We start from the raw sequence: 113738 nt of genomic DNA, 5'->3' as shown, positions 1-113738 counted from the left end.
TTCTAAAACACCCAGGCCAATTTAACTGTTAAACTTGTGTAAAAGCACCATGCAAAAACTGCTTTATGCAGCACAATGAGCTAGCAACAATGAGCTAGCAGCTAACAGCTATGTTTATGGTCAGTAATGTTTGTGTCGCGTTGAAGATGATGTCACGGCAGTAGAGGCGGTGCAACCATGATGATCAGCCTATAATCCCGCCCACGTTGAGGCGGCAATAAACTGCAGTGGAAAAGCAAGCTCAGAAAAGTAAAGGTAGCAGTCAAACCGTAACATGCAGTGGCAAAGGGTCACTTTGGTGAGCTATCATTTTCCTGCCAAATTAACTGCAATTTTATGTTCCAGCCAGAGATGCTGATAGAGAGCCTAGAATTCTGTGGTGTACCTTTAACTTAAATGACAAATGCACCCTGGTGCAAACAGTGGATCCTAATTGCACACCACTTTAAATATAAACACTTATTTGGAGTCCCTCAGAAACCCTACACCTACCCCTAAACTAACCTTAACCCTAGCTCTTAACTAAGTCTTGCACGACTTTTGCTAAAGGAGCAACGCATTCTAGACACAACCAATGGCGAGCCTTGGGAGAAACCCATCACCCCTTGCGCCCGACAGACCCAAAGACTTACTCTGACCAAACCATTCTCTGAATTCCCCAAGCTTTACCGTGACTAAATTACTTTGAGGTTATTCACCTTTATGTTGACTTTTATCTATTATAAGTAGTAATAAAGGAAATGTTAAAAGGGAAGACAAGAAACAGGATGAGCAGAAGAGTGTGACAAAATGTGGACTTGAACAAGCACAAACAATTTGGTCCCATTATACTCTTCCTGTCGCTGCATCGTCACTAGTCTTACACTTTGACATCATTTTCTGTTGTATCATGGATGCAAAGTCACATTGTCCCACCCTAACCTGGATGCAAAGAGTCACTTTAAAGTTGAATTGCTGGTTGAGTCGTTTAAACATGCTTTTTTTAAGGAAGCTGTCAGGGAGTTTTAACATGTACTCCAGTGGATGTCTAGATAATAGTTTTCACTGCTTCAGAAATTGCTGCGAATCCATTGTTTTAATTGGGGATGTGGAAAAGGAAAAGCACAAGGGTCTGCGAAAGTGACACTCTGTCAAGCTGTGAAAGTTAACTTCACTGCAATGCACTCTGACGTATACATTGACAAATGAGAATCTCAAACAGGCGGGTCCATTTTGTTTTCAGAAATCCCATTCTGTGGATTACAACGTGATTTCAAACTCATTCCATGGCCTCAAATCGTCAGAACTTCTGTAGTGTTAGCAGGCTGACTGTCAAGATGGTTCAGTTAAGTATTCTGTCATAACTCTTTTGAAATGATTGGTTAGTTGAAATCACGTGGTATGAATGATCTTTTCCTTGGCTGTGCATAAGTTCATCTTTTGGGCATAAATTCCGTACATTGCCATACCACACTGGGGCACCTTGTAAGCTCCTACAGGTCTGGAGAACTATGATTGTTAATGAACAGGGAAGGACCATCATTAAAAAGTGGGACTTTGAAGAGGACAAAAAGGATAAAGGATAACTTTTGAAAGGTGTAATCAGTTGTGGAGCAATGGCAAAAAGTGTGGGTACACTTCACATTTTGGCACTTTGTTGGTGGTTTTGTGCTTTCTGTCATGCTGTTCCACAGTGGAGTAATTGGTCCAAGGTGCCTCCAGCTTCAGTCTTCCAGCAGAGTCAACAACAAGGGGGGGATTCTAGCCCAAAATCTTGTGTTCCATCCAAGTGATCAGCAGTTCTTAACTCAACAGTCTCTGAAACGGCAAACTCAAAAGTTTCCACCTAAGCAGACAGACAGTGTAGGTATTCTGGCACTGCTGTTCAAGATCTAGTTGTGGAGGTTAACGCTGTTCCTCCACCACCTGTAGCAGCTCCTGGACCGCTCCGAATCACAAATGGACAAGGTATCCCTAAAGGATTTGCTGAATATAACGTACTGGTTATCTAGATCGCTTCCTCAAAAGGTCTGCTGGGGTCAATTAAAGGTACTTATTACGGCATTTAAAATGTTCCTAATATTGTTTTGGGAGTCCCCAACAACAGTTTTACATGCATGCAATGACAAAAAACACTTTTGTTGTCTTATAATATGCATTTATGTTTACCTGATTTGCTCACCGACTCCCAAATGATTCGTTCAACGACTCATTTTTCCAAACCCCTCCTTTGCGTGACGCTAATCTGCGGTGATTGGTCAGATGACCCAGTCAGTTGTGATTGGTATACTCTGTGCAGAGATTGTCAGAAACGGAACGCCCATCACCGCTTTGTAGTAAAAAAATCAAAATCAGAGAAGGAATTTGAGTTGATTTATGTTAGCGATCATAGCCCAAAGTTCGGTGGTAAACACCCAATCAGTTATTGTTTGCGTTAGCCCAACGCATAAACATATTGGTAAAGCACTGCATTACTACAAGTTATTGCTGTATTCTTTATGACAACTCCAATAACATCCACAAACATTTCACTTATTTCAAAAACATTGACATTGGAGACCTAGAAGCTGCGCTGAGCGTAACGTACACAACACACACAAATACTTATTAACATGCTAAAAAACACATAAAAGCAACAATTATTAATAATACTTACAGGTTGTGATTCGGAGGAGGAAGCTGATCCAAATAAACTTGGTACTGAACCTTCCTTCAGTATCAACCGGCTCATGAATCCACACTTGAAAGCATTCATGTTCGTAAAGCAATCGTCATTAAAATGAGGCGAACACAGCACAAGGTTCGGGCGATACTTGTGTGGTATAGTTATAAACTCTAGCCACTGATTCTTCACATGCTCGTCCCTGGGCAGTGAAAAAAGGTCACTTTTGATACGCACTTCAGAACACAGCGTCTTGCTGTCGACATGATGTTTTCAAGTTTTCCCTGGTGTCTGGGCGCAGCAATGAGTGGGCATGGACAATTTGATAATTTTTCGTCTTGACGTCACAACGAAAAGGAAAATGACTCGTTGGAAAAACTATTCATTACATTGACTCAGAGTCGACTCCTACTTTTGAGAGGCAATAACTTTTTTTACGGTGAACTTTCATATATAAAACTTTGCAGGATGGTTTTGTTCACTTAAATCTGTTACACACTACATGAAAGGTCATTTTCAAAATTCCATAATAGGTGCCCTTTAAGCGTTGTCCTCCTGCAGAGGATGCAGCGTACATGTCCTATTACAGTGATGCGGATGACCCAGTCATAAAGGTCCTGTGAGAGCCTGTGTATGTTGAGGTGCACATTTGAGAAGTCTGACCCAAGTATTGTCCTGATGCTGGGATGTTGCTGGGTTACATCAACCCCTGATCCCCTTTACCTACCTCAGTGGGACCTTCTAGCAAATGGGTGAGTATAACCCTAAACGTTTGTTGGTCTGTTTTGAGCTAGCCCTGATGGTCCATGTGCATTCAGATGGCTGTTACCTGACCACACTGTTCCTGTGGATGTCTCCTCTGGTTTTCAGTTCCCAACCCACTGCAAGTGCTTTATTGTAAAGCTGTTCACATTTGTGGATCTGGCATCACTAGCTCCTCTGCAGGAAACCGTATGGTCCCTACATAACCAACCATAACATACCCGATCCTTGAATATTGCACATTCCAAAGAATGCTATGGTTATTCCTCTTGCTCAGGTCTTACCATGCCATTGGCTATAACAATAAACTGCATGAAACCAAGATGAACATTACAGTCTGGTGTGAATTAATGTATCCATATACAACTGTGAAATGAGAACTATTGATTTTTAAAATGAACATGCTGGCAATGATCACCTGCATCATGGGGAGGGGGTGCAAATTTAAACTTCTCTAACAATAAAACCCATGGATGCAAATCTTTGGTTGCATAAACACTCCCCTTAAACTCTGAGCTCTCTTAAGCAATTGGTGGAGCTGAACTGTTTTAAAAGGGGGGGAAATGGCAAATGCCAAGATGTATAGAACTCCGCAATGCCATATTTCCACAAACAAATGTTGCTCTTGCCTACACCAGTATGTTATATTACTTTGCATCACTGCCTGACACTTCAGGTGTGTGACAGGTACATGTCTCCCCCCTATTGTGTACTTCATCAGGTGGCTTAAAATTACTCCAGTTACTTGAGGGAACATTGTAACATTGGAGGACCATTTCACTCAACATCCCAAGTATCTTGCCAAAAACATAGTACATCAAACTGAAGTGTGTGTGTTAACTTTCTCCTATCCCAACTTAATATGCAAAGACGACTACATAAGCCATTTCATGGGTACATTTTTTTGTTTGTTTAAACCGTAAACAAGGAGTCTCTGTGGCACTATGAGAATTCCGGTTTTGAGCACCCCCATCCCGAGAGAAGATGACCTTGACCTGACCAATGGCGTGAGCCAATACGGTTTATCACACATCCCATCTAGATGTACAAAAAATTATGGTTAAGAGGTATTCACTTGACTAGCTCCACTTGATCATTGACATGGAACTGCTGTTGTGTTTTGTGGGGTGAACATCAGTGTATTGTCCCCTGACACATTAAAAAGGTTCCAACCAGTGTTTAGCACTCTGAGCTGAAAATAATCACAAGCTAATTTGAAAATTGGTAATTGTTTCAAAAATGTATGAAATGCATCGTGTCATTGTAGCTGCTTTGACTAATTGCATTTATATGCCTGTGACCACCAGATGATCTCAGCATGCAGTGCATTCAAAGAAATTGGTTCAATGGAAAGATTTGAAAAGCTTATTTTCTGCCATCACTAGTAAAGGACAGTTAACTCTTAAGAACTAATGAGAATCACCTTGTAAGCTCCCACTTGTGCAAGTCTGGAGTTCCATGATTGTTAATGAACTGGGAGGGGCCATCGTTAAAAAGCTACAATCTATAGAGCATAAAAGATCAAAGGGATCCACTTTAATGGTATGATCAGTAGTGTAGCAATGGCAGAAAGTATGGGTAGATTGTATCTGCTGGCAATTTATGGATGGTTTTGTGCTGTCTGTCATACTGCTCCACAGTGGAGTGTTCAGCCCAAGGGGCCTCCAGCTGCAGTCTTGCATCAAAGTCCAAAACAAGGGGGGATTCTAGCTCAGAATCCACAAGCTCCTGTGTTCCAGCCAAATGATCAGCGGTTCATACCTCAGCAGGCTCCACAATGGCAACCTCAACAGGGGGGGATTCCATCCCAGAGTTCTCAAGCTCTTGTGTTCCAGCCAAATGATCAGCGGCTTAAACCTCAGCAGGCTCCACAATGGCAACCTCAACAACAAGGGGGATTCCATCCCAGAGTTCTCAAGCTCCTGTGTTCCAGCCAAATGATCAGCGGCTTAAACCTCAGCAGGCTCCACAATGGCTACTTCAACAACAAGGGGGGATTCCATCCCAGAGTTCTCAAGCTCCTGTGTTCCAGCCAAATGATCAGCGGCTTAAACCTCAGCAGGCTCCACAATGGCTACTTCAACAACAAGGAGGGATTCCAGCCCAGAGTTCTCAAGCTCCTGTGTTCCAGCCAAATGATCAGCGGTTCATACCTCAGCAGGCTCCACAATGGCTACTTCAACAACAAGGGGGATTCCAGCCCAGAGTTCTCAAGCTCTTGTGTTCCAGCCAAGTGATAAGCGGCTACCTCAACAGACTCCGCAACAGCAAACTCAAAAGTATCCACCCAAGCAGCCTGCACCACAGGCAGAGCCTCTAGACAAGTGTACTGTAGCTGATTATGAGCAGATCCAATGTGGACAACCTGGTATCAGTGCTGTGGAATGTGAAACTATAAATTGCTGCTTCAATGGACAGCAGTGCTACTATGGGAAGGCAGGTAAGGATGTTGAACCAATGTAAATGAGTTTGTATTAAACTGATTGTCTGCAGTAACGTGCTATGCATCTTGTTACAGTGACTGTCCAGTGTATTCGAGATGGCCAGTTTGTGGTTGTGGTGGCTAGAGATGTTACACTTCCGCAGCTAAGCCTGGATACGGTCCGTTTGTTGGGTGGAAGTGACCCACCATGCGCTCCAGTTGGGTCCACCTCATCTTTTGCCATCTACCAATTCCCTGTCACTGCTTGTGGCACAAGCATGATGGTGGGTACCTCCCCCCCCCCTTTCTTTGCTTGGGAAGTTGTGGATTCTAACCATGTTTCTATTTGCAGGAGGACAATGGATATGTAGTGTATGAGAACAGAATGACATCGTCCTATGAAGTGGGGATTGGACCACTTGGATCCATCACAAGGGACAGTCAATTTGAGTACGTGATCCATGCTTTGGCTTAAATGCTAACTTTTGTCATGTGCTACAAGCTCACTGTTTGTCCAGGCTTCTCTTCCAGTGTAGGTATTCCGGCAGTGCTGTTCAAGCTCTAGTTGTGGAGGTCAACACCATTCCTCCTCCTCCACCTGTAGCTGCTCCTGGACCGCTCCGAGTGGCGCTTAGGCTGGCTAATGGACAATGTGTCACTAAAGGATGTGCTGAAGGTAGTGTATTGGATATCTTGATTGCTTCCTCAAGTTCTGCTGGGTTTAAGTGTCTTTTCCTCCTGCAGAGGATGCAGCGTACACCTCCTACTACAGTGACTCGGATTACCCTGTCACAAAAGTCCTCACGAGACCCAGTGTATGTTGAGGTGAACGTTTTGGAGAGGACTGACCCAAATCTTGTCCTGACTCTGGGACGTTGCTGGGCAACATCAACCCCTGATCCCCTCAGCCTACCTCAGTGGGACCTTCTAGTTAATGGGTGAGTTCAACCCCAAGCATTTTTCTTGGTTGGTCCGTTTTGGGCTAGCCCTGATGGTCCCTGTGCCTTCAGATGCCCTTACCAGGATGACCGTTACCTGACTACACTGGTTCCTGTGGATGTCTCCTCTGGTCTTCAGTTCCCAACCCACTACAAGCTTTATTGTGAAGATGTTCACATTTGTGGATCCTAGGCCACTAGCTCCTCTGCAGGAAACCGTATGATCCCTACATAACTAACCTTAACATACCCAAACCCTGAATTTTATTCTAATGAATGCTATTGTTATTCCTCTTGCTCAGGTCTTCATCCACTGTAGTACAGCAGTGTGCTATCCCTCTTCCACTGGCTCCTGTGAGCAGCGCTGCGGCAGGCAAAGTGAGTACTTGCCTTAAATCAATGGCTTAAGGGTTCTTCATCCTACCCCTTACACTTCTCCCTTATTTTACAGGAAGGGATGTTCATTTCAAGATGACTTCTAGTGGAGAAACCGTGGTTTCTAGTGGAGGAGTTACTCTGGTCATGCCTTAAAATTGTCTATAACCTGTATAATAAATTGCATTAAACTAAGATTAAAATTACAGTCTGGTGTGGATTCCTGTATCCATATACAACTAAAATGAACATGCTGGCATTGATCACCTGCATCATGGGGAGGGGGTGCACTAGCCTTGCAAATTACCTATATACTTTCTTGCAATAAAACCCCAGTGTTTCATGCAATTTTTGGTTGCCTAAATGTTTCTCTAAGCTCTGAGGAAGTTTGTGAGGAATGGAACTGTAAACAATGGGTCTCTGACACTGAGCAGTCCTGTTGAGTCCCATCCTGAGGTGACATGAGCAATGGCATGAGTTAATACGCCTTGTCACAAGTCCCATCTACGAATTATGGTTCTGAGGTCTTTATCACTTAATCTTTGAAACTGAATTGCTGTGTTGTGGTGTGAACGGTGTAGATTTTGTGTGCGGTGCAGGCCAAGGTTTAAACTAAGATTTTGTATGACTGTTTGAAGTCCATCCTGGATTAACTGCAGAAATTCAGATGCATTGTCCTTTTTGTTAGTTGGATGATGAAGGTCTTTGCTGGCAATTAATAGTTTATGTATTGAGTGTTGTCCATCAATAAACCGGTGACTCAGGCAGAGATCAATGAGGTGCATCGCAGTTCAACGGGCAGGCCGGTTTGGTGGGGTCCGTCCAAAGTTCTGGCAGTTTCTTATGAAGTGTCTGTCTTCTCGTTAGAGTTGGCATATGAGGTGGACATGTTTTCTTTAGTGCTGGCTCAAGATTATAAATAATGATAAAACTAAAATGAGTCATTATTGTTTTAGCAGAAATTCAGGGGCAAAGGTTGATTTTGGCTAATATTTACACCACGTGGATCAGTGCTTTTTTTTTTTTTTTATAGATCTTGAAGTGCTGTTGCAAGCCGCTGAAACCCCTCACGATATAATATTGGGAGGAGACTTTAATCGATTGATGGATTCAGTCCATCATAGTGAAGCAAAAGTGTGTAAGCCCCCTACAGGGATGTGTCAAAAATCTTGGTCTTGCAGAGATTTGGGGACTTTTGAGCTATAGACACTTTCATTCCATGCACCTCTAATTTTGTATTCTTCCCCTTGCACTCCATTTTTCCATGCTAGGGTTGCCACCCATCCCATAAAATATGTGATTGTCCTGTATTTAAAGATAAAATAATGCGTATCGAATCAATACACAATGCGATTTGTCCCATATTTAAACTGGTCATGGTGAAATCATTCCAGATCACTAAATTAAAATGATAAGTTTTAAATGTGCCTATGGTGGGTGAGGGACTGTCTGAAAAGTCCACAAATGGTGCTAAAACTGTGGGGGGTTTTTTCTATATAAATGTTCAATAAGATCAATGTATGAACATAATCACTGAGTCATAAAGACAAGTACATGTGAACGAATGGGAAAAATATGTATAAACCAACCAAAATGTATACATAAATAAGATAAAGGAGACAAATAATCGAAAAGATAAAAATAAGTATGTTTTTAAAATATAAAGGTGTAAGTCAACGGTCAGGAAAGTTCTAATTTCAGCATATAAGAAAGGATATGACTTTCTTTTTATTAAAAACAATGCATATTAACTTAAATAATTAACATTTATTGCAAATAATAAAATTTTTTAATATATATACATATTTTTTATTATTTTTTATTTTATTTTTTCAATAAAATAATTCTAAATTGTTTTTAGTTTTGTTTTTTTGTTTTTTCTTTCAAAAAAAAAAAAAAATTCTGGTTAAGAGGCAACACAGCTTGCTAGCTAACAATATTAATGTCGGTACCAACCTCTGTCACCAGGTGCCACTATCAGTAAGCATGAAATCTTACAAGGTGACAGATGAAAGCTTGATCTGTTGATTTATAGTTGTATAGTTCCCTAAAATGAATGTTTTGCCAATGTTAATCAAGGAAAGAAATTTTTATATTGTTTGAGAGTCTACTGATACATGAGATCCCACAATTAAATTAATATACCTCAAATTACATATGTTTCATATGGCATTTGGTCTCAAGTGTCAAGGGAGTTATTTCCACCTGTTCCCACGTCTATCAGTGGATCACCGGCTTTCTGACCGATAGGCAGCTCCAGTGTCCCCCAGGGATGTGTGCTCTCCCCGCTACTCTTCTCCCTGTACACAAATGACTGCACCGTCAGTGACACCTCTGTCAAGCTCATGAAGTTGGATGACGATGAGTCTGCATACAGAAGGGAGGTTGAATGGCTGTCTGGTGCAGTCAAAATAACATGGAGCTGAACATGTTCATAACAGTGGAGAGGTTAGTGGACTTTAGGAGGAACACCCCAAAATTGACCCGGAGTCATTCAGGTTCCTGGGCACTGTCATCTCTCAGAACCTGAAGTAGGACACCCACATTGACTCCATTGCGAAAAAGGCCCAGAAGAGGATGTACTTCCTTCAACTTGATTGGCTAACCACAATTACATCTGTGTGGTGAATATACTGTATCTTATTTTTTTATGATACTTTACAATAAGCAGGGATGGATTATCTCTTGCAAAGGCCCTTTGGTCAATTATCTCTAAGGGCACCCCTCCAATTGGGCATAAACAACGACCCCCCAACAAAAAGTAATTTCGAGCAGAGGGATCACCAAACTAGATCGTGCAATGTTAAAGCCCATGGCCCCCCGGGTAGTCAAGGGCCCCTGGGCACTGGCCCCATTGGCCCGGTCAGTTTTTAAATTATTTTATATGAAGGTCTACATATTCTGCAAAGATTCAGAGCTGTTATTCCAGAATATAGTAGACAACCATGAAACATTATGAGAAATGCAGGGCAGGAATTAATTTCCAATGCATCGTGTCATTGTAGCTGCTTTGACTCGAGTCTTCTCATTGCATTCATATGCCTGTGACCACCAGATGATCTCAGCATGCAGTGCTTCGAAACAGTTGATCATTTTCCAAAGAAATTGGTTCAATTGACTCAGAGATTTGAAAGCTTATTTTCTGCCATCACTAGTAAAGGACAGTTAACTCTTAAAAACTAATAAGTGTCACCTTGTAAGCTCCCACTTGTGCAAGTCTGGAGTTCCATGATTTTTAATGAACTGGGAGGGGCCATCGTTAAAAAGCTACAATCTATAGAGCATAAAGGTCAAAGGGATCCACTTTAATGGTGTGATCAGTAGTGTAGCAATGACAGAAAGTATGGGTAGATTGTGGCTTCTGGCACTTTATGGGTGGTTTTGTGCTGTCTGTCATACTGCGCCACAGTGGGGTGTTCAGCCCAAGGGGCCTCCAGCTGCAGTCTTGCGTCAAAGTCCAAAACAAGGGGGGCTTCTAGCTCAGAATCCACAAGCGCTTGTGTTCCAGCCAAATGATCAGCGGTTCATACCTCAGCAGGCTCCACAATGGCTACTTCAACAACAAGGAGGGATTCCAGCCCAGAGTTCTCAAGCTCCTTTGTTCCAGCCAAATGATCAGCGGCTTAAACCTCAGCAGGCTCCACAATGGCAACTTCAACAACAAGGGGGGATTCCAGCCCAGAGTTCTCAAGCTCCTGTGTTCCAGCCAAATGATCAGCGGCTTAAACCTCAGCAGGCTCCACAATGGCTACTTCAACAACAAGGGGGGATTCCATCCCAGAGTTCTCAAGCTCTTGTGTTCCAGCCAAATGATCAGCGGCTTAAACCTCAGCAGGCTCCACAATGGCAACTTCAACAAGGAGGGATTCCAGCCCAGAGTTCTCAAGCTCCTGTGTTCCAGCCAAATGATCAGCGGTTCATACCTCAGCAGGCTCCACAACAGCAAACTCAAAAGTATCCACCCAAGCAGCCTGCACCACAGGCAGAGCCTCTAGACAAGTGTACTGTAGCTGATTATGAGAAGATCCAATGTGGACAACCTGGTATCAGTGCTGTGGAATGTGAAACTATAAATTGCTGCTTCAATGGACAGCAGTGCTACTATGGGAAGGCAGGTAAGGATGTTGAACCAGTGTAAATGAGTTTGTATTAAACTGATTGTCTGCAGTAACATGCTATGCATCTTGTTACAGTGACTGTCCAGTGTATTCGAGATGGCCAGTTTGTGGTTGTGGTGGCTAGAGATGTTACACTTCCACAGCTAAGCCTGGATACGGTCCGTTTGTTGGGTGGAAGTGACCCACCATGTGCTCCAGTTGGGTCCACCTCATCTTTTGCCATCTACCAATTCCCTGTCACTGCTTGTGGCACAAGCATGATGGTGGGTACCCCCCCCCCCTTTCTTTGCTTGGGAAGTTGTGGATTCTAACCATGTTTCTATTTGCAGGAGGACAATGGATATGTAGTGTATGAGAACAGAATGACATCGTCCTATGAAGTGGGGATTGGACCACTTGGATCCATCACAAGGGACAGTCAATTTGAGTACGTGATCCATGCTTTGGCTTAAATGCTAACTTTTGTCATGTGCTACAAGCTCACTGTTTGTCCAGGCTTCTCTTCCAGTGTAGGTATTCCAGCACTGCTGTTCAAGCTCTAGTTGTGGAGGTCAACACCATTCCTCCACCTCCACCTGTAGCTGCTCCTGGACCGCTCCGAGTGGCGCTTAGGCTGGCTAATGGACAATGTGTCACTAAAGGATGTGCTGAAGGTAGTGTATTGGATATCTTGATTGCTTCCTCAAGTTCTGCTGGGTTTAAGTGTCTTTTCCTCCTGCAGAGGATGCAGCGTACACCTCCTACTACAGCGACTCTGATTACCCTGTCACAAAAGTCCTGCGAGACCCAGTGTATGTTGAGGTGAACGTTTTGGAGAGGACTGACCCAAATCTTGTCCTGACTCTGGGACGTTGCTGGGCAACATCAACCCCTGATCCCCTCAGCCTACCTCAGTGGGACCTTCTAGTTAATGGGTGAGTTCAACCCCAAGCATTTTTCTTGGTTGGTCCGTTTTGGGCTAGCCCTGACGGTCCCTGTGCCTTCAGATGCCCTTACCAGGATGACCGTTACCTGACTACACTGGTTCCTGTGGATGTCTCCTCTGGTCTTCAGTTCCCAACCCACTACAAGCTTTTATTGTGAAGATGTTCACATTTGTGGATCCTGCGTCACTAGCTCCTCTGCAGGAAACCGTATGATCCCTACATAACTAACCTTAACATACCCAAACTCTGAATTTTATTCTAATGAATGCTATTGTTATTCCTCTTGCTCAGGTCTTCATCCACTGTAGTACAGCAGTGTGCTATCCCTCTTCCACTGGCTCCTGTGAGCAGCGCTGCGGCAGGCAAAGTGAGTACTTCACTTGCATCAATGGCTTAAGGGTTCTTCATCCTATCCCTTACACTTCTCCCTTATTTTACAGGAAGGGATGTTCATGTCAAGATTACTTCAATTGGGGAAACTGTGGTTTCTAGTGGAGGAGTTACTCTGGTCATGCCTTAAAATTGTCTATAACCTGTATAATAAATTGCATGAAACCTAAGATTAAAATTACAGTCTGGTGTGAATTCCTGTATCCATATACAACTGAAATGTGAGCTATTGATTTTTAAAATAAACATGCTGGCAATGATCACCTGCAGCATGGGGAGGGGGTGCAAGTTTCAACTTTTAAAATAAAACCCTGGCTATGGATTCAAATCTTTGGTTGCATAAACTCTGAGCTCTCTTAAGCAATTGGTGGAGCTGAACTGTTTTAAAAGGGGGGGAAATGGCAAATGCCAAGATGTATAGAACTCTACAATGCCATATTTCCACAAACAAATGTTGCTCTTGCCTACACCAGTATGTTATATTACTTTGCATCACTGCCTGACACTTCAGGTGTGTGACGGGTAAGTTTCTCCTCCCTATTGTGTACTTCATCAGGTGGATTAAAAGTACTCCAGTTACTTGAGAGAACATGGGATGCTGAGTGAAATGGTCCTCCAAAGTATCTTGCCAAAAACATAGTACATCAAACTGAAGTGTGTGTGTTAACTTTCTCCTGTCCCAACTTAATATGCAAAGACAACCACATAAGCCATTTCATAGGTGCGTTTTTTTTGTTTAAACCGTAAACAATGAGTCTCTGTGGCACTATGAGAATTCCGGTTTTGAGCACCCCCAGCCTGAGAGAAGATAACCTTGACCTGACCAATGGCATGCGCTAATACGGTTTATCACACATCCCATCTAGATGTACAAAACATTATGGTTAAGAGGTATTCACTTGATCATTGACATGGAACTGCTGTTGTGTTTTGTGGGGTGAACATCAGTGTATTGTCCCCTGACACATTAAAAAGGTTCCAACCAGTGTTTAGCACTGAGATGAAAATGTCAAGCTAATTTGAAAATTGGTAATGGTTTTAAAAAAAGTGTGTAACATTTTATCGGCCATACATTGTCATTTACCAGATGCCTTTACCCAAATGGACTTGCAAAGTAGGAAGTAATTCAGCATAAAAAGCCAACAATATATGCAATATTGCACTTCCAAGTTCCAATAGTAGCTAGATTAGTATTGAAGCTAGATCAGAAGAGATGGACAGAACTTAATACTAAATGCCTAATGCTCGTGGACTGGCTAAGTGCTCATCAAAGAGATGGATTTTCAGCTATTTCTTCAATGCCGAGATGGTTTCAACAGATCAGGTGGAGGTTGGAAGCTCGTTTCACCACAGAGGAATCAGGAAAGAGACTTTGTGCCTTGCTGCGATGGAACCACCAGACACTGCTCGTTCATTGATCGCAGGGAGTGAGAGGGGACTTCGAACTGGAGGAGCGAGTTGTTGTATGAGGGTGCTGTTCCATCTACTGTTCTGAAGGCCAAAGTCAAAGCCTTGAATTTGATGTGGGCAGCTGCAATTAGCCAATGAAGTTAGATCAAGAGAGGGTGATGTGAGCCATCTTTGGTTGTTTGAAGACCAGATGTGCCGCCACATTCCGGACCATCTGCAGTGGCTTAGGCGCACTAGCTTGGGGAACAGCCAATGGAGCCCTGCAGAAGTAGTTTGATTTGACAACAGCTTGGACAAGGACCTCTGCAGCATATTTAGACAAGAAGGGTCCGATATTCCTGATGTTGTAAAGCACGAACTTACATGACAGGGCGATTTAGAAGATATGGGGATTGAAGTTTAGATGGTCATCAAACACTACTCCCAGGTTCCTGGCGGTCCTAGATGGCTTAAGTACTGTTGAACCAAGATTAATAGTGGGGTTGTGGTCAACAGATGTGTTGGCTAGGATTACAAAGAGTTCTTAAGATATGACAAGTAGAACATATGTAGATAAACTGTAATTGCCATGCTTGATAAGTTAGAAATCCATTCTGTAATGTGATCAAAGCAGTAACGTGTAAAAACAGAAATAACTTTATAACTTTGTATGTAGAGAAGGCTCTTATAAACTATGATACATTGTTTTCATTGAATTACTGTGAACCCAGACCTTTTGTTTAATTATGTATATTCATTATGAAAAAGTGTGACTGAGTGTGACTTATTACCATAACTTTTCATTTTCAAATGTTTATTGCACAATTTGTTTATACAAAATGAGTGGTGGTGGTGTAGTGGTCTAAGCACATAACTGGTAATCTGGTAATCAGAAGGACACTGGTTCGATCCCCACAGCCACCACGATTGTGTCCTTGAGCAAGACACTTAACTCCAGGTTGCTCCGGGGGGATTGTCCCTGTAATAAGGGCTCTGTAAGTCACTTTGGATAAAAGCGTCTGCCAAATGCATAAATGTAAATGTAGAACCAAACTAAACAAGCAAAAAAATATTGTTTGGTAATTAAAATGATAAAGTAAAAAAAGGTTCAATTTTATATGAAGGTCTACATATTCTGCAAAGATTTAGAGCTGTTATTCCAGAATATAGTAGACAACCATGAAACATTATGAGAAATGCAGGGCAGGAAATAATTTCCAATGCATCGTGTCATTGTAGCTGCTTTGACTCGAGTCTTCTCATTGCATTCATATGCCTGTGACCACCAGATGATCTCAGCATGCAGTGCTTCGAAACAGTTGATCATTTTCCAAAGAAATTGGTTCAATTGACTCAGAGATTTGAAAGCTTATTTTCTGCCATCACTAGTAAAGGACAGTTAACTCTTAAAAACTAATAAGTGTCACCTTGTAAGCTCCCACTTGTGCAAGTCTGGAGTTCCATGATTGTTAATGAACTGGGAGGGGCCATCGTTAAAAAGCTACAATCTATAGAGCATAAAAGGTCAAAGGGATCCACTTTAATGGTGTGATCAGTAGTGTAGCAATGACAGAAAGTATGGGCAGATTGTGGCTTCTGGCACTTTATGGGTGGTTTTGTGCTGTCTGTCATACTGCTCCACAGTGGGGTGTTCAGCCCAAGGGGCCTCCAGCTGCAGTCTTGCGTCAAAGTCCAAAACAAGGGGGGATTCTAGCTCAGAATCCACAAGCTCCTGTGTTACAGCCAAATGATCAGCGGCTTAAACCTCAGCAGGCTCCACAATGGCAACCTCAACAACAAGGGGGGATTCCATCCCAGAGTTCTCTAGCTCTTGTGTTCCAGCCAAATGATCAGCGGTTCATACCTCAGCAGGCTCCACAATGGCTACTTCAACAACAAGGGGGGATTCCAGCCCAGAGTTCTCAAGCTCTTGTGTTCCAGCCAAGTGATAAGCGGCTACCTCAACAGACTCCGCAACAGCAAACTCAAAAGTATCCACCCAAGCAGCCTGCACCACAGGCAGAGCCTCTAGACAAGTGTACTGTAGCTGATTATGAGAAGATCCAATGTGGACAACCTGGTATCAGTGCTGTGGAATGTGAAACTATAAATTGCTGCTTCAATGGACAGCAGTGCTACTATGGGAAGGCAGGTAAGGATGTTGAACCAATGTAAATGAGTTTGTATTAAACTGATTGTCTGCAGTAACATGGAGTGGTGGTGGTGTAGTGGTCTAAGCACATAAATGGTAATCTGGTAACCAGAAGGAGACTGGTTCGAACCCCACAGCCACCAACATTGTGTCCTTGAGCGAGGCACTTAACTCCAGGTTGCTCCAGGGGGATTGTCCCTGTAATAAGGGCTCTGTAAGTCACTTTGGATAAAAGCGTCTGCCAAATGCATAAATGTAAATGTAACATGCTATGCATCTTGTTACAGTGACTGGTTGTGGTGGCTAGAGATGTTACACTTCCGCAGCTAAGCCTGGATACGGTCCGTTTGTTGGGTGGAAGTGACCCACCATGCGCTCCAGTTGGGTCCACCTCATCTTTTGCCATCTACCAATTCCCTGTCACTGCTTGTGGCACAAGCATGATGGTGGGTACTCTCCCCCTTTCTTTGCTTGGGAAGTTGTGGATTCTAACCATGTTTCTATTTGCAGGAGGACAATGGATATGTAGTGTATGAGAACAGAATGACATCGTCCTATGAAGTGGGGATTGGACCACTTGGATCCATCACAAGGGACAGTCAATTTGAGTACGTGATCCATGCTTTGGCTTAAATGCTAACTTTTGTCATGTGCTATAAGCTCACTGTTTGTCCAGGCTTCTCTTCCAGTGTAGGTATTCCGGCAGTGCTGTTCAAGCTCTAGTTGTGGAGGTCAACACCATTCCTCCTCCTCCACCTGTAGCTGCTCCTGGACCGCTCCGAGTGGCGCTTAGGCTGGCTAATGGACAATGTGTCACTAAAGGATGTGCTGAAGGTAGTGTATTGGATATCTTGATTGCTTCCTCAAGTTCTGCTGGGTTTAAGTGTCTTTTCCTCCTGCAGAGGATGCAGCGTACACCTCCTACTACAGTGACTCGGATTACCCTGTCACAAAAGTCCTGCGAGACCCAGTGTATGTTGAGGTGAACGTTTTGGAGAGGACTGACCCAAATCTTGTCCTGACGCTGGGACGTTGCTGGGCAACATCAACCCCTGATCCCCTCAGCCTACCTCAGTGGGACCTTCTAGTTAATGGGTGAGTTCAACCCCAAGCATTTTTCTTGGTTGGTCCGTTTTGGGCTAGCCCTGATGGTCCCTGTGCCTTCAGATGCCCTTACCAAGATGACCGTTACCTGACTACACTGGTTCCTGTGGATGTCTCCTCTGGTCTTCAGTTCCCAACCCACTACAAGCGCTTTATTGTGAAGATGTTCACATTTGTGGATCCTGCGTCACTAGCTCCTCTGCAGGAAACCGTATGATCCCTACATAACTAACCTTAACATACCCAAACCCTGAATTTTATTCTAATGAATGCTATTGTTATTCCTCTTGCTCAGGTCTTCATCCACTGTAGTACAGCAGTGTGCTATCCCTCTTCCACTGGCTCCTGTGAGCAGCGCTGCGGCAGGCAAAGTGAGTACTTCACTTGCATCAATGGCTTAAGGGTTCTTCATCCTACCCCTTACACTTCTCCCTTATTTTACAGGAAGGGATGTTCATTTCAAGATGACTTCTAGTGGAGAAACCGTGGTTTCTAGTGGAGGAGTTACTCTGGTCATGCCTTAAAATTGTCTATAACCTGTATAATAAATTGCATGAAACTAAGATTAAAATTACAGTCTGGTGTGGATTCCTGTATCCATATACAACTAAAATGAACATGCTGGCATTGATCACCTGCATCATGGGGAGGGGGTGCACTAGCCTTGCAAATTACCTATATACTTTCTTGCAATAAAACCCCAGTGTTTCACAATTTTTGGTTGCCTAAATGTTTCTCTAAGCTCTGAGGAAGTTTGTGAGGAATGGAACTGTAAACAATGGGTCTCTGACACTGAGCAGTCCTGTTGAGTCCCATCCTGAGGTGACATGAGCAATGGCATGAGTTAATACGCCTTGTCACAAGTCCCATCTACGAATTATGGTTCTGAGGTCTTTATCACTTAATCTTTGAAACTGAATTGCTGTGTTGTGGTGTGAACGGTGTAGATTTTGTGTGCAGCCATGGTTTAAAATTAGTAGTCTGTGTTAGGGCCAAGGTTTAAACTAAGATTTTGTATGACTGTTTGAAGTCCATCCTGGATTAACTGCAGAAATTCAGATGCATTGTCCTTTTTGTTAGTTGGATGATGAAGGTCTTTGCTGGCAATTAATAGTTTATGTATTGAGTGTTGTCCATCAATAAACCGGTGACTCAGGCAGAGATCAATGAGGTGCATCGCAGTTCAACGGGCAGGCCGGTTTGGTGGGGTCCGTCCAAAGTTCTGGCAGTTTCTTATGAAGTGTCTGTCTTCTCGTTAGAGTTGGCATATGAGGTGGACATGTTTTCTTTAGTGCTGGCTCAAGATTATAAATAATGATAAAACTAAAATGAGTCATTATTGTTTTAGCAGAAATTCAGGGGCAAAGGTTGATTTTGGCTAATATTTACACCACGTGGATCAGTGCTTTTTTTTTTTTTTATAGATCTTGAAGGGCTGTTGCAAGCCGCTGAAACCCCTCACGATATAATATTGGGAGGAGACTTTAATCGATTGATGGATTCAGTCCATCATAGTGAAGCAAAAGTGTGTAAGCCCCCTACAGGGATGTGTCAAAAATCTTGGTCTTGCAGAGATTTGGGGACTTTTGAGCTATAGACACTTTCATTCCATGCACCTCTAATTTTGTATTCTTCCCCTTGCACTCCATTTTTCCATGCTAGGGTTGCCACCCATCCCATAAAATATGTGATTGTCCTGTATTTAAAGATAAAATAATGCGTATCGAATCAATACACAATGCGATTTGTCCCATATTTAAACTGGTCATGGTGAAATCATTCCAGATCACTAAATTAAAATGATAAGTTTTAAATGTGCCTATGGTGGGTGAGGGACTGTCTGAAAAGTCCACAAATGGTGCTAAAACTGTGGGGGGTTTTTTCTATATAAATGTTCAATAAGATCAATGTATGAACATAATCACTGAGTCATAAAGACAAGTACATGTGAACGAATGGGAAAAATATGTATAAACCAACCAAAATGTATACATAAATAAGATAAAGGAGACAAATAATCGAAAAGATAAAAATAAGTATGTTTTTAAAATATAAAGGTGTAAGTCAACGGTCAGGAAAGTTCTAATTTCAGCATATAAGAAAGGATATGACTTTCTTTTTATTAAAAACAATGCATATTAACTTAAATAATTAACATTTATTGCAAATAATAAAATTTTTTAATATATATACATATTTTTTATTATTTTTTATTTTATTTTTTCAATAAAATAATTCTAAATTGTTTTTAGTTTTGTTTTTTTTGTTTTTTCTTTCAAAAAAAAAAAAAAAATTCTGGTTAAGAGGCAACACAGCTTGCTAGCTAACAATATTAATGCGGTACCAACCTCTGTCACCAGGTGCCACTATCAGTAAGCATGAAATCTTACAAGGTGACAGATGAAAGCTTGATCTGTTGATTTATAGTTGTATAGTTCCCTAAAATGAATGTTTTGCCAATGTTAATCAAGGAAAGAAATTTTTATATTGTTTGAGAGTCTACTGATACATGAGATCCCACAATTAAATTAATATACCTCAAATTACATATGTTTCATATGGCATTTGGTCTCAAGTGTCAAGGGAGTTATTTCCACCTGTTCCCACGTCTATCAGTGGATCACCGGCTTTCTGACCGATAGGCAGCTCCGGTGTCCCCCAGGGATGTGTGCTCTCCCGCTACTCTTCTCCCTGTACACAAATGACTGCACCGTCAGTGACACCTCTGTCAAGCTCATGAAGTTGGATGACGATGAGTCTGCATACAGAAGGGAGGTTGAATGGCTGTCTGGTGCAGTCAAAATAACATGGAGCTGAACATGCTCATAACAGTGGAGAGGTTAGTGGACTTTAGGAGGAACACCCCAAAATTGACCCGAGTCATTCAGGTTCCTGGGCACTGTCATCTCTCAGAACCTGAAGTAGGACACCCACATTGACTCCATTGCGAAAAAGGCCCAGAAGAGGATGTACTTCCTTCAACTTGATTGGCTAACCACAATTACATCTGTGTGGTGAATATACTGTATCTTATTTTTTTTATGATACTTTACAATAAGCAGGGATGGATTATCTCTTGCAAAGGCCCTTTGGTCAATTATCTCCAAGGGCACCCCTCCAATTGGGCATAAACAACGACCCCCAACAAAAGTAATTTCGAGCAGAGGGATCACCAAACTAGATCGTGCAATGTTAAAGCCCATGGCCCCCCGGGTAGTCAAGGGCCCCTGGGCACTGGCCCCATTGGCCCGGTCAGTTTTTAAATTATTTTATATGAAGGTCTACATATTCTGCAAAGATTCAGAGCTGTTATTCCAGAATATAGTAGACAACCATGAAACATTATGAGAAATGCAGGGCAGGAAATAATTTCCAATGCATCGTGTCATTGTAGCTGCTTTGACTCGAGTCTTCTCATTGCATTCATATGCCTGTGACCACCAGATGATCTCAGCATGCAGTGCTTCGAAACAGTTGATCATTTTCCAAAGAAATTGGTTCAATTGACTCAGAGATTTGAAAGCTTATTTTCTGCCATCACTAGTAAAGGACAGTTAACTCTTAAGAACTAATAAGAATCACCTTGTAAGCTCCCACTTGTGCAAGTCTGGAGTTCCATGATTGTTAATGAACTGGGAGGGGCCATCGTTAAAAAGCTACAATCTATAGAGCATAAAAGGTCAAAGGGATCCACTTTAATGGTGTGATCAGTAGTGTAGCAATGACAGAAAGTATGGGTAGATTGTGGCTTCTGGCACTTTATGGGTGGTTTTGTGCTGTCTGTCATACTGCGCCACAGTGGGGTGTTCAGCCCAAGGGGCCTCCAGCTGCAGTCTTGCGTCAAAGTCCAAAACAAGGGGGGCTTCTAGCTCAGAATCCACAAGCGCTTGTGTTCCAGCCAAATGATCAGCGGTTCATACCTCAGCAGGCTCCACAATGGCTACTTCAACAACAAGGAGGGATTCCAGCCCAGAGTTCTCAAGCTCCTTTGTTCCAGCCAAATGATCAGCGGCTTAAACCTCAGCAGGCTCCACAATGGCTACTTCAACAACAAGGGGGGATTCCATCCCAGAGTTCTCAAGCTCCTGTGTTCCAGCCAAATGATCAGCGGTTCATACCTCAGCAGGCTCCACAATGGCTACTTCAACAACAAGGGGGGATTCCATCCCAGAGTTCTCAAGCTCTTGTGTTCCAGCCAAATGATCAGCGGCTTAAACCTCAGCAGGCTCCACAATGGCAACTTCAACAACAAGGAGGGATTCCAGCCCAGAGTTCTCAAGCTCCTGTGTTCCAGCCAAATGATCAGCGGTTCATACCTCAGCAGGCTCCACAATGGCTACTTCAACAACAAGGGGGGATTCCATCCCAGAGTTCTCAAGCTCTTGTGTTCCAGCCAAATGATCAGCGGCTTAAACCTCAGCAGGCTCCACAATGGCAACTTCAACAACAAGGAGGGATTCCAGCCCAGAGTTCTCAAGCTCTTGTGTTCCAGCCAAGTGATAAGCGGCTACCTCAACAGACTCCGCAACAGCAAACTCAAAAGTATCCACCCAAGCAGCCTGCACCACAGGCAGAGCCTCTAGACAAGTGTACTGTAGCTGATTATGAGCAGATCCAATGTGGACAACCTGGTATCAGTGCTGTGGAATGTGAAACTATAAATTGCTGCTTCAATGGACAGCAGTGCTACTATGGGAAGGCAGGTAAGGATGTTGAACCAATGTAAATGAGTTTGTATTAAACTGATTGTCTGCAGTAACATGGAGTGGTGGTGGTGTAGTGGTCTAAGCACATAAATGGTAATCTGGTAATCAGAAGGAGACTGGTTCGAACCCCACAGCCACCAACATTGTGTCCTTGAGCAAGGCACTTAACTCCAGGTTGCTCCAGGGGGATTGTCCCTGTAATAAGGGCTCTGTAAGTCGCTTTGGATAAAAGCGTCTGCCAAATGCATAAATGCAAATGTAAATGTAACATGCTATGCATCTTGTTACAGTGACTGTCCAGTGTATTCGAGATGGCCAGTTTGTGGTTGTGGTGGCTAGAGATGTTACACTTCCGCAGCTAAGCCTGGATACGGTCCGTTTGTTGGGTGGAAGTGACCCACCATGCGCTCCAGTTGGGTCCACCTCATCTTTTGCCATCTACCAATTCCCTGTCACTGCTTGTGGCACAAGCATGATGGTGGGTACTTCTCCCCCCCTTTCTTTGCTTGGGAAGTTGTGGATTCTAACCATGTTTCTATTTGCAGGAGGACAATGGATATGTAGTGTATGAGAACAGAATGACATCGTCCTATGAAGTGGGGATTGGACCACTTGGATCCATCACAAGGGACAGTCAATTTGAGTACGTGATCCATGCTTTGGCTTAAATGCTAACTTTTGTCATGTGCTACAAGCTCACTGTTTGTCCAGGCTTCTCTTCCAGTGTAGGTATTCCGGCAGTGCTGCTCAAGCTCTAGTTGTGGAGGTCAACACCATTCCTCCTCCTCCACCTGTAGCTGCTCCTGGACCGCTCCGAGTGGCGCTTAGGCTGGCTAATGGACAATGTGTCACTAAAGGATGTGCTGAAGGTAGTGTATTGGATATCTTGATTGCTTCCTCAAGTTCTGCTGGGTTTAAGTGTCTTCTCCTCCTGCAGAGGATGCAGCGTACACCTCCTACTACAGTGACTCGGATTACCCTGTCACAAAAGTCCTGCGAGACCCAGTGTATGTTGAGGTGAATGTTTTGGAGAGGACTGACCCAAATCTTGTCCTGACTCTGGGACGTTGCTGGGCAACATCAACCCCTGATCCCCTCAGCCTACCTCAGTGGGACCTTCTAGTTAATGGGTGAGTTCAACCCCAAGCATTTTTCTTGGTTGGTCCGTTTTGGGCTAGCCCTGACGGTCCCTGTGCCTTCAGATGCCCTTACCAGGATGACCGTTACCTGACTACACTGGTTCCTGTGGATGTCTCCTCTGGTCTTCAGTTCCCAACCCACTACAAGCGCTTTATTGTGAAGATGTTCACATTTGTGGATCCTGCGTCACTAGCTCCTCTGCAGGAAACCGTATGATCCCTACATAACTAACCTTAACATACCCAAACCCTGAATTTTATTCTAATGAATGCTATTGTTATTCCTCTTGCTCAGGTCTTCATCCACTGTAGTACAGCAGTGTGCTATCCCTCTTCCACTGGCTCCTGTGAGCAGCGCTGCGGCAGGCAAAGTGAGTACTTGCCTTAAATCAATGGCTTAAGGGTTCTTCATCCTACCCCTTACACTTCTCCCTTATTTTACAGGAAGGGATGTTCATTTCAAGATGACTTCTAGTGGAGAAACCGTGGTTTCTAGTGGAGGAGTTACTCTGGTCATGCCTTAAAATTGTCTATAACCTGTATAATTGCATTAAACTAAGATTAAAATTACAGTCTGGTGTGGATTCCTGTATCCATATACAACTAAAATGAACATGCTGGCATTGATCACCTGCATCATGGGGAGGGGGTGCACTAGCCTTGCAAATTACCTATATACTTTCTTTCAATAAAACCCCAGTGTTTCACAATTTTTGGTTGCCTAAATGTTTCTCTAAGCTCTGAGGAAGTTTGTGAGGAATGGAACTGTAAACAATGGGTCTCTGACACTGAGCTGTCCTGTTGAGTCCCATCCTGAGGTGACATGAGCAATGGCATGAGTTAATACGCCTTGTCACAAGTCCCATCTACGAATTATGGTTCTGAGGTCTTTATCACTTAATCTTTGAAACTGAATTGCTGTGTTGTGGTGTGAACGGTGTAGATTTTGTGTGCGGTGCAAGCCATGGTTTAAAATTAGTAGTCTGTGTTAAGGGCCAAGGTTTAAACAAGATTTTGTATGACTGTTTGAAGTCCATCCTGGATTAACTGCAGAAATTCAGATGCATTGTCCTTTTTGTTAGTTGGATGATGAAGGTCTTTGCTGGCAATTAATAGTTTATGTATTGAGTGTTGTCCATCAATAAACCGGTGACTCAGGCAGAGATCAATGAGGTGCATCGCAGTTCAACGGGCAGTCCGGTTTGGTGGGGTCCGTCCAAAGTTCTGGCAGTTTCTTATGAAGTGTCTGTCTTCTCGTTAGAGTTGGCATATGAGGTGGACATGTTTTCTTTAGTGCTGGCTCAAGATTATAAATAATGATAAAACTAAAATGAGTCATTGTTTTAGCAGAAATTCAGGGGCAAAGGTTGATTTTGGCTAATATTTACACCACGTGGATCAGTGCTTTTTTTTTTTTTTTTATAGATCTTGAAGGGCTGTTGCAAGCCGCTGAAACCCCTCACGATATAATATTGGGAGGAGACTTTAATCGATTGATGGATTCAGTCCATCATAGTGAAGCAAAAGTGTGTAAGCCCCTACAGGGATGTGTCAAAAATCTTGGTCTTGCAGAGATTTGGGGACTTTTGAGCTATAGACACTTTCATTCCATGCACCTCTAATTTTGTATTCTTCCCCTTGCACTCCATTTTTCCATGCTAGGGTTGCCACCCATCCCATAAAATATGTGATTGTCCTGTATTTAAAGATAAAATAATGCGTATCGAATCAATACACAATGCGATTTGTCCCATATTTAAACTGGTCATGGTGAAATCATTCCAGATCACTAAATTAAAATGATAAGTTTTAAATGTGCCTATGGTGGGTGAGGGACTGTCTGAAAAGTCCACAAATGGTGCTAAAACTGTGGGGGGTTTTTTTTCTATATAAATGTTCAATAAGATCAATGTATGAACATAATCACTGAGTCATAAAGACAAGTACATGTGAACGAATTGGAAAAATATGTATAAACCAACCAAAATGTATACATAAATAAGATAAAGGAGACAAATAATCGAAAAGATAAAAATAAGTATGTTTTTAAAATATAAAGGTGTAAGTCAACAGTCAGGAAAGTTCTAATTTCAGCATATAAGAAAGGATATGACTTTCTTTTTATTAAAAACAATGCATATTAACTTAAATAATTAACATTTATTGCAAATAATAAAATTTTTTAATATATATACATATTTTTTATTATTTTTTTATTTTATTTTTTCAATAAAATAATTCTAAATTGTTTTTAGTTTTGTTTTTTTTGTTTTTTCTTTCAAAAAAAAAAAAAAAATTCTGGTTAAGAGGCAACACAGCTTGCTAGCTAACAATATTAATGCGGTACCAACCTCTGTCACCAGGTGCCACTATCAGTAAGCATGAAATCTTACAAGGTGACAGATGAAAGCTTGATCTGTTGATTTATAGTTGTATAGTTCCCTAAAATGAATGTTTTGCCAATGTTAATCAAGGAAAGAAATTTTTATATTGTTTGAGAGTCTACTGATACATGAGATCCCACAATTAAATTAATATACCTCAAATTACATATGTTTCATATGGCATTTGGTCTCAAGTGTCAAGGGAGTTATTTCCACCTGTTCCCACGTCTATCAGTGGATCACCGGCTTTCTGACCGATAGGCAGCTCCGGTGTCCCCCAGGGATGTGTGCTCTCCCGCTACTCTTCTCCCTGTACACAAATGACTGCACCGTCAGTGACACCTCTGTCAAGCTCATGAAGTTGGATGACGATGAGTCTGCATACAGAAGGGAGGTTGAATGGCTGTCTGGTGCAGTCAAAATAACATGGAGCTGAACATGCTCATAACAGTGGAGAGGTTAGTGGACTTTAGGAGGAACACCCCAAAATTGACCCGAGTCATTCAGGTTCCTGGGCACTGTCATCTCTCAGAACCTGAAGTAGGACACCCACATTGACTCCATTGCGAAAAAGGCCCAGAAGAGGATGTACTTCCTTCAACTTGATTGGCTAACCACAATTACATCTGTGTGGTGAATATACTGTATCTTATTTTTTTTATGATACTTTACAATAAGCAGGGATGGATTATCTCTTGCAAAGGCCCTTTGGTCAATTATCTCAAAGGGCACCCCTCCAATTGGGCATAAACAACGACCCCCCAACAAAAGTAATTTCGAGCAGAGGGATCACCAAACTAGATCGGTGCAATGTTAAAGCCCATGGCCCCCGGGTAGTCAAGGGCCCCTGGGCACTGGCCCCATTGGCCCGGTCAGTTTTTAAATTATTTTATATGAAGGTCTACATATTCTGCAAAGATTCAGAGCTGTTATTCCAGAATATAGTAGACAACCATGAAACATTATGAGAAATGCAGGGCAGGAATTAATTTCCAATGCATCGTGTCATTGTAGCTGCTTTGACTCGAGTCTTCTCATTGCATTCATATGCCTGTGACCACCAGATGATCTCAGCATGCAGTGCTTGAAACAGTTGATCATTTTCCAAAGAAATTGGTTCAATTGACTCAGAGATTTGAAAGCTTATTTTCTGCCATCACTAGTAAAGGACAGTTAACTCTTAAAAACTAATAAGTGTCACCTTGTAAGCTCCCACTTGTGCAAGTCTGGAGTTCCATGATTTTTAATGAACTGGGAGGGGCCATCGTTAAAAAGCTACAATCTATAGAGCATAAAAGGTCAAAGGGATCCACTTTAATGGTGTGATCAGTAGTGTAGCAATGACAGAAAGTATGGGTAGATTGTGGCTTCTGGCACTTTATGGGTGGTTTTGTGCTGTCTGTCATACTGCGCCACAGTGGGGTGTTCAGCCCAAGGGGCCTCCAGCTGCAGTCTTGCGTCAAAGTCCAAAACAAGGGGGGCTTCTAGCTCAGAATCCACAAGCGCTTGTGTTCCAGCCAAATGATCAGCGGTTCATACCTCAGCAGGCTCCACAATGGCTACTTCAACAACAAGGAGGGATTCCAGCCCAGAGTTCTCAAGCTCCTTTGTTCCAGCCAAATGATCAGCGGCTTAAACCTCAGCAGGCTCCACAATGGCAACTTCAACAACAAGGGGGGATTCCAGCCCAGAGTTCTCAAGCTCTTGTGTTCCAGCCAAGTGATAAGCGGCTACCTCAACAGACTCCGCAACAGCAAACTCAAAAGTATCCACCCAAGCAGCCTGCACCACAGGCAGAGCCTCTAGACAAGTGTACTGTAGCTGATTATGAGAAGATCCAATGTGGACAACCTGGTATCAGTGCTGTGGAATGTGAAACTATAAATTGCTGCTTCAATGGACAGCAGTGCTACTATGGGAAGGCAGGTAAGGATGTTGAACCAATGTAAATGAGTTTGTATTAAACTGATTGTCTGCAGTAACATGCTATGCATCTTGTTACAGTGACTGTCCAGTGTATTCGAGATGGCCAGTTTGTGGTTGTGGTGGCTAGAGATGTTACACTTCCGCAGCTAAGCCTGGATACGGTCCGTTTGTTGGGTGGAAGTGACCCACCATGTGCTCCAGTTGGGTCCACCTCATCTTTTGCCATCTACCAATTCCCTGTCACTGCTTGTGGCACAAGCATGATGGTGGGTACTTCTCCCCCTTTCTTTGCTTGGGAAGTTGTGGATTCTAACCATGTTTCTATTTGCAGGAGGACAATGGATATGTAGTGTATGAGAACAGAATGACATCGTCCTATGAAGTGGGGATTGGACCACTTGGATCCATCACAAGGGACAGTCAATTTGAGTACGTGATCCATGCTTTGGCTTAAATGCTAACTTTTGTCATGTGCTATAAGCTCACTGTTTGTCCAGGCTTCTCTTCCAGTGTAGGTATTCCGGCAGTGCTGTTCAAGCTCTAGTTGTGGAGGTCAACACCATTCCTCCTCCTCCACCTGTAGCTGCTCCTGGACCGCTCCGAGTGGCGCTTAGGCTGGCTAATGGACAATGTGTCACTAAAGGATGTGCTGAAGGTAGTGTATTGGATATCTTGATTGCTTCCTCAAGTTCTGCTGGGTTTAAGTGTCTTTTCCTCCTGCAGAGGATGCAGCGTACACCTCCTACTACAGCGACTCTGATTACCCTGTCACAAAAGTCTTGCGAGACCCAGTGTATGTTGAGGTGAACGTTTTGGAGAGGACTGACCCAAATATTGTCCTGACGCTGGGACGTTGCTGGGCAACATCAACCCCTGATCCCCTCAGCCTACCTCAGTGGGACCTTCTAGTTAATGGGTGAGTTCAACCCCAAGCATTTGCCTTGGTTGGTCCGTTTTGGGCTAGCCCTGACGGTCCCTGTGTCTTCAGATGCCCTTACCAGGATGACCGTTACCTGACTACACTGGTTCCTGTGGATGTCTCCTCTGGTCTTCAGTTCCCAACCCACTACAAGCGCTTTATTGTGAAGATGTTCACATTTGTGGATCCTGCGTCACTAGCTCCTCTGCAGGAAACCGTATGATCCCTACATAACTAACCTTAACATACCCAAACCCTGAATTTTATTCTAATGAATGCTATTGTTATTCCTCTTGCTCAGGTCTTCATCCACTGTAGTACAGCAGTGTGCTATCCCTCTTCCACTGGCTCCTGTGAGCAGCGCTGCGGCAGGCAAAGTGAGTACTTGCCTTAAATCAATGGCTTAAGGGTTCTTCATCCTACCCCTTACACTTCTCCCTTATTTTACAGGAAGGGATGTTCATTTCAAGATGACTTCAATTGGGGAAACTGTGGTTTCTAGTGGAGGAGTTACTCTGGTCATGCCTTAAAATTGTCTATAACCTGTATAATAAATTGCATGAAACCTAAGATTAAAATTACAGTCTGGTGTGGATTCCTGTATCCATATACAACTGAAAATGAACATGCTGGCATTGATCACCTGCATCATGGGGAGGGGGTGCACTAGCCTTGCAAATTTCCTATAAGCTTTCTTGCAATAAAGCCCCAGTGTTGCACGCAACTTTTGGTTGCCTAAATGTTCCTCTTTAAACTCTGAGCTCTTAAGCAGTTAGCGAGGAATCGAACAATGGTCTCTGGGGGGGGGGAACAGTTTCCCTGCTGGCTAAACCACATGAATATAATGCCAATACTTATTTGTGTGCAGTGCAAGCCATGGTTTAAAATTAGTAGTCTGTGCTAAGGGCCAGTGTTTAAACAAAGATCTTTTTTTTATGACCATTTTGAAGTCCATCCTGGATTAACTGCAGCAATTCACAGTTGCATTGTCCTTTTGTTAGTTGGATGAAGGCCTGTGCTGGCCATTAATAGTCTGTTTATTGGTGGACAACACTCTGAATACAAAGGTGATTCAGGCAGAGATCAATGAGGTGCATCACCGGTCAACGGGCAGGCTGGTTTGGTGGGGTCCGTCCAAAGTTCTGGCAGTTGCTTATGAAGTGTCTGTCTTTTCGTTGGCATATGGGGTGGACATGTTTTCTTTAGTGCTGGCTCGAGTAAGAGCAGGGGAGTCATTACTTTGATAAATAAACTTCTACAATTCAAACGTCTCAAACTTTTTTTTTTTTTTGGCTAATTTACGTTGATCAGGGCTTTTTTTTTTTTTTTTAAGATCTTGAAGGGATGTTGCAAGCTGCTGGCAACCCTTATGATATAATATTGGGAGGAGACTTCAATCTATTGATGGATTCAGTTCTTGATCATAGTGAAGCAAAAGTGTGTAAGCCCCCTACAGGGATGTGTCAAAAATCTTGGTCTTGCAGAGATTTGGAGACTTTTGAGCTATAGACACTTTCATTCCATGCACCTCTAATTTTGTATTCTTCCCCTTGCACTCCATTTTTCCATGCTAGTGTTGCTAGTGTCACATAAAATATGTGATTGTCCTGTATTTAAACTAGTCAGATGGCGTCATGGTGAAATCGTTCCAGATCGCTAAATTAACATTGATATAAGTTGGAAAATGTGCCTCTGGTGGGTAAGGGACTGTCTGAAAAGTCCATAAAGACAAGTACATGTGAAGGAAAAATATGTATAAACCAACCAAAATGTATACATAAGATAAAGGAGACAAATAATCGAAAAGATAAAAATAAGTATATTTTTTAAATATAAAGGTGTAAGTCAACAGTCAGGAAAGTTCTAATTTCAGCATATTAGAAAGGATATGACTTTTTTTTTTTATTAATAACAATGCATATTAACTTAAATAATTAACATTTATTGCAAATAATAATTAAAAAAATGTATATATATATATATATATATATATATATTTTTTTTATATAAAAAATAATTCAAATATTTATTTATTTTAAATCTGGTTAAGAGGCAACACAGCTTGCTAGCTAACAATATTAATGCGGTACCAACCTCTGTCACCAGGTGCCACTATCAGTAAGCATGAAATCTTACAAGGTGACAGATGAAAGCTTGATCTGTTGATTTATAGTTGTATAGTACCCTAAAATGAATGTTTTGCCAATGTTAATCAAGGAAAGAAATTTTTATATTGTTTGAGAGTCTACTGATACATGAGATCCCACAATTAAATTAATATACCTCAAGTTGCATATGTTTCATATGGCATTTGGTCTCAAGTGTTCCCACGTCTATCAGTGGATCACCGGCTTTCTGACTGATAGGCAGCTCCGGTGCCCCCCAGGGATGTGTGCTCTCCCCACTACTCTCCCTGTACACAAATGACTGCACCGTCAGGGACCCCTCTGTCAAGCTCATGAAGATTGCAGACGACGACACGGTCATCTGCCTCATCCAGGATGACGATGAGTCTGCATACAGAAGGGAGGTTGAACGGCTGTCTGGTGTAGTCAAAATAGCATGGAGCTGAACATGCACAAAACAGTGGAGATGTTAGTGGACTTTAGGAGGAACACCCCAACATTGTCCCCCCTCACCATTCTGAACAGCACTGTGCCAGCAGTGGAGTCATTCAGGTTCCTGGGCACTACTATCTCTCAGTACCTGAAGAAGGACACCCACATTGACTCCATTGTGAAAAAGGACCAGAAGAGGATGTACTTCCTCTTCCAGGGACGGATTATGACTTGCAAAGGCCCTGGGGTCAATTATCTCCAAGGGCACCCTCCAATTGTTGTTTTGGGTGGGGGGTCGTTGTTCATGCCCAAAAGTCATTTCGAGGGGGGGATCACCAAACTAGATTGTGCAATTTTAAAACCCAGGGCCCCCCAGTAGTCAAGGGCCCCTGGGCACTGGCCCCATTGGCCCGGTCAGTAATCAGTCCATGACAATAAGGTTGCATTTATTAACATTCATTCAAAACATTAGTTAACATGACGAATAATACTTTTACAGCACTTATTAATCTTTGCTAATGTTAATTTTAACATCTACTGATGTTTTATAAACTAACATTAACTAACATAAATTGTGTGTGGATAATGCGGAGAATAGCATGAAGCCTCCACACGCGCTACGTCTCCATGGTAACGTGATGCGATGCGCAGATTGACAGTCTCAGACGAGGACGCAACTGAGATTCGTCCTCCGCAACCTGGATTGAGGCGAGTCACTACACCACCACGAGGACTTCGAGCGCTCTTAGAGTTACTCAACCAATGGTGTGAGTTGGGGGCGGGGCTATCTGACTGTTAGAACAACAGCAGAGGAGGGCCGTATTCGGAAAGCTGTTTTAAAAACATTAGCTCGGTGCCGCTAGTTTTGCAGAAATTACATAATTCATCTTTAATACTTATAGTAATGTCAGATATAGTTTAACTTATAATATCATGAACATTACTATTATATATTTACATTATTATATTATTAATGCTCATAAGGTTATTATGGATTAGTTAGCATTCGTTAGCAGTTATTATTAAACCGTTAAATTTACATTTAGTCAATTAGCAGATGCTTTTATCCAAAGTGATTTACAAATAATTAGCATAACAAGCAATTTGTCACACAAAGTGATATTGTGTATATCAAGAAGAGGAGGGGTCCAAGCACTGATCCTTGGGGAACACCAGTGGTCAGCTGGTGTGTCTTGGACACCTCTGCTCTCCAGGAGACTTTGAAAGATCTGCCAATGAGGTACGATTCAACCCATCCAAGTGCAGTTCCTGTGATAACCAGGTCAGAGAGGGTGGACAGGCGGATGATATGGAGTTAGCTCTCGCCAGTCGCAGGGTTTCAGCTATCCTTTCCTTTTTGGAAGCCAGACTGATGTCTGATGAGTAGGTTGTTCTGTGAGAGAACAGCAGACAACTGGTTGAAATGTTACCCTTATATATAACTAGTAATAAATAACATATAAACAAACATTTCCATTTAAATAGATTGCATTATTTTATCAAATAGTGAACTAAACATAGACACACAAACACATATATGTGTGTCTATGTTCAGTTCACTAATAATAATAATAATAATAATATATATATATATATATATATATATATATATATATATATATATATATATATATATATATATAATTACTTTCTTGATAAAAAACATTGTGCCCATTTCTTCAGTCACTACTAAACCACTGAGTGTAACAGAATCATGTGAAAATTGTGCCCCAAAATGTTACTTTACTTCAGAAAAGTAAAACTTTCACTTTTAATTAAAAGGACAAATTGTGGCTTATTGTTACATAACTCAAGTGACATTCTGCGTGTTTGTCCTGCGCGACGTGCTGCGGTTGAAACACAATGTTCTCGCTGCACACTACAGTCACGTGTTACTGTATATCTCAGTGCTCGTTTCGATAACCAATGCAAAGCGAGCGTGGATAATGACGAAATCCCACTTCTGCAGACAGACCCGCCCACTTTGACCAAAAAGGGAAATCCCCTAAAACATAAAGAGAGCGCCCTTTTCCGCCCTCCCCAGAATTCCAACAAGCCCCGCCTCCTGCGCCAGGATTGGCTGCGAAGGGCAACTTATTTGTCTGTGACTGGATAGTTGAGAAGTCGTTCATGTAGCCGTTTGGGAACCTGACCGGAACGATGTTGTTAAGAACAAATAAACGTAACGCGATACATTTTTCGTACATTTTTGTATAACTATTAAGATAAATATTAATATATGAATGGCTTAAAACAAAGCTATTGGATATCTTAATAAAGTTAAAAAAAAAACGCAGTGTCTGGCGTAGAGACGTTGCCCAGGGGGCGGGGTTTGTCGGAATGCATGTGTGTCTCGCTCAGGTCACGTGTACAGCACTGTGTTCTCTGTGAGCGTGTTTTGCGTGACGGGAACAATTACTAGAACGTCACAACGACGAATCATACCGAGAACAAGGTAAGTCGCTGGGGAACGACGGGTTTTCACGGCTTTGTGCTGAATTGTTTGGGTTTTAATCGGTGCATGTTACTCGGAGCGTTTGGAGCGCTTTTCTTGACCAACTAAACGTCAGTTCTGAGTTTAAGAGCTGTTAAACCCTCCGTCGACACTTCTATGATTGGCTACATAGCTCAATCAAAACATGAGTTGTATTACACATAATTAAGTAATATTGGTATATTATGTTCATTCTTTGGGCATCCACAAAAGCACAAATGTGTGTTCCAGTGAGACACTTCCAATGGATGTCAATGGGGGCGATATTTGGAGGTTTAAAGGCATACATGTGAAGTTTATAATTTAATAAAAGCACTTGCATTAATTCTTCTGTCAAATCTTGTGTATTATTTGAGCTGTAAAGTTCTTTAAATCATAATTTAGGGATTAAGAGTTCATGGCGTTGCGTCGTCATGGCAACAAAGTAGTATATTGTCTCTCTATCTTCACACAGATGTGGTTATTAAGTGATTTAATGACAGTAAAATCATGTTAACACACATATTGTTTATGTCTTGTGTCTATACTTGTGAAACAGTATTTTAATGTGTACAGATTAAACCCCATTGACTTGCATTGGAAGTGTCTCACTGGAACACACATTTAAAGGAGGGACGAGTGGAATTAATTTATTTGTTAATCAACATTATGACACAAATGCTGCTGATTGAGTTTAACTTGTATTGAATCTGGAATACAGGTGAAACTCGAAAAATTAGAATATCGTGCAAAAGTTCATTAATTTCAGTAATTCAACTTAAAAGGTGAAACTAATATATTATATAGACTCATTACAAGCAAAGTAAGATATTTCAAGCCTTTATTTGATATAATTTTGATGATTATGGCTTACAGCTTATGAAAACCCCAAATTCAGAATCTCAGAAAATTAGAATATTACATGAAATCAATAAAAAAAGGATTTTAAATACAGAAATGTCAGCCCTCTGAAAACTATAATCATGCATATGTACTCAGTACTTGGTTTGGGCCCCTTTTGCATTAATTACTGCCTCAATGCGGCGTGGCATGGATGCTATCAGCCTGTGGCACTGCTGAGGTGTTATGGAAGACCAAGATGCTTCAATAGCGGCCTTCAGCTCTTCTGCATTGTTTGGTCTCATGTCTCTCATCTTTCTCTTGGCAATGCCCCATAGATTCTCTATGGGGTTCAGGTCAAGCGAGTTTGCTGGCCAATCAAGCACAGTAATACCATGGTCATTGAACCAGGTTTTGGTACATTTGGCAGTGTGGGCAGGTGCCAAGTCCTGCTGGAAAATGAAGTCAGCATCTCCATAAAGCTTGTCTGCTGAAGGAAGCATGAAGTGCTCTAAAATGTCCCGGTAGACGGCTGCGTCGACTCTGGACTTAATAAAGCACAGTGGACCAACACCAGCCGATGACATGGCTCCCCAAACCAACACAGACTGTGAAACTTCACACTGGACTTCAAGCATCTTGGATTGTGTGCCTCTCCATTCTTCCTCCAGACTCTGGGACCTTGGTTTCCAAATGAGATGCAAAATTTGCTCTCATCAGAAAAGAGGACTTTGGACCACTGAGCAACAGACCAGTTCTTTTTTTCTTTAGCCCAGGTAAGACGTTTGACATTTGAAGCCCATGTCCAGGACCCGTCTGTGTGTGGTGGCTCTTGATGCAGTAACTCCAGCCTCAGTCCACTCCTTGTGAAGCTCCCCACACATTTGAATGGCCTTTTCCTGACAGTCCTCTCCAGGCTATGGTCATCCCTGCTGCTTGTGCACCTTTTTCTTCCACACTTTTCCCTTCCACTTAACTTTCTATTAATGTGCTTTGATACAGCACTTTGAGAACATCCAACTTCTTTTGCAATTACCTTTTGAGGCTTTCCCTCCTTGTGGAGGGTGTCAATGATGGTTTTCTGCACAACTGTCAGGTCAGCAGTCTTCCCCATGATTGTGAATTCAACTGAACCAGACTGAGAGACCATTTAAAGGCTCAGGAACCCTTTGCAGGTGTTTAGCTGATTAGAGTGTGACACTTTGAGCTACAATACTGAACCTTTTCACAATATTCTAATTTTCTGAGATTCTGAATTTGGGGTTTTCATAAGCTGTAAGCCATAATCATCAAAATTATATCAAATAAAGGCTTGAAATATCTTACTTTGCTTGTAATGAGTCTATATAATATAATAGTTTCACCTTTTAAGTTGAATTACTGAAATTAATGAACTTTTGCACGATATTCTAATTTTTCGAGTTTCACCTGTATTACTTTAACCAAATGTACCTCACTCCTGCTTTAAAGGGGTCATGAAATGTTTTAAATTATATAGTTTTATTTTCTTTCCTGAGGTCGGCACTGATAATGTTATTAGAGTTTATTTTGTTTTTGTTTTGCACCAGCAAACTCCATCAGAAGAGAATGAACAAGCACTACAATATTATAAAACTAATAAAAGTACATTGCAGAATATAAGCTAAAGCCCTGAAATTGATAATACAAATGAAGCAATATATCACAAGCAAGACAGCTGTTGAATAAAAGTAGGACATGGAGGAAAAGATGATTTGGTAAAAAATAAAACTGATTTCATTAGGGTGCTACTTAAAAACACTTAAACAATGCATCTTTTTTGTTTTCTTCCCATTGTTGGAACGCCCAATTCCCAATGCGCTCCAAGTCCTCATGGTGGCGTAGTGATTCGACTCAATCCAGGTGTTGGAGGACGAATCTCAGTTGCCTCCGCGTCTGAGACCGTCAATCCGTGCATCTCATCACGTGACTTGTTGAGCACGTTACCGTGGAGACGTAGCGCGTGTGGAGGCTTCACGCCATTCTCCGTGGCATCCACGCACAACTCACCACACGCCCCACCGAGAGCGAGAACCACATTATAGTGACCACGAGGAGGTTACCCCATGTGACTCTACCCTCCCTAGCAACCGGCCCAATTTGGTTGCTAAGGAGACCTGGCTGGAGTCACTCAGCACGCCCTGGATTCAAACTCGCGACTCCAGGTGTGATAGCAAGCGTCAATACTCACTGAGATACCCAGACACCCCAAACTATGCATCCTTAATTGAGAAACCCTTGAAGGAAACATGCATTTCTTATCATTTATTATTTACATTGAAATATAACTTTTTAAACAGGTGTGGTCAATAGCACATTGTCATATTGCCATATTTATGCTGTGGTATCGAAATTGGTATCGAGAACCGTGAAATTTCACTGGTATTGTACCGACTACTGTAATTTAGGAACCCTGACAATACTACTTGAAGCCGTATCTTTTTAGAGGCATGAGATGTATATCAAGAGGTCAAAGACGTCCGTCTAGAACATGAATGTATACCAAAATAATCCAAAATAGTCCAGATGGGTTCCCTTTGGTGTTCAGGAATAGTGAGGCCACACTAGTCATGTCAGTCCTGCTCTCTCTCTGTGTTTACAAACCGTTTTATGGTCTTTGATGATGTTTGACCATATTGTCTCCTCTGCATCAGTGTCATACGGTGGAGCAAGGATGAGTGCGAAGGTAAAGGACGAAGCACATTTAAGAGCAATGGCCAAATTTAAAACCAAACGGATGGACAAGTCAAAACCAGACTCTGAGAGGGACTCGGGATTCTCAGGTCTGTAGTTGTGACGTTTGGATTCTCTGTTCAGATGTTTGATTATGTACTGAAGACTGAACATGTCTTGCAGTTAACCAGGTAAACTGTGTGTTTCTCCACAGACGGCAGCTCTGAGCATCTGAGTGCGATCGATCAGACAGACACGGACGATGCGGCGTGTTTTGTGGGTTCTAGATCACGCGCCTCTCCGCTGAGCACTGTGGTCGGGGGAACACTGAAGCGTCTGTCACCCATGATCATCATGAACAATGTTGTTCTGAATCAGGTACATTTTAGGTTTCATTTTCTATAATAATTGTATTATTTATTATTTGGTTTATTATTTGGTTTAGGGTTTGATCTGACATTAACTCTTTCCCCGCCAGCGTTTTTAAAAAAAAGTTGCCAGCCACCGCCAGGGTTTTTGACTATTTTCGCTAAACTTTAATGGCCCGCAGAATGATTTCTTCCATGAATATATGAAGATGCTATATATCAAAATAAAGATCTGGGCCTCTGCTTTTAGGTAAAAAAAAACGATTTTATTTTATTTTCATTTGTTCTTTTTTTATTGCGACTTGAACAGAGGTAGGTTTTGTCAAAAACAACATTTCAGACAAAAAGCTGATAAAAATGTTTATGTCTGATATTTTGAGCTTCTCAATACTCCACTTCTTCATGTTTGAGACGATCGCAGTCTGTTTCTTTGATCAAAGAGTTGCGTACTCTTTCAAAACATGCGGAGGGTCTTCCTTACCGTATAACACCTAAAACACGGAAACCCGGAACATTCCGTGTTTGGCGGGGAAAGAGTTAAGTATTACATTTTTTTTTTTGAGAATTTGTGTGCTGTCTATTGTTTAGTCATTATATCTGTCTGACTTCATTTGTCTATCTATCTACAGTGCTGTGGAAAAGTGTTTCTCATCATGATTTCTCCTGCTTTTTGTGTGTATCTCACTTTATATTGTTTAAAAAATTCAAACATAAAACAAAGTCAATCTGAGAAACACAAAATACAGTTTTTAAATGATAATGTTGTTTATTGAAGCAAAAACGTTACTCAACACCAACTGGGCATGTGTGAAAAAGTATTTGCCTCCTTAGTGACTAAATCCCCAAATCTATGAAACTGCATTCATAATGGGGTTCAGCTGGACCTGATTACTGTCAGCCATGTTCAATCAAATCAACACCTAAATACAACTTTTCAGCTGCATGAAGATGGCTTAAAGGTCTCCCTGAGCAGCACACGATGCCAAGGTCCAAAGAAATTCCAGAAATGAGGAAAAAGCTGATTGAAATAGCTTTGTGACACTTGCCAGATGTATTTTAAAGTCTCTGGGACTCGCGAGAGTCATTATCTCCAAATGGAGAACACTTGGCACAGTAGTGAACCCTCCCAGAAGTGGCCGTCCTTCCAAAATTCCTCCAACTGTATTTTGTGTTCACTCAGGTTGCAGATCTAAAACAATTTAGTCTGAAAAATCACAAAAACAGAAGAAATCAGGATGGGGGCAAATACTTTCTATTCTATCTGTCTGTCTCCTATTTGTCTTATCTCTACATCTGTCTGTCTACCAGTCCTATCTATCTATGTATCTGTCTGACTGTTAATTTTCTGTCTGTCTGTCTATGTTTCTATCTATTGGTCTGTCTGTCTGACTGTTCTGTTGCCTGTCTGTCCTTTCTATCTATCTGTGTCATATATGTCTCTCTTTGTATCTGTCTGTCTTTCTATGAGTCCTATCTCTCTTTCTTTCTATCTTTTGGTCTGTCTATCTGTCTGTCTGTTCATTTGCCTGTCTAGCTATCTTTTGGTCTGTCTATCTGTCTGTCTGACTGTTCGATTTGCGTCATTATCACCCGTTAACACCAGATGAAGTCGTATTTAAATTTCAATGGTTTATCTGCAGTCTGGAGAAAACGCTGCTGCTTTGAAACCCTGGAGCTTCAGTCCAGCTGTTGAGGTGGTTCAGCAGCCTCAGGTCGTCTTCCTGCAACCCGTGGTTCCTCAAGTAACTGCAGCGGTGCCAAAGGGACCCCCTTCTAAACGCAGACGACACAAAAAATACCTCCCCATCCTCAAATCCTACCCCAAAATCGCCCCTCACCCTGGAGACAGTCCACACAAGGCAGGCAGCAACAGCTCATCTTCTAGTTCCAGTTCTTCAGTAAAGAGTGACCGTTTGTCTTCCCAGCACTTGTATCGAGGTCAAAAACACAGACGGCACAGCTCGCAGTCCGGCACGCCAACCGTACCCAGCTCGCCTCAGCCCTCAACACTTCCACACAACACATCAATTGTCTCAAATACTACGGGCTGCCTTGACAGTGACGTGCAAACAAACATTAGTCCCGAATCCACGGACAACCACTCCGATCCGCCTCTGCGGACGTTGACGCCTAATTCACGCGCCGTTTCGGTGAACAGCATCTGCGAAGGCGACACGGACAACAAGGTGAAGCGGTTCTGCAACACATACAACATTCTCAGTAAGTCAGGATTGCTGAACATTACGCTTCGCACGAAAGAGTTAATTCGGCAGAATCGACGGACGCAGACGGAGCTGGAGCGGCTACGTGAGCTCACAAACCTCTTCATGGAAGCTCTGCAGACGGGCGACTCGGGAATCTGGAGCAAACTTCAAACCAGCATGCTAGAGGAGGACCAAACGAAAGATAATACGCCACACGTAGGACACGGGGACCGTTTCTCAAAAGAAGGTCAATGAACAATAAAGTCGGTCAGATCACAGTGAGGGTGTGTGATGCACCATAGTGCTTTTAATATGTGCTTAAGTTGCATTGTCCAGAAATGATCTCTTATCTCTACAACTGTGGTCCTAGGCAATGCCAGAGTCAGAATGTTATTAAAGGTGAAGTGTGCCGTTTATCTGTGTTAAGGTGCTTAATATTGCCGAGTATCAGTAGTCGATTGGAAATCATTCCTGTATTGTAGTGTCTCGCACCCAAACCGCTGAGAACATTTCAGTATGTGTTTGACCGCTGTAAAATAGTTTAAAATGCAATGTTAAAAATGACTGTTATAAATGACTGTTTGAATGCAAAACAAATCTAGCGAAATGGACCTGAAACGCATACTAGGAATACTACATACCACTAAACATTTAAGTTGAAAATGCTTTTATTTCAATGCTCGAGAGTCAGTTAAAATGCACATATTATTGCAATTAGTAAAAACATCAAACTAAGCAAATACCAGTTTGTTTTACTCACAGACAAAAACATAGTGAGTAATCGCTAATTATATGTCTTTGACGATTATGATGGTGTCGCTTATATGCCGCGTTTTCACTTATAACTTTACAAAAAATAAGTGTAATATAGAATACTACATATGATTATTTAGAGTCTGTGATTATCTTTCAATGGAGTCCAGACACAAGATAATCAGATGTATAGATCATTAGATAATCCACATGAAGCACAATGTTACATATGACCACCAGGAGATGGCGCCAAATACACGACACAGACTCAATGATGACTCAAATGACACAGAATGAAACTCATTCTTCATGATTTTTCATCAGTTTCTTAGTCTGAGATTCTCAGGATGTATCAATCTTTATCATTTAAAAAAAACTTTAATGTTCTATACAATGATACCAGACACATGACACTTTTTTTTTTTATTATCCAAATATAAGCCTTTAGTTTTGGGTTTGCCACTGAAACAGGAAATCTTAAAAGCACCTTTAGAGCATAAAAGGTTAAATCGCAAGATAGATATTTTACTCTGAGCAAAACTCCACTACAATGAGAGGAAATCACCCGCATTTACTACCAAATTTCACGCTATACGACTAAAAATGTACATATTTGCCAAGTGGCTGGTAAATATTTGTATTTCACTCCAGTAATTGTGTAATGTGCGTCCAAAGACGAAATCCAGTGTCTCTTTTAATGATCAAAAACAATAAAAAATAAACATTCAATTCTAATCAGACATAGTACAGGTGAGAAAGTCATTAAAGCCCCTCTCATTAATATGCGCTCATTTACAGACATGCATGTTTCCTTAAAGAGACAGTACTGGGTTTTTTTTTAGCACGTATTCAAGAAATCAATGTAATTATGCAATTAAACAATAAACATGTAACAAAATAAAATATTTGCAATATAAAATCTTATTTATTGATTAAATGCATTGATTTGTTCTTAAAAAAATATATATATTTTCCATAATGTATCTAGTTAAAAGGTCCCCTGTATATATAACGGCATTAGCCGGGAGAGAATTTCTTTCATATGTGAGCACAAGGGACATTATAACTAGTCTAAACTTAAAGCATAAAATGTCATTGATGTGCAAAGAGTTTGAGAGTTTGGAGTTACTGTCGGACACATCGTTCCAGCTGAAAGGGAACGTTAGAAACGTATATTTATTTACAAAAGTCTGAGACCATGTTGAAATCAGGGATATGTTTATTTCAAGTTCGACCTGGACTTAAAATATTATGATACTGAATATGATAAAACTGCAATAATAAAATAAATCATGATCATCTGGTTAAGAAATGCAAGTCATCAGTTCAGCATTTACTCCCATTGTGACACTGATACATGATGTGTAATTAAAACGTTACATTAAATACAAAACAGTAAAAATGCTAAATTGAGGCATTTGTGGTCCTAGATTTTGGACCTCACCGTAGGTGTATTTTGGAAATGAACTTTTATATTTTATGTCCTTTTGTACATTGAGGTCTCTTAAAACGACAGTTTTACTTCTCTTTTGTATGAAAACGTAGAAAACATTTTGTAGTCTGGCAGTTTTGATAATCTTCAGATACGTTTTGGTGTCTAATTGTGAGTGTTTGCTCCCGTAACAGCTGCAATTTATTCACTGGACTGATTCATTCGACTGTTGATTTGATGAAATATGCTGCACATTTGAGTCTGAACCTCGTTAACCAGTTTAACATCCGCGTCTTCAGATGTGTGTGCGTATATACCATTTAAAAGCCCAAAAGGCTTCACATGTGACGTCTGCGAAAGGTGTCAATCTGATATCTAATCTGTGAATTTGGAAAGTACTTTCTCTGATTCTGGCGGAAACGTTCGTCTTTATGTTGCTTTTATTATCACTGACATCTTGTTACTCTTGTCTTAATAATATGCGGTGTTGTGTATGGACATGTCTGACTTTTATGAACCGCTTTATTACAGCTCTAATCCTGTGTGTGGTTTTACATTAATACGACATACATGCACTTATAATATATGACATTGTGTTTCTAGATGAGGTCTTAAATTAAGATATCATACAGGAATTAAACATTTTCTTAAGAGCATTTATCAGCAAAACCAAATAACAATATTCCTCTGATTCTTTTAAAAGTTGTATATTTTTGTGTTGTTTCTCTCTCTCTTCATTATCCACTTGTTTACTTTTTATGTTTTAAGACATGGTTTACTCGATAAACTGCAAAGGCTAAAGTTTTCATGTTATAAAGTTATTAAAATCAATTCAGATGCACTGTTGTGTTCATAAGTTGTACATTGTAGCTAAACCTATTTTATATCACAGCTTGTGTCTACTCGGATGTAGACCACGATTCATTATGATAAATGCTAAAGTACTAAATGATCAATAGATCAATCAAAATGTGCCCAAAGATGCATCCCAAATGTATCTTTCAAAACAGGGTAGCCTATTTTTCTGTGACTTTTCAAGGCAATTTCAAATAAAAGGCATGCATAGAAACTCTGTACTTGTGATTATTGAATATTTAAGATGTGTGATTATCACAAGCGTCAGCTGAATTTTGATTAAAGGGACAGTTCACCTAAAAATGAAAATTCTGTCATCATTTCCTCACCCTCATGCCATCCCAGATGTGTGTGACTTTCTTCTGTTGAACACAAATGAAGATTTTTATTAGAGTATATCAGCTCTGTTGGTCCATACCATGCAAATCGACAGGGTTCAAATATTTTAAGCTCCTAAAAGCACATAAATGCAGCATATAAGTAATCCATAAGACTCCAGTGGTTTAATCCATGTCTTCAGAAGAGATATGCTAGATGTGGGTGAAAAGAAACAGATCAATATTTAAGACATCTTTTTACTATAAATCTACACTTTAATATTCTTCGTGCATATTGCCACCTAGTGGGCAGGTAGGAGAATTTATAGTAAAAAATGTCTTAAATATTGATGTTGCTCACCCACACCTATCATATCCCTTTGGAAGACATGGATTAAACCACTGGAGTCTTATGGATTACTTTTATGCTGACTTTGTGTGCTTTATGGAGCTTCACAGTTCTGGTCACCATTCACTTGCATTGTATGGACCTACAGAGCTGAAATATTCTACTATAATAAATCTTCATTTGTGTTCTGCAGAAGAAAGAAAGTCAAACACATCTGGGATGGCATGACGATGATGACAGAATTTTCATTTTTGGGTGAACTGTCCCTTTAAGATCTCCGTAATGTCAGACTCGTGAAATAATTGTTCTTTTGAACAGGTTATTTTAACGATTTGGTCAACTGATTCGCAAAACCACAAATGAACACTCCTCACACACTTAAATGCTGGCAGGCAACAGGAAATATTATGAAGAAGAAAGATCTAATAATATAATAATAAACAAAAAAAAGTAAAAAAATAAAAAATGTCAATGCAAAAAGAAAAAATAATTACTTATGACTCGAATCTCTTGAAACGAACCGTCCAAACAAACCGATTCGCTCAAATGAATTAGAAAGCAGATCACTAAAGGAAATCCTGCACTTAATGATAATTAAATAAATGTCAATACATAAAATTTATTTAAATAACATATCCTACATATTATAATGATTATTATTATTATTTAAATGCTTAAAATACTAAAAGATCTATAGAAGTTGGTGTGACAACCGTAATCTTTACTCCGGAAGTAGATCTATTCATAGCGGCCATGTGACCCGGAAGTCCATGTGATGTTGTCTTTGTTGTGTTCAGCGGCTTCAGCACACATAATGACGGTAAATAGAGTTTATAGAGTTTATAAAGATGAATTTATATGACAATCCTCTATCACGTGTGTATATTATGTTCAGTTTATTACATAATGATTGTGATTTAAACAAATAGCTGCTCTAGAAATCACTTTTTTGTTTACATCAGATAGTAAATGTATATTAATGTTAAACTCTACCTTTTTCAGACTTGTAAAGACTTTAAAAGCAGACATTACTGTGGATTTGTACTTTACAATTAGATTACTTCTTCACCATTATGTGTTTGATTATTTATTGATTATTGTGAATATCACTCAGGCTTCAGATCTGTCATTCAATCTGTGACAGCAAGTGATTGACACAACCTTTGACCTCTGACCCAGACAGCACATGAACCCGCTTGAACTGGGTCAGTTTGTCAAATATAACATTCAGTCATTCAATAATCAGCCTTTCTTTTAAACCTCATTGTATATTAATATATTGTCTCTCATTATTCCAGATCACATTACTCTGAATCGATGTTCTCTGATGAACTTGATTCCAAACCCGAGGTATCACTGTCTCAACACTTTTGCATTTGGTTGCAGAATCCCCGGTATTGTTTTTTTTATGACTGATAATGGTTAATTTTATCTTTATTTTGTAACCAATATGCAGAGCCGATTTTTAATTGTTTTATTTGTGCTATATTACTTTAATTATTGACTCAATTATACATAATTAACCCTATAAGCTCTGAAGGTGTTTTTAAATATTTACTGTTTCAGGGGGATACCCAAAATTAACGACTTATAACTTGACAAAAGAAAAACAAAACAAAAAAACAAACAGGGTCAAGTGTTTCGTATCATTGTAATGAAAACTCTTCAAAATTTTTAATGATATAAATTATGATACATTTTGACACTCTCAGACTAAAAAACTGCTGAAAAATCACAAAAACTGAGCCAAATATTTACTTTATTTCTTATTTTTCTGATTTGTCATTATATATCTCTATGTATAAATAAGGTAACTCCAAAAAGCTTTTGTTTGTTCCAATCATGTCAACTGTATCTGAGAATAATTTTGTGTTGATACGACAAAGCAATCAAAAGTTCCAACATTACAAATATAATTGATCATAGTGTCCAAAAACATCTCCAAACAAATAAAAGATAATAATTGTACATAAGAACTAATTACACATGCAAACACAACAATGACTAAAGGTTTGCATAGCATGCACACATGATTTTAGTCATGAGATTTCACAGAATGAGTTTCATTCTGTGTCATTTGAGTCATCATTGAGTCTGTGTCGTGTATTTGGCGCCATCTCCTGGTGGTCATATGTAACATTGTGCTTCATGTGGATTATCTAATGATCTATACATCTGATTATCTTCTGTGTGGACTCCATTGAAAGATAATCACAGACTCTAAATAATCAGATGTGAGATTTTATGTGAAGTTCTAAGCGAAAATGCGGCATATAAGCAACATAATTGTTAAAGGCATGTATTTATCTGTTACTCGCTATATATTTGTCTGTGAGTAAAACAAATCAGCTGGTTGTATTTTACTTTTTAAGAGCTTTCCAACATCATATGACACATGAATATTTGATCAGTTTGACGTTTTTACTGACTACAACAGCCCTGTATATTCATAAATAACCATTTGATCGTGATTATTTGAGACAACCACGATAATTGGGCATTCAAATTCCAAGCACATCTGAGCTTAAAGGGTTAATCATGATGACATAATATTTATTCTAAACAGTGCTGGGTAAATTACTCATCCACTACATATTACTAATATTTCTCTAAAAATGTATTCAGATTACTTTATTGATTAATAAATTATCGTTGGGAAAGTAATCACATTACTAATTACTTATAAGAAATGTGTTGTTTTTCTGTGCAGCTGCTGGTTGAGTTTGTTCAGAACGCCTCCATACCGTTGGGTCAGAGCCTGGAGGAATCCGACACCAAACCCTCTTGTGTCCCTCTGCTCTCCCCCTCACAGAACTCCTTATGCAGCCCGTTAGAACGTCCAGGTAACCCAAACACTTCCAGCAGCCTCTCGCAACTGTGTCTGTGTAACATCAGCTGTCTTTACGATTAATAAGAGTCTCCGTTAATGTCTGATTCAGGAGTGAGTCGTTCATTTCATTTGGTCCTTGTCAATGCTTCTGTGTATTTCAGAGAGTGCTCTTAGTCATGCGGCATCCACATCGCTGGCAGAGTTCAGACCCGAGCGCAGTCCACTGGTGGTGCAGCTGCAGTCTTCCTCCCCCCCGACACAAACCCCGTCCACCATCATACACGAGCTCCAGAACCACGACAGCTCCTCATACGTCCTGCTAAACCTCGCCAAAGGTATCAACAACACTGTACTTTACACTGTATATAGGGTGTTTCTTCAGCTTCAAGCACATTTTAGTGTCCCAGGGGTTCATTCTTTTTAAACCAATTGAGTTTTTGTAATGTGAAGGTCAAATTTATGGAGTCAATATGACATCTTATATATTAGCAAAAGACAAAGCTGTGTTTAACTGCAGAACGGTGTATGTTGTGAACGAAACCCAAGAATTGAGATCCTTTTTTTAATCTGCAACAGACTTTTGGCATCAAATCTTTTGCAACAGTTCGCGGTACCTCTTTCCCTTTGTGCTTCACTATTGGGGCTTTTCCTCTGCTCGCTTTTTGGGGGTTTCCACTGTGGATAGTACCTGGTCCCTGGTGCTTTTTTAGTACCACCTCGGTCGAGGTTCCAAGCGAGCCGAGCCCAAACTCTTCAGATCGCTGATTGGTCAGAGAGAATCGTCACTGGATTTGGGACACGGGACATCAACCCGCTAGTTTTAAAGTTAGCAACAGTGATAGCGGTATCATTTGTTCATGCGACTTTTGAATTATAAAAAGAAATGTCTGTGCACAAAACCACGCCGTGGTCAATAATCGAGGTGCAGACGTTCCTCTCGTTAGCGACGAATGAAATGACGTGAAATAAAAAAGTCTTTCAGGAAGTGTCTCAGCTGTTGGCCGCACACGGATACCACCGGACCAACAACAGTGAAGGGAAAAGTTATAAACACTTAAACGTGACGACAGAACCATCAAGGAAAAGTGGAAGTGGCTCGACCAAATGGACGCTATCTAGACCGGCGAGCGATGGGAGGGAGAGCGCGCTGGACTCGGTCACGGCGTTGATGGAGTCCACGATGGAGGATAGTTTGTTTTGTTACGTTAGCTCTATACTCTGCTCTATATAAGATTCAATTTATTTAGTTGAGCAGCTACTGGAAAGCTTCTAAAACAACCAATTGAACTGTTACACTTGTGTGAAATCACCATGAACAACTGCTTTATGCAGCACAATGAGCTAGCAGCTAACAGCTAGCTCGTGTTATTGTTTATGGTCAGTAATGTTTGTGTCACGTTTAAGATGATGTCACGGCAGTAGAGGCGGCGCAACTATGGCGATCAGCCTATAATCCCGCCCACGTTGAGGTGGCACTAAACTGCAGTGGAAAAGCAAACTCAGAAAAGTAAAGCAAGCAGAGTCGAGTAGAACCGCAACGTGCCGCGGAAAAGAGCCTTAAATGGCACTGTTTTGACATGGGGTGGAGTTTTGAGTGTGATGACATCACATGGGGCGTGGCTTATTCACGAGGTCAAGGAGCACGTGCTGTTTACATGCAGCACAATGCACGCCGACTTAAAAGCAAGCAGACATTAGATTAAACAAGCAGATTAAAAAAGTTAAATTAATTTTTCAAAAATGTCGACTGTCCCACAGTTGTAGTGTCCTTTCCCCCACACCAAACAATTTTACCCAAAGTCAGTTTTTTTAAGTTTGTTTCTGATATGACTCTTGATCTTTGACCTAGGAAAAGGACATTTACAGTGTGCATGTCATGAAAACAGCTATATTAAAGACTTATTTCTTATGTGATGTCCAAATTAATTCTGTCTGCCTGTTTGCCTTTCTGTCTGTCTGTCTGCCTGTCTGCCTTTCTGTCTGTCTGTCTGCCTGTTTGCCTTTCTGTCTGTCTGTCTGCCTGTCTTTCTCTCTGTTTATCTGTCTGTCTGTAGGATTGACGTCTTCATCAGAGCCGCTGGTGTTTGTACAGGATGATGTTGATGAAGCAGAAGAGGAGATCTGCGCGGATGGCAGCGCGCCGTGGTACCTGCGTGTGCAGGAGCTAGCACACGACAGTCTGATCGCTGCTACACGGGCACAGCTCGCGAAAGATGCCCGCGCCAGCTGTGACAGTACGAGCATCACTACACATCATGTGACAGTCCATTAAACTCATTCATTATCAATTCTGCTGCAGCAATCTGTAACACCTTCATATTTCACAACATAACTCAGAATATACAGATCTAGTTTACACGTTAGTAAGTGCCTCAAAGTTGTCAGCCAATCAGATTCGAGCTGGTGCTTCCAGCGGACAGCTCTTGACTGTTTTATGTACAATATTATGAAGGTAACGGTTTGAGTTGATTGAGGTGAAATGAGTGTCTGGATGTATTGCTGCTTTGCATCACATGACTCGCTCTCTAATCTCTGGCTCTGTTTTTTGCCAAGGTGAACACATTCACAGCTGTCAATCAGAGGTGCCGAAAAAAGAGCCGCTGCCTCGAGCCAGTCGTACGCCTTCAGATAAAACGCTCCGATGTCCTTATGAAAACTGCCACAGGACATTCACCTATCCAGCTCACCGCAAATACCACTTAAAAACACACAGGTCTCCACTTTTACCAGTATATAATTGATATTAATAGAATTATTTATTTTCATTCCTCATCAATAAACTTAAATACAGTTTATATTAGGCCTGTTGCCATTATTACAGTGCTGTGAAAAAGTATTTGCCCCCATCCTGAATTCTTCTGTTTTTGTTGATCTCATACTAAATACTAAACAAAGTCAATCTGAGAAACACAAAATACAGTTTTTAAATGATAGTGTTATTTATTGAAGCAAAAACATTACCCAACACCAACTGGGCGTGTGTGAAAAAGTATTTGCCCCCTTAGTTACTAAATCCCCAAATCTATGAAACTGCATTCATAACGAGGTTCAGATGGACCTGATTACTGTCAGCCATGTTCAATCAAATCAACACCTAAATACAACTTTTCAGCTGCATGAAGATGGCTAAAAGGTCTCATCCAGTAGCAAACGATGCCAAGGTCCAAAGAAATTCCAGAAATGAGGAAAAAGCTGATTGAAATGGCTTTGTAACACTTCCCAGATGTGTTTTAAAGTCTCTGGGACTCGCGAGAGTCATTATCTCTAAATGGAGAACACTTGGCACAGTAGTGAACCCTCCCAGAAGTGGCCGTCCTTCCAAAATTCCTCCAACAGGTCAGCGACGACTCATCCAGGAAGTCACACAAAAGCCGAGGACAACATCCGAGGAACTGCAGGCGTCTCTCGCATCGATAAAGGTGACTCCACTATCAGAAAGACACGGGGCAATAATGCCATCCATGGAAGAGTGGCGAGGAGGAACCACCGCTTACCCAGAAGAACATTAAGGCTTGTCTGGATGTTGCCAAAACACACCTTGATGATCATCAAAGCTTTTGGGAGAATGTTCAGTGGACTGATGAGTGGAAAGTGGAACTGTATGGAAGACAGGGGTCCCGTTATATCTGCCGTACATCAAACACACCTGCGGTGGGAGTGTGATGGTGTCGGGACGCTTTGCTGCTTCAGGTCGACGTGCAATAATTGAGGGAAATGGAGCGTTGTGAAAGACTGATCTGCAGTTATCAGACGCGTTTGATGCAGTTGTTGCTGCTAAAGGCGACACAACCAGATGTTTAGTTTAAGGGGGCAGTTAGTTTTTCACAAGGGTGATATAGGTGTTGGATAACTTTTTTGCTTCAGTATATATATATATATATATTTGAAAACTCTATTTTGTGTTCACTCTGGTTGCCTTTGTTTTCTGTTATATCTCATTTGAAGATCTAAAACAATTTAGTCTGAAAAATACACAAAAACAAGATATCAGGATGGGGGCAAATACTTTTTCACAGCACTCAATTTAATCATCCTATTGCGATTATTTAAGATAACCCCCTTCTGGAGTACTCCTGCCCTCTTTTGGAGATTCCTCGCCCATTTGGAGGTCGTTGGCCTGCAGTTAAACCTACTTGTGCCATCAGGCAGAGGCTCGTGCCAACTCCTGTGAAAATATAAACAAACAAATATAAAGTTTGATAGTGAATGCAAACGCACCGGTTTCACTCACGTGATGAACTGAAAGGTTTTGCTTCATGATAAATAACGGCTCGTGAGTTTAATCAAAGAGGATTAAAATAATGTGTGAAAGACAGAAATATTTTACTCTTGCATAATATAACATATTTATTTATTATTAATATTACATTTTATTAATAATATTTGTTTTGTAAAAAAACAAATATTATATAAGCATTAAGAAATATTTAGATATTTTAAATATACATTTTCATGTAAATTATATAGTTTTAAAGCTTTAAAAGGAAATTATATACTCCTCTTTTATTATTTGAATGATATATTTGAAGTTAAATATGTAGAAATGAAGTATAGTGTATGAAGCACACATGCATCTTAAGAAATATGACCATTTATTTGGCAATTAATCGTGAAAGCCCTAAAAGTGACATTAATCGTCATAATCGCAATTATCTGTTTGGCAATTCATCGTCAGCCAAATTTCATAATCATGACAGCCCTAGAATATACATATATATATATATTTAGATATATATATATATAATGTAGACACAAAACTCATCATCTGGGGAATATAAAGGCTATAAAAAGCTTATTTATATATATATATAAATATAAATACTTCCATATAGAACATTGTAACGAGCCAAGTCTCTGTCATTTTTCAAAATAAGAGTCCCCGGTGTATTTCCGGCTTGTTTATAGTATTCATTTTTAAGACTCTTAGAGCCTCGATGTCTGCGCCCTTCAGAGTAAGCAAGACTTTTAATTGATTTAAAAGAAAACTATCGGCCGATGAATCGGTTATCTGCCTTTTCCACCACCTTAGTCATCGTATCGGCAAAATCTCCACTGTGGTAATGCAGGGAAATACTTTTTCTTACCAAAGTGGCTAACAAGTAAATGTTATCCTGCAGTTAGTAATTACTCCCGCAGGTAAAGGATACATTAATATAATCCATAATTACACAAGGTACGATACACACTACAAAGGCCACTGTTTCACAGACTCGTTAGATGCCGTCAAAGTGTTTTGGCTGTTAAAATACTTCCTGATATCCCAATTTAATGGTCCGAGTTAACTATAAGTAATCCATTTGTAGTCTGTTTCCCTGAAAGTGTAACACTGTGTTTCTGGTGCTTTCAAAACATTGCTCTGTTTGTCTGATCTGGTGGTATCATCGTCTTGTTTGTCAGGAATGACCGCACGTTCCGCTGTGGAGCAGAAGGGTGTGAAAAGAGTTTTTACGTGCTGCAGCGGCTGCAGGTGCACATGAGAACTCACAACGGCGACAAACCCTTCATCTGCACCGAGAAGAACTGCGGCAAGAAGTTCACCACCGCCGGCAACCTGAAGAACCACAAACGCACGCATACCGGTACACACATGCACGCTAATGCAGACCGCAGTGATTTAATCATCATTTATGGAAGTCACGAAAGTGCTGTCATGAGTAACATTTGAATTTTGTTTGGCAGGTGAAAAACCCTTCCTTTGTGAGGTGGACAGCTGCGGTCGCTCCTTCGCAGAATACTCCAGTCTGCGCAAACACATGCTCGTTCACTCCGGTACGACGACGTCATGTTACACGGACATGTAGAATATTCACTGTATATTTGTGATGACTGGCTATATCAGATTAAGCAACATTGTGATTATAATGCATTATTATTCAATCACTTAAGTAGTAAAGACTCAATCATGTTGTTGTTGACGTCAGGTGAGAAGCCTCACGTGTGCTCGATCTGCGGTAAAACTTTCTCTCAGAGCGGCAGCAGAAACGTCCACATGAAAAAGAGACACGGCGAGGACGCAGCGCCCGCCCCTGACAGCAGAGACATGGGTATTTAAAAATCTGTGTGCATTATAGTGTATAGTTTTACTGTGTTTTAATACAAGTGTCAGTTTGAGCGGCGGATGAGTGGGCGGTGTTTGTGTGTGATTGACAGGTGAGGCGCTCACTCACAGCAGCTTGTTGGAGGCGGACGGCGGCGGCGGCGACTCGATAGTGAACATGAACGCAGTAGAGTCCATGCATTTACATCACGCCATGTTGAGAACACAAGGTACAAACATCTGAGCGTAGAAACGCAGAGACTTCTGTGCTGTCGTCTATAACTGCATAACAGCATCTTTCATTCCTGCAGGTCCGTCAGATCCCGCAGTCGTCCTGCCGCCCCCTCACGACCTGGTTACCATGACAACAGGACACGCGTACAGCGACGATGTGGTTGCACTGCTGTAGTTGTTGTTTTTGTAAATAAACTGTTTTAGGAAACAAATACTTTTACGCCTTTAAGTTTACATTGAACAGACATAAATGTATCATTTTTCCTAATAAAAAATCTTGAATAATAGTTATAGAAGAGTTATCACTGTCAAACTACAGCATATGACTCGTGTCGTAATGATTTAAACGTGCAGCACGTTAGAAAGATGTTGCGAATGGTTCCAGCAATGTAAACGGTACGACACAGCGCATCAATTTACAAAATAATCTTCTGTTGCAGTATTGACGTGTCAGATGTAAACGCATCTTCCGAACAAGACAACATAAGGTAATATAATTATTACAGCTTCCACGAGCTCATTAGAAATGTGCGGAGACATTTTATTTTCTATTGGACACTCAAATGAGAAGCATTTTCAAAGTGCAGTGTTATTTTTACTTCCGGAGACATAAAACAGCACCATCATACACAGAGCTCATATTCACCCCCAAAACCAAGAGGAAAAAATAACTAAAATACTCTATTTAATAGGACCGTATTACAGTAATTAGAATGAAATAAAAGAAAATAAAGCCCCCAGACACATTATGGTTCTGTAAATTTGGTAGAAAATGGGCTTTAAAACTCTTAATGATCTTCATTTTCTTCATCCAAATTATTTTGATTTTGGGGTGAAATGTACGGAGCCCCTCAAGTGCTTATTTCTTTTTCCTGAAATAGTTTGTGTTCCCTCGCAATACATTTACCAAGAGTTGTATATGTTAACAGTTAATGTACTATGAACTAACATTAACCATTACATTATTTTATTTTTATAAACAGTGATTAATAAATAACAAAAAAATATTTTGTTCATTAGAAATTAATGATACCTAAAGCATTTACTAATGTTTACAAATGTAACCTTATAATAAAATTAGGGATGCACCGAAATTTCGGCCGCCGAAAATATTCGGCCGAAAATGGCACTTTCGGTTTTCGGCCGAAAGAGAAAAAAGGCCGAAAATATGAGCCGAAAATATATACCTCCTCGCCCCTCAGTCCTCAGATTTCACTCTGGATCAATCTAGCCCTTATCACAGCGCTACCAAACAAAGGCCGATCATGTCAGCGGTGTGGAAATTCTTCAAAGTTTCTGATAAGGACATCAAATTTGCGATCTGCAGTGTTTATTCAGCAGAACTTTCAAGAGATATATATACAGAATACAGCAAGAGATTCTACAGGAAAGTGTCACAACTAGCGCTGCTACACCACAACTTGAGACGTATCTAGCTGAACTACGCCAGAAGCGACAATCCCCTTGACTACGGGCGCATAAACGATCCCCTTGACTACGGTCGCATAAACAATCCCCTTGACTACGGGCGCATAAACAATCCCCTTGACTACGGTCGCATAAACAATCCCCTTGACTACGGGCGCATAAACAATCCCCTTGACTACGGGCGCATAAACAATCCCCTTGACTACGGGCGCATAAACAAACCCCTTGACTACGGGCGCATAAACAATCCCCTTGACTACGGGCGCATAAACAAAGACCGCTTTCCTTTGCTTGCGCGGATTGCGCGCAGGTATTTATCTGCCCAAGCACCAGCACAGAGAGTGAGAGACTGTTCAGAGCAGCATCTCATGTTCTTGATGAGCTTCTGACAGGAGAGACTGTCAGACCGTTTAGCAACTTCTGTTCTTGAAGAGAAACCTGTCACTTGTACTTAAATAGAAAGCGGTCCAATATGATGTGTATAGCAATTACATTACACTTGTTCTTCACTCGAGGATACATCAGTCGTTTACAGTTGAGGTTGAGTTCAGTTACTGCTGTTTTGCACAATAATGTTCACTTAAAGTGTACATACGGTTACATAAACAGAATAGAGCACTGATCTATATATATATATATAATTATATATTATAGTTATAGATCAGTGGAATAGAGGCCCTCTGCCATTCTGTGTTCTGCCTGTTGTTTTAATTAAAATTACTGTTGCATATTTAAACTTTTTGAAAGATGTTAGTTAAGTTCATTTCTTGACTGTTGTTTTGCATATAATAGTTTTCTAAAACTTTACATTATTTGGATAATTGTTAATAAAATCTGTAAAATATTTAATATAGTTTTAATATATTTTTTGTCCAATTTTGGTGTGTTACTTTCAATAAAAGTGTGATTTATTTTATTGGTTTGTAGTTTTTCAATTCAGATTATTTAAATTCATGAAATTAATGAAAGTATAAAATTAATACGATTATACACAACATTTTTTTTTTTTTTTTAAATAGGTAAAAATTTCGGTTTTCGGCCAAGTGCATCCTGGATTTTCGGTTTCGGCCCAGAATTTTCATTTCGGTGCATCCCTAAATAAAATGCTACCAATATTGTGGAAATCATGTTTTTTCTATAGTCATATTGTACTAACCATGATTGTTTTAGGCAAATCGTTTTTTTATTTTTTTATTATTTTGTTATTTAGTTTTTTGACGGAAACCATGATTTTACTATAGTAACATTGTAGTAGCTATGAAAAGTAAGTTTTTTATGAATTTTTTTTATTATTATTATTACTGAACCATAGTTTTACTATAGATTAATCATGGTTACAATAGTTTGGCTGCAACAGTTTGCGTTCCCTCGCAATAAGGTATTAATCAAAATAACCACAAAATTAAATTATTAAATTTTTTGTTTGCCTAGTATGGTAATGCTTTGAATATCAAGGTTAAAATATGGTTATTATAGTAAAAAGTTAAACTATTACAACGGAACGTAAAACTATTGTGAGGGAAAGCAAAACTATTGTGAGGGAACGCAAAACTATTGGGAGGGAACGCTAAACTATTGGGAGGGAACGCTAAACTATTGTGAGGGAAAGCAAAACTATTGGGAGGGAACGCAAAACTATTGGGAGGGAACGCTAAACTATTGGGAGGGAACGCTAAACTATTGTGAGGGAAAGCAAAACTATTGGGAGGGAACGCAAAACTATTGGGAGGGAACGCAAAACTATTGTGAGGGAACGTAAAACTATTGGGAGGGAACGCTAAACTATTGGGAGGGAACGCTAAACTATTGGGAGGGAACGCTAAACTATTGTGAGGGAAAGCAAAACTATTGGGAGGGAACGCAAAACTATTGTGAGGGAACGCTAAACTATTGTGAGGGAAAGCAAAACTATTGGGAGGGAACGCAAAACTATTGGGAGGGAACGCTAAACTATTGGGAGGGAACGCTAAACTATTGAGAGGGAACGCAAAACTATTGAGAGGGAACGCTAAACTATTGGGAGGGAACGCTAAACTATTGGGAGGGAACGCTAAACTATTGGGAGGAAACGCTAAACTATTGGGAGGGAACGCAAAACTACTGAGAGGGGACGCAAAACTATTGAGAGGGAACGCAAAACTAGAGAGGGAACGCAAAACTATTGGGAGGGAACGCAAAACTATTGAGAGGGAACGCTAAACTATTGGGAGGGAATGCAAAACTATTGTGAGGGAACGCTAAACTATTGGGAGGGAACGCAAAACTATTGGGAGGGAACGCAAAACTATTGGGAGGGAACGCTAAACTATTGGGAGGGAACGCAAAACTATTGTGAGGGAACGCTAAACTATTGTGAGGGAAAGCAAAACTATTGGGAGGGAACGCTAAACTATTGGGAGGGAACGCAAAACTATTGAGAGGGAACGCAAAACTATTGAGAGGGAACGCTAAACTATTGGGAGGGAACGCTAAACTATTGGGAGGGAACGCTAAACTATTGGGAGGAAACGCTAAACTATTGGGAGGGAACGCAAAACTACTGAGAGGGGACGCAAAACTAGAGAGGGAACGCAAAACTATTGGGAGGGAACGCAAAACTATTGAGAGGGAACGCTAAACTATTGGGAGGGAATGCAAAACTATTGTGAGGGAACGCTAAACTATTGGGAGGGAACGCAAAACTATTGGGAGGGAACGCTAAACTATTGGGAGGGAACGCAAAACTATTGGGAGGGAACGCAAAACTATTGTGAGGGAACGCTAAACTATTGTGAGGGAAAGCAAAACTATTGGGAGGGAACGCTAAACTATTGGGAGGGAACGCAAAACTATTGAGAGGGAACGCAAAACTATTGAGAGGGAACGCAAAACTATTGAGAGGGAACGCTAAACTATTGAGAGGGAACGCTAAACTATTGGGAGGGAACGCAAAACTATTGTGAGGGAACGCTAAACTATTGTGAGGGAAAGCAAAACTATTGGGAGGGAACGCTAAACTATTGGGAGGGAACGCTAAACTATTGAGAGGGAACGCTAAACTATTGGGAGGGAACGCTATACTATTGGGAGGAAACGCTAAACTATTGGGAGGGAACGCAAAACTATTGGGAGGAAACGCTAAACTATTGGGAGGAAACGCTAAACTATTGGGAGGAAACGCTAAACTATTGGGAGGGAACGCTAAACTATTGGGAGGAAACGCTAAACTATTGGGAGGGAACGCAAAACTACTGGGAGGGGACGCAAAACTAGAGAGGGAACGCAAAACTATTGGGAGGGAACGCAAAACTATTGAGAGGGAACGCTAAACTATTGGGAGGGAACGCAAAACTATTGGGAGGGAACGCTAAACTATTGGGAGGGAACGCTAAACTATTGGGAGGGAACGCTAAACTTATTGAGAGGGAACGCAAAACTATTGAGAGGGAACGCAAAACTATTGCGAGGGAACAAAAAAAGAGCGGTGCTTTCTTTAAACCCAAACCCATCTTTGAGCAGACGGATGATGTATGTGAGATCCATACACAGGAAGTGGTTGACTGGATTGTGTTCAGACGGTTTGTTGCACACTACAAAACATATGAAAGTGCTTTTGCTGTCTTAATGTGTCTATATAACCTACAGTTGTCACGTGATCCTATGATTACAAATCTGGAATGTAAATGTAGGCAAGATGAATTGTAAACTCTCACCCTCTTTGGCTCTTTTCTTAAAGTCTCAGATCTTCACTGCTCCTCCTCGGGGTGCGTCTGTGACATCATACGAGACATTATCATCAGAATTAATGACTCTAAATAATTAATTCATTGGTGTCAATTCAGCCAAAGATGATTGTATATGACGTACAGGAAAAAAAAAATATTTCTCATCATTTTTTTACATTTTGTGCATTTTTATTTCTCACCGATGAGGCCGGGCTCCACAGCGAGATCGAAATAATAAGAGAATTTGTAGAAGGTCGTGCTTTAAGTTCATACGGCTGTTTTATGATGCCCCTCACGAACTTCATGATTTCCTGATAGCTCGTCTTATATCCTGTCTCACCTGAAAACAATATTCAACAGGTACATGTTCTTAACAGATGCTCTCTTTACACATAACAAACTATTAGGATTTGTTGTGACTGTTAGGCACTATTATAAGAGATACTTTACCACAAAATTTATTTTTTTACATAATGTGTCTGGACATTTTATTCTTGAGTTTGTTTACTATTATTAGATTTGTATTACTTTAATGCAGTGATTGTTACTGTAAAATTACTACATTTACTCTAAATTTACTAATGAGCTCTAATTTATTATTCATTAAATCATGAAAAAAAGATTACAGCAATTTTTAAAGGCAGTTCAACAAATTCTACCATAATGTATAAAAACGTACGCAAGTAGAATGTTTTGGGAAGACACATTTGTGACGAGCTTTAACTTCCTGTCTGATGTCTTGAGATGTTGCTTCAATATATCCACATAATGTTCCTTCATCATGATGTCATCATCTATTTAGTGAAGTGCACCAGTCCCTCCTGCAGCACCCCCACAACATGATACTGCACCCCCATGCTTCACGGTTAGGATGCTGTTCTTCATCCTTTTATCCTCCAAACATAACGATGCTCATTATGGCCAAACAGTTCAATATGTGTTTCATCAGACCAGAGGACATTTCCCCTAAAGTCAGATCTTTGTCCCCATGTGCACTTATAAACTGTAGTCCGGCTTTATTATGGTAGTTTTGGAGCAGTGGCTTCTTCCTTGCTGAGCCTTTCAGGTGATGTCCATATAGGACTGGTTTTGCTGTGGATCTAGATACTCGTCCACCTGTTTCCTCCAGCATCTTCACAAGGTCCTTTGCTGTTGTTCTGGGATTGATTTGCACTTTTCACACAAACTACGTTCATCTCTAGGAGACAGAATGCGTCTCCTTCCTGAGCGGTGTGATGACTGTGTGGTCACATGGTGTTTATACTTGTGCACTATTGTTTGTACAGATGAACGTGGTGCCTTCAGGGGTTTGGGAATTGCTCCCAAGGATGATCCAGACTTGTGGAGGTCCACAATAGTTTTCTGAGGTCTGATTTCTTTTGATTTTCCCATGATGTCAAGCAAAGAGACCTTAAAATACATCCACATGTAATCCTCCAATTAGCTAATTGGCTAATTTTCTGGAATTTTCCAAGCTGCTTAAAGGCACAATTAACTTGACAGTTAACGAGAATTATGATTATAGTCAATTAAAAGTGACACAATCGGTCTGTAAACAATTGTTGGATAAATTACTCATGTCCTACTCAAAGTAGATGTTCTAAACGACTCGCCAAAACTATAGTTTGCTCATATTAAATCTGTGGAGTGGCTAAAAAATGAGTTTTAATGACTTCAACTGTAGAGATATATATATATATATTTGTGGGTGAGACATGTTCTTGACAGGTTTCATGAGATTCATTCATTAAGAGTTTAATAATTAAACAAACTGTGTTAAAGTTTATTGTACCTTGTGTGATGCCACTGACGTGAACTCCCCTGTCCTCTCCAGACCTACAACACAATTATAAATGCACTGATGTCAATGTAATCATGAACACTGAATAAACCAACACATACCTGCTATTATGTGTGAACAAACATTCTGTATTATTAAACATAATATCTGTGTACATGCGTATATTTGACCATCTGATCCCGACGCTGCGAGCGCTGACAGTCGAGCAGCTTTGATTCCCTTTCCAAGGTAACTGTCGAGAATAAGTCATATTTGTAAAACGAAATACTTCTATACTAATTATATTATTTACTGGGATCTACACTACATTTATTATATTTAACTGTGTGTATAGAGTTCATAAGTTGAGTTAAACATGTCGAATATTGCGATATAGTCAGCAGGTTTTGTCTTCTTCCAAACGCCAGTAAGTCCTTCTATCCTCTCAAAATGATTACTGTACTAATATATTGATAATACTGTAATAATATCACCTGAAGTGTGTCTGTCTGTCCTCTGGGAAGTTATAAGAATATTCTGAATGTGAAAATGTATTTTACAGGTTTATTTCATGTATAACTCGTACGTGTATTGAATGAATGTGTGAACATCTCCTGTGTTTTACCGTTGTGAGGGGAGTTTTCAGACGGTCCCTTACATCTGCCAAACCGGATGTCGAACATCAAACTTTACCGCGCTCACAGATTTAGCTATGAGTGCATAACGTAAGTTGCTGCATGTAACACCGGTAAAGGATGATATTAATAAATACAAATTCTGGACATTTTACTGTCAATTTAATCACTAACCGCATCTGTGGAAATATATAGACAATTTTACAACTTTGTTACCATGACGATATAATGTCAACAAATCCTAAAACTACCATAAACAACTTTTCAGCTCAAATAATTCTCAAGTTTTAACAGAGGAATTCATGTAAGTGCTTTAATTAAATTATAAACTTCACATTTCTGTCTTTAAACCTCCAAAAATGTCCCCCATTGACTTCCATTGGAAGTGTCTCACTGGAACACATTTAATGAATATGAGCGACGAGTCGAAATGAATCAACATTATGTTTAACATTATTAATAAACAAATATTAATATTATTTTAAATGTCCAGGCAAATATTTTCTTAAACCAGCATCATGTGTATCTTAGCAAACTTTAATATATTTCATTTTCATATATAATTGTTTGTCATGTTATTGCCCACACTGGAGGCAAGAACGGGTTAACTGTGATATTTTAAGAGGGTGATAAACACATTTATGTTATTTCATGTTTATTCTGTTGTGAATTGAACCTGTTCAATAAGAAGGTTGTTGACTAGTGTAGTTTCCATAGCAACACAAACATGGAGTTCCTGCTCTGGAGTTGTCAGGATGTTGCACACTGGATCGAGACTATCGGATTCCCGCAGTATAAGGTAAGATAAAACGATCATGCCATTATTAGATTTCAATATATTTAGTACATGATGGCGGTGGGGCAGATTAGCTGGAGTACAGGAAGTGTTTGCTCATTCCTTTCAAAGCTCAATAACTGTATTTATTTTGCTCTCCTAACTGTGCATGATTACATGATTAGTTGCATTTTATTATATGCATTCATCTTTGCTTTTTCCTGCTGTCTGTAACTGGGGTCACGACCCTCCGGTTGAGAACCACTGTTATACAGCATCAATTTAACATAATGCTGAATCATCATAGTGCAGTTTGTGCTTTGTGAGCATCACGTGAGGAGAAAGCCCTGCTGTACTTCAACATCAGCAATATCTGTTTCCTTCAGACCAGATACACCATTAAGAAAAACACTGTCATCTGTCTGTATATCATCTGTCTGTCTATCTATCATCTGCCTGTCTATCTATCTGTCTGTCTGTCTATCTGTCTGTCTATCATCTGTCTGTCTATCTATCATCTGTCTGTCTATCTATCATCTGCCTGTCTGTCTGTCTGTCTGTCTATCATCTGTCTGTCTATCTATCATCTGCCTGTCTATCTATCATCTGCCTGTCTATCTATCATCTGCCTGTCTATCTATCTATCTGTCTGTCTGTCTATCTATCAATCTATCTATCTGTCTGTCTGTCTGTCATCTGTCTGTCTATCTATCATCTGTCTGTCTGTCTATCATCTGTCTGTCTGTCTATCTGTCTGTCTGTCTATCTGTCTGTCTGTTTGTCTGTCTATCATCTGTCTATCAATCATCTGCCTGTCTGTCTGTATGTCTATCTATCATCTGTCTGTCTATCTATCATCTGCCTGTCTGTCTGTCTATCATCTGCCTGTCTGTCATCTGTCTGTCTATCTATCATCTACCTGTCTGCCTGTCTGTCTATCATCTGTCTGTCTATCTATCATCTGCCTGTCTATCTATCTGTCTGTCTGTCTATCTGTCTGTCTATCATCTGTCTGTCTATCTATCATCTGTCTGTCTATCTATCATCTGCCTGTCTGTCTGTCTATCATCTGTCTGTCTATCTGTCTGTCTGTCTGTCTATCATCTGTCTATCTATCTATCATCTGTCTGTCAGTCATCTGCTTGTCTGTCTGTATGTCTTTCTATCATCTGTCTGTCTATCTATCATCTGCCTGTCTGTCATCTGTCTGTCTATCTATCATCTACCTGTCTGTCTGTCTGTCTATCATCTGCCTGTCTGTCTGTCTGTCTATCTATCATCTCTCTGTCTGTCTATCTATCATCTGTCTGTCTATCATCTGCCTGTCTGTCTGTCTGTCTGTCTATCTATCATCTGCCTGTCTGTCTGTCTATCATCTGCCTGTCTGTCTGCCTGTCTGTCTGTCTATATGTGCAATCAGCTGAAATAAAAGGTGAATTACACAGAAGTTATCAAGAATATATTTCATACCACAAATCTAAGAAATAAATAAGAAATAATATTTCACATGAAGAGAATCAAGACTATATTTAGGACCCGATTAATTATTTTCATTGTGACAGTTAAAGGGATACTACACCCAAAAATACAAAAAATCAGTCATTGTTTACCACCACAGTGATAGTGACAACAGAACACATATGCACACAAAACAGAGAACAGAACTTACTAAACATGTCTGAGGAGTTTATAGTCAAAGAATTGATGCATTTCTATGCCCAGCCTTATTTTTGGAACGTTTTTGGACCGGTGCCAGTTCACAGTGGCAGTGATAGAACGTACTGTCACTTGTCATGGCTGGTTAGGACAAAAACTCTACATTTACATTTATTCATTTGGCAGACACTTTTATCCAAAACGACTTACAAAAGATGAATACATAATATGCAAATCATCTCAAAGAGACAGTGTTGAAACGTGTCATATTACGAATTTTCACTAGCATCAGAATAGTATTCAAAACAGATCTGTCAGTGCAGCAACAATTTTGTTTTTTGTGAATTTTTGTGAATTTTTAAGGGCTCATGGTAAAGTTGTGTTTTAAGTGATTTTTGATGACAGAGAGTGAGTCGGCTTCACGGATGGAGTTGGGAAGATGAAACTGAAAGTTCAGGAAAGTGTTTTGGTGCCTCTTTGTGTTGGCACGACAAGGTGACGTTCATTAGCCGACCGCAGGCTTCTGGCGGGAGTTTAGTTCTGCATAAATTATTTTAGGTATGCTGGAGTAGATCCAGTGACTGTTCTGTGTGCAGCATCAGGGCCATGAATTTAATATGTGGAGTGGTGGTGGTGTAGTGGTCTAAGCACATAACGGGTAATCTGGTAATCAGAAGGATGCTGGTTTGATCCCCACAGTCACCACCATTGTGTCCTTGAGTAAGACACTTAACTCCAGGTTGTTCCGGGGATTGTCCCTGTAATAAGGGCACTGTAAGTCACTTTGGATAAAAGCGTCTGCCAAATGCATACATGTAAATGTAAATGTAATATGTGCATCAACCGGCAGCCAGGGGAGAGAGACACGGAGGGGTGTAACATGTGCTCTCTTATGTTCATTAAAGACCAGACGTGCTGCTGCATTCTGGATAATTTGCAGAGGTCTAATAGCACATGCAGGGAGGGATTACCATAGAAAATATACCTTATATTGCATGTCGTTTGCCGTCAGGTTAGGACTGTGGCTGCCTGTAGCCTCTTCTATGTTTCTGATTGATTTCAGAAGGCTGGGCATAGAAATGCATCAATTCTTCAACTACAAACACTTCAGACATGTTTAGTAAGTTCTGTTCTCTGTTTTGTGTGCAGATGTGTTGTGGAATTGTGGAGGACCTGTTTTTAGATAAACAAAACATGTTTTCTCTTGAACGCCCCCATGTTGTGAGGGGTCTGCGTGAACTGTTGCTCTCGTGTCCTATCATGGACACACACAGGAGATCAACGGTCAGTAACATTTACACTAAATAACACATCAGATTTCAGTTTCTCATCAAATCTTATCGTATGCTTCCATAATGATTGAGTCTCATGAATAATTAATTAGATGTCTGAATGATACTTTTGTGTTCTTTTGAAGCTTGAAGAGGTGGTCACCATAAACTGCCATTGTGACATCACTGAGCACAACATTTATCCACAATTTCCCCCTTTGTGTTCAGAACAAGAAAGAAAGTCATGTAGGGTTACAACAACAACAACACGGGGGTGAGTAAACAATGACTGAATTTACATTTTTGGGTGAACTGTCCCTTTAAGCACATTCTCCCAAAATTCTCACAAGATTCTTATAAATGTAATAGTAATTTTTCACCATCACAGTAAAAATAAATACAGTTAAATTTTTTAGTTAAAGGAATATTCTGGGTTCAATACAAGTTCTCAATTGACAGTATTTGAGGCATAAACTTGATTACCACATAAATTTATTTAAACTCGTCCCTCCTTTTCTTTAAATGTGTGTTCCAGTGAGACACTTCCAATGCAAGTCAATGGGGTTTAATCTGTAAACATTAAAATACTGTTTCACAAGTATAGACACAAGACATAAACAATATGTGTGTGAACATGATTTTACTGTCATTAAATCACTTAATAACCACATCTGTGTGAAGATAGAGAGACAATATACTACTTTGTTGCCATGATGACGATGTGCATGTCAACTCTAAACCCTAAAATTATGATTTAAAGAACTTTACAGCTCAAATAATACACAAGATTTGACAGAAGAATTAATGCAAGTGCTTTTATTAAATTATAAACTTCACATGTATGCCTTTAAACCTCCAAAAATTGCCCCCATTGACTTCCATTGGAAGTGTCTCACTGGAACACATTTGTACTTTTATTTTATTATTATTTTTTAAAGAGGGACGAGTGAAAATTATTATAATTTTTTTGTGTGTGGTAGTTAACATGCACTAGAGGAACATTGCGCTTCACCCGGGTAAACACACACACATATATATATATTTATTTATTTATAGATTTTTTTGCGTTGCAATGTCACAATACAAAAACATTAATGGTCCAACAAAATGTCTTTATTTTCTAAAGCAATACAGTTTTCTTGGTAGGTGTGTGTGTATATATTCCTGGAAATGAAATGTTCATTGCAGTGGGAATGCATGTAGCTGAAAGCATATATTAGTTCAGGATTAATTACATGTATGACCTCATGGAGTTACAGTGCATTTCTCCCTCAGGCGTGTTTCTCAGAGAATTTTATCACGGGCAGAAAACTCATTTATGTGAACTGCTTTTACTTGCCACGGTTAGGAATCACCGACTTCCAACATATGAAGGTAAAACAAACATGAAAGCTAAAGCAATCATGTGTGGTTTTTAATCATTACACCACAGCACAGATATAATCTAGATACATGTGTTGTGTAATACATGAAGAACTCTGTATGAATGTGTTCTCAGGTCATCTCAGCTCGTGTTCGAGATCTGCTCGGCGTCTCTGAACCGCTGTGGAGTCGAAGTGTTGCAGATCCTCCTCATGATGACATCACAGTTTTCCTGCAGGTGAAGAGCAGAACCGGCCAGAACACAGAGTCACTTGACTACGAGCGTTTCCTCATCACAAGAGCAATAAATGAGCTCAAATAAAAACCATCAATTCAAGTTTTTATATATTGGGTAAATCTTGGGGTTTTATCAGAGGACCAAATGTTTGAGAGTTTCACCATGACAACTTCCTCTTCTTGCTCTATAAATATGGATTGAAATGTATCGCAGTACAAATACATTTTTTATCATATGTATTTCATGCACCAAACACTATATTAACATTTAAAAAAGAGAAATTGTCAAACCTTTTGGTAACTTATAGTAAGATGACATCATCATAGCTTGTGATGTAAAATAATGAGATCTTTATAATGACAGAGCATGCGGCATAAAATATCACAGAGTCAGTGATTATCTTTCAATGGAGTCCACACACAAGATAATCAGATGTATAGATCATTAGATAATCCACATGAAGCACAATGTTACATATGACCACCAGGAGATGGCGCCAAATACACGACACAGACTCAATGATGACTCAAATGTCACAGAATGAAACTCATTCTGTGAAATCTCATGACTAAAATCATGTGTGCATGCTATGCAAACCTTTAGTCATTGTTGTGTTTGCATGTGTAATTAGTTCTTATGTACAATTATTATCTTTTATTTGTTTGGAGATGTTTTTGGACACTATGATACATTATATTTGTAATGTTGGAACTTTTGATCGCTTTTTCGCATCGACTCAAAATCTTTCTCAGATACAGTCGACATGATTGAGAACAAACAAAAGCAGTTTTTCAGAGTCGCATTATTTACACTCAGAGATATTTAATGACAAATGAGAAAAATCAGAAAAAAATAAACTTTTTGGCTTAATTTAAAAAAATATATATATATAATTATATACTGGCGACCTGTCCAGGGTGTCCCCTGCCTTTCGCCCAATGTTAGCTGGGATAGGCTCCAGCCCCCCGCGACCCTGTACACAGGATAAGCGGTTGACGATGGATGGATGGATGGATGGATGGATATAATTATATTTCTGCTGTTTATTAGGTGGAGAGTCTCAGAATGTATCATAATATTTATATATATATCATTCAAAATATTGAAAAGTTTTTTTTGCAATGATACCAAACACTTTTTTTTTAATTTATTTTATTTTTTTTATCCAGTTATAATTCTTTAATTTTGGGTATGCCACTGAAACAGGAAATCAAAAAAAAAAAAACACCTTCAGAGCTTAAAGGGTTAAATTGGTTAAAATCAATATTCTGCATATGCACAAACCTTATTTTTTTTATACAATAAATAAACTATTGAATATTCCAGCATTTATTGCTAATATAGCGGGGTAAGTTGCCACACTATATGAGGTAAGTTCTCACAAATAACACTTTTTGCTGAATAAACTATTTAATGGCTTTCAGATTAATTAAACAGTATTTAGTTCAATATATTTGTACTGCGCTTTTCACAATAATGTTGTTCCAGAGAGTCATATCTTATTGTGTTGTCCTTATAATTGCCAAAAAACAAAACAGTAAAAAAATTATAAAGCACAAAATGATTTTTGAAACAGCAAAAATGGAAAAGATAACAAAAATATAAAGCCATTTTTTTTTTTTTTTTTTTTTTTTTGGCAAGTGGAAATTTGAAGTAATTAATTGTAAAAAAGAAAAATTATATTTTAAAACAAAAAAACCCTGAAATTTATGAAGAAGAAGAAAAAAAGGCCCTGCTTTAAAACTCTCACTTCAATTGACCATATTTGTGTTGCTGCTTGAGAAACATTTCCACATTGAGAGACATGCATGAGTGATGATACCACAGACAGCTGATCTCAGACCTGTGATGTTAACAGACACATCACCTGCTCCTGCACTGTGATTATTAACATCAGCTCGAAGCGTTATAAACATCGGACTGTTATAGATGAGATCCGAATTCAGCACAAGTCGCTCTTGTCTCCACAAAGGCGTTTTCTCTGATAAACCGGTGGCGAATTTACCGATCCTACTACGGAGAAGGCTTGTCCCTGAACGTCAGCACTGATCTGTTCATATTCCAGAGCCAACCGTCGCCATTGGAGGATTTCCTAGGGACATTAGCATGTTTTAATTAATATTCATGAGCCAAGATATCAACATTGGCTCACAACAGCCCAACGTCAAGTCGTAAACCATAATTAATATTATATAGCAATATTACTCTGTGTGATAAACGACAATGTATAACAGCAATACAACATATAACACTATCTAATTAATATTCCAGAGCTAGCTAGCCAAAGCTAGCGTGAACTAGGCTATTTAATATCAATCGGCCAAACGTGCCTTTTCGGAACGTAACAGCACGACATCAACAATATAAAATGAACATTATATACCATTAAGAATATTACATTATGTATAACATGACAACAGTACAATATTTAACAATATAATTCGATACATAACAATGCCTAATTAATATCCCAGAATCAGACGTCGCCATTGGCAGTGTCAGCACGTTCTAATTAATATTCATGAGCCGCGCCCTCGCCATAGTAGGGTTGGTATTTTCGGCGCATGCAGGCGTAATGCGGAGACTGCCGCGATAACGGGCCGCCAGTGTCTGCGGGTCTATTAATGCGAACAGACACATCTTAATGCACGTATTATATGATACAGATGTGTGTTTAATTAGCTCATGTCCGGCGCTGTAATCATGGATATGCAGCTGGATGTGGGTGCCGCTGGACGCTGTGATGTGATGTAGGGATCGTCCAGGTGTCTATATGGGTCATCTGAATGGAGGAGCTGCTAAAAATGCGGTGACTTGGAGGATTTCAGGGTAAACACGGAGATGAAGCAAAGCTGATTTCCTCTTCAGGTAATGTCTTGGATGTTTCTCTCTCATTAATGCGTTTCCTTTGATGCTGATGCGAGCAGTAGAATTATTGTGCATCTTTTCGTTTCACATCATTAAGATTTTAAGTGCATGCACGGATAATTAGATGCAATAATCGAAAACTCTTATTTTTAAGGACTGTACTCGGTATAGTGCAAGGTCACAATTGTCCCTTTACTTGCTGGAATGTAGATGCATGTCATGTTTCATTGCCAGGAAATCTTTCATAGAGCTCAAGTCTTTACTTACATTAAATATTTAACAAATGCATTACAGTAGTGCAATTCTACATTTAATTCCGTGCAATAACAGAGACCCTCCTGGCATTGGCCTGCATACAGGAATGTGTTTTTAAGTTATTAGATGTGTATGTGAGTGGGACACGGGTAATAGATAATAGTCTCATCACTGATCATATAGATGTGCATTCTTTCACATCATTCTTTTACATTTGAAACTGGATTTAAAATAATTATTCTATATATAAGTGCGACACGGTAAAGTGCTTTAATCAGTGATGTCTCTATTTTTAGGGCATTTGATTGTCGACCAATGAGAAAGACTTGTTTTGCTATGTTTTCCCCTATTAAAGTCAGTGTTAGGGTTACTATAACAAGTAATCCGTTACAGATTACAAACTACTTCTCTAAAATTGTAACCAGATTACATTACTAATTATTTAATTGAAAAAATAATCGCAATCCCAGTTACTTTCTAAAACACATTTTACAGAAAAGTTTAATTTGCTGTCACAGACACTCAAACAGACGTACTTATCCCCTGCAACCCTATAGGGGGCGCTATATCGCAAAGAAGGTTACGCTTAAAGCGTTAAATTCTCCATATATAGAATTCGGGCATATGAGGTATCATTTGAAAGCTTACAATCTGAACTTTTCAGAGATAACATCACTTCTGCATTTATGTTACTTAAAATAATAAAATAAGGCCTCCAAACATACTCGCTGAAATGAGCGCCCCCTAGAGGTAATGGGGTAGAAATATTTATATCAAAATAAAAGTCCTTCACATAGCACAGGGGGCAGTACCGCCACCAGGGGGCATTTAAAAGATGCCAGGGGGCGCTGAGAGCAAATTAGTAATGAGGGGGGCGTTAGGTTACAAATGTGGCACATTTATCAGTCATAATAATCAAACCTATAGTCAAGTTCCTCTTTGCATTAAAACCTTTATCAAGACTTTGGAGTATATCAGTTGGTTCTCAGTTATACGTGTTGGTACGCATTTTTACGTGTGTTTAGAGAAGGTGTAAAGTTTATAATTACAAAAACGCCATAGTTTAGAATATTTATAATTTAGAAATCATGCTACATCTAATCATGGTAGTGCAGAAGATCCATACATCATGTGTTTATGGGCTTGTTACAAATACCACTGTTAAAATTACCAAAAATAAATTATCAATTAAAATAAAAAAGGCAAATGTCAAATATATTTTAAAATATGCTTTTTCATGGTGTAGGCCCCAGATATACTGTAGCTCTCCGTCTCACATTCATGACGCATAAGTCTGCTGAATGTATGAACAAAACGTTACAATTATGCAACGCATCGAAGTTACATTGAGCAAATTAAGCAAACGACACAATGTAACAGTATAAAGACGGCCGAGGAGGAGGCGGGAACTGGGTGAACAGTCCACATAACGGTATAATGATATAAATAAACCGAAAACAACATAAAACTTCCCCCTGAGAGAGCCCCTCCCTGACAGGAAGTTCTTGCCCCTATTTCGCCATTGCAAAACCTTTCTATGAAACTAACCGGAGAAGTTCAATTACACCCGTTATCTCACATTTACACTCAGTGTTTAATTCTGACATTATTTAAATGTTGCCTCGAGCAGATGAACCCTAAATGATGTATTGATAATTCCCCTTATGGTCAGAGTGGATTGTGAGGGGGGTTACTTCACTCGGAGTGTTGAGATCCTTTGAGAATCTGGTTTAATATTTTGGGATTCCCAGATCTCAGTTCTTCAGGTGTTTACAGCTGCACCACCTGCTCTGTGCTGTTTTTGGGAGTAGCACACACCCCCTAAAGCAGCAGATACTCTGGGAGAGATGATTACTGCTTTTGGGAAAGGTCATGAGGCATCAGTGTGTTACTCCTGATAATTCAGAGTCTGGGGCGGAGCTTCAACTTAAGTGATTATGGGAGAAACATTTAAACTTGGTATTGGAGGAGGGGGTGTGGGATCGGATTCTAGAAGATGCAAGGGTGCGACTTATGCAGTTAAAGATATTACACAGATTCTATTGGACCCCCTCTAGATTATATAGGCTTGGTCTTAAAGACACGCCCACCTGCTGGTGATGCCCATCAGAAGATGGGGGCACAACCCATGTTTTTTGGGGGTGTGTTAAGATCCAGGAGTTTTGGTTGGGGGTTCAGAGTATTATGTGTGATGTATTGGGCACTCGGGTTTCATTAAACCCCAGACTCTGTATTTTAGGTGATGGGGCGACACTTAATATTGGGCACAGATATTTGGAAAATCATCGTCAGGGGATGGAAGCCGGCTGGGACACCCTCATAGGGAGTGGTGTGGGGAGATGGCCGAGGTGGCTACGTTTGAGGAATGTTTTTTTAGAAGGATGAGGAATTGGGATTGAAAGTGTGTGTGGGGGGGGGGTGCTTTATTGAGTATGTGTTTTATTGTTTTTTTTTTTATGTATGAATTTATTTTATTTTGATGATCTAGTTGATTGTGACCACAATAGTGCGTGTTTTTGTTGGGGGGCGGGTTTAATGTTGTGTTTGTATGTTTTATGTTTGGAATAAACACAAGCGTACATCTCTCTCTCTCTCTCTCTCTCTCTCTCTCTCTCCCTCTCTGCCTCTCTCTCTCTCTCTCTCTCTCTCCCTCTCTGCCTCTCTCTCTCTCTCTCTCTCTCTCCTCTCTCTCTCTCTCTCCCTCTCTGCCTCTCTCTCCCTCTCTGCCTCTCTCTCCCTCTCTCTCTCTCTCCTCTCTCTCTCTCTCTCTCTCTCTCTCTCTCTCCCTCTCTGCCTCTCTCTCTCTCTCCCTCTCTGCCTCTCTCTCTCTCTCCCTCTCTGCCTCTCTCTCTCTCTCTGCCTCTCTCTCTCTCTCTGCCTCTCTCTCTCTCTCCCTCTCTGCCTCTCTCTCTCTCTCCCTCTCTGCCTCTCTCTCTCCCTCTCTCTCCCTCTCTCTCTCTCCCTCTCTCTCCCTCTCTCTCTCTCCCTCTCTCTCTCTCGAACGGCATCTCCGGCTGCCCATTATCTCACTCTCCCGCTGATCAGCTGATACAGCACCGGCCCGGCCACGCCCTCCTGCTTGTCACACACAAATATTGACTTGTGCATTTTATGTTTTTTTTATTTTTATGGTACAACATAGAAATAAATTAGACTAAGAAATCTTTCTGATTATCATAAGATTATTAACATATACAATACTGAAAAATTAGACCAATTCTTTGCGATTAGTCCACAGTATGTGTGAATGTTGAGCTTTTCAATTTTAATGTGAAAAATTGCTGACGGCAGCCCAAAAATGCACCAGAGTTGGAAGGGACGTTTTTATTTTTTTTCTGATTTTCTCTCTTTTTCTCCCAATTCCCAATGTGCTCCGAGTCCTCGTGGTGGTGTAGTGACTCAATCCGGGTGTTGGAGGACGAATCTCAGTTGCCTCCATGTCTGAGACCATCAAGCCGCACATCTCATCACGTGACTTGTTGAGCGTGTTACCATGGAGACGTAGTGCGTGTGGAGGCTTCACGCTATTCTCTGCGGCATCCACACGCAACTCACCACACGCCCCACCGAGAGCGAGAACCACATTATAGCGACCAGGAGGAGGTTACCCCATGTGACTCTACCCTCCCTAGCAACCGGGCCAATTTGGTTGCTAAGGAGACCTGACTGGAGTCACTCTACTACACTCTGGCCGTTATAGTCGGAGAACTGCATCTCTGTGTGCTGCAGACTAACATCTGATCTCTGATGACCTGATTCATGGTGCAGATCAGATACGAGATATTTAGAGTCATGGTCAGTGCATAGAAGACATAAAAATGCACATTTAAAGGAAATGCTCACACAAAATTTTTAATTCTGTCATTATTTACACACCTGCATGTTGCTCCAAAAACACACACCATAAACACATCATAAGAGTCGTTGTCCACACAACTCATGCTCGCTTTAAAACATGACCGCCGGTGGTGTGGTGGCATCAGTGACGTCAAACCTGTTCTTTAAAAAGCATACGTTGGTATTCCATGGGGAAATGAACAGCACACAGCTGAGTAAATAATGACAGAATATAATGTTTTTTTCTAAATGCCAGTTGAATTTGTGCATAGTTCATTTGAATGTATTGACTGAAGCAGCTGTAAATGTGTGAATCAGATTCTCCAAAACAGCATCCTAACATCAGCAGTCGAGATATCCACGGATCCTCAGCGTCTTCCAAACGTGCATGTTTCCAAACAGCAGTGACTCACGGGATACTCTTTGTGATTCGGTGAGTTTTGGCCTTTGGATATAAAGTTAAAAAAATGCTGCTTGCTCTGAGGCACCCGTTGGCTCATTCACCAGAGGGGAAGTAGCAGCTCTGCTGCCCGCGGAACATCGCACGCTTTGCCAACTAATGCAGCCAGCTGGTTGGCAAACAACACGAGCGCCACAGACTCAAACAGCAGCTGATCACGAGGTCATTTGATATGCAGAGTGTGATATAAACACACTATAAAACACCAACAACACAGGTCATTTGTCACTGAACCGTTGTTTGAGGTTCCTCAATTGGCTTGTTTTATTAGGTGGATCATGATTCTATAAGTATGTGGACAACAGGGATGGGAACTGTAGGGAACTGTAAGAACTGCCGTCAGCAGCCTGTTGCCAAATTATGAATCATTTCAGATTTCAACAGGGCAGATTTAACAAATGAATACAATTCTTGCAAAAGAACCACCTCACAAGAGTCATTTGTTTGGGAATCGGACTATAAACTGGTGTACAGCAGTGCTTCCCAACCCTGTTCCTGCAGACCCTCCAACACTCTCCCTAATCAAACACACCTTCACCTCATCAGCGGCACTGGGTGTGTCCGAAAAGAGAGATATACAAAATGTGCAGTGTTGAGAACCACCGCTGTAGATCATAGAGTCAGTTGTTCCGGAGTCGCACTACACTGGTCACGCTGTGTGTTTCACGCTGTAGATTTAAAAGAACAGGGCACATGTTCACAAAAGAGTTTCATCTTACCATTACGAGTTCTCAAAGGGTTCCTAGCTAAGAGTTGCTATTATTAGCACGCTCTTTCAAATCAGCCAAAGTGATTTATAGACAGCGAACCACTATTAATCAGATAAGACAGACAACGTAATATATATATATATATACACTAGATAGACAGACAGACAGACAGATGATAGATATAAAGATAGACAGGGAGACAGAGAGACAGGCAGTGTACACAGACAGACAGACAGACAGATATATCAATTGATATAGATAGACAGACAGACAGAAAAACAGACAACAGAAAAACAGACAGACAGACAGATCAATAGACAGACAGACAGATAGATAGATCAATAGACAGACAGACAGACAGACAGATAGATAGATCAATAGACCAGACAGACAGACAGATAGATAGATCAATAGACAGACAGACAGACAGACAGATCGATCAATACAGACAGACAGATCAATAGACAGACAGACAGACAGATAGATAGATCAATAGACAGACAGACAGATCGATGTGAAGATAGACAGACAGACAGACAGATCGATGTGAAGATAGACAGACAGGGAGACAGATCGATGTGAAGATAGACAGACAGACAGATCAGATCGATATGAAGATAGATAGACAGACAGACAGACAGATAGATAGAACAATAGACAGACAGATAGATCAATAGACAGACAGATATATCAATTAATAGATAGATAGACAGACAGACAGGGAGATAGACAGATAGATAGATAGACTGACAGAAGGACAGACAGACAGAAAAACAGACAGACAGATAGATCAATATGAAGATAGATAGACAGATAAACAGACAGGGAGACAGAGATCAATAGAAAGACAGATCGATCAATAGACAGACAGACAGACAGATAGATCAGACAGACAGACAGGGAGACTGACAGAAGGACAGACAGACAGAAAAACAGACGACAGAAAAACAGACAGACAGACAGGAGACAGACAGATGATAGATAGATAGACTGACAGATAGATCAATAGACAGACAGACAGACAGATAGATCAATAGACAGACAGACAGACAGCAGCACATATATATATACGGCAGTATAAATCTCTGTTTGACACATCGATACATTCTGTCAATCATTTCCTCTCAATGTCATTTATTTGTAAAGATTCGTTGGCCACGAGGGAACAGTATTTGGTATGTCATATATTGTTGTCTTGTTTATTTCAAGGTTTTATAGTTTAGCACGCTCTCCTTTTTTATTTAAACGCACGCTTGTCTGTGTGAATGCTACAGTGGATGATGGATGTTGCCAGAATAACTCACTTTTATTGTGTATTTGTATATTCAGGTCTCACCCAGACGGCTCTCTATTGTCTGTCATGACAGTATAATGATCCACACGCGCTCATGATCACAGGCGTGATGTATGGGGGTTATTATCACCCGTGACAGCGCTTGACACCCTCACATCTTAAAAACACACATTCAAATCATTTCATATTACTAATGACAGATGCATCAAGAACTGGTGCGCTCGGAGACTTCAATGCATGTTTGCATATGATTTCAGAACGCATAAGACTCCACATCCTGGACTTCCGGTAGTGCGCGAACACTGATGGCAGCGTGAGGGAATTGCTCTCCCAACAGATATTTGTAAAAGCCCCCGAAATATTTAAATATTCAGTTAATCTTTATATAAAACACTACAATGGAGTGTGGGGCAGGAATGGAAACAAAGGCGAAACAAAAGAAAGTTCCAGGACGCGAAGAAAAGACTGGAGAAGAAAAGGGTGAAAAAGAGCCGACAGCTCGCAGTCATGCTAACGCTGAGGGGGAAATTAACCTGGAAAAGATACTCGTTGAGTTAAGAGAATTCAGAAAGGAAAATAATGAAAAACTAGAGGACATAAAGGAGGATTTGAACACTACAAACAAGAGAATCGAAGACGCTGAGAATCGTATCGTGGAAGCCGAGGAACAAATTCAACACACTGGTGAGGTGCTGTCTGAACTGCTGAAACTCCTGGCTCAGCTCGAAGCGAAGTTAACTGATCAAGAAGGCAGGTCGAGGCGAGATAACATTCGAATATACGGAATTCCAGAGGGCAGTGAAAATGGTTCATCGACTATCAAATTTATTGAAGACTTGCTGAAGGATGGGTTGGGGCTTGACCCAACGACGGATCTCCATATTCAGAGGGCTCATAGAGCTTTAGCCCCAAAGCCAATGGACAATATGAGACCATGCTCCGTTATCGCTAAATTCCTGAGCTCCAAGACGAAAGAAGAGATCTTGGGACAGATGTGGAAAAAAGGAGGGCTGAAATGGAACAATGCAAGAATTACATGTGACCACGATTACCCCCCTGATGTCCTAAAGAAACGAAAAGAATATGCACAAGCAAAATCAGTGCTGAAGGAAAAAAAGATTAGATTCCAAACTCCATATCCAGCGAAACTCCGGGTGTTTTACGAAGGCGAGACAGTGCTCTATAATTCTGCGGAAGAGGCAACAAAGGACATGAAGGACAGAGGCCTTCAGGTGGATATCATCCGACCGCAACAGACGCCACTGGAACGCCTTCAGCGCCGAGCTTGGTCGACGAAAAGAGGGCGAGGAGGGAGTCAATTGGAAACCGATACAACACCGGACTATGTGGAGCGACTGAAAACTTTCAGACGAAAATAATTAGAAAGTGAGCTCGCACACTGACCGGTTCAACGGATGTAACTTTAATGCCAGGAAAATGACGGGACGGCATATGCAGGTCAGGGGATGTGTTTATTTGGAACTTTTTTTTTTTTTAATAAACCTTGGCAGAATAAGTTAACTATACGAGAAGAACGGTAGCCCTTTCCAAGTGCTAGTTACTCATAGTTTAATGTTGGGAGACCTTAAAATTGTATCACAAGGTGCCATTATATGACAACGTGCCATAGAGGGCCCTCACTTCAGCTTGCAGGTGTGAGGCTTTTCCCTCAGAGCCAAATTTTCATTCAGGCTCGAATAAGATCCAAAGATTGGGGATCTCTTCTATGGGAGTCACTTTACATGATACATGTTCTTGTTCATGTTTTTGTTTTTTGTTTTACATTGTTCAAAGCCCTGTGGTTCTATTACTGGGTAAATAGAAGTACAGTTGCGTTTATGTGTACGAAGGTGTTAATAATAATTATACATAATACATGGTTGGCATAGAGCAAGTGTTTAAATTATCGTGTCGAATGCAGCACTAAGATCTAAAAGCACTAGAAGAGAAATGCAGCCGCGATCAGATGATGAGAGTCATGTGTAACTCTGATAAGTTCAGTCTCTGTACTGTGATGAGGCCTAAATCCTGATTGAAATTCTTCATATATACTATTTCTCTGTAGAAATGAACATATTTGGGAGGATACTACCTTTTCTAGTATTTTTGACATAAAGGGGAGATTTGAAATCGGTCTATAATTAGCAAGTTCTCGAGGATTAAGTTGTGGCTTCTTAATTAGCGGTTTGATAATTGCCATTTTAAAGTTTCTTGGGACATGTCCCAAGGATAGCGAGGAGTTAATGATATTAAGAAGAGGTTCTGAGATTACAGGAGATACCTCTTTTAAGAGCTTAGTTGGTATTGGATCTAACAAACAAGTTGTGGCTTTTGATGTTTCGATACATTTTGTTAGCTCTTCATGACCTATGATAGCGAAGGATTGAAGTTGCACATGAGGGAAATTATTAGACACTGTTTTCTGAGGTGCTATGACAGATGATTGCATAATTCCAATTTTATTTCTGATTATTTCAATTTTATCTGTGAAGAAATTCATGAAGTCATAACTCTTGAGCTGTGACGCAATATCTGGTTCTGTTGAGGCTTTATTCCTAACCAATTTAGCCACAGTACTGAATAAACATCTAGGATTGTTGTGGTTATTTTCTATGAGTTTACTAAAATATGCTGACCTGGCAGCTTTGAGTGCGTGTTTGTAGCTACAGACACTATCCTTCCATGCACCCTGAAATACTTCTAATTTAGTATTTTTCCACATGCGCTCCATTTTCCGAGCTGCTCTCTTGAGAGCATGAGTGTGATCATTGTACCATGGTGCAGGGCTTATTTCTTTAATTTTCTTTAATCGAAGTGCAGCGACAATATCAAGAGTGCTAGAGAAGACTGCATTTATATTTTGTGTTATTTCATCAAGTTCTTCTGGGCTTTGGGGTTTATTGAGTATATGAGCTAGATCTGGAAGAGTATTAGTGAAGCTATCTTTAGTGGTGGAAAGAATGGTTCTACCTGAACGATAGTGTGGTGTAGATTGAGTAACATTAGCTGATTGCAGCATGCAAGAGACGAGGTAATGATCCGAGATGTCATCGCTCTGCTGCAGAATTTCTATATTATCAACATCAACTCCATATGAAAGAATTAAATCTAGCGTATGATTATGGCGATGAGTTGGTCCTGTTACATTTTGTCTGACTCCAAGAGAGTTGAGAATATCGATAAATGCTAATCCCAGTGTATCATTTTCATTATCTATGTGAATGTTGAAGTCACCAACAATTAAAGCTCTATCTTACAGTAACTACAAGATCTGATAGAAAGTTTGCAAATTCACTAAGGATATCTGAATAAGGCCCGGGTGATCTATACACTGTAGCAAGGGTAAAGGACGACAGAGAATTTTTATTTATATTTGTATTTGATGGTGTCACCTTAAGCATTATTAGTTCAAAAGACTTACATTTATATCCTGTCCTCTGAGTAACACCAAAAACTTCACTGTAAATTGTAGCAACACCTCCTCCTCGACCCTTCAGACGAGGCTCATGTTTATAACAATAACCTGGGGGAGTAGATTCATTTAAACTAATATATTCATCCGGTTTAAGCCAGGTTTCAGTCAAACAGAGCACATCCAATCTATGATCTGTAATCATTTCATTGACAATTAGTGCTTTGGTAGAAAGAGATCTAATGTTTAGTAGCCCTATTTTTATATAATGTACATTTTTAATTTGTTTGTTTTGTTCAAGTTTGACCTTAATAAAATTTTTTCTAAATGATTTAGTGAGGGTTTTGTGTTTGGTAGTTCGTGGAACAGACACAGTCTCTATGAGATATCTAGGTGATACAGTCTCTATGTGTTGTAGTTTATGTGACCTGTGTGACGTCTCAAGGCAGCTAGCAGACGATCGGATTAGCCAGTTTGTCTGCTTCCTGACCTGGGCCACAGTTAGTCAAATACTATCATTATTAAGACTATGAGCCAAATTACTAGAGAGGAGAGCGGCACCTTCCCTGGAGGGATGGAGTCCGTCTCTCTTCAGCAGGTCAGGTCTACCCCAAAAACTCTTCCAATGGTCTATAAATCCTATTTTATTCTGCAGACACCACTCAGACATCCAGCCATTCAGTGACACTAATCTACTATAAACCTCGTCACCATGATGAGCAGGGTGGGGACCAGAGCATATTACAGTGTCTGACATCGTTTTTGCAAATGCCCACACCTCTTTAACATAATCTTTAGTGATCTCCGACTGGTGAAGCCGGACATCGTTAGTGCCGACATGGATAACAATATTAGAAAATGTACGTTTAGCATTAGGCAGCTCTTGTAAATTTGATTTGAAGTCAGACGCTCTGGCCCCCGAAATGCAATTAACAACAGTGGCTGGAGTCTCTATTTCCACGTTCCTTACAATAGAATCACCGATAACAAGGGCTCTTTCAACATGATTCTCAGTGGGTGTATCACTGAGTGGGGAGAATTTATTGGAAACCCTAACAGGAGCAGGAGAGTGGTGTCTCTTTGCTGAACGAGTATGCCGCCGAGACGTCACCCAAATGCCCTGCTGCAGGGGCTCTATAACCGGAACCAAAGTGTTTGTGTTGCTCTCTGTACTGCCCGCATCCGAAACAGTATCTAACGGCTTCTCTTTCTCACTGACCTCCACTAGTGTTCGGATGCGAGTCTCTAACTCATTAACCTTCTCCGTCAGCCTGACTAATTCCTTACATTTATCACAAGTGAATCCCTCACTGCTGACGGAGGAGGCTATTTTAAACATGTGACATGCAATGCATGAACAAATAACATGAGCCGATGCCATGACTTACCGCAAATTGTTCGTTGTTCCTGAGCGGTGAGGGTTTTGAGATTGATTTGAATCCCTCACAAAATGGTTTGTTGTTGGTGGTGGTTGTTCTGATAATCTGTGTACCGCAGAGGAGAAAAAACGGGTGCACGCTGAAAAAATGCACGCAGTTTAACCGCGATAAAAATAGAACGCGGATACAGGTGGAATATGCGCGCAGTTGAATCCCGATAAGAGAATAATATGGGAAGACCCGATGCGTGCTTAAAAATGGCAGATGTTTAAGGATTAAAGGCTACAAACACAGACTCTAGCTAGGTGTCAGCAGCAACCGGTAAAATACACGCAGATGAAACGGGAGAAAAAGCGGAAGGATCTGAAATGCGGTAAAATGACAAAGGATATAACTATGAACGATGACTATAACGTTGAACGTAGGAGAATAAGCAGTGCTAAGCAGGCCACAAACAAACTCTCGTGCAGCGCGTGCGTGCTGTGCCATCAGAAACAAATACAAATACACGACACAGACTCAATGATGACTCAAATGACACAGAATGAAACTCATTCTGTGAAATCTCATGAGTAAAATCATGTCTGCATGCTATGCAAACCTTTAGTCATTGTTGTGTTTGCATGTGTAATTAGTTCTTATGTACAATTATTATCTTTTATTTGTTTGGAGATGTTTTTGGACACTATGATACATTATATTTGTAATGCTGTAACTTTTGATTGATTTGTCGTATCAACACATCATCTCAGATACAGCTGATACAATTGGGAACAAACAAAAGCAGTTTATCTGAGCCACCTCATTTACACCCAGAAATATATAATGTCAAATCAGAAAAACAAGGTAAAAAATTTGAATTTTGTGATTTCGTTAGGCTGACAGTCTCAGAATGTATCATAATCATTTAAATATTTGAATAGTTTTCTTTGCAATGATATCAAAAACTTGTCCCTCCTTGTTTTTCTCTTTTGTGGTGTTATAAGTCTTTAATTATGCTTAGAGATTAAAGGGTTAAACAAGAAAAATGATATTTCATTAGGGTGAGAAAAATAGATGTTTTCCCCTTTGAATGAAGTTTATTTTTCTTTCCCCTTTGGCAAATAATACATTTCGTTAGATTTGTCTGAAAACAAGACTTTATATTTTGTGTAAATGTGATTGGCATGTAAATGTATCTTGCTTTAAGGATGTTTAGATATTTTACTGTAAAACAAGACAAAGATAATCATGTTTAAAAATGTTTTTTATGTGTGATTATATGGTTCGTTAGATTTTTTTTACAAGTATTTTTTTTCACGCCATCTGCAGTTTAATACACGCCAAACTTAAACATTCATGATCTTTGCAAATAATCAATCTAATAAAATCCATAGTTGGCATGAAATGTTATATCCTGTTAAGGACTTGATAGCCATTGAAACAACACGTTTCCTTGTCCGGCTTTAGTAATATATGTAACCCGAGGAGTTGAGTACAGCTGAGGAAAATCAATGCGACGGGAACGCAGCGTAGCATCTGTGTTGATCCGCTCGATCTTTGTCTTTAGAGACATCAGTCTCATTCTGATGAGTAACTGGATGTCCAGATGAGTCTTTCATCTCTCCAAACACAAAGACTTGATCACAAACGGTGCATCAGTGGAGCTGCACTTTAGTGGCAATGTCTAAGAAAGCTTCTTTAACATCCGATTAGCCTACAGTGGCCTCAGAAAGCATTTTGACACTTAAGACACTGCAAATGTCTGCATTAGAAACATCAAAACAAGCAAAACATTGAACGTGTATTCATCACTTACTCACCCTTGTGTTGTTCTAAACCCTTATGACTTTCAGTGGAACACAGAAGAAAAGATTTGAAAGAATGTTCTGTTCTGTTCCTTTAAATGAAAACAATCAAAATACTGTTCAAAATGAAAAACAGAAGTATTTGCTCTCTAACACTTTTTAAACATTAGTGCTCATGTTGAGAGTGACCTTCATAAATCCACTGTGAATCACCACAACACCAGCTCATTTAAAGTCACTGAGTGAACAGATCCAGAAATGCACATCACACTTGCTTTCATATTATGAGCATTTTAAGTGGAACTTCAGGGCGCACATAACAAAAGGCAGTATACTCCTAAAAGTTGACATAAAGGAACTTTTAGCAGATATATGCAAACTTAGTGCTTTTCTTGACATGAACTACAAATATTGATGACTCAACTTGCATGCAAAGGTGTATATAAACCTAAAATGCCTTTGAATAACAACAGGAAGTAGCAATCTTGGTTCAAAACTGTGACAAATTCTAAGCTATTATTAATAAGCTATTCGGTTACTCCTGTCAAGTCAACCAAATTTCTGAATTTCTTCATTTTGTTAATGCTTTGTCTGAAGAAAGATAAACATAAATCATGATGAAATCCAAAATATTAAATGCAATGGATGAATATTTACGGAGTAATCCATTATTTAGTTGAGGATGGCCAAAATGACCATTTTCGCTTATGATTTTGGAGCAAAACTACCATTTAAAAAAATTAGCTTAGAGAGGTGTCAGCATCATTATTTTATTTGTACACAGAGATTGGTAGATCTGTTACTAATACAAGCTGACTTCAGCACCTCTTGTTGCATTATATACCAATGGTGACCGTTCAAAAATGGGAAAAAGCACTTTTTCGTGTCCTTTTTCCAAAGTTTGAGTGCCTATAACTCCAGAATTATTAAAGATATCTTAATATACTTTTAGATTCTGGTTTAGAACAAACTTTTCTTTTGGTATCTTCATTTGTAAGGCCATACATGGGTAAATCCCAGAGATGTGGGGCTCTCAATGTGGCTCCATGCTTAAATTTAACCCATTTACAATACTATCAAGTGTTTGTTTGTTTTTTCATTTTTGGACTCACACCTTTGGAAAATAATACGACAAGAGGTGCTGAAGTCCACTGATGATAGTAATAGACCTACCTATCTCTGTGTAAAAATAAATTAATGGTGCTGACACCTTTCTAAGGTTATTTGTTTTACCTGTAGTTTTGCTCAAAAATCATTGCTGAAAATGGTCATTTTGACCCCCCTCTACAAAATAATGGATTACACAGTAAATATTCAAACATTGCATTTATTATTATGTCTTCCATCATCATTTATGTTTATTTTTTACCCCCAAAAAATATCCAAAACTAAATTTTGAGAAAGGGACTTCTGATTGAACGGACACAGAATGACCCTATTGGCAAAGAAACTGTGTTTGGGGACTTTCAAGATGCCACTGAGCTCATCAAACTCACTATTGATCTGATAAATCGGTATTATCCATTTTCTGAAATGCTTCTCTGTTCTCTTCCCGCACAGGTTGTTTAACCAGTACCCAGAACCCAGATGGAGATGCTACTGGTTTATCTGACGGTTCTCGTCATGGCATTGAAAGCTCATAAGGTCCAGGTGTGCCCCAAGCGTTGCATCTGTCAGGTGCTGTCGCCCAATCTGGCCACCTTGTGTGATAAAAAGGGGCTTCTCTTCGTCCCTCCGAACATCGACAGACGCACCGTTGAGCTTCGACTGGGCGACAATTTCATCACAAGCGTCAAGCGGAAGGATTTCTCTAATATGACCAAACTGGTGGACCTGACGCTCTCCAGGAACACGATAGGATCTATCGTACCTCATGCGTTCAACGATCTAGAGAACTTACGCGCTCTTCATCTGGATAGCAACCGACTGACGCATATAACAAACGACACGTTCAGCGGCATGTCCAAGCTGCACCATCTAATCCTTAACAACAACCAGCTCATGTATATCTACATTGGAGCGTTCAACGACCTCCTGGCGCTAGAAGAACTGGATCTGTCGTACAACAATCTTGAGAGCGCCCCTTGGGTCGCCATTCAACGTATGATCAGCCTGCACACGTTGAATCTGGACCACAACATGATCAATTACATACCCGAAGAGACCTTCTCCGGCCTGCAGAAACTCAAGCGTCTGGACGTCACCTCCAACAAACTTCACAAGCTACCGCCCGATCCGGTCTTCCAGCGCGCAGGCGTCCTGGCCACATCAGGCGTTTTGGGCCCGTCCTCATTCGCGCTCAGCTTCGGCGGAAACCCGCTTCACTGTAACTGCGAGTTATTGTGGCTCAGGAGGCTTCGGCGAGAAGATGACCTGGAGACGTGTGCGGCGCCGGAGCATCTCACCGGAAGGTATTTCTGGACCGTGTCTGAGGAGGAGTTCCTGTGTGAACCTCCGCTCATCACGCGACACTCGCAGGAAACCCGGGCTTTGGAAGGACAGCGAGTTTTATTGCGCTGTAAAGCACGTGGTGACCCAGACCCCATCATCCACTGGATAGCCCCTGATGGAAAGCTGGTGTCCAACTCGAGCCGCACTGTGGTCCACAGCGATGGTACCTTAGACATCGTCATCAGTACAGTGAAGGATTCTGGCTCTTTCACCTGTGTGGCTTCAAATCCGTCCGGAGAGGCTCAGCAGACAGTGGACCTCCTCATCACGAAGCTTCCACATTTCTCCAATGACACCAGTATGGTCCAGGAGCCTGACCCGGGCTCGTCTGACATCGCTACTTCTGCAAAGACAGGAGGAGATGGTGGTTCTTCAATGGGCAACACTAAAGGTGGACAGGAGAAGCGAGTACTGATCTCTGAAATCACCTCCTCCACGGCTCTCGTGAAGTTCAACTTTCAGCGGAACATTCCGGGAATTCGAATGTTTCAGGTCCAATACAATGGCACTTATGATGACTCTCTGGTGTACAGGTGAGTCATTATGAATTCAATATGCATAACATACATGCAACACCATGTTAACATACATGCAACACCATGTTAACATACATGCAACACCCTCATACATGTAACACCATGTTAACATACATGCAACACCCTCATACATGCAACACCATGTTAACACACATGCAACACCCTCATATATGTAACACCATGTTAACATACATGCAACACCCTCATACATGCAACACCATGTTAACATACATGCAACACCCTCATACATGCAACACCATGTTAACACACATGCAACACCCTCATATATGTAACACCATGTTAACATACATGCAACACCCTCATACATGCAACACCATGTTAACATACATGCAACACCCTCATACATGCAACACCATGTTAACAAACATGTAACACTATGTTAACATACATGCAACACCCTCATACATGCAACACCATGTTAACATACATGCAACACCCTCATACATGCAACACCATGTTAACAAACATTTAACACCATGTTAACAAACATGTAACACTATGTTAACATACATGCAACACCCTCATACATGCAACACCATGTTAACATACATGCAACACCCTCATACATGCAACACCATGTTAACAAACATGTAACACTATGTTAACATACATGCAACACCCTCATACATGCAACACCATGTTAACATACATGCAACACCCTCATACATGCAACACCATGTTAACATACATGCAACACCCTCATACATGCAACACCATGTTAACAAACATTTAACACCATGTTAACAAACATGTAACACTATGTTAACATACATGCAACACCCTCATACATGAAACACCATGTTAACATACATGCAACACCCTCATACATGAAACACCATGTTAACATACATGCAACACCCTCATACATGCAACACCATGTTAACATACATGCAACACCCTCATACATGAAACACCACCAAGACACCACTGTTGGGCCCTTGAGCAAGGCCCTTGAACCTATCTGCTCCAGGGGCGCTGTATCATGGCTGACCCTGCACTCTGACCCCAGCTTAGCTGGGATATGTGAAAAATAAATAATTTCACCATGTATATGCAGAAATGTATGTATAATGTGTGACAATTGAACAATTTATTTTATTTATTTAACACCATGTTAACATACATGCAACACCATGTTAACATACATGTAACACCATGTTAACATACATGCAACACCATGTTAACATACATGCAACACCATGTTAACATACATGCAACACCATGTTAACATACATGTAACACCATGTTAACATACATGCAACACCATGTTAACATACATGTAACACCATGTTAACATACATGCAACACCATGTTAACATACATGCAACACCATGTTAACATACATGCAACACCATGTTAACATACATGCAACACCATGTTAACATACATGCAACACCATGTTAACATACATGCAACACCATGTTAACATACATGCAACACCATGTTAACATACATGCAACACCATGTTAACATACATGCAACACCATGTTAACATACATGCAACACCATGTTAACATACATGCAACACCATGTTAACATACATGCAACACCATGTTAACATACATGCAACACCATGTTAACATACATGCAACACCATGTTAACATACATGCAACACCATGTTAACATACATGCAACACCATGTTAACATACATGCAACACCATGTTAACATACATGCAACACCATGTTAACATACATGCAACACCATGTTAACATACATGTAACACCATGTTAACATACATGTAACACCATGTTAACATACATGCAACACCATGTTAACATACATGCAACACCATGTTAACATACATGCAACACCATGTTAACATACATGCAACACCATGTTAACATACATGTAACACCATGTTAACATACATGTAACACCATGTTAACATACATGTAACACCATGTTAACATACATGCAACACCATGTTAACATACATGCAACACCATGTTAACATACATGTAACACCATGTTAACATACATGCAACACCATGTTAACATACATCAACTGAATATTTGTATTTATTTAATTTCATTTTATGCACATTTATGCAACAATATAACACTGTTCTGTATATGGTTTATGTGTGTCGTTTGTTCTATCGTGGACCGAGGAAACAACATCAGTTTAAAAATACGCTGACTTTAAAATTCGTGATCTGATAGGTGTGGGTGAGAAACAGATACATTTTTAGGTCCTTTTTTACTATAAATTCTCCTCCCTGCCCAGTAGGTGGTGATATGTGAGGAATGTGGAAGTGAAAGTGGAGATATTAATATTGCTCTCCATATCTGCATACTTTGGAAAATGATGACGTTAAGAAATAAAGGAAATACCTACACATCTCTGTCTCTCTCTCTCTTTGCAGAATGATTCCTCCTACCAGTAAAAGCATCATCGTGAACAATCTGGCAGCGGGCATGACGTACGACCTCTGCGTTTTGGCCATTTACGATGACGCCTTGACTGCGCTGACAGTGACTCGTGTGGTGGGCTGCGTTCACTTCGCCACTGAGCCGCAGTACCTCCGCTGCCACTTCATGCAGTCGCAGTTCCTCGGCGGCACCATCGTCGTCATCATCGGGGGCATCATCGTCGCTTCTGTACTGGCTTTCATCACCTTCCTCATCATGCGCTACAGAGTGTGCCACCAGGACGGAGCCGATAAAGGGGTTGAACTGGGCGACATCCGTTCTCAGTCCAGGACGGAGCAGCTGCAGGTGTGTGGAGTCATCAAGTCCATGTCCAAACAGCTCCTGAGTCCAGAGCGGGACACGTGTCAGATGGAGTCAATACCAGTCTCGACATGCACAGCAACGTCCCGACCGTCCAAACCCGCCATCCCTGACTGCACCGTCACCACCTCCGCTGCGAGTCACAGCTGGCACCCAGCGTCTCCCAGTCCCCTGCGGCCAGCGCGAGCGGACTCGCTCACCTCCAACAAGACAGACACACAACTCAATGTGGAGTCGGAAAATGCCAACAAGAACAACTCGGCCAAGGTGCATCCCAAACCCACCGTCCGGGCCTACTCCACCATGGTGACACCAGTGTCGAGAAGAGCACAACTCCAGAACCTCCACAACTACCAGACGGTGCCCGTGGGGTGCGTGAGGGTCAGCCGGCGGCATTCTCTGAATGTAGACTCATGCAAACAGCCCAGTTATGCCAGTTACCAACAGCAGACGGGCGACCTGCGCTCCAAACGTAGCCTGTCGATGAGCGGCAGTGATATTCCACAGATGGACGCCGAGGAGCGCCGCAGCGGGAGATCATCACTGTCCCAGTCTGAGTGGGTTCTGGAAAGCACATTATAATGGAGAGTTTTGCACTTCACTTGTTGTTTTATAATAGCGTTTCATTCCGTTATAGACTGTAACGTTTAAAATCGTTGGTTTCCTGCTCGGCGACTCTTCAGTCGTAAGAAACGCTCTGACGGAAAGGACTGGTATAAGCCAATGTTTTTTTAAGCACAAATGAAATACTGTTTCCTGCAATAGTACAATAATACTATGACTTGTATATTTCTTTGTTTTATGGAATAATACAAACACTGCATACAAACATGTAACGTTGTGTAAAATAAAATGTGAAAACTCTGTACGTGCTCATGTGGTGATACACAGACCTAGATATAGCACTTATTAAATTGTTAGTTATACTAATTGTGACATGCTACAGAATGACTTGAAGTGCAAATTTCAGTGAGTGTTTAATACATTTTAATGTGCTCCTGAAATGGAAAAATGATTATTCTTCATCACAGATACTCTGGAGCTGATTTCAACTTGCTTTAAGACCTATGAATGACTTTTACACTCTCATTTTACTGATTTATTCCTCTTGTAAAAATATTAAGATCAGTTTACCTGAGAAACAGGTAATTGCATGAGAGATAAGACTTGTTTTCAGATGATGCAAAATAAATTTAAGTGTATTTTATCTGGATACATTTTTACTTGTTTTAACCCTTTATGCTTGGATGGAAAAAAAAGTCCAAATATTAATAATTGCAGTCTTGACCAACAAAATTCACAATGCATGTGACATTATGACCAAAACTGAACATGTGCTTTAAAATCTGCAGACAAATCAGAAATATTCCGATTCGATAATCTATTAAAAAATGTGCAGTGTACATATTTTTAATCAGTAAAACCATTAAACTGATCAAATATTCATGTGTCATATGTTGTTGGAAAGATCTCAAAGAGTAAAATACAACCAGACTATTTGTTTTACTCACAGACAAACATATAGTGAGTAACAGATAAATATATGTCTTTAACAATTATGTTGGTGTTGCTTATAATTTCACGAAACATAAATGGAACATAAAATCTCACATATGATTATTTAGAGTCTGTGATTATCTTTCAATCGAGTCCACACACAAGATAATCAGATGTATAGATCATTAGATAATCCACATGAAGCACAATGTTACATATGACCACCAGGAGATGGCGCCAAATACACGACACAGACTCAATGATGACTCAAATGACACAGAATGAAACTCATTCTGTGAAATCTCATGACTAAAATCATGTGTGCATGCTATGCAAACCTTTAGTCATTGTTGTGTTTGCATGTGGAATTAGTTCTTATGTACAATTATTATCTTTTATTTGTTTGGAGATGTTTTTGGACACTATGATACATTATATTTGTAATGTTGTAACTTTTGATTGCTTTGTGAACAATATTGTGTTGATACGACAGATACAGTCGACATGATTGGGAACAAAACAAAAGCAGTTTTTCGGAGCCACATTATTTACACCCAGATATATAAAATGTCAAATCAGAAAAATAAGAAAAAAGTAAATTTTTAGCAAACTTTTGTGTGGTTTTTCAGCAGTTTCTTAGGCTGAGAGTGTCAGAATGTATCATATTCTTAATCAATCTTTTTTTTTTTAATTAGATTTCATTGGCCGAACACACAGATAGTCCCGCCTCCAACTCATGCCACTGCTTGAGTCAGTGTTGTTGTGTTTGCCAGTCGGGCTGTTCATACCAACAGAACAACATTGTTTACAGTTTTCGATGAAATCAACACACGAATGGCCTACTCTGCATATTAAGATGGGATAGGAGAACATTTGAACACATCAGCTTCAAGCCTGATCCTCTATAGATTGATGTCTAAAACATTATGCATTTCTGAAAATAGGTGTATTTTGATATTTCATGGCTCTCAGGTAAATGTATCTCGTTTAAAGAATGTTTAGAAAATGTTACGGAAAACAATTGACAAATTGACACCAAGTTCAGGGTGACAGACAATAAACGCAGAAATGCCCCGTTGGACCAGATAAAGGGAAGTTGTGATCAGAAATGAGAGCTGGATGAAGCAGAATATCTCCAGCCGTTGCTGTGTAATTATTTTTAGAAGTGTTAATCCTCATGTTCATCTGGAGTGATCACTAACACGTCTCGGCTCTGTGAGATCTGAGTGTGTTCAAAGAAAGAGCAAGAAGAGGGATTTATTCCCAAGCGTACTTCTGCTGAGTCAAACCGCCCTCACATTTCACTCCAGGAAGAGGGTTTGCATTTTCAACAGCAGGTTAAAGACTAAAGGTCTTCAGAAAAACAGCTTAAAACGACAATGCTACCGTAATGTTTCACCACATTTACCACAGTGTTTGTCATGCTTGCGGAGAGATACGAGATACATCATGAAATGATCCGCCGATGGCTGTGAGACCAATTAATGATGAATTAATTCATGCCCGTGAGGACGGCGAGTCTTCTCATTATCGATATTAAACTGCCGTAGCATTTCTTAGTCCTGAAGGGTCACATGAATCAAAGATGGTCTTTGTGAAATTGAACGAGGAGAGGTCTTAGTGTTTTCTGTGGGTCATTGAGAATAATCACATTCGTAATTTTACAACATCTAAATTATCCTAGAAACAAATGAATCTCCATTGTGATTGGATCAGTCCATGTGAGCCCAGTTTCTGTTGCTATGTAGTGTTTCGGGAGAAGATGTAATCAAAAGTGCCTTTAGCCCCGTTGTACACTACCGTTAGCATTGGCATTGTTAGCATTAAATGTATTACCTTAAAATACATTATTATAATTATTGCAGCTTTGTCTTCACATTCGTCACCATTTTAACCTCCCGAGACCAGAGCGGCTGTGTGTATTTATCGTTTCCCTTATTGATTTGTAACTAGTAGCCCCTAATAAACATGCAAAATTAGTTTTTTTGCTTATATAGCAAATAGTTTTCCTAAAATAGGATGCTCCCTTGCTCCCTATTTAGTGCACAACTTAACCTCCAGTGTGCTGTCTGTCTGCACTGGTCTCAGAACAGTTATAGGAGAGCTATAGGATGCTCCCTTGCTCCCTATTTAGTGCATGACTTAACCTCCAGTGTGCTGTCTGTCTGCACTGGTCTCAGAACAGTTATAGGAGAGCTATAGGATGCTCCCTTGCTCCCTATTTAGTGCATGACTTAACCTCCAGTGTTCTGTCTGTCTGCACTGGTCTCAGAACAGTTATAGAGAGCTATAGGATGCTCCCTTGCTCCCTATTTAGTGCATGACTTAACCTCCAGTGTGCTGTCTGTCTGCACTGGTCTCAGAACAGTTATAGGAGAGCTATAGGATGCTCCCTTGCTCCCTATTTAGTGCATGACTTAACCTCCAGTGTGCTGTCTGTCTGCACTGGTCTCAGAACAGTTATAGGAGACCTATAGGATGCTCCCTTGCTCCCTATTTAGTGCATGACTTAACCTCCAGTGTGCTGTCTGTCTGCACTGGTCTCAGAACAGTTATAGAGAGCTATAGGATGCTCCCTTGCTCCTTATTTATTGTATGAATTAACCTCCAGTGTGCTGTCTGTCTGCACTGGTCTCAGAACAGTTATAGGAGACCTATAGGATGCTCCCTTGCTCCCTATTTAGTGCATGACTTAACCTCCAGTGTGCTGTCTGTCTGCACTGGTCTCAGAACAGTTATAGAGAGCTATAGGATGCTCCCTTGCTCCCTATTTAGTGCATGACTTAACCTCCAGTGTGCTGTCTGTCTGCACTGGTCTCAGAACAGTTATAGGAGAGCTATAGGATGCTCCCTTGCTCCCTATTTAGTGCATGACTTAACCTCCAGTGTTCTGTCTGTCTGCACTGGTCTCAGAACAGTTATAGAGAGCTATAGGATGCTCCCTTGCTCCCTATTTAGTGCATGACTTAACCTCCAGTGTGCTGTCTGTCTGCACTGGTCTCAGAACAGTTATAGAGAGCTATAGGATGCTCCCTTGCTCCCTATTTAGTGCATGACTTAACCTCCAGTGTGCTGTCTGTCTGCACTGGTCTCAGAACAGTTATAGAGAGCTATAGGATGCTCCCTTGCTCCCTATTTAGTGCATGACTTAACCTCCAGTGTGCTGTCTGTCTGCACTGGTCTCAGAACAGTTATAGGAGAGCTATAGGATGCTCCCTTGCTCCCTATTTAGTGCATGACTTAACCTCCAGTGTTCTGTCTGTCTGCACTGGTCTCAGAACAGTTATAGAGAGCTATAGGATGCTCCCTTGCTCCCTATTTAGTGCATGACTTAACCTCCAGTGTGCTGTCTGTCTGCACTGGTCTCAGAACAGTTATAGAGAGCTATAGGATGCTCCCTTGCTCCTTATTTATTGTATGAATTAACCTCCAGTGTGCTGTCTGTCTGCACTGGTCTCAGAACAGTTATAGGAGACCTATAGGATGCTCCCTTGCTCCCTATTTAGTGCATGACTTAACCTCCAGTGTGCTGTCTGTCTGCACTGGTCTCAGAACAGTTATAGAGAGCTATAGGATGCTCCCTTGCTCCCTATTTAGTGCATGACTTAACCTCCAGTGTGCTGTCTGTCTGCACTGGTCTCAGAACAGTTATAGGAGAGCTATAGGATGCTCCCTTGCTCCCTATTTAGTGCATGACTTAACCTCCAGTGTGCTGTCTGTCTGCACTGGTCTCAGAACAGTTATAGGAGAGCTATAGGATGCTCCCTTGCTCCCTATTTAGTGCATGACTTAACCTCCAGTGTGCTGTCTGTCTGCACTGGTCTCAGAACAGTTATAGAGAGATATAGGATGCTCCCTTGCTCCCTATTTAGTGCATGACTTAACCTCCAGTGTGCTGTCTGTCTGCACTGGTCTCAGAACAGTTATAGAGAGATATAGGATGCTCCCTTGCTCCCTATTTAGTGCATGACTTAACCTCCAGTGTGCTGTCTGTCTGCACTGGTCTCAGAACAGTTTGAAATGCATCTTATTTTCATCATAACTCCATATAAAGTCTCTGAAAGACACATTCACAATATATATTTATTCTCAATGTGATAATGACAGTAAATATAGGAATGTGTTTATCAATGTTAATGAATAAAATCATATTGTACAGTGATAACATAATAAAATATAACAGAATATATATTAAAATGAAGTGAAATGATTAACATTATTTAGGGAATAATGTCCCAAAATCCACGTATGTGGACATCATGTTAACCAGTGTGCTGACGCGCGAATTTTTTTTTTAAAGCAGCATATCAAACGAAACTAGAGACGCTGCTCTTTACAACCAAACCAGTTTCAATGAAAAAACTTAGAGAGATTTCTTACCAGAGACAATTTTGTTGGCGCTTAACACTTTGTAACACTTAAATGCCAATCTAGAGTCTTGTGAACAGTATTCAATCAGTTTAAAGTATGCGTTGTGTACAGCAATGCCAAAATACAACGTCCACGCATGTGGACAAGGGGTTGCATGAGGTTAAACAACAACAAGTCAAAATACAGCCATGGCCAAAGTTAAGCTTCAGTTGTTGTGGTGTTGATTCACATTGTTTCTATAATATTGTGCAGAGTGATCAGATGCATTTTTAATTGATTAGATTGGCATCAGGTTGGTGTGAGGGCATCTGCACACATGGTGAGGCAAAGACTTTTGGGCTATGGCCTGGTGTCAAGAAGGGCAGCACAGAAGCCACTTCTCTCCAAGAAAAACATCAAGGACTGACTGAAATTCTGCAGGAAGTACAAGGATTGGACAGCAGAAGACTGGTGCAAAGTTATTTCCCCTTCCAACTGTTTGGGACATCTGGAAAATTGATAGTCCAGAGAAGAAATGGTGTCGTGCCAACAGTGAAGCATCCTGAGACCATCCATGTGTGGGGTTGCTCTTCATCACAGGGAGTGGGCTCGCTCACAATCCTGCACAAAAACACGGCCATGAATAAAGAATGGCATCAAACTTCTCCCAACAATCCAGCAGCAATTTGGTGATGATCCGTGCATTTTCCAGCATGATGGAGCACCATGTCACAAGAGTGATAATGAAGTGGCTCGGAGATCATTACATTGAAATTTTGGATCTGTGGCCAGACAACTCCCTGGATCTTAATCCCATAGAGAACCTGTGGTCAATCCTCAAAAGGCGAGTGGACAAACAGAAGCCCACAAACTGTGATCAACTCCGAGCACTAATAAGGCAAGAATGGATCTCCATCAGTCCGGATTTGGCCCAGAAGCTGATATCCAGCATGCCAGAGAGAATTGCAGAGGTTATGAAGAACAAGGGTCAACACTGTAATATTGACTCTTTGCATATATTGAGTGTTTTTGCCAATTAAATCCTTTAAAACTCATGAAACGCTTGTTTTCCAGTATACCATAAAAACATGTGACAAAATAATCTACAAATACTGAAGCAGCAAACTGTGCAAAACACAAAATGAATGTCACTGCCAACACTTTTGGCCACGGCTATAAAACCGCCAAACACTTCTTTCGTAGTGCAACGGATTGTGGATATTAACCCAAAAGCACATACATATATAGTAAGCACAATGTACAGATAGTCATTTTTATATAATTATGTTCCTGTTTTTGACCTTGTTTCCAGTATTAGCTCCATCAAGACCCTCATTAGAGCTTAAAGTGTTCTTATACAATAATATTCGCATCACAGAACTTACAGTCGCTGGATATTCACTCACAACTTGCATCAAAATATTACGTACAAACTTCTTTTTCTTTCGAATATTACACAATGAGACCAGGAACCTCTATTGAGAAAGTTTGATTTCATGTTGACTAAAAAGACTTAAGATGTTTATACATTCATCAGACGGTCACTTTATATTATTCATGACCCAATTAACTGCCTACGACGAGGACGTGAGCGATTCTAGAGAACATATACCTGTGCAGAGGAATTATCAAGAAAGAATTATAATATACACAGAAGCATCTGCATTATTAATAAAGGAAAATGTGCTTAGAATGAACATCCTTGTTAATATTGAATGTGATTACTCGTTCTGGGAAAGTGCCCTCAGAAACACAAAGTGACACAGCGGAAAGTGAACTAATGCGGGCTTGACGAAACCTTGGACTCGGCCGAACACGATCTGTTCTGGACCTCTGGTGAGACCATCAATATGACATGAATTGCTGAATTAAAACAGCAGAATTAATGTAATAACACACTACAGTGAGGTCTGGATACTTTGGGGTCGATACTCAGAGCACCATATTGACATGATAATGCACACTTACTTTAGTCTTTAATGTACATATGCCTCTGCTGAGTAATGTAAAGTGCCTATAGAGTGCTTATGACCTTTGATCTCGATGACGCAGCAGTATTTATTCCTGAACAACAAAAACAACAACAAAACAAAATATGGGTAGATATTTTGGGATAAAGGCCAACACTCACGTCACGTGGTCCCCCGATCACTCCTCCACCACCTCAGGCAGACGGCAGTCGCTCCTCCCTGGGCGGACCGGAGTCAGACCGACCCCCAGCAGACAGAACGCCCCTCTGCGTTCTCGGCGACCCATGGGGACACTCCTCCGCCCCTGGCAGCGTCCCTACCACTCCAGGTGGTTGGGGAGTCCAGTCCCCACTCGCCTCGTGGACAGCGGCCTTTCTCTGCATCTGGCGGTCAGGAAACTCAGTCCCCCGGTGGATGACAGCGGCGCTCCCCTGGGTGGACGGCAGTGTCGAGGACACCGTGACGGGCATCCCTCCTCCTTCCTGGGTTTTGGCACCAATGTAAAGGGGTATAAGGGAAAGGAGGAGGCGAGGACCAGCTTGGCAATATAAATATTAGTTTAATGATAAACTGACCCAAAAACACACAAACATAAACACACAGAGCAGCTGCCTGTAATTCTCTCTCTCACTCGAACTGTCTTCATGGCCAACGTTATCCCTCACGCGCCCCATCAGGCTGATTGGGGACAGGGCATGCCTTGTTCCAGCCTGGCCCCGCCCTCCTCCTCTCTACATAGACATATAAAAATACCAGAGACTGCACAGAAATGATTTACATTTATGCATTTGACAGACGCTTTTATCCAAAGTGACTTAAAGTGCACTTATTACAGGGACAATCCCCCGGAGAAACCTGGAGTTAAGGACACAATGGTGGTGGCTGTGGGGGTCGAACCAGCGACCTTCTGATTACCATTTCTGTGCTTTAACCCACTACACCACCACCACTTTATTTGCAACATGTTTTCTTCAGTCAATTCGTTAGTTTTATGCTTTATAAAGAGTTTTCAAGGCTAGTATCCTTATATGCTATGGTCAGGGACGGATTATAACTTGTAAAGGGCCCGGGGCCAATCATCTCCAGGGCCCCCCTCCAAAAGTTGTTGAGTGGGGGTTTCGTTTTCATTGTTGATGGGTTTTCGAAATTTTTCAACACACTGCCAAATCCAAATTGGATCATGCAACCTTAAAGCCCAGGGCCCCCCGTGCACTCAAGGGCCTCTGGTAGTCAAGGGCCCCCGGGCACAGACCCCATTGGCCTGGTCGGTAATCCATCCCTGGCTATGGTAAGACTCTGTCATGTGGGCACTGAGGTAGGCATGATGTCATAACATTCTTGTTCTATACGACCATATTTAGAAAGAGAACTGAACTTTAGCACCTTCTAGTTTCCTGGAGGAACAGATTTCACGATACGAGAGTATTAGACTTTACGTCATTGAATAGGTATGTGCGTCTTTATAACTCTTGCTTTGGTAATTTGATATGTTGACGTTACTCTCGGAGTAACATTTCTGAAACAGTGGCAAAATATCAAAGCAAATCGTATGGTACAACACTTAGTTCCGGTCCTCGAGATTGGACGAGAGGCGTTCCAAAAGTGCTGATGTCTCAGAGGACACTTTACTGTTTGTATCCCTCCGCTTGTGTTCGTACCGTTCCAGACTAATGTATAAGAGCAGCAGGTGTCGACAAAAGACAGTCTTGTGTGTGCTATAAGCAAGTCGAGCTGATGTTGACAAACTGTGTCATTACTCAGCGCACAATTTCTTTGTTTCTCACTCCACGATCGCTCGGATTACTATCACACTATAGCTGAGAAATAGGGTTCAGCATTACAGCCGATCACAGCAGAGTGTCGCGACAGAGACGCGCAGGGTGTCGAGTTGGGAGAAGACATACATTTTCAGCACGGCGGAGGAAAGAACGTGAGTGAAATACTCGTAGGATGATTCCAATAGCACGTAAGGCAGCATCACTCCACGATCGGAGCGGATTACTATCACACTACAGCTGAGGAATAGAGTTAAAATAAAAGATGCAGGTAATCACAGGTACAGTAACTCACTGTCTCTCTCAAACACACACACACACACACACACACACATTTATTTACATGTATGCATTTGGCAGACGCTTTTATCCAAAGCGACTTACAGTGCACTTATTACAGGGACAATCCCCCCGGAGCAACCTGGAGTTAAGTGTCTTACTCAAGGACACAATGGTGGTGGCTGTGGGGATCAAACCAGCAACCTTCTGAGTACCAATGTATTATACAGAGCACTTATTACAGGGACAATCCCCCCGGAGCAACCTGGAGTTAAGTGTCTTACTCAAGGACACAATGGTGGTGACTGTGGGGATCGAACCAGCAACCTTCTGATTACCAGTTCAGCACTTTAGCCCACTACGCCACCACCACTTCACACACGCACACACATTCTTGTTTCTCCAATTACTTGTTAGAAACAGACCAAGCTGTCGTTACTAGTTCTAAAGTGAGGTTTTCGAATTACTAACAGAGGCTCGGGCGCATCTTTTGAACTAGTAACGGCAGATCCTGTGGCAAGTAAGTAGTCACACATACATGCATTCTCAGTTAACATGCATGTTCTCAGGCCTTGTTCAGACTGCCACTAAAAATCTGATTATTTGCATATTCAGATTGTATCCAGATCAGTTTTTGATAGTCTGGACAGCAAAAAAAAAACACATGAAATCTGATTGAAACCACATCGGGAGGTCGTTTCAAATGCGATTTACCAGTCTACTCCGTCGCTGAGCTTTTCTTGTGGTATGGAGGACTTCTGCACTGCGACTGGACAGGGCGCTTATTTGGAGAGCGAGATGATGCACCTCCATCTGTTTCGGAGGCATCGTCACGTGGGTATGCCAACGTCGTTACCAAAGCAACACATGCAGATAGGTTGGTTATGCCTGAACGCGCAAATCTGATTTGATCACTTGCAATTAATAGTGCAGACAGTCTGCCTGAAAACAGATATATATATATAAATCAACAACTCATAGTTTATGGCATAATATGTATAACTAGGCCAAAAATACATTCACAAAAGGGGCATTTTTTCAGTGAATACCTCCTTAATTTCCGACCCAGGTGCAAACTGATCTCAGAGAGTTCGATATAAAACAAGAGACTAACAATGCCAGTGTGACAGACATTAACTCATTTAGCAGATGATTTATCCTAAAGCGATTTACAAATGAGTAATACAGCTTAAACAACACCCTGTGTTTGATACACTGTACCTGCGGGGCATGTTGTCTGAGGAAGAGACTAATGTTCACGTGACGTTGTCAAATATTTAGTAAATGCCACTTCAGAGAGTGATGTCATTAATCTAATGAGGTACATTATCCCATTAAGAGTGGCCTTATTTAATATGTAACATGTTACTTGTCTAATCTCTGCACAATTACAGCTGAAGTTCTCTTGTAATCAATAGATGAGCACTGATCTGATCATGCAGGTTTATTTAGCACTCCGGTCGCCTCTGTGGAATTGAAGTGTATCTGCGTGCAGCGCTGCATGTCTCAGTTACCTTGGCAACATATTTCTGCATGTAAAATCCCATGTGAAATGAAGGCAGCGCTCACAGCAGCTCCATCACGTCACCTGCTGTCATCTCCTGAATTCACATGCAACACAATCCACACACCTAAGCATTTGCTTTTACCCCAAATGCATCTTCTCAAAACATTCCTATAACATTCTCGGATGTAAATGAGGAGCAGCAGGACGCTGGAGTGACAACAGACACATATAAAGCAGCACATTTGTCTTTGATAGTATAAACAGCCATTAAATAATCCACATCTGCACGTCTATATCTCTCTCAAACTGTTGCAACTTTGAGAAGTCACTGTCAGAACACAAATGACACTTTGCATGTATAAGATACATGATAGTAAGCTTTTATATAGATTATTCAATATATACAGTAGTTGCCATGATTTTGCTGACGAGCTCAAATTAAGCAATATCGTGATTATTTTAATGTGCTTTTTATTTGGCCATTAAAGGTGCTGTAAGTGATTCATGGAAAGGTACGCAAACATTTGTCCACTTAATGAAATAAGTGTTGTGAGATATCTCAAGGGGCTCGGTCTCTGACGCTTTCTGCCTGTCAATCATTTTGCTAATTTTCATAGTATTATAGTTACAGCTTTTTATTGAGGCTTAATGCCATTTTTATGCCATGTTGTTCAAAGCAGTTGCCAGTAGAGGGCGCTATTTTACTACTGTTGTTTTTAACAACCGTTTCTGCTCGTGTTGGTCTCAATAAAGTTAATTTGGTGTCTTTGGAGGGTGGGGCTTTGAAAAGGGAGGCGTGGTAAATCCAACGGCTCAGACTCATGGAAGTAGAATGGCTGAAATCTCTTAAGCTGCGTACACACTGCCAGCGACATCGCGCGCGACAGTGACTCCATCCCATTCATTTTCAATGAGAGCACAGCAACTTCCAGCAACACGAGCTGTCACGACCGTTGGCGACTAGATGTGGGCGTGTCCAGCGACGCCACAATGTTGAGACAAATTCAACTTTATTAAAATGAAGAGCGACTAACGGAAGCGACAGCCAATAGGAGAGAAGACGGGAGAGCTCACGTGATCCTTCTCTCTCTCTCTCTCTCTCTCTCTCTCTCTAATTCTTGCTGTTAGCAATGTTCCAGTGCTCTATGATATGGATATGGTATATCCAGCCGCAGCTCTTGCACCAGCCGGTGGTACTCGCCGTGCTCACTCTGAGATTGAATGGTTTTGTGGACCCAGACAGACCGGCGTTTGTGTTTTCGCCGCAGATAAACCGCCGCTGGCAAACAGCACGCCTTGTTTCTCGCTCATCTTTGATATAAAGCATTTTATCTACTGATTCCATTTATATTTAGTCTTTTCCCTCCAAAATGTTTGTTTTTAGCGCCAAGAAAAGAGATTCGCTGTCAACAGCAATGGAATGACATCCGTGAATGTCATTTATAAACGTTACTAGGCAACCAGTTGTGGGAACGCCCACTAGCGACTTCACCGCCAGCCACTGGCGACCTGCAGCGACACAGTCACTGGCAGTGTGAACGCAGCTTTACAGCACCTTTAAGTTTCATCAAATGCGCATCAGTTGAATAATATCACCCGAATCAGGCTGGGGAAACCTCCTGCATGACATACTCTCCTCCCCTCCATTCCTGGATTGGGCCGTCCTTTTTCTGGCAGGTGTTCCCCGCCTCTCTGGAGCCCTTGGAGAGACAAGGGGAAGGAGAGGGGAGAGGGAAAGAGCGAGGGGGAGCGGCAGAGAGAGAGGAGATAGAGAGAGAGAAAAACTCACTCGCAGGTCCCCGGACACGCCGTCGCCTGATCCTCAACCACTCCTCCCCTGCAGATGGCAGCGAGTCTTCCGACCCTTGGCAGATGGTCACGGCTCTGCGTCCTGGCTGACGACAGCGCATACCTCCTCTTTCCCGGGTTTGGCACTAGTGTAACGGGTAAAGTCTCTGCTTAATTCAAAGGAGGAGGCATGAACCAGCTGAGCAGTCAACGTAAACCTTTAATGGTATAAAGAAACTGAAACATAACATAAAATGCACACACACACACAGCGGCCGCATGTGTCTCTCTCTAACTGGCTCCTCTTTATCCCCCTCCCGGCTGATTAGGGCAATTAAGTGCCAGGTGTGTATCCTCCCGGTCCGGCCACGCCCTCCTCCTCGTCACAATCCAGCTAAAGTACTTTTATAAAAAACAAATCTAATCCTCAAAATAATAATGATAATTTAGTATTATATTATAATAACAACACTGACTGGGTCCCAGAGTTATAATTGAGCAATATGGAATATTCACCTGGGCATCACAAACAATTCTTTAGTAAAGGTAAATAATGTCATTTTATTACGCTACTGTGTATCATTGAATATCAAATATAATTATAAATCTAAAAGTTCATATGCATGAAAATGTAATTTTCCCTTGTGTTCATTAAAGGTGCTGTGAGCAATTTTAGCCATCCTACATCCACGAGACTGAGCCGTTGGATTAGCCACACCCCTCTTTCCCAAACCCCACCCTCCAAAGACACCAAATGAGCTTTATTGAGACTGACATGAGCAGAAACGGTTGTTAAAAACAACAGTAGTAAAATAGCGCCCTCAGCTGGCAACTGTTATGAACAACATGGCATAAAAATGGCATTAAGCCTCAATAATTCACTGCAGATATAATATGATGAGAACGAGCAACATGATTGACAGGCAGAAAGCCTCAGAGACGGCGGACACATAGTCTAGAGCCGCCACAGAGACCGGCGAGATATCTCACATTTCATTACTATCTTTCAGGGAGTAAGAAAAATTTTTGCATACATTTCCATGAAAGAAAATCACTTACAACCCCTTTAATGGCCGAATAAAAAGCACAACGCTTCAAATGCAGCTTATTTTGGGGGACAAAAACCGACAAATATCATAAAAGTTACTTATCAACTTCATCTTGTTTGACTCATAACTAGCAGCACTGGTGTCAACATTTATCGTTCCATTTAATCAGTGTGAGGATGAATAAATCAATCTAGAGGATCAATATAGGAAGAGCACTGCAGCATATAGATCATATACATGACAAGCTTCCATCGATCTCAACAGAAGCTGAAATATCTGATAAACATGATGGAAGCACTCACATGATCTCCAGTTACAGTTTATATTTACTTGTCTTTGCAATTCAATTCTGCTCGTTTCTGAATAATCTAGTTTGATGTTTTCTTCAGTAGAGACAATAAGAGCTGAACATCTGTATTAGTTATTATAAACACAATGTCTTCACACTGCAGAGGATAGTGCGATCTCTGCATTAAACGCACCATTGCTGCAATCGAGATGAATATGACAGTTGCTATGGCAATGTTTGTGGTAAATGAACACTGTTGAGTTTATTCTTGATACACTCCAACAACTCTATTAATTGCAGCAAATTAAATAATAGTTGCATTAGAATAAAGACACTTGAAAGAGCAGCAGATACTGTGTTTTATCATAAGACAAATTGTGATCAATTTATGGACATTAATAAATAAGATATGTAAACAATCTGTATACTGTATGTTTATACTTGATTATTTACACAATGCCAATTAACCGAATGGAACCGAACAGGATGTAAATAAAGAGCTAAACTTGCTCTGATTCTAATGTACATGCAGTTCTTTATCCGTCATCATTCACATTCATCTCAATGACAGTTGCTCAGCTGACGCATGACCTGCACGCTGCCATCTTTCTTCATGGGCACAAATGCCATGTGACCAATCCCTCTAGAATCACGGTTTTCAAACTGGGAGGCTTGATGATAAATGACCCCTGATCTAGAACATGACGACGGTGATTAGCACCACAAGAACAGTCTCAAACCCTTCACTAGCGACTATAACATCCATATGAATATTAATATAGATACAGGATCAAATGTTTCAGATGATGTCACTTCCTGGAGGATGATGCAATTAAGGAAATGACTATAAAGGAATATTCCATGATCTCAATTGGCAGCATTTGTGTCACAATATTGATAACCACAGAAATGAACATTAAAAGTATAGACACAAGATGTAAACAATATGTGTGTTAACATGATTTTACTGTGAGAAAATCACTTACTAACCGCATCTGTGGAAAGATGTAGACAATTTTACAACTTTGTCTTTAAAACAACATAATGCAGGCAAACCATGCAATCTGGTAAACACTGTACCACACTAAACTCACATTACATGTATAATGTATAGTGTCTATACGTTTGAAACAGTGAGTGTTTTTAAGCAGAACTATTATGCCCCATGTCATATAAGTCTCAGGTGTCCCCAGAATGTGTCTGTGAAGTTTCAGCTCAAAATACCCCACAGATCATTTATTATATCATGTTATAAATGCCTCTGTGTAGAATCAAAAACACACTGATTTCGTGTGTGTCTCTTTAAATGCAAATGAGCTGCTGCTCCCCGCCCCCTTTCCGGAAGAGGGCTGTGCCTTTACAGCTCGTGCTTCGGTTACTACAGCAACAACAAATCAGAACCAACATGACTGACAGCAGAAATACGGGAGCTCAGGCATATATGTATGAATATATATCTGTATATCTAATATATATCTGTATATCTGGTCTCCATGAATACAATCAGAGACAATGCTAACTTTAGCTGCATTAGCCGTGGAATCAGCGTTAGCACATTCAGAAAGATGATTTGCAAACATTCACACAATATAAAGTGCGATACTTACATCTTCAGGATATAAAGCCGGAACATAAACAGTTCTGATCCATACTTGAGAATCACATTCTGCTTTATATTGACACTCATTCACAAAGCAGTCCGGTGTAAAACACATTTCTGTATGTTTTGAGGCACATTTGCTTCAATAATAAAACTTGTGCACTGTGTCTTCAGTGTCTCTGATGCCGGAGTACATGAAGACTCTTATGTTCACTTTTACAGCAACAACAGACACTTATGAGACATTATTCTGCTCACTGTATCTGCTCCAGGACTGTGTGTCCATCACTCAGGGGAGGAGCTATGATAATAGGGCGGAGTCCGTCACCCGTCGGGGGTGTGGCCTGATCTAACTTGACTAAAACGTTAATTTTTACACAGTTTTTGATGAATAGAAATATAAGACTTTTATCATTGTAGGGAGGTTGTGTACACACACTGCCGACTCACATTCATGTACAAACACCATGTAAAAGTGCATTTGCATAATAACTCCCCTTTAATGTGTACAGATTGACACCGTTGACTTCACAGAGTAACACATTTATTTAAATTTATTTTGGTTCCTGGGTAGTAAGTGTTATTTCCTAATTGCTTATGCCTCAAATGTGTAGAGAATGCCTATTATTCCCCACAAACTTTGCTTTTGTGACCAAGACAGTGATATTTTGAAATGGACCAATTTCCAATGAGAAAACGGGCGAATGTGTGTCTTTTCGTTCACAAAGTCAGAAAAAAACAACATATGAATCCAAATGAACATGTATTTATACTAAAGTATACAAGAGATTTACGATTATAGCCTACTGTCAATCACTTTCACGAATCAGCCCCCAGGCGTCCAGCGAGGTCTTGATGCTGTTGTGATCCTCTTTGAGGTGCCCGAGTGTGGACGAGACGGGCACGTGTTACCATTATGGAGCAGCACGGCTTTGAGGCTCCTGGATGAGCGCTCAATGAAGAGGCGACACTCATTCTGGTTACAGGCGATTCCGATTGCCTCGAACAGACTGGACACATTGTGGCAGTGCCCATCTTGACGGGTGAAGAAGTTGGACAAAAGGTTGGTGACGCTTCCTCTGATCTGTGACTTGCACACTTTCATCCAACAGGTTCCACTGCTTGAGCCGAGACGTCAAACGCACGGCATTGGACTTGGCGAGACCAAGATCTCTAATCAAGTCGTTGAGGTGTTTTTGTTTGGGGCAGTATGGGTTCCTCTCCTCAGCCCCATTATCTGGATCTACAACGTCTTCCTCGCTCTCTGACTTGCTGCTCTCTTCTAAAGACGGCCGCTCGCTCTCCGGAGGAGTGGGTACGGGGCACTGGGGCGATGGATGGAAGGTCCTGATTCATGATAGCAGGTGCATTCTTGCCAGTCTGACATTTGGAAAGGGTCCACCATGCAGAACTAGCAGTTGCTTGAGCGGTCAGCGGGTTCCCGCCAAATTCTTGGGATAGCGAACCTCATGGCTCTCTTTTCCCCTCCGTACCATCCTATAGAAATACATTTATTTCACCCGTGCCCGCAGGTGAATTGAGGTGCCCAGGGTTTGTCTTGATCCCCGACAGACATGCCGAAATATGCCTTGTAGCCTCACACATCTGAGCAGATGCTTCCACGGAATACTTTTTCACTCGTCTTGATGAATTGGCCGCAGAAATGGAAAAATGCATCTGTCGGATGCTTGCAGCCTCTTGGTGCCATCTCTGAATAATGCAGATGTGTGCCCACTTACACAGCTGGAACTCAACTGACCTGGTGGGCTTAAGCCCCTGTATTCATACTACTATTTATATTACTGGAAAGTTCTAGAAGTTTACTCAGATTCTGAGCTATCTGGAATGTTCTGGGAAATATGTACATTTAAAAATATCACTGTCCTGGTCACAAAAGCAAAGTTTGTGGGAATAATAGACATTTTATAACTGCAAGCAGCAACTGTCGGGGTTCAAGGCTTTTAAGAACTTTCAAAGTATGCAAAAGAGGAATATATTTGTATATGTACTATGTAAGTTGCTGTATTTGCAAACTGGTGTTAAATACGACTGATGTCTTGTGTTCAACGATCCTGAAACAGGATAATTGCTATGGTGATTATTTTTTGTTTACTTTTTAACTGTTATAAAGCCAAAAAGCACACAATCTCCAAAAAGGTTTTAGAAATTTGAATATTTATTTGAGGAATTATAGGCTTGGTCAAAACCACATGATAAATGCAACAACTAAATAACTAAAGTTCAACGTTTATTGATAATTATTGACATGGGGAGTCCTAGATGTAAGACAATAGCAGGTAACATTGGATAATACACATTAATTTACACCCCATTTATAAAGACATTTTGGCTGTTGGCGACCATGTTTGTATTATAGTCATATTGTAGAATATGTTAGCATTTGGCCTCTACAAGAAGTGTACCAATTTTTAACTTCATTGATAATACAGTTGCGGAGTTATGAGCATTTCTTGTTGTTTTAGCGCCCCCTATAGGCTATATATATATATATATATAGAACAATTAGTTGGCTTATATCTTCACAACGCTTCGACGAATCAAAATTCCTTTGATAATATTTTGTCAGGAGGGTTCATTGTAGACACACCAATTTTTGTGAGAATCAGATATACGACCTAGGAGTTAAAAAAGTAGCTTTTTTAGAAAATTATAATAGTGCACACATTTTATAAAATACAATAAAATAGATACACATTTTGTAGGTCTTGGTGCAAGGAATTAGAGAAAAAAATGATTTTGAAATTATTCAACTTGGTTGCGGAGTTATTGGTGAAAACATAAATGTCATTGTTATAGCGCCACCTTGTGGCCGATTTTTATAAAACGTGGTACACAGCCTCATTCTAACAACGTCTACAAACATCTCAAGTTTCGCAATGGTCGGCCATTCAGATTTGATGTTATTAGCTGCTGAAATTTGATTGACTGCTGGCGGCCATGTTTTTTTATTAGTCCGACTGATATTGTAGGATATGTTAGCCGTTGGTCCCTACAATATGCAAACCAATTTTCAACTTCATTGACCATACGGTTGCGGAGTTATGTGCGTTTATTTGTTGTAACGACTGCGTGCATCCTCAGAATGTCCTGTTGTCTACGTGTGTCAAGTTTCGTGACATTTGGCCTCTTCGTTTGGTAGATATTGTCAATACGTACAAAATGGACAATGCCTGACCAATTTGTTGGCTTATATCTTCGCAAAGCTTTGACGAATCAAAATTCTTTTGATATATTTTTGTCAGGAGGGTTCATAGTACACACACCCCAATCTTAGTGCGAATCGGACACACGGCCTTTGAAGGAACAGTTTGAAAAAGTAGATGTGTGATATGTGTCGTCATTGTCTTGAGCCCAGGAATCCAATGATGTTAGACACTTGAATGGTCCAAAAGGTAAACATGATCACTATAGCGCCACCTAGAGGCCGATTAGGCCAAATGATACGCTGTAGTACTGTAGGGCGACTACCTTCCCTCAAAGTTTCAGCTCTCTACGACTTACGGTTTGGTCTGCACGATCGGTTTTAGGGCAGAATAATAATAATAATCCTTACAATTAAAATAGAGTTTCAGCCCTTCAGGCTTGAACCCCTAAAAAAGGAGAAAATGAAGAAACGCTTGAAATATGTTTAAAATTGCCATGATTTAAAACTCACCCCAATGTTTACAGCTCATCTTGTAATGAAAGAAAACATAAATTTAAAGTTTGCTTGTGCTGTCCAAAATATTACCAATTGTATTCTCAAATGCAGGGGTTCTCAAACTTTCCGGACCCCCAAATAGTTGATATGTTCAATAGTATTTGTGCCCCTAATCACATGGTTTTTTAAGTGGGGTGAATAGATTGTTCAGAGTGTGCTCACATGGACTGATCCATTCACAATGCAGATTTTGTTCATTAAATACTTATTTTAAATAATTATGATGTTAATTTGTTACTCAAAAGTATTTGCATACATTGAGAAATGTAGCTTTATAATGATTGCCTCTTTATCTACATGAAATCACTATAAACCAGATGAATTACCCCATAATGCATCTAGTGTTGTCAAAAATACCGGTACCAAGTCGGTACTCAAACTAAATATTATTTACGATACCAGAATTTCTGAAGGTACCCATGCAGAGGCGGGAACTTTCGAACGCTCACAACAAGCAAAAGATTGTGACAAGCAAAGCTGCTGCGGAGTCTCGACTGAATCATGTCGAAATGAAAAGAGGGAAAGCAGGTCATTTGAGGCTGATGAAAAGGGAAACATCAGCTCAGCAAAAACCTGTTTGTAAACGCTGCTTCACAATGTTCTGTCTAAAAGAAGGAAACACGTCAAACTTAATAAAGCACCTGAAAGACAGACACCCGGATTTATTCATGCAAATAAAGCAGGTGAGTTTAAACATTCACAGTTTATTTGATGTCGATCCCAAAGTATTAATGAATGATTAATGTCATGTTAATAACTATAAACTCAGAAACGGTCATTTCTCTGTGTGAGACTCTTCTGTGAGTCGTGTGAATGTCCCGATCTCAGGGGGAGAGACTGAAACTGCACCGGCTGAGAGAGACCCTGTCACGGGACGCTCATCCCTCGAGCGCACACGCTTAATGCAGCTCGATTAGAACATATTTCACCATAATATCTATATATATATATATATATATGTCACTGTGCATTTCTTATCATGCATTAAAGTGCCAATATGCAGCTTTATTAATAAGAGAGCACTTTGCACATTAGTTTGAAATAGTTTTTTATTCATTCTATTGTGTGTTTGTTTATTTAGGTTTTTTTTTAGAACTTGGTAAAACTTAAATTAGAAGTTGCAAAAGTTGAAGCAAATCTTATATAAGTGTTCAAAGCACACATTGTTCAGTTTTGTTATAATTCAAATATAATATATTTAAATTAAAGTGTTGCTCAATGGCATATTTCTGTTCTTAGTTCTGCTACTGATGTTTTGTTGACTTTGTTATTACAAGAGTGTTGCTTAGTAACCTGTTTTTGTTTGGTACCGAAAATGGTATCGAGTACCGTGAAATTTCACTGGTGTTGGTACCGACTACTGACATTTTGCACTACACTAAATGCATGTAAGCGAAACACTGACGATGCTCTACAGTTTAACATTTAATGCCACTGTCATTCCACGCAACCGAAGGCGGCAAATTAATGTGACAAAAACCCGATTTGACCTCTTTTATTTGTGACTTGCAGCAGTACAGGTGAGGTGTAAATATAAACATTCTCACAAAGGAAAAGCAACGGATAATTCTGCAGTTTACCGTGAGGAGACGATGGTGCTTCAAGAGTGGTCTCATGTGTCCTTCCTGTGGTGCAATCAATCCGGAAGACTAACGCAAGAAAACACGTCAAACTCACAAACTCACACCGCAGCGCTATTCTACACGATCTCAACAACCGTTCAATACATGTACATAAAAATACTGTAAACATCATTTTACAGTGACTGATATCATCAGCCCGTCCGTGAAGAACACTTCACAAGTCTTGAACGCTCTGGGATAATTCATGATCACAAGTAGCGTTAGGAAGCATATCCCAAAAACGAGTGTACAATATGCACACTTGGAGAAATACAAAATTAAAAGCTATATAATATACATGTAGACCAGAGAGACTGAAGTCCAAACGTTCTCATCTGGTTTACAAGAGTTATGCCACATTCACCATCCAATGCGTGAGGCTCTGGAGGGTCAGTTCGGTTCCTCGACCAGGACAACCGGGTTAAGGTTTCGCCACAATTCATGGAAAGTCCTTCAGGTTCATTGATTGAGCTCCGTGAGGGACTAGTGGAGCATCGGTTCATATCTCCAGTGTGAAGAGGAGCGTCAGGACTGTCGGACACCGGAGAACGCGAGTGTTCATGGGTTGTTTTTGGCTTTCGCGTGTGTTAGGATGTGCGATTTGAGGTTGGTGGACTGAGCGAACTTTTTATTGCAGCTGTCAAACGGGCAAACGTAGGGCCGGTCGCCGGTGTGAATTCGGACGTGCGTCCGGAGGTTAAAGTCCAGCGAGAAGCGTTTCCCACAGCCCTCAAACGTGCACTAGAGAGGACACAACGACAGGAGAGTTAGACGACTGGAACACCACATCACACTTCATTAATCACTTACAGTATCTTTAAAAACACAAGCTCTGGACAATATTTTACATATTCATTATAGACATTTTATAACTTCGAATGCATAAAAACAATCATTGCAAGAGGCTTTATTTAGCCAGAAAGTCTCATAAACACCTCGTCATTAGACTAGTTTTGCGAGATGTTTATTAATTGTGTATTTGAAGCAAAGGTAAACAAAGCGGCGTTCCAGTTGGAGAAATCAATTTATAACTCTTGACTAACATGTTAAATAAAAACATATGCACGTAAATATTGCTGTTTAATACTAAATATTGTTTTTGATTGAAATTGATGCGTCTGTTCAACAAGGATTGATCAGAAATACTGGCAAAACATTAGTGACATCGCAAATTATTATTGTGATGATTTTTAAACCTTTAAGCTCTGACAATGTGCATTGGGAAGTAGAGCTTCTAAGCTTTCAAACGAGACCTACAGTATTTTAGGGGAGTCTGGGTATCTCAGTGAGTATTGACACTGACTATCACACCTGGAGTCGGATTTACGAGTTTGAATCCAGGATGTGGTGAGTGACTCCAGCCAGGTCTCCTTAGCAACAAAATTAGCCGGTTGCTAGGGAGGGTTTTGTCACATGGGGTAACCTCCTCGTGGTGGTGATTAGTGGTTCTTGCTCTCAATGGGGCATGCTGAGTGACTCCAGTCAAGTCTCCTTAGCAACCAAATTGGCCCGGTTGCTAGAAAGGGTAGAGTCAAATGGGGTAACCAAATTGGGCCGGTTGCTAGGGAGGGTAGAGTCACAGGGGTAACCAAATTGGGCCGGTTGCTAGGGAGGGTAGAGTCACATGGGGTAACCAAATTGTCCCGGTTGCTAGGGAGAGTAGAGTCACATGGGATAACCAAATTGTCCCGGTTGCTAGGGAGGTTAGAGTCACATGGGGTAACCAAATTGTCCCGGTTGCTAGGGAGGGTAGAGTCACATGGGGTAACCAAATTGTCCCGGTTGCTAGGGAGGGTAGAGTCACATGGGGTAACTAAATTGGGCCGGTTGCTAGGGAGGGTAGAGTCACATGGGGTAACCAAATTGTCCCGGTTGCTAGGGAGGGTAGAGTCACATGGGGTAACTAAATTGGGCCGGTTGCTAGGGAGGGTAGAGTCACATGGGGTAACCAAATTGTCCCGGTTGCTAGGGAGGGTAGAGTCACATGGGGTAACTAAATTGGGCCGGTTGCTAGGGAGGGTAGAGTCACATGGGGTAAAATCCTCGTGGTGGTGATTAGTGGTTCTCTCAATGGGGCATGTGGTGAGTTGTGTGTGGATCGTGGAGAGTAGCATGAGTCTCCACATGCTGTGAGTCTCCTTAGCAACCAAATTGGGCTGGTTGCTAGGGAGGGTAGAGTCACATGGGGTAACCTCCTCGTGGTGGTGATTAGTGGTTCTCTCAATGGGGCGTGTGGTGAGTTGTGTGTGGATCGTGGAGAGTAGCATGAGTCTCCACATGCTGTGAGTCTCCGCGGTGTCATGCACAACGAGTCACGTGATCAGATGCGCGGATTGACGGTCTCGGAAGCGGAGACAACTGAGATTCATCCTCCGCCATCTGGATTGAGGTGAGTAACCGCGCCACCACGAGGACCTATTAAGTAGTGGGAATTGGGCATTACAAATTAGGAAACATTAATTAAAAAAGATACCTATTTTGGGTTGGTCAAGACTGTAGTTATTAATATTTTGATGATTATAATTTTCTCGTGGGCCCGCCGGCAAAATAAATCATTCTAATGTGCTAATTTGGTATCCAAGAATCTTTTCTTATTATTGCAATATTCAATTAATGGATACAGACGTCGGTTAACTCAAGAACCCCTGTGCATATTAGCCTTAAAGGGACAGTTCACCCAAAAAGGAAAATGATCTCATCATTTACTCGCCCTCAAGCCATCCTAGCTGTATATGACTTTCTTCTTTCAGACAAACACAATCGGAGTTATATTAAGAATATCCTGCTCTTCAAGCTTTATTATGGGAGTGAATGGTACCTTAGATTTTGAAGCCCAAAAAAAGTAATCCATCCATCATAGAAGTAATCCATACGGCTCCAGGGGGTTAATAAAGGCCTTCTGAAGCGATGCGTTTCCATATTTATAACTTTATAAACTATAAATCACTGGCTTCCGGTAACGGCCGTCCGCGCGCATTCACGAGAGAGTCGAGATCCAGCGTATGACGTAGGCATAGCGTAATCTCCGGGGAGAAGTGAGGAACGCGGAAGCGCAGAGGATAGATGCAAACAAAACACCGGTCACGAATTAGAAAACAACCACGAGGATTTTAAAGAAAAATGTCGGATGATTTCGATATAAGAGAAGAGGAGAACTGGAGTACACCGGGCAGGAACTCCGGGAGATGGAGGAGCAGCAGCTCAAACAAACGAATCTGGTAGACGGAGAGTACGGGAGAGACGGAGATTGCGGGAGACGTGGTGGTGCTCATGCAGGTAATGCCTAAGAGTGTTTGCTGCCATGAATGGATGATTGGAATGACTGGATAGATGCACGAACGCACCGTTTTAAGACTAATACAAATCTACAGTATAGCTAAAACAACTCACTTCTTTTCACCAATTTCCTTTGCTGTAAACAACGCACGCTTCCGCGTTCATCACATCTCACCGGAGCTTACGCTGAATATTTATGAATATGAAAAATATGGATATTTTTTGTACACAAACGCATCGCTTCAGAAGGCCTTTATTAACCCCCTGGAGCCGTATGGATTACTTCTATGATGGATGGATTACTTTTTTTGGGCTTCAAAATCTAAGGTACCATTCACTCCCATTATAAAGCTTGAAGAGCAGCATATTCTTAATATAACTCCGATTGTGTTTGTCTGAAAGAAGAAAGTCATATACAGCTAGGATGGATTAAATGATGGGATCATTTTCATTTTTGGGTGAACTGTCCCTTTAAAGAATATAGTGGTTTTAGGGTGATCTGAGGTAAAGAAAAACAAGTTATGACACTCATTTAAAATATGTCCTTTGCTTGTAATGTTGACCAATCGTATTGGAGCTTTCTGTTTTTACCCATTCAATTAGACGGGACCTGCACTTGCATGCCCAAAGATGGCCGCTGAGTGGACTTTGGATCAGTTGAAAACGGCTGTGCTACTTAATGAAGTGTGGACATCTCAATAAAACATCTTTTTCCAGTTGCTGATGTATAGAGTACACATGCATTACACACGAGTCTCTTTACAGGTAAACTAGCGAAGACCAACACATGCATGAGCGCAAGCTAAGGATTCCTGGATGAACAGTTTAAAGAATACAGCATTTATTTAAATAGAAATTGCATAATATAATAAATGTTTTTACGAATCCTTTTTGAACTGAAGCATCAATTTCTTTCAAAAACAAACATGATCGAAATCTTTCGGAAAAGCGTGCATAGACTTGTACTGTATTTCACTTATTGCATTAAACATGTTATATCTACTCTTGATAAGATGAGGTACCTGGAAAGGTTTCTCTCCCGTGTGAACGAGCTGATGGCGTTTTAATTTGGAGCTCTCCACAAATGCTTTCCCACATTCGGCACACACGTGAACTCGAGGGCCGTGAGTGTGAAGGTGTTTCCTCATGGCTGAATTATCCCTGAACATTTTACTGCAGCCCTGACACACAAACACAACACAAACACAACACATGTCATTCAGGCTGACAGCAACACGTCATATTAAAACAAAAACAATCAAATGAACGGACTCACTTTGTGCGGACACGCTATCGTTCTGGGCGCGTCATCCTCCTTGATTTTCCTCGGCTTCATTCTGAATCAACACAATGAGAAGACACAACACATTATATTCACAACACTTCCTTCCTGCATGTATTGAGTCTTCACCTCCACCCAAGTGTGCATACTCCAACCGTGTCTTGTTTCGAAGGCTGTGCGGTCTAAGGCTAAGGAGGTCGCATTTGTCGGCTGCGTACATCACAGGTCTCGTTTCAGAAACGCAAGTAGGACATAATTCTGGGCGACTGGACTATGCAATCGGATATTAACGATATCTGACAAATATTGGGAAATTAAAAACCATGGAGCTGTGAAAACACCAAATATATTAACAGGTAGCCCAGGGTTTGATGTAAGCACCCGCCTGTAGTGGGCAGACGAGCAAAATTACCCACATGAAATACATTTGGACGAGGAGTTCGTGAACTGGATTCAGTCTCGTCATATTTGGGGGGAGGCGGGTGCTAGTTTCACACCCTGGACACCGTTTAATATATTTGCTGACTTCCCATTCATGGATCTAAAGTATCGATACAATATCATGGGAAATGTCTTGCGAAAACTATCGATATTTGATTGTATCGATACAGCCCTACTCAGCAGACGAGTTGCCAATGTAATCGAATGTAAATAAAAATATTGCAAACATATTTCTTGCATGTCGCCAGCCCTAGCAGGACGCTTCGAATGCAGCCAGCGAATGCGACCGCCTTTCACAGGAATTCGGAGAATGCAGGAGGCGTATCCTTCGTTGGCACAATTCTTTGCGTCAACAGAAACGTACATCGTACAACTGACGACGATTTAGCTGGAATGTTTTTCAAATGCAAGTTGAAGTACTCCAGTAGACGAGTGTAAAATAACTTATTATAAAGTCAATATAAA

General features: G+C 40.7%; 8 protein-coding genes and 1 pseudogene across 11 annotated transcripts in view; 8 read left to right on the top strand and 1 right to left on the bottom strand.

The window, feature by feature from the left end:
- Window positions 1-5572: 5572 nt before the first annotated feature.
- LOC127622416 (zona pellucida sperm-binding protein 4-like) lies at window positions 5573-7294 on the top strand. Its single transcript, XM_052096520.1, is given in 10 exon segments — window positions 5573-5843; window positions 5922-6109; window positions 6178-6275; window positions 6344-6501; window positions 6570-6628; window positions 6630-6763; window positions 6836-6919; window positions 6921-6981; window positions 7066-7141; window positions 7215-7294. Coding segments are annotated over 10 exon segments (1209 nt in total).
- Window positions 7295-10469: 3175 nt separating this feature from the next.
- On the top strand, window positions 10470-17777 carry LOC127622415 (zona pellucida sperm-binding protein 4-like; annotated as a pseudogene).
- Window positions 17778-20938: 3161 nt separating this feature from the next.
- LOC127622414 (zona pellucida sperm-binding protein 4-like) lies at window positions 20939-23603 on the top strand. Its single transcript, XM_052096519.1, has 8 exons — window positions 20939-21920; window positions 22214-22401; window positions 22469-22566; window positions 22635-22792; window positions 22861-23053; window positions 23126-23273; window positions 23358-23433; window positions 23507-23603. Exons 1-8 carry the CDS (start codon window positions 20939-20941, stop codon window positions 23584-23586), a joined length of 1923 nt encoding a protein of 640 aa, XP_051952479.1. The 3' UTR covers window positions 23587-23603.
- A 3183-nt stretch (window positions 23604-26786) lies between these two features.
- On the top strand, window positions 26787-32236 carry LOC127622413 (zona pellucida sperm-binding protein 4-like). The gene is made up of 10 exons (XM_052096518.1): window positions 26787-27372; window positions 27451-27638; window positions 27704-27801; window positions 27870-28027; window positions 28096-28288; window positions 28361-28508; window positions 28593-28668; window positions 28742-28809; window positions 29293-29419; window positions 32064-32236. The coding sequence occupies exons 1-10, from the start codon at window positions 26787-26789 to the stop codon at window positions 32234-32236; spliced, it is 1815 nt and encodes a 604-aa protein (XP_051952478.1).
- Window positions 32237-33194: 958 nt separating this feature from the next.
- Window positions 33195-42774, top strand: cipcb (CLOCK-interacting pacemaker b). The gene is made up of 4 exons (XM_052095676.1): window positions 33195-33304; window positions 36835-36963; window positions 37068-37231; window positions 38862-42774. The coding sequence occupies exons 2-4, from the start codon at window positions 36855-36857 to the stop codon at window positions 39678-39680; spliced, it is 1092 nt and encodes a 363-aa protein (XP_051951636.1). The 5' UTR covers window positions 33195-33304; window positions 36835-36854; the 3' UTR covers window positions 39681-42774.
- A 1112-nt stretch (window positions 42775-43886) lies between these two features.
- Window positions 43887-54346, top strand: znf410 (zinc finger protein 410). The gene is made up of 12 exons (XM_052095665.1): window positions 43887-43951; window positions 44246-44336; window positions 44430-44481; window positions 45842-45974; window positions 46123-46296; window positions 48016-48195; window positions 48515-48674; window positions 51359-51540; window positions 51641-51730; window positions 51883-52005; window positions 52112-52228; window positions 52310-54346. Exons 3-12 carry the CDS (start codon window positions 44449-44451, stop codon window positions 52405-52407), a joined length of 1290 nt encoding a protein of 429 aa, XP_051951625.1. The 5' UTR covers window positions 43887-43951; window positions 44246-44336; window positions 44430-44448; the 3' UTR covers window positions 52408-54346.
- A 5473-nt stretch (window positions 54347-59819) lies between these two features.
- Window positions 59820-65370, top strand: LOC127621897 (sterile alpha motif domain-containing protein 15-like). 3 transcript variants are annotated; one of them, XR_007967914.1, is made up of 6 exons: window positions 59827-59869; window positions 60497-60578; window positions 63360-63494; window positions 63628-63755; window positions 64757-64855; window positions 64980-65370. XR_007967914.1 is itself a non-coding variant. In XM_052095690.1 (4 exons), the coding sequence occupies exons 2-4, from the start codon at window positions 60507-60509 to the stop codon at window positions 65163-65165; spliced, it is 357 nt and encodes a 118-aa protein (XP_051951650.1). In that variant the 5' UTR covers window positions 59820-59869; window positions 60497-60506; the 3' UTR covers window positions 65166-65370. The 3 variants fall into 3 exon arrangements, 2 of the variants coding, with proteins under 2 accessions (XP_051951650.1, XP_051951649.1); XM_052095690.1 differs by lacking the exons at window positions 63360-63494; window positions 63628-63755 and having other exon boundaries at window positions 59820-59869; XM_052095689.1 differs by lacking the exons at window positions 59827-59869; window positions 63360-63494; window positions 63628-63755 and adding an exon at window positions 59963-60083.
- Window positions 65371-67675: 2305 nt separating this feature from the next.
- Window positions 67676-87991, top strand: lrfn5b (leucine rich repeat and fibronectin type III domain containing 5b). Its single transcript, XM_052095639.1, has 3 exons — window positions 67676-67949; window positions 82644-84067; window positions 86461-87991. Exons 2-3 carry the CDS (start codon window positions 82671-82673, stop codon window positions 87407-87409), a joined length of 2346 nt encoding a protein of 781 aa, XP_051951599.1. The 5' UTR covers window positions 67676-67949; window positions 82644-82670; the 3' UTR covers window positions 87410-87991.
- Window positions 87992-108057: 20066 nt separating this feature from the next.
- The window catches only part of yy1b (YY1 transcription factor b), a 14292-nt gene continuing 8611 nt past the window's right edge, over window positions 108058-113738 (bottom strand). Inside the window, exons 3-5 of one of the 2 annotated variants that reach the window (XM_052095674.1) lie at window positions 112827-112887; window positions 112573-112731; window positions 108058-109015 (exon numbers count right to left, since the gene is read on the bottom strand). In XM_052095674.1, the coding sequence (XP_051951634.1) occupies window positions 108833-109015; window positions 112573-112731; window positions 112827-112887 (403 nt within the window). In that variant the 3' untranslated portion in view covers window positions 108058-108832. The remainder of the gene's footprint in view (window positions 109016-112572; window positions 112732-112826; window positions 112888-113738) is intronic. The other variant, XM_052095673.1, reaches the window with a different exon arrangement.

The sequence above is a fragment of the Xyrauchen texanus genome, chromosome 28 (genome assembly GCF_025860055.1).
Source record: "Xyrauchen texanus isolate HMW12.3.18 chromosome 28, RBS_HiC_50CHRs, whole genome shotgun sequence".
Classification (NCBI taxonomy): domain Eukaryota; kingdom Metazoa; phylum Chordata; class Actinopteri; order Cypriniformes; family Catostomidae; genus Xyrauchen; species Xyrauchen texanus.
The sequence above is the reverse complement of the archived record's forward strand: the minus strand, read 5'-3'. Positions and strand labels throughout refer to the sequence as shown.

Excerpts from the sequence above, each read along its gene's own strand:
- cipcb (XM_052095676.1), top strand. The coding sequence starts at position 36,855 with ATGAGTGCGAAGGTAAAGGACGAAGCACATTTAAGAGCAATGGCCAAA. Across the intron at positions 36,964-37,067 it reads GAGGGACTCGGGATTCTCAG|ACGGCAGCTCTGAGCATCTG; the intron begins GTCTGTAGTTGT and ends GTTTCTCCACAG. Across the intron at positions 37,232-38,861 it reads ACAATGTTGTTCTGAATCAG|TCTGGAGAAAACGCTGCTGC; the intron begins GTACATTTTAGG and ends GTTTATCTGCAG.
- LOC127622414 (XM_052096519.1), top strand. The coding sequence starts at position 20,939 with ATGACAGAAAGTATGGGTAGATTGTGGCTTCTGGCACTTTATGGGTGG. Across the intron at positions 23,054-23,125 it reads TGGGACCTTCTAGTTAATGG|ATGCCCTTACCAGGATGACC; the intron begins GTGAGTTCAACC and ends CTGTGCCTTCAG. Across the intron at positions 23,274-23,357 it reads TAGCTCCTCTGCAGGAAACC|GTCTTCATCCACTGTAGTAC; the intron begins GTATGATCCCTA and ends CCTCTTGCTCAG.
- LOC127621897 (XM_052095690.1), top strand. The coding sequence starts at position 60,507 with ATGGAGTTCCTGCTCTGGAGTTGTCAGGATGTTGCACACTGGATCGAG. Across the intron at positions 60,579-64,756 it reads TCGGATTCCCGCAGTATAAG|GCGTGTTTCTCAGAGAATTT; the intron begins GTAAGATAAAAC and ends TTTCTCCCTCAG. Across the intron at positions 64,856-64,979 it reads CCGACTTCCAACATATGAAG|GTCATCTCAGCTCGTGTTCG; the intron begins GTAAAACAAACA and ends ATGTGTTCTCAG.
- znf410 (XM_052095665.1), top strand. The coding sequence starts at position 44,449 with ATGTTCTCTGATGAACTTGATTCCAAACCCGAG. Across the intron at positions 48,196-48,514 it reads TGCCCGCGCCAGCTGTGACA|GTGAACACATTCACAGCTGT; the intron begins GTACGAGCATCA and ends TTTTTTGCCAAG. Across the intron at positions 51,731-51,882 it reads ACACATGCTCGTTCACTCCG|GTGAGAAGCCTCACGTGTGC; the intron begins GTACGACGACGT and ends TGTTGACGTCAG.
- lrfn5b (XM_052095639.1), top strand. The coding sequence starts at position 82,671 with ATGGAGATGCTACTGGTTTATCTGACGGTTCTCGTCATGGCATTGAAA. Across the intron at positions 84,068-86,460 it reads GATGACTCTCTGGTGTACAG|AATGATTCCTCCTACCAGTA; the intron begins GTGAGTCATTAT and ends CTCTCTTTGCAG.
- LOC127622413 (XM_052096518.1), top strand. The coding sequence starts at position 26,787 with ATGACAGAAAGTATGGGTAGATTGTGGCTTCTGGCACTTTATGGGTGG. Across the intron at positions 27,639-27,703 it reads CTTGTGGCACAAGCATGATG|GAGGACAATGGATATGTAGT; the intron begins GTGGGTACTTCT and ends TTCTATTTGCAG. Across the intron at positions 28,028-28,095 it reads CACTAAAGGATGTGCTGAAG|AGGATGCAGCGTACACCTCC; the intron begins GTAGTGTATTGG and ends TTCCTCCTGCAG.